Genomic DNA, 143,053 nt, shown 5'->3' with positions numbered 1-143,053 from the left:
TAAAACACTCATGTTTTGAATTTTAATGTTTAAATTTTTAATTAATTTTCAATTGCTTCTAATCCCAGGCATATAAGGGAGCCTCGAACCCTGCCTTGTTTGGACTTCCGATTCAAAGGAGCCACAAACTGGAGATGGAAGCAGAGGTAAAATATAGTAGTAGCATTTATATAAAGAACCGTTCGCAAGAAGGTTTGCAAATACCGGCTGGTGTGGGGTTAGAGAATTAACTCGATATCTCTTAGCACTTTCATGTCACCTAAGCACTTGGGTAAGCCCAGCCCAGCCGCTCAGCGCTAATATACAGCTCTTTATACTCTGTTCCACCCTCTTGTAATGTTTTTTTGTTTTTTTTTTAGAGTTCTTGTCTTTATTCGAGAGATTATAAATTCCTGGAGGGCAGTAATCGTGTCCTCTAAGCATTATTCTCCGCACACAGTAGGTATTTAAATACTATTGAGTATCTGGGGCAAAGCGTTTTCTCTCCTCCCCTCAACAGACGGCAGGAGCGGGGAAGTCTTAAAATAGTCTCAATGAGCAATACAAAAACACCCGGGTTACCTTTTAGAAATAGAGGGAGGGAAATGTACAACCTCCAGGTGAGAGGAAGCCATCCTGATGTTTTTCCATTTGGATCAATTGAAGAAAAAAAAAATGCAAATCTCATCGTAAAATGTTTTACATTTCTCCTTCTAAACTGGCATTAGCCTTTTTTTGAGTAAAAAAATATACTTCTGGCAGTAAATCTGTAGGAAGACGATTCAAAATAGACCCCTCCCCGCCATTTAAAATCGGAAGGGGGTTGCCTAAGAAAAATTCTGAAACATTAACGAGACGTTGAATATTTTAATGGCATAGTTGTTTGATCGCATCAACTTTGGCCAACCTACTGAAAAGAGAAAAAAAGAATAGGCTGTTTTCTTTAAAAAATAAAATAAAATAAAGAAGGTATGGAGACAGCCTAATAACCAAATGTTGCCTCTTCTAGGAAAATGTTGCACGAGAATCTCATTACAATGGGCGTATTTAACCGATACTTTTTACAAAGAATTTATGGGATATGTGGATCTGATATTCTGCTTATTTTACCCAGATGCAACATACTAGGAATTGAAACGGGGAAAAAAAAAAGCTGTCATCATGGATTTGAAACACAAAACATTGTGTTTCCTATTGGTTTTTGATAGCTAGGCCCCATCTACATGAGATCCCAGCTCTGCAGCTTGCCAGCCATGTGACTTTGGGCAAGTCACTTAACTTCTCTGGGCCTCAGTTCCCTCATCTGTAAAATGGGGGTAAAGACTGTGAGCCCCACGTGGGACAACCTGATCACCTTGTATCCCCCAGCGCTTAGAACAGTGCTTTGCACATAGTAAGTGCTTAACAAATACCACCATTTATGTAGAAGCATAGGTATGAGACTTGGGCCAGTCTGATAGCGTAACTCACAGCAGGCGCCGGTAGGAACTGTCAGATACGGATAACGACGACAGCAAGGGGAGATTTAGTCTGCTGGATAAAAGGAGGAAAGACTACCCATTTCTGCAAAGAATCTCATTCCCTCTCATTTATTCTACCACCAAATCCTGTCGGTTCTACCTAGGCAGCATCTCTAAGAGCGGCCCTTTCCTCTCCAGCCAAAACACGGCTTCCACGCTGATCCGGCCACGAGGAGCTTACAGGGGGAGATGTTTTAGATACGTAAACTCTGTCGCATCCGCCCGAGCGCTCAGTACAGCGCTCTGCGCACTGCAAGCGCTCGATGAATACTACTGATTGAGCGATTGATAGGGAAGCGGAGGAAACCTGGACCGAGCCGGTGGGAAACGTGCATCTTCCAGGGAATTGACCTCTTCGGATCAGGGATCCCCCCTCTCCTCTTGGACGGAACTGGAGCGGTGGTCTTTCCGAGACATTAAATCTTTTTTTCAGGATGAAAGGAGAGTACACGGTTTTGACTGAATGGAATGGGACCGTGCAGAGCCTTCCCTCGACTTCAACAACCACCTGGCTCAGAAAGGCTCTCTCTCTCTCTCTCTAGTCTGTCAGTTTCCTGTGGCCGGAGCTAAGGGGGAAAATGGATTCAGTGGATTATATTGGGGGAGGCCTCTTGAGCTCGTAGAAGGATCACAGATGTCGGAGTCGGGAGACCCGGGTTGAAATCTCTGGTTGGAGTTTGAATTCCAGTCTGCCACCGGACTGCTGTGCGACCCTGACCAAGTCTCCTGACTTCTCTGGATCTCGGTTTCCTTACGGTAAAGTGGAAATAAAGTAACCGCCAGCCCTACCGCTTAGGCTGTGAGTCCATGTGGAACAGCAACTGTGTTCACACTGATCGTCTCATTCCTGCCCCAACACGAGCACTTACTATTCCAAACGCTGAGAAGATTATCCCTTTAGGGGTAAGACAGTGCGCCAGAATGTGAATACCAGGCCTTTTCTTCCCCACCGCACAAAAGGCTGGGAAGTTCGGTGAGAGCTGAATGGGACTTAGAGCTAGGTTTGAGGTCCCCCAATCAATCAGCAGTATTTAATACTTACTCTATGCAGAGCCCTATAATACCCATTTGGGAGAGTTAAAAGACATAATCCCTAACCTTGTGGAGTTCACAACTAGTAGAGAAGCTCACTCCCAAAGCACATGTAGAAAACAACAACCACCAAAAAAAGGATGATTTACCGGCAGGATTTTCCTTCCTGAAACTACCTGGCAGGAAGGAAGCAGAGACAAACGGAAGGTGGAGGAGGGTCCGTTTCGTCCCCAGATGGCATACGCGATAACAGAAGTATCTTTCTTCGTGGATTAGGAGAAAGAAAAAGGACAATTACCCACTTCATAGATCACACTGCAATTTTTGGAAGGGAATCACTTCAACAATGTTTCTCTCATACACAGAGTTAAATTATTCAAAGAGGGCAAGAGAGGGCAGAAATCTCTCTCTCACACACACATACACAAACGGGTTTGACCCCAGCTATTGGAAGACTTTTTGTCTCCTTCCTAAAAGCAGACAGAGAAGTGGTCAACCCGGTCCAGTGCATCCAGGAAAATAATTAAACCGAGCTCAGCAACCAGGGTGGAAAGAAACTTAATATACTGCGTGGTGTCTAGCCTACTCTCCCCGTCTCTTCCGTGCCGGGATTTCACGGTCCGTCCGCGGGTACATCGCGTGACTACATTAATGGCCCGCGGGGCCTGTTCTCCTGGCTGAGCGAAATGATGATCAGTCAGCATTCTGAGAGCCACTTGCTCATTTCTGAGCATCGTGCGAGGCTGGCTGGAGTTCTGCCTTCTCCTGTCACCACTTCTGGCCTGGAGCAAGTTAGCTCACCTCCCCTTGCCTTCCTTTCTCCACCCAGATTAGGGAGCTGCTAAACCTGCCCAACCTCCACCTGGAAGATGCCATGAGCCTTGTGGAGACTGTGCCAAAGGAGGAAAGTGTCTGAGAGGGCAGCACGGCCTAATGGATCACGGGCCCGACGCTGCCACTCGCCTGCTGTGTGACCTTGAGCAAGTCCCTTAACTTTTCTGTTTACTGCTGGGGCAAAACATTTATGAATGGGCTCTAGATTTCTTATAACTGATTTTTTTTTTAAACTACAGTTTCTGGAGCATCTTGAGCCTTTCCACCTCATCAAGAATGTGCAATTTAATCAGTGTGCTTCTTCCTACACCATATCCCAAATCAGTCAATACTATCTCCAGAGCGCCTACTCCTGCAGACCACTGTACCGAGCATTTGGAATAGAGAGTAGACCCCCCCGCCCTTTGACAAGTTCAGGCCCAGGATTAAACTGCAGCATCTTTCCTTGAGGGGGTCTAACATCTGTAAGTCCAGACCACCTTCCCTCTATTTTTCACCCAATTTTAGCCAGTCTGTGTGGGGGTAATTAAAATTATCACCACCGATGCTAGTTCGGGAACTGGCAGCCGTGTGAAAAACTATCATCGGAGAATCCCATCTCACAATTTATAGTTATGAGAAGTACAGTGCCCGTATCAGTACCGCATGAACTACGGCTACCGGTTCATCCCTTCCCTCTGTAAAACACATCTGCACGTCTCGTGAGGCCCCTTGCCTACAAACCAAAGTACGGACGATTGAATCTCCCGACAGTCAGTAGTATTTACCGAGCACCGGTTGGCTGAGCGATATACTCAACCGTGGGGAAAGTACAACAGAGAAGACAATTCCTCCCCACAAGAGTTTGCTTATAGTCGATCAGGAGCGTACGCAGATGGACACAGGGTTTACAGGTAGAAGGACAAAGTGCCCTGCTTCTTTCTACCTTTCCACAAAGGAATATCCTTGAGGTAGAAGGCGTGACTTAGAGGGCAAATGCCATCTACTTGGTCCTTCCCAGACTGAGCACCCCCTTTCCCTCTGCTCCCCCTCCCCTCCCCCCCCGACCCTCGGCTCTTCCCCCTTCCCCTCCCCTCAGCACTGTGCTCATTTGTGGATATTACTTATTACCTATTTATTTTGTTAAGAAGGTGTATATCTCCTTGATTCTATTTCTCTCGATGACGTCTTCTTTTTGTTTTGTTCTGTTTTGCTTCGCCGTCCGTCTCCCCCGCTTAGACCGTGAGCCCGTCGCTGGGCGGGGATCATCTCTATCTGTTGCCAAATTGTACATTCCCAGCGCTTAGTACAGTATTCTGCACAGAGTAAGCACTCAATAGATACTATCAAATGACTTTCAATCAATTTTCCTTTCTCACTGCAAACTTTTTCCAATCAATCAGTGGTATTTTCCTGATTGTTCACTGCACGCAGGGTACTCTACTAGGCGCTTGGGAGACAATCATATTTAGAACTGACCACTGTACAATACAACAGGGTCGATAGACACATTCCCTACCGACAGGAGCTTACATTTTAGAGAATACCACATTAGACTCGGTAGACCGGATCACTCCCCTCAAGGACTGAATATCTCCCAAAATAATAATAATAATGTTGGTATTAAGCGCTTACTACGTGCAGAGCACTGTTCTAAGCACTGGGGTAGATACCGGGTAATCAGGTTGTCTCACGTGAGGCTCACAGTCTCAATCCCCATTTTCCAGATGAGGCGACCGAGGCCCAGAGAAGCGAAGTGACTTGCCCACAGTCCCACAGCTGACAAGTGGCAGAGCCGGGATCCGAACCCATGACCTCTGACTCCCAAGCCCGGGCTCTTTCCACTGAGCCGCGCTGCTTCTCTAAAGAAGACAGGAACTTCACCACCTTGGGTTCTACCCCAAATACCGGAAGTGCCTGTCTCCAAGAGCCGAGAAGGGAACGGCCTGTTGCGCATTCGAGAAATGAAGCCTCTCACTTACTGGCAACCTCGGCGCACGAGCGGAAAAATGATTATTGCCATACAGTGCCTCTGGGAAGTCTCTTCAGCTACCAGTTCGCCTCATCTCCTCCATTTCAGCCCACTCCCTTGCGGAGGATATACCTGGTATCTGAGGGCTGCGGTTTCACCGTTCCCACTGCACGCAGGCACACGCGCCGACAGATCGGACTCGAGTCCGATTCATTCGATCGCATTTATTGAGCGCTTACTGCGTGCAGAGCGCTGTACTAAGGGGCCCATACCACGAACCAGAGATCCCTCACCCTGCCGTTGGGTTCTACCTCTACGTTCCGCTCTATGGATCAGTAGCCAATAACGGAGAAGAGTACAGTACATGCCGACTTCAGAGCAGATGGCTTCGCTTTGGAGCTGGCCTTCCACCGAATTCAGTGAGATCACTTTTCCAGATGTCTTGAATTTCATGGCGATAAATCATTCTGGAGACCCTCCAAACCGTTAAACTGAAAAAGGAATCAGATTCGAGTCCTCATCAAGAGGGAAATGAAAAGATTCCCATGAACTGGGATTACTTGCCAGACCACCTGGCACGGTGGGTGTCGGCCCCCTGGAAAAATATCGGTTCAAAATCCGGGGACTCTAGACATCTTTTTACGGGAATAATAGTTCTACGAAACTCACGAGAGGGGCACGGGGAGCCACGTAACGTCGGAACCAAATTCGCCACGATCTCGGCTTTCCTCCACGGCATAAGGGTCAGCTTCTCGCCCTGAGCCGGAGGGCTGGGAACTCAGAGGGCACGCGGGGACGGACGGCACCTCGAGCCGGACCGACTGCCGGAGCCGAGATGCGGCCAGGAGGCTCTCACGGCTGGCGAGCACGGAGAGCAGAGCCGGGCCCGGGCCGGGGAGAGGGAGAGCCGTTGGAAACGTCCATCGGAGCATACCGCTCCTGTCTCGGGCTATTCCCCGCCGCTTAAGAAAAACCAGCAACACCCGAACCAGGGCTCCACGGCCCTCCGGCGGCTAGCCGGCTCCCTCGACCCATCTGCCCTCTTCTCCCGCTCCGTCTCCCGCTCTTCCCTCTGCTCCCAAGCAAGCCTCGAGGTCCTCCGGCTAATGAAGTCACGGGGTCCGGGGCCAGCCCGGTGCCGGCCTCCGCGGCCGAGTCTCCCCGTCGGCTGGGACTCCCGGCGCGTGCCGCGGAAAATGAATGAGTTGGGGACTCGCTGGGAGGGGCCTCTTCTCTGGGGGAGGAGAGAAGAGGGTGAGGCTTAAGGAGCAGCGGCTCTTCTCCTCCAGGGAGCGACCCTCGCCAGCGGTGGAAGGGGTGGTCTCTGCAGTGAGGCGGGGCTCCGTCTGAGGGGCGGAGAGGCCCGAGGGGTGCCCGATCTCGGCCTGACGGACACAGCCCCCACACCCGGTCCTAACGATAACATCGCTCCTCGCTCTCGGCTCGTCCCCTTCGCCGCTTGGCCCACTGTCTCTACCTGTTGCCGAATCGTGCGCTCCAAGCGCTCGGTACAGTGCTCTGCACATAGTAACTGCTCAATAAATACTACTGAATGAATGAATGAATTGCCCCCAACTTCTCCCCCTTCCCGGAACGTGCCCCGACCGTCAGTCGGTGATACCGAATCACATCCTTCCCTCCCCGCGAAGCCCACCTGCAAGGTCACTTCCTCTGAGGGAGCATTCGCTGATTAATTCTCCCCCTTCCCAGTCATACCAGAAGCAGCCTAGCGTCGTGGAAAGTCAGGAGGCCCGGGGTTCTAATTCTTACTGCTTGCTCTGTGACGGTGGGCAAGTCACTTAACTTCTCTTGGCTTCCGTTTCCCGATCTGTAAGACGAAAACCGAGTCCCGGTTCTCCCTCCCGCTTAGACCGCGAGCTCCAGATGGGACAGGGACTTGTCTCATCCGACTCTATTAAATCTACGCAAGCACTTAGTGCCTGGCACAGAGAAAGCACTTAAATGGCACAATCATAACTGGTGTCCTCTCAACCACTTCGACGAACGCATCATCCCTGGTAGTAGTAACGGTAGTTATTAAACGTCTACTGAGGGCAAAGCACCGCTCTGAGCACTTGGGAAAATGCAGCACGAGGGCTTACACTCTAACGGGGGAGACCCACAAAAATAGACACGAGGCATCTGTCTTTGGGGGTTGTTTTGGCATCAGGTTACTACGGAGGTCAAGGGAAGCTTGGTTGCTGGGCCACGGGGGGAAGAGGAGCCAGAGTCCCTGGAGGAGGTGGAGAAACTGCAACATCAAGGGCAGGAAAGGGCCAAATTAGGGAACATCACCAGCTTCTGGGGCCGATCGGAGTATTATCTGTTGTTCCCCACACTCTGCCGGGACAGGTGCCGGGCGGTAAACTATTCAGTTGATCCTCCTAAAAGAGTTTTAACACGGGGGTATCCCATTGTGATCTCAGTTACGACTGATTCTGGAAAAAAAAAAAACCACTCTAGAGGCCTTCCACAGAAAAATTTAGCTTGCAAAACCAGACACTGGCAAATTATGGTTTTCCAAAGGGCACTCCGCATTTCTGATCCACCACGCCAAATTATGCCAAGTGTCCAGAGCAGCCTCAACGACTCCAAAACTACATACGAATACTTGTTCTTTTCTCGTCCGCCGGTAATCCAGTGAGTCTACGGCGGCTTTACACTCTCCATTAATTTCTCCGCCCGGGCGATTGTCGCACAGCAGATTTCTGCCGGATCTGCAGAAAACTGCTTGGCTTTCTATCTTTTTCCACAAAACCCCAGAATACATCCACAATACACTGGCACGGCAGAAGTTTGCATCTATTTTCCATTAGACTCTGGATTTACGAGCACAGCCAAATGACAGTATTCAAGACGAAGCCGACGTCCTCGGGGGGAGGCTTATTTTACAGCCACGCCGTTCTGACTCGATGCCTATTTTGCACCGCATCGTGAGCTGTGCCTAAGACGGGTATGGGCGGCGCTGGGCGACGTCTGTGTTTTGACTCTGTATTTTCAAGGGGCGCTTGGGAAGTGGAGGCGGGTGCCTCAGGACTGGGCTTCTGCCCCACCTCGGCCCCCCACCATCGCGTTCTTGAGATGGTTATCAGTCCCTCTCCCTCCTTCCCCAGACTCCCAGTGCAGGGAGGCATGTGGGCAGAGATGGAGGAGGTTTTTCCCGGGAATCTGTAAGGGTTTGGCTTGGTCAGGCAGGGTCACTCAAATGTGAAAGAGCTTTTTTTCCCTTAGTCAACCATCTTGGCAATCTCTGTTCTTTGCATTTGAACTCCCTGTGAGTGGGTGTATCAGCTCTCCTCCAGCTGAAAAACAAAGGTCAAGGCAGGGGCGAGGAGGACGGGAGGAGGATGAGCAGGGCAGGAGTGAGACCGTGTGCAGTGGGGTAATTTGGGGGGCGGGGGGGGAAGCAGAGGATTTGTAAGGCAGAAGATGAGGAGGAAAAGACTCCAAAAGGATGGGCGTGAACGTGCATAAGTTCCTAATAGTAACTACGATAGTAATAATAATAGCGGAGGCATCTATTAAGCACTTATGCTATGCCAACCATAGTATCGAGCCCTGGAGTAGACACAAGATTATCAGGTCGGCCACAGTCCCCGTCCATACGGTGCTCACGGTCTTAGCAGGAGGGAGACCAGGTATTGAGGCCCCATTTTACGGATGAGGAAAACTGAGGAACGGAGCGGACGCTGATGTCTGTATCCCCGACGAGAAGTGGGGAAGCGGTGGTGACGCTGTGGGGAATGTTCCCGATAGCCCCCTCCCACCCACACAGAAAGAGCCTCTCCGTCGTAACCCAGCCCCCAAGCCCAGAAATCAACAGTTGTTGCACGGGGGAGATGGAGAGAGAGGAGGGGAACATAACTCCATTAAAGCAATCAATAACTGTGTTATTTGCCAAGTGCTTACTATTTGCCAAGTAACAATAATAACGACGACGATGAGGACATTTGTTTAGCGCTAAGTGCCAAGCACTGTTCTAAGCACTGGGGTAGATACGAGGTAATCAGGTCATCCCACGTGGGGCTCACAGTCTCAAACCCCCTTCTACAGATGAGGTAACTGAGGCCCGGAGAAGTCAAACGACTTGCCCAAAGTCACACAGCTGACAAGTGATGGAGCGGAATTGGAACCCGTGACCTCTGACTCCCAAGTCCGGGTTCTTTCCACTGAGCCGCGCTGCTTCAAGTACCTTACTAACCACTGGGATGGATACAACATAATCAATTTGGGCACAGCCGAGTCCCTGTCCTTCACAGCACTCACAATCTGAATGATAATAATACTAATAATGATAATAGTTGTAGTTTCTGTTAAGCGCTTACTAAATGCCAGGCACCGTACTGAGCACTGGGGTAGATACGAGATAATCAGGTTGGACGGTCCCTTGTGCCACATATAGCTCACAGTTTTAATCCCCATATCACAGTGGAGGGAACTGAGGCACAGAGAAGTTAAATGACTTGACCAAGGTCACGCAGAAGACAAGTGGCAGAACTGGGATTAGAACCCAGGTCCTCTGACTGCCAGGCCCGTGCTCTTTCCGCTAGGCCACGCTGCTTCTAGTGGACTTCTACCGTATGTCCACGTTACCAGTGAGGAAGCCGAGGCAGAGAGGAATTAAGCGTCTTGCCCGAGTTCACAGAGCAGGCAAGTGGCAAGGCCAGGAACGGAACCCAAATCGCCTTACCTCCAACCCCGTGCTCTTTCCACTAGACCACACTGATGGCCGCTCCTCCGGTGCTCAGTACTAGGTCTAGAAAATGCAAGCGCCCTTGAATTTGGTCTCCGTAGGCACCTGAGGCTCCTCCCCGCTGGGTATAGAGACGTATCACCTCTAAGAAAAATGCAGTTCATTCATTCAGTCGTATTTATCGAGCGCTCACTATGTGCAGAGCACCGTACTAAGCGCTTGGAATGGACAACTCGGCAACAGATAGAGACGATCCCCGCCCGACGATGGGCTCGCAATCTAATCGGGGGAGACAGATGGACGAAAACAAAACAACTCAACACGATAAACAGAACGAAGGGGATGGACACCTCATTAACAGAATAAATAAGGTAATAACAATATATCCAAATGAGCACAGTGCTGAGGGGAGGGGTAGGGAGGGGGGAGGAGCAGAGGGAAAGGGGGCTTAGCTGAGGGGAGGGGAAGAGGGGAAGAGGGGAAGGGGGAGGGAGCAGAGGGCGGAGGGGTAGCAGAGAGGGAGCAGAGGGAAAAGGGGAAGCTCAGTCTGGGAAGGCCTCTTGGAGGAGGTGAGCTCTCAATAGGGCAAAAAACCAAAAATCAGGTTGTCCTACATGAAGCTCACAGTCTTAATCCCCATTTTACAGATGAGGTCACTGAGGCCCAGAGAAGTGAGGTGACCTGCCCAAAGTCACCCAGCTGACAAGTGGCAGAGCCGGAATTCGAACCCATGACCTCTGACTCCCAAGCTCGGGCTCTTTCCACTGAGCCACGCAGTCGTCTAACCAGTTCAGAACCTCCGCACCCAATAAGGCATCGAGGGCTCCTACGGACAATGGGAGGAATGGTTTGGAGACCTAGTCCTCCCCGCAGGGAAACTTTTCCATCCAGGGGAAACCCTTCTCGATTATTCACCGAGTCATTCTGTCCGCAAATATTTGATACGTCCCACAGGCCACAGCACTAATCCCCCGGGTCTCAGAGTACGGACCTCACCCTTAAGCGACTTAAAGTTCACGGAGAATTCTTGGAAGCAGAAGGTAGTAAAGGCACTACGCTGCCGTAATCACGGGGGTGACTTGAGAAAGCAAAGAATACCAAGAACTTTTAACAGAGAGTCTCACGTCTCACGGAGGTCGGTGTCCCGAACCTAGCGCTCAGATCATTTATTCGGCCCCGGAAATCATTCCCAGGGCATCCAAGAAAGACCGTCGGTCATTAAACATCTCTGGCAAAAGAACCTACAATTTCCAACTGGAGAGTGGCGATAGAAAAGGCAGCTGTCAGTTCTAGCAAGAAAGACCTTTTCACCAAATAGAATGTACGAGAAGATTTTTCAACGCTGAAGGATATTCTTGACGGATGTCGGTGGCTGGTTGCTTTTAAATTATATCCATGCCCTTTCCCCACCACGCCACGGTCCAAAAATTCTTGAACTCGTCTCCCAGCGCAGTACGGAAAAATTCACGAATAGGTTTCTGAACTGAAACGTGTGCCGGTTCTCATTATTTTAAGAACTTTCAAATGCTGGGGACAAAGTCTGTAAATTTCACTCGGGGTAAGAGCCAAAATCCTTTCTTGCCATATAACGTGGAAGGAATTCAACCAGCCAGCTCTTCACCAAAGAATTTCATTCCACTTAAAACAAAATTTCCCCAAGAGCTGACTCTTCAGGGAGAAGCGATCCTTTTGTGTCCAAGGCCTATATTTAAAATGTCACTTGAATTAAAAAAGAACACGGCTAGGAAATCCAGCTCTCCTGTTTCCCGGTCCCAGATGAGACTCAGCCACGGACGGTGGAGGTGTGTGACGAAACAACCTGCTAGGGCGGCATGGCCTCGTAGCGAGAGCGCTGGCCCGGGAGTGAGAAGACCTGAATTCGAATCCCACCTTTGCCAGATGCCTGGCGGATGACAGAGAGCATGTCAGAGTCACTTTATGTCTCTGCGCCTTATGTTTCTCATTTGTAAAATAGGGATTAAATTTGTAAAATGGGGATTAAATAGCTGGTGTTGTCCCTCCTCTTCAGTTTACGTGCGTTCTGTAGGCTAAGGACTGTATCCAACCCGATTATCTTGGACCTACCCCACCATTCAGTACAGTACCTGGCATGGAGTAATCACTTAAATACCACAATTATCGTTATTTTTATTAGGGCATTCATACGACCTACTCACTCTCAATGGGACACTTCAACTTGCCGAAGAATTTGGCTTGTTGACTATGGCGCTCTCCCTCACTTCCCCCTTATCTCCTATTACACTTCCTGTCTTGAGTGAACATCGCATGTCGGGGGGAAAGTAAGCGCACGTGTTGGTGTGGATTTCTCTGCCTTACCCTAGAGCTTTTTCTCCTCCTTACCGAACACGTACTTTACCGGACTCCACATCCCCATCCCAGTTAGAATTCCAAAAACTGATTATCCCTTTCTGGCAGAGCTATGGACAAGTTTTAAAACCACAGGAGGGGACAGACTATCCCGGCGCGAAGCAGATTAAAGGGGGACCTTCTCTGAGTCCCCGCTCTAAGAGACTTGCAATAATGAATCATTACGTTTGGAAGAGCACATACGATAGGTCTCCGGCCTGAAATGGCCTCCCTCTAATCCGAGAGACAACCACTCCTGCCCACTTCAAAGCCTTACTGAGGGCACGTTTCCAAGAGGTCTTCCCTGACTAAGACCCCCTTTCCTCTTCTCCCACTCCCTGCTTCATTCCCTCTGACTTGCTCCCTTTGTTCATCCCGTCCCTTCCAGCCCCACAGAGCTAATGTACAAATCTGTAACGTGGGTATTTGTATTAATGTCCGTCTGCCCCCCTCTAGACTCCAACCTCACTGCGGGCAGGGAATGTGTCTGTGTCGTATCGTACTCCTCCGCGGGCTCAGTACAGTGCCCTGCACAGAGAAAGTGCTCAATAAATACGGCCGAATGACTGAAGATGTGCCCGCAATCCAGCTCTGACGGGGGTGGAGGGTAACTGTCTGTCAGATATGAGGAGGGAGGTTGTTCCGTTTGTGCAAGTGCGACTGGGGAAACCCAAGACAGACAACGCTTTCCATATCACGGTTATTTTACTCTCCCAGGGGGTTACGCGCCTCGTTAGAGCTCGATCAATACTCAGTCGAGGGTACCGCGCGAGTCTCCGGGCTGCCCCAGCAGCCTGTTGCAGTTCCTACGCCCAGTTCTGACACTGTTTTCGTCTCCGCCTCTCTGCGGTGGCCGTCTCCCCCAGCCTCCGCTCTAAGAGACGATCGTCCCGTTCCCTCCTCGTCGCTCCCCAGGCCGTTCGTGTTTTCTGCCGCTGTGTCCCAACCGACCGCAGCTGCGAGAGTAGGAGTTTCCCCCGCTCGGGATTAGGAGTTCCTCTCGTTCTTCCGTGAGTCGGACGGCTTAACCCAACAGGCTTCGGTCTTCCGCTAGCCGGGCTCACGCCTCCCTCGCCCGGGAAGGTCCGGCCCCTCGGGGGGAGCCCCGGCCAGACATGTGGTACGGCGGGCTTGTCTGCGAAAGATCGGAATCATCTCCAGACGGGATTGGGACTCGTTCCCACCTCGGAGTGACTGACTACCGAAGGGAGACTTGCAGGTCTGGCAAGGAACAGCAAGGATCTGCCAAACCAAACACCCAACGGAAAATTCGACTCGGGCCACGTAATGGAGGCCAGGCCCCCAGACGCATCTGCAACCGGCGGTATTTGGGAACGAGTAGCCCGAGAGGGATCCGTCATTCCGTACGCAGGCCGGCATCCGGCCCCGGGGAACGGAAGGGTGAGCGGAGCGAGCAGCAGGCCGGAGGCTGCTCCTGTCTTGCGACTAAGATTCCTGGGGGAGGCGGGGGGGGGGGCGTGTATTCCATATTCTGCCTGCGTTAATAGCGCTCAAAAACTATCGAGTGCTAGTACCTCCCACTCTGCCTGGAGCAGAATTCTCCTTAGAAAAAGGTTCCATTTCAGCCATCAATAGCACTCATCCCCCGCCGAAAGGATGCCGCCACACTACGCTGAGCATTTGGGCAAGTACTATAGAAGACAAAATCCCCATCCCTAAAGAAGTTACATCTATTTAGGGTGGCAGACGCCCCAAATCATTCCCTTAGGAAGAAAAAAGGGCGAGATGTATATGTGCATTTAAAAGAAAAAGGAGGATGCCTAAAGCTCTGAAGTCCATCGAGAACGGTCCGCTGCAAAAACGGGCCACCATCATACAGTCATCGGTATTTGATACTGAGCAAATTCATGTAATTATTTTTCAGAACAGGAAGTGTTGGTCCCTGCCCTTAAAAAAATACAATCAACCACAAACAAGGTGGACATAAGTCGTCAACTTGGCTTCCACTCTCTTCCTCTGTATCTTTATTCTACTCACTGGACGAGGGAAGAAGGAAAATATCATAGGCAGACGTGACCGTTCTCTGGCGGCGGTCACCGCGATCGAGTTTGGTTACCAACTCTTCCTCCTCTCTATTTAATATCCCTTCACCTGGCTGCGACTCGGGAACAAACCGGGACTGACGGGGGCAGGGGGAAGGAATGGGACTTGGGAAGACAATAGGCTTCAAAGGAGCAATGAGGCCAGAAAGCGGTCATTTAATCCCTACAGTCCCCGTCTGGAAACTCTCAGGTGTCCTTAGAGCCCTGGGAGGGTCCTATTCAAGTGGACACCTATGGAACGAACTTACTTCTTCAGATCCTAATCTTCAACTTCTCGTGCTCCATGGAGACTCCCCATGGTCTTGCTCTGCTCTGGGCCTTCATTCGCCGTCCACAGACGGAGAAATTATTACTGGTGGCAATGTCTAACTGGCCCCACTGCTGAACCCAACTAATTTCCATGTAAAAGTGGAGTCAGAATACTATAGGGTTTGTTTTGGAGGAGACAGCAAGCGATCTCAATTATGATTACTTCTAAGGAGGTGTGGGTGTTTGGAGAGCTCCCAGACTCTGATTTTTGCTCTCCAGGGAGGATCCAGGAGTCCCCTAAAATGGCCTCTCTTTGTCCAAATCTTGGGCTCTCTCCTCCTCCGCCCTTCCCAAGCACGTCGGGAGTCTGAGAACTTGCTGGTGACTGAGGACGGAGGAGAGGACTACATCTGTATACGCCTCAGGGAAAATCGTTAGGATCAGTGAAAAGCAAATGCACCGTATACTAGAAAACCCGTTTCTAAACTTCAGCGATCTAATTTTCAGGCCAAAGCAGGCTATTCCCGACTCAAGGGAATAGCATTCATTTGAACATTAGGATCTAATGACTGCCTTGGTCATTGACTCTGTTACTTTCTCCTATCAGGGCTTGACTTAAATGCCTATCTCACCCTCTAGACTGAAAGCTCCTTGAGGGAAGGGTTCACGGATTGTACTTTTCCACCCATTAAGTTCAGTGCTCTGCAAGGTAAGGACTGTGTCCCATCTGACCACCTCGATCAACTCCAATCAATATTTAGTACGGAGTGAGTGATCGGTAAATACCGTAATCGGTAATAAAGTAGGTGCTCCACAGTTTGGTGAGTGGGCAAAGTCCCGTAATGGGGGCTGAATCAAGAAAGCAATGGACACAATCCCTGGCCTTAAACAGCTTATGTTCTTGTGTTCCAGAAGAAAATGTTTCTTAAATAATGTCACAGCTTCTTAAGGGCAAATTCAAGTGATCAAGTCAGACAAGATTATTCTTTAATACCGGTTAAAAAACATCTTTCAGAGCCACTTCTCCAATTTCAAGTTGGCGCAACAAATCCACGGGTCTGTTTCCTTTGAGCAATGCCAATTTGAACGGTGGGTCACTGCACGGCATTCAGATGGGGGAATCTAGTGACAATCTTTGTTTTAATAATGAATCCCGAGGGTCCTTTTGCTGGCCAAGAGATAAGACAGGGTTCAAAACGTACATCCCAACCCTGAGGGGAGGGGGACATCTCCATCTTCTCAAGAAACGATATCACAGAGAAACAGGAGCCCTGGCAAATGGATGCCCAGGGTCTTTCTAGGAAAGGTCGTAGAAACTACTCTGGCATCCGGCCCTTTCTCGAGTCTTGTTTTTGACCATAATACTGCCTGGAAGGATTAAAAACAGTCGCCAGCAACTGGAAACACTCTTACGTCTTTCTTAGCTCTCCTGGCTCCTCTTCCTTGCTCTCGTTGCCAGTAAAATCATGAGCTTTGTGGCTTTCTAAGCAGGTTCAATTTGCTCCTGGTCACTGATCCGCTGCACTGAGTCTCCCGCTCTAGACTGAAAGCCCGTTGTGGGTAGGGAATCTGCCAATTCTACTGTAGTGCACTTTCCCAAGCATTTAGTACAGAGCTCTGCACACAGTAAGCGCTCCACGAATACCATTGCTTGAATGATTGATGAGACTTAACCACCGTCCGGTTGTCCAAAAAAGAAGAGCTTTGGTTCTCCACCTCCAGAAAGTGAGCAAATTCCATTCCTGGATTAGCTGAAAGGGTCAAGAAGCCTTCTCAGAAATGCCTAGGAATACCGCACTCGGTAGCCTAGCCCTGATATTTAAGAGATAGGATACCAAGCAGACAGGGAAGCTCCATGCTGGGCAGAAGATGCAGTTTTCATGATAATTTTAAAAAGTGTAAACTACTTTTCAATCTAAAAGAGAAACCAAGAACATCCTCAACTTCTACACTTCCTTGGAAGGGGCAGTTCAATAAGTGAAACCAATGCAGATGTTATTCTGGATCCTTCAGGTGTCCGAAATCATTTTTCCTTAATTTTTTTGTGGGAGGGATGGGGGAGGAAGGGGAGTTTGGGTTACTTTCTCAACTCACCATTGATCTCTTTGGAATCTCAGCTCTGCCACTGACCTACTGTGTGGTCTGGGGCAAGTGACTGAACTTCATCTCTGTTTCCTCAGTTTGATGACCGGTAAAATGGGGTTTCAGTACCTGTTGTCCCTGCCCCCTAGACTACGAGGCCCATGTGAGACAGGGTCTGACCTGTCTTGTACCTAACTCGGGGGTTAGGTCAGTGTTTGGCATAAAAGTAAGCAGATGACAAATACCACAACATAGAGCTTAGAGTGTGTTTGAATCAGACGAAACATTTACGCTTAAGTAGACCAGGGCCTTGGGTAAATGCAGTACATCAGAGAGCCATACCCCTGTGAAAAAGCTAAAGCAGTCACATCTGAATAAGGTTTTCCGATACGTGCATCAGAGACTCATCCCTATTTCTGACACCCAATGGACAAGAATACTGCAAACATCAATTGCAACACATCCCTCGAGGGCCTTTAACATGTGCGAAGTATGAATCTTAATTTTTTTTTTAACACAGTCACCACCATCATCTATCTTGCGCCTCAAAACAATTTTACATTTTCCCATACAGTTCCTTATTATTTCGTACCACCGTGTGAACTATATACCTTTCCCTGGGAAATAGCCAAATCAAAGAATCGACGGGCTCTCCCATTTCGGGATTCAAAGGTTGAGAATGGACAGTTCCCAGCTGTTCCCCACCCATCATCTGTTTTCCATCTGCATTTGGAACGGAAAGGAGTAGAGATTTAGGTAAGAGAGAATTTTCAATTCCACTTATTGGACCCCGGAAGAGAACATCAATCAACCATATTCAGGGAGCGTTTACTATGTGAAGAGCACTCTTCGAAGAGCTTTGAAGAGTACAGTACAATAGAGTTGGCAGAATGTCATCAGCATCCTCGGAAATCTTTAGATTGGGATTTACCCCCATCTCCCTGCGATGGATGTAGGACCGTCGTGACTGGAGAGAAGAGGTTAGATTAGAAGAGTTCTAGCCATCACTTCATATCAGTGGTATTTAGTGAGCGTGAAGTGCTGTACTAGTCTCTGAGGTAGCGCGGCAGAAGCAAGAGACATTTTCACTGCCTTCCAAGAGTCTACACAATCATCGCTGCACTAAGCACCTACAGTACAAACCTCCAAGAGCTTACGATGATTCCACAGAGTGACTTGATTCCTTTCTCTCAGACCATCCAGATCTGCACAGGACATTCGGCCCATGTCCAGGGCCAAATAACATCAGCTTTGGCAGGGCCTCTAACCCGCCAAATCTCAGTGAAGCTTGCCTTCTTTCCTCTCTCACTGTACAGTGGCTTCACAGGAGGATGGGAGAGGAGAAGTGAGGTGCGGTGTGCTTCCCTTCCCCCTCAACCTTAATTTCTTAATCTTATCGAAGGCACATCTCCTCCGAGAGGTCTTCAACTAGGCCCTCATTCTGTGTCACTCTCGCACTTTGATTCGTACCCTTTATTAACCACCCCCGTTGACCCTCACATATCCATAATTCATTTATATTAATGTCTTGTCTCCCCCCCGCAGAGTGTAAGCGGGAGGGGAACGTTTCTACCGACGCTTTTATATTGATTGTACTCTCCCAGGTGCTTAATACAGTGTTTGATAAATTACTGATTGCTTCTCTAGTCTCCTAGCCGAGCGTAGGTTTACACGAGTCACCCGTAAGTCCCAGACTAAGACAATTTCTCATTCCTGCAGGATCCAAGTGTGTAATCTTCTGGGCCAGGTCACTTCTGGTTCTGCGGCTAAACTGAGTTCCTCTCTGGCTACATCCCCTAGCCAGTGGGGGGAAAAAGTAAAGAGGAGAGATACCCAAGAGCCCCAACCTCCCACATTCCTGCCCTCTCGGCACCGGCCCCCTCCAGCTCCTGACACTACCTGTGGGGGTCAAGCTCCAACCGACGCTAGTTTGGAGGAACTCTACGCGAAGGCACCGAGTCGCGCGATTCCCGACCGACTGCTGTTCAAGCCTACGTGTCCATGTCTGGAAGGGCACGATTAGGCTCCACGTGAAAAGCAACAGACGTTTGGCCACCTCTGTTCAGCTGCTCGATGCCATTAGCCCACCACCAGGAGCCCTGAGGCAACGGATCTGGAACCCGACGTATATAAACACGAGAAATAGAACTTGATTGGGCGGGACAAGATGCCAACCACGAGCCCTGCCTCCCTTTCCCAATAAGTGACCGAGCCTTTCCCAGGCATTCTGGGCCTTCGGACCCGGAGAGGTACGGGCAACCTGGACACTTCTCAATCACAGTGTATTTTGCCCGTGACCCTACAGTGTCCCCCTAGGGACTCAGCAGGCAACCCATGTCCTGGCTCTGAATATTGCAAGGAGAAGACGAGGTCGTTTTTTTTTTTTCAGAGACTAAGGAATGGGAATATGGCAACCATCAGCGATGAGTTCCGTGTGGAAAGGAAAGGGTTTGAGCTTATCAGAGAGAGGGGCGAGACATTCTGAACCCAAACAGAGATCAGGAAATGAAGTCAACAAAATGCTCAAGTAGGACCATGTGAGTTATTGGGTAAACACACTTGTAGCCTTCAGTTCACAGCAAGGAGGGTCTGGTTAAGATTCTCCCGGGTCTTGAATAGATTTTAGCATGTGACCAAGAGACGGTTGGAGGAAGATAACTCGGTTTTCGGCTACAATGTGGTACAACTAAGCGCTTTAAATAAATGAAGGGTGTTCTTTCATTAGCTGGACTGAAAGGAGCTTTGTCTGACGAGTAAGAGTGGGCTAAATTTTTCATTTTGGGGAGCTTTACATTTAATCCTAAAACCTTGACTGGAGTCAAAGCAGCGTGACCTAGCGGATAGAGCACGAGCCTGACTGACCAACCGTCTTCATCCCGGTGTTGTGTTAAATTAAGGGAGAAGGATATTGCCACACACTTGCGGGTTTTAGTGCTGCAGATCCAAACTCTCAGATTAAACTGTGGCTTCTGCCTTTACTTGTTCCACATGTACCACAACAGCCAGGAGAGACAGAGAGAGAAGTCTGGCGGGCAGAGTCCATTTACGTCAATATGGAGTTTTGCCTCTTTACGAATTCCCAGCATAAAGGCGTGTTGCGTGAAGCACCCTAGAAATAGTCCCGGCTTCAGAAGGGCCACTCCAGACCCTCAGGATTTCAATTACCCGGAGGCCAACTGCTTGAAAAGATAAGCTCCGACTCAGGACTGGATTGAGGCTCTGAGACGGCGGTTGCTCGGTTCAGGACAGAGTTTGCTTCTCTCCGTTCACACTCGGTAGAATTTCTTGAGCGACGAGCACTATCCTAATTGCTTGAGAGGATACAACAGCAGACCAGAATACAATTCCTGCCCACAACGAGCTATCAACCTAGAACTTCCCCTCCTGGGTATGTGAGGACTTGAGTTTCTCAGAAGTACCATAGGAGCAAAAGAAAAGGAGGGGAATCGGGGTGAGCGGGGAGACGACGCGGCCTGACTGGCCACGCAGTCGTTCCGACTCACACTGAGGACTGCAGGCCCGGGGGTTCTCCTTAATGACTGGTGGATCAAGTGGTTTTGCTCCCTCTCTAAAAAGAGATGGTATTCCTCATGTCTTCTAATGTATTCGGGTTTGCCCGTGGGAAAATACAGAGGTTCAACATAATAATAATGTTGGTATTTGTTAAGCGCTTACTATGTGCGGAGCACTTTTCTAAGCGCTGGGGGAGATACAGGGTAATCAGGTTGTCCCTCGTGAGGCTCCCAGTCTTTGTCCCCATTTCCCAGATGAGGTCACTGGGGCCCAGAGAAGTGAAGTGACTTGCCCACAGTCACCCAGCTGACAAGTGGCAGAGCTGGGATTCGAACCCATGACCTCTGACTCCCACGTCCGGGCTCTTTCCACTGAGCCACGCTGCTCAAAGGATGGGACATAGCTGTGGACTGCTGCGAAATATTGACGCAGCACAAACCACACAAACCAACCTGGCGCACAGAAATCTCTGGGGAGGGAAAGCAGTGTGACCTAGTGGAAAGAGCCCAGGGCTGGGGGTCAGAGCGCCCGGGTTCTACTCCTGGCCTGCCACTTGTCTGCTGTGTGACTTTGGGCAAGTCACTTCAACTTCTCTGTGCCTCAGTCACCTCATCTGGAAAATGGGGACTCTAGACTCTTTATGTCTCCTGCTTCGACTGTGAACCCAATGAGAGAGAGCGACACTGTCCAACCTGATTACTTTGTATCTTCCCCAGAGCTTTGACCGGTGCCTGACACAAAGTGTTTAGCAAATGTCATCATAATTGGGAGAAGAGTGGAAATTGGCTCTTTCTCAGCAGAGTCCTGGGGAAGGGAATGGGAGAAACAGAATCCAAAACAACATCAGGCACCTCAAGTCCAAACTGCATCATCAGAGTAAAGGGTGATCGTACATACAGGTGATGTGGAAAATATTATAAATCAATTGGAATGCATTGAACTTTTACCGGGAGCAGAGAACTGTACTGAGCGCATGGGAGAGTACGATACAGACTTAATAGACACATTCCCCGTCCACAGTGTGCCTACAATCAATCCATCGTGAGTTAATACTCTCGGTCACAGCCGCCTGCTCGGAGATAAGCATCTAGAATAGTACTCTGCCCATCAGTAACAAGCCTTAAGTCAGAAAAATGTATTCAAAATCCAAAAGGACAAGTTTTCTTTTCAAAACTATTTTTTAAAATAGCGATTCATCACCTATCAGTGTCGCTGCTCGGCGCAACACTATTAGCAAAGTGCAAACTAATTTTGTTCATCCAAATTTCCCTGGAGAGACCTGCAAATTGCCTTTTGGATGAACTTTCATATTTCGCATTTTGTAGTAAACGTGTCTCCCAGACAAACAGCAAACTAGTTAGACCTGATCATCGCGTATTGGACATCTAAATAAACATAAATAGCTAAAAGTCTAGGTCTCCAGAGATTTCACGTGGCCCGAAGCTAATCCTTAAACCCAGACTGCCTCCCTCTTTTTTGAAAAAATAGTACTCATTAAGCACTTACTACGTGCCAGGCTCTGTGCTAAGCACTGGGGTAGATACAAGGTGGAACACAGTCCGTGTCCCACTTGGGATTCACAGCTTACAGATGAGGTGCGGAGGCACATAGAGGTTAAGTGACTCTCCCAAAGTCACCCAGCAGCTGGGATTAGAACCCTCTGACTTCCATTAGATCACACTAGTTCCTCGCTAGATTACATGCTCTTGGAGAGCAAGGATCGTGTGTATAAATTCTACCGTACTCTCCCAAATTTAGTAGAGTACAGTACTCAAAATACGTGCTCGGTAAATACTGATTGATGAGAAGCCTGGTTGTCTGCCCCCCATGAGGTTTACCTCATCAGATTCGGGGACCAAAAGGAACCGTACGTGAATAACTGAACGACTATAGTCTGTCTTCTTTAAGTCCCTCCCACTGCAAGTTTGGAAGCCTCCAACATTTGGAATGGTCAAATGCAAATAGAGCCGTGGGAGAATGATGAGTAGAAATCATTGCAAAGGTGATGGTAACTCAATCCACTAAAAGGATTGATTGGGCACCTGCTGGGTGTAGAGCACTATATTAAGCACTTAGGAGAGGACAAGAGAATTAGCAGAGACGATCCCGCCCTGGAGTTTACAGTTCAGTGGGAGAGAGAGACTCTAGAATACTTTACCCACAGGAGGAAGGAGGGAAGGGGGAATGTAAGTGACCGTATTAACAGAGAGTCGACTCCAGTTCAACAGAACGTTGTAGGTACATAAGAAAAGGAGTGTCCCTCGACCGTCACACCCTCATCTTCTCGACCCCCTTCTGATCTCCTCCCTTTGGCCTTTACACTTTCAGTCGAGTGTATTTTTCTGCCCTTCTTCCTCTCGACTCCCCTTCTCTACCTCTGATATGCTCCACAGAAATATTCCAAAATTCCAAAAATAACGTCTTGACACTTCTTTGGAGAAGTCAAACTTCAGCTAAGGGAGGCAGGAGGGTCAAAGGGTGGGTGAATAGCAAGTAAATACCTGTTCACATGTAGGCTAAAGACTGTATCTAGTAGAACCATTTAACACAAAAGAGTGAGATTTCATTATTATTAGCTCTATTGAACTCTCCCAAGCATGTAGTATAGTGCTCTGCACACAGTAGATGTTCAATGAATACTGTTGACTGTGGGGAAAAAAAAAGAAAAACGTGCATCAAGCTAAACCTAAATAAAAACAGAAAGCTGGGAGAGGAATCACGGCAGAGTTCGGAACTGATCCCTGACACACGCACGGGCTGAGATCCTGCTAAGGATACACACACAAACACATCCACATCACCACACACCTACGGACACACAGGAACAAAAAGGGATTCAAGTGGCAGGCTCACACGGAAAAGCACATCCAAGAACATATAGAGAAACGGGACGGATATTCATTCGATCGTATTTAATGAGCGCTTACTGTGTACAAAGCCCTGTTCCGAGTGCTTGACAGAGAAAGGGAAGCACAGAGATAAACGCCGTACACATATAGGAAGACAACAACCTAAAAACCCTTCATGGGGGTAGACTCCTACCCAAAGGGACAGAGAGCTACAGAGTCAATGAGATAAAAAACCAGTGACCTAAGTCCCTAAGAACTCAGACACAGCCTTCATTTAGAAAACTGAGACTTCCCTACTTATAATGTCCCTTCCTGTTCCAGCTATCACAGACCTTTCAAATATGCATGTACTTTGAACCGTGGCGCTTAATGTAACAAAGAGATGATTATTTCCACATCTTCTGTCATCTTGGAAATGAATGCAAAAGGCCAGCAAACTTGAACATGCTCTCTCCAGACAGCAGAAAACTCAAGCTTTCTTTCCAGCTGGACACAGACATGCGATAAGCATCAATCATTAAGCACCAAGAAAGATTCCCTTCAAGCGGTAACGGGAGGTGTGCCCAGGGCCTCAAATGAAAGCACTCATAAATGAAGCGCACAGGCATTCGACTCATTTATAGAGCCATTTTAGCCAGATTCCCTCACCGACAGTAAAACAAAAACTTACTTCGGGATTGACTCTGCTGGTTGAAAAGTGGTTGAACTCTTCCCCTTCTTTCATCTCTCCTACAGGCAGTGTTTCTACACGCCCTGCTTCTCCCCCAACCGACACGTGAGGGTCGGAGGGTGGAAATGATGGGAAACTGGAAGAGTGGCCCTCTCTGCGGTAGCCTTGGCTGCCCACAGCTGCCGCTCCTCAATTAGTCTATTGCTAATCCCAAGTGGGCTCACCTGTGGGTGGGGCCTGACGCTTCATTTTGCTTCCATCCAACTATGCAGCGTCTCTTCCTCCTAAATCTCTGGGAAGCAAGTCTTCCTCCTAGATCTACCTCAGAGAGCAGAGTTTATTATTATCAACAATGATAATGGCATTTATTAAGCATTTGCTATGTTCCAGGCACCGCTCTAAGTAGATACGAGATAATCGGGTTGGACACGGTCCCTGTCCCACACAGGGCTCCCCGTCTCGATCCCCATTTTACAGATGAGGGAACTGAGGCCCAGAGAAGTGAAGTGTCTTGCCCGAGGTCACATGGCAGACAAGAGGCGGAGATCAGAACCCATGACCTTCTGACTCCCAGGCCCGTGCTCTTTCCACTGGGCCGTGCTGCTTCCTGAGTGCTAGTTTAAGTGTAGCGCTGTTCCACCGATAGAGGTGGTTAAGAAAAACACCAGCTGTTCCACCGATAGAGGTGGTTAAGAAAAACACCACCAACCCCTGCTCATTACAAAGCCCCACTGGGTGTTCACGTTTTCTATCGGAGCTTTTCTGCCAAAATTCTGTTACGCGTGGTATCTGCCCCCTCAGTGAGTTACCCTGATATCACCGCCAGCCGATGTGGATCATGAACAGCATCTGTCACCCAGAGGCGCCCAAATGCCAGCCGACATTTAGCATCATCAACAACGGTACCAAATTCTGAGCAGTGGGTGCCTTCGCTCCAACGGACCGGCTACGGAGATTCTGCTACTTTAAGCATTCCACCGAAAAGCCCAATGGAGGGCTACTGAAAGGGAGTAAGGTGGATATTTTAGAAAGGTGAGTGGGGCAACTTTATATGAGATACGCTTTAAAAAAGGAGAGGCTGGAGAAAGAGCACTGTGGGGCTTTGAGCTTTTTTGCCAAAGTCAAGATGGGTTACGAACTTGTACTAACAACTCTCATTTGATTTTTCAGACCATTCTCCTCATTTTCCCCTCCCCCAAAATGCAGGAGTTATAATAGTATACCCAATTCTGGATAGTCAAACACTGCAGGCAGGGCAAATTCCAACACCGGTGACCTGGGCAAGTCACTTTACCTCTTTGGGCCTCAGTTTCCTCATTTGTAAGAAGGGGGGGGCGAATGTAAGTCCCATGTGGGCTGGGGAATGTGACCCATTTCGACACCTTGCCAGTCCCCCAGTAACTGGCACATAAGTGCTTAATAAATATTATTAGGAAAAATTTGTTGTGAATTATTACTGGGAATGGATTTGGGGTTCCCCCGATGTACCCTAAAAGTATCTCTGTACGGATCTAGTTAGGACGTCTGTGGCTGTTACTGTATCGGGTACTGATAATTATGGTATTTATGTACGAAATATTGGGATGGATACCTGCCCCTGAGGGCACTGACAAACCAAGAGCGTAAGATCTTTGTTAGTCACAGAACATGTCATTCTGTTACTCTGTACTTTTCTCTAGACTGCAAGCTCCTTTTGGACAAAGAACAGGTCTATCAACTGTTATACTGTACTTCTCCGAGCCTTTAGTACAGTGCTCTGCACATAGTAAGTGCTCAGTATGTACAATTGACTGATTCCAAGCGCCCAACACAGTGAATCTCACCAAGAAGGCGCTCAACTAATACTACTATGATTACATGAATATATATTCTATTTTTTATCACGCGTTTATTGCTAGACATTTCTGTATGTAGTTTCTTCTTCTACCCTACATGAGATTGTCTCTACCTTGGCCTGTCACCTCAACGCTCCCCACAGTTCTCTGCACACGGTGGGCCTCAGCTCGTTCCCGTCCCGGGTTGAACCCCAACTCCACTCGAAGTAAGAGGCTTATATTAACATCCTCTTGCTCGCTACCAAGGAGTGTTTCCTAACAGACACTAAAAACAGCTCGCTGAGCAGAACTGACTTCGTTCCACGATTAGGTGTAGGGGAAAACGTAAACTGCCGCAAGGAGAGCCGAACTAGCCGGTGGTTGAAGATTCTTGGCTGAAATAGCTATGGTCTCGGTTGAGTCAAACAGAAAAGAGCAGATTAATCAAAAAGATCAGAGTCGTGCATGCCTGACCTAATATGCAGAAAAGTAGACTCCCTGAAAAGGTCAGCCTAACGTTGGAAATGTGCAGATGATTTTATTCTTAGGAGATAGGCCAATTAGAAACTCAAGGCACATTCAAACGCAAAGGGGACTCTCCAGTGGCTCTTCATGATCTGCCTTTCCCTTTCTGATTTCTAAGCTGTGGCGTTAAATTGGGATGTCACGGGGCGAAAATTTGGGTCAGTCCAATTCCAGTGAAAATGAGGCAGAGTAAGAGAGCGATGTTGCCAGAGAAAAGAGTGTGTTGCCCCTTAACAGATTTAATTTGTTTGGGTCTGGAATCCCACTTCCACCAAGCGTACTGCGGTAGTAAAGAAGTTCACGGCGGCTGGAGGTGAGTGGCGTCTCACGACGCTCTGGGGTGTTAACGGAGCACAAGGCTGATCGGATCGGATGATACTCGGAAGTGCAAGAACTCAGTGGGTCAGAGTTTGATAGAAATAGTATTTTCAGAGACGTGGGGGACCTGAGTAAACGCCAATAATCCAGCAGCTGGTAAAGTTAAATAGCTTTGTTAAGTTGCTTACCACGTGCTGAGCACGGAGGTAGATATGATATAATCAGATCGGGCAACGGCCCTGTCACAGTCTAAGGGAGGGGAAGGGGGAGAATGGACATCTCCATTTTACCGATGAGGAAACTGAGGCACCGAGAAGTTAAACAACTTGCCCGAGGGCACCCAGCAGCTAAGTGGTGGAGCTGGGTTTAGAATCCAGGTCCTCCAACTCCCAGTCTTGAGCTGTTTCCACCAGGCCACGCTGCTTCGGAGAGAACAGGCATCAACTCCACGGGAGCGGAGGAGGATAACTTCCGCCGGGGACCTGGCATCGTGGGGAGTTTTGCCACCCCTTTTTGGCAGGGAAGACCACCCCGCCCCTCGGAGACCCCTGCCGGTAGGATGGGTCCACGGCTGGCCCTATGCCCAGGCAGTCACGATTTAGGTGAAGAACTTCTCACCCTCCTCCTTCCAAAATAAATTTCCAACTTGTAAGTGTCAAACTTAACAAATGTTTAGTCTGGTCATTTCCTGCCTGTCACAAGAGTAAACAGAGGGTCAGTCCGCTACTGGGTGGTTACTCAGCGGTTTCCTAACTCTGCACAGGAATGATTCTTTAGTGCTACAAAAGTAAGAGAGTGCTTGGAGCTCTGCGATATCATTCTACGGATGTCCCCGAGAGAGCTCAAAGGACTGAAGGGTAAATACGGTCTCCTTGGATACAAAGGCTTCCGGGCAACGGAAGTTTTAGGGTTTCCATTGAAAAATCCATTTACGAATGGACCGAACCAGTAGAATCCCATGGTCTGAAATGGAGGTTTTAGACCCCAGGATCCTCGCCAAGAAATTTTAGCATTCAGAAAAATGAATCTCCATTATTAAATCCCTGCTTATTTTGAATCGTCCAATATTTTTTTCCATCTGCTATATCTGGTCAATCGGCTTGAGTGATTCCTGGATTGCGTTAGCTAATTTCTTGATCTCAAAAAAATGGCAAAGCAATTTTCACATGTGTTAAAACACAAAGACGTTCTGTAGATACTGAAAAGGGTGATAATCTGGCTCTATTTATTTAGTCTCCTATAGACATAGGAAACCCAGTTTGAAAACTCTTCCAGTTTCAGAAACAAAACAAATCTTTCTACAGGGATTTATTCATACTTTTGAAAGTTCAACGATGGAAAAATGTGGTTTCTTAGTGACAGTAAAACCCAAAAACCTTGAAGACGACAAACTTGGTACCTATCTCGCTTGGATGTCAAGGATAAAATGAGTATGAAAGTGCTTTGGAAAATGTGTAAAATGCTCTGAAGAAAAAAAATAATTTTAGCAAAGTCACGCTACGTCTCCACTCTTCAAAAACTTCCATCGGTTGCCCACCCACCTCAGCATCAAACAGAAGCTCCCTATCATAAACTTTGAAGCCCTCAATCACTTATTTCCTACAGCTCAACCCACATATTTCACTCCTCCAGAGCCAACCTACTCAATATACCTTGAATTCTTCTCTCTCTCCACTACCCTTGTCCACATCCTCCTTCTGGCCTAGAACTCCCTTCCCGTTCATAGAAGCAGCGTGGCTCAGTGGAAAGAGCCCGGGCTTGGGAGTCAGAGGTCATTGGCTCGAATCCCAGCTCCGCCACCTGTCAGCTGTGTGACTGTGGGCAAGTCACTTCACTTCTCTGGGCCTCAGTTCCCTCATCTGTAAACTGGGGATGAAGACTGTGAGCCTCACGTGGGACAACCTGATTCCCCTGTATCTACCCCAGCGCTTAAAACAGTGCTCGGCACATAATAAGCGCTTAACAAATACCAACATTATTATTATTATTCATATATGACGGACCGGCACTGTCCCCATCTTCAAAACCTTATTAAAAATCACATCTCCTACAAGAAGCCTTCCCTAAGTCCTCATTTCCTCTACTCCTCCCTTCTCAGTCACCTATACACTTGAATCTGCAATCAATTAATGGTATTTATCGAGCACGTACTGTATGCACAGCCCTTTATGAAGCTCTCACCCTCTAAGCACATGATATTCACCCCAACCTCAGCCTCGCAGCACGTACGTACATATCCGTGATCCATTTTAATGTCTGCCTCCCCCTCCAAATTTTAAGCTCTATGAGGGGAGGGAACACGTCTACCAGCTCTGCTCTACTGTACTCTACCAAATGCTTAGTACAGTCTTAGTACTAATACGACTACTAATTCATCTACCCTCTCATTTCACTGTTTACTGACAAAGGCCAGATCGTCAATCCAAAGGTGTTTGTCAACATCACGTTGATAAGTATTATTTCATATAGTTTACGCTGGAATCGTCCTTTCTGTACGGTCCGGCGTTCCCAGAACATGGTGTTCTGACCATGTCTATTTCAAGACACCTTGACTGCAGCACTCTTGGACGGGGATGATTTAACCTTCGTTTCCAGCAGATTAACATTCTCTCAAAAGATTCACAAACACACTCTACATCCAACATATACATAGCAATGCTCACTAGAGACAGATTACGCTCCTAGCCGGCGGTTCTGTGGAAAAGTGTCTTTCCAACGACTTAATGAGTTTATCAAATGTGCATTAGAAAATGGAAAGAAAACCTTCATTTACGTTCTTCTGTTCTTGGGCTACTGTTTAAGACCAGATAAATATGCACAATGGGAAAACAAGGAACGATTTTTAAAGTTGAGAAGATCTGCATTTTTTTTTAATATTTTGAGTGTTGTTTTTTTTAATATGGACTGCGAAAAAAGGGATACTCTCCCAAAGGAAGCGATGAAAGTGCTTTGCATGAAATATTTAAATGTAGTCTAGACAAACTACTCTGAAATGTGTGAAGTAAGGAACATTTCTGGATGTTGGGTAAAGGCACTTTGGGTAAAGGCTCTATTGGACGTTTTTCCCAAAACACATTTCTTTGATTCTTACTTATTTGAAAATATTTTGTCAAATTTTCCATAGGCCAAAATAGCACTCACTCTGCTTCTTAGCCCTCACTATAATCAGTGTAATCACTCATGTAAATAAGAATCCACAGTATTATACTGGGAGATAAATTTACAGTTTTAATAAACAAAATACCTACAATTAGCTAGAGAGTAAATGGAGACATCTGACAATTAGAATTCAATTGGAAAGTTGCTTTCAATGCTGAAACATGATAGAAGCCTTTGGTTGCGAATACTTTTTCTGTTACTAGGTAAAACTATTTGCAAAAACGTAAAAAGGTTTAACGATTCTAGTAACTGTTTAAAAATCAACTGAGATTTTTGCCCAAACAAAGCTCTCTGCGTTGGAGCAGAAATCTGGCAGAATATTCAATTCTGACCAGTTATGGAGAGCAAAGAAATGAGACTGGAAAATAATAATGGCAATATCCGTTAAGTGCTTACTGTGCACCAAGCACTGTACTAAACCTTTTGCAAAACTGCTTCGGGAACACAGTCCCTATCCCACATGGGAGTCACAGTCTCAGGGGGAGGGAGAACAGCTATTTAATCCCCATTTTACAGATGAGGAAACTGAGGCACGGGTAACTTAGGTTAGAACTCGGGTCCCCTGTCTCCCAGGGGACCATTCTGCAATCTTCACTGTCAAAGAAAAGAGATAAAATTCATTCAGTCCTTTCACAGTTGGGGTATCCTAGGCTTGTCACCTCTCCTTCTGGCTAGTCCAAATCTCTTAGGAAATTTCCTTCCAGCCAATGGCGACCCGCCACTTAGGGATGGGGTACAGCTCAAGTAAGCAGCAGTCGATCAGAGAGACAAGGGAGCTTAGGTTTCTGACCTTCGGTTACCAGAGCAACCGAAAACCCAACTAGATCTGAGAAGGTCGGAGGAGAGATTTGAACTCGGTACCAGCAGTGTGGGCTTCGGGCATGGTGGAGAGCCAAAAAGGTGACAGGCCGGGTCGGGATAGAAAGGTGAAGGTTTGGATCTGGGGCGAAGCGATCTGGTTTGGAGAACTGGGGCGAAACGGGCTGAAACTTAGTAAAACATTCCTTGTTTATATTTCATCCGATTAAGGGTCTGCTCAATTACGTCAACTTCCACAAAACTAAATACGAACCAGGTTTGCCTCTCAGCAGCAGTTGGAGAACCATTTCCTTGACTGCGGCTAGCTGACGACTTCAATACGGTCCTGCCTGGACGATGGACGACGTAGGTCTCCCTCGGTCCCTTCCAGCCCTAATTCTCTGTCTTTCATTGCTCTTTTTGTCCTAGAGGCGACGTCTCAGGGGCAAATTGCCTCTTAGGAACTGTGGGATGGGATGTAAAGGTTTTCTGTGGCCAAACTCCACGCTGTGCCCAGTTATGACTTGGAGTTCTGAGTTCACAGCTCTCGGGCTCATGGCTTGCTTACCCGTTAGACCGCCAGACTCGAGGTCCCGGCTGGGCTTCTTTTTGAGACTCTTCCACATCTGCAATTCGTAGTGTATGGATCGCCGTTCTGCAGCTTTGTGATGACCTCAATTTGATCCATTTTCCCTGGCCTGCTACCTTATCGATGAATTTGGGTGGAAGACAGTGACAACTCAGCCTAAAATTCGGTAAACTAGGAACCTCACCCCTGGAAATATTCTCTCCCCTTAAGCCCAGAAAAATCACCACTGTTTTTCTCTTCTCGGTATTTTCTTTTACACTCAGTTTTCCCATATTCAAAGCAAAAGGATTACTGTTCTGTAGAGAAAAGCTGTAAACTGATCAAAATTAAATTGAGAATTAAAAGTTCCACTGGAGTTATACGAGATACAGTTATGTGCATGAAAACGATTATCTTTTTAAAATGAAACTCCAACCTTCTATTAATTAACGTGAACTTTTGGTTGATGAGATGCGTTTGTAGAATCTGATCTGTTTCTTTCCATCTGCTACAAATTCTTTTTTTCTATTCTCCAGAAAGGGTGACTCGATTTTTCTTATCCAGTCACAATATAGTCATTCTAAAACACAACGTGAAGCCGTAACAGAAAAAAATACCATCTGGCAGGGGCAGTAGAGAAAATACACACCCACGGCGACTTCTGGACGGCATCGGTTTATAGTCGCTGAACCTGATGTGGGCCCCTGAGTCTTTTTCAGATGGTGGAGCAGAACACAGAGTCAGGCCCATCTCACCTAGTGAAGGACACATGGTCACATAATGCACCTTCCAAGGGAACTGCAGATAGCACTTCCTACTGCTCTGTGACTGTGGGCAAGTCACTTCACTTCTCTGAGCCTCAGTTACCTCATCTGTAAAATGGGGATTAAGACTGTGAGCCTCACGTGGGACAACCTGATTACTCTGCATCTACCCCAGTGCTGAGAACAGTGCTCTGCGCGTAGTAAGCGCTTAAATCCCAACATTATTATTGCATCTCCCACAGATGTAAGGCAAGAAACACCACAGCCTGAATCACCACGGTGGCGGTTGATCTGCCAACTAGGGATCAGCGGTTGCTACAGTTGGGTTACACCCTTGACAACCACCTGTTAGGAGACGGCCTCCCACCCCCTACTGTGGGTGTCCCTCAGTGTTCAGTTCTAGGTCTCCTTCTATTCTCTTTCTACACCCACTCCTTAGGAGAACTCATTCGCTCACATGGCTTCAGCTACCAGCTCGATGTGGACAATTCCCAAATCTACATCTCCAACCCTGATCTCTCTCCCTCTGTACAGTCTCGCATTTCCTCCCGCCTTCAAGACACCTCTACTCGGATGTCCTCTTGTCACCTCAAGCTTAACGTGTCCAAAACAGAACTCCCTATCTTCCCCCTAAACCCTGTTCTCCCCCTGACTTTCCCATCGCTGTAGACGACGTCACCATCCTTCCTGCCTCACAAGCCCGTAACCTCGGCGTTAGCCTTGACTCATCTCTCACACAAAACCCACGTATTCGATCCATCCCTAAAACCCGTCCCACCTTCACGACATGGCTAAAATCCACCCTTTCCCCTCCATCCAAATTGCCACCACATTAATACCATCACTCATCCCCTCCCGCCCGGATCATGGCATCGGTCAGCGAGTAGCCTATTCGCTGACCTCCCTGCCTCCTGTCTCTTTCCACTCCAGTCCATACTTCACTCTGCTGCCCAGGTCATTTTTCTACAAAAACATTCAGGCCACATTTCCCCACTCCTCAAGAACCTCCAGTGGTTGCCCAGCCACCTCTGCATCCAACAGAAGCTCCTTGCTTTAAAGCACTCAATCACCTTGCCCGCTCCTACTTCACCTCGCCCCTCTCCTACTACAACCCAGCCTGCACACTTAACTCCTCTCACGCCAACTCACTCACTATACCTCTGTCGTCTATCTCGCTGATTATTTCTCATCCACGTCCCGCCTCAGGCCTAGAATGCCCTCTCTCGTCATATCTGACAGACGCTAACTCTCCCCCTCTTCAAAGTCTTCCTGAAGGCACAACCAAGAGGCCTTCCCTAAGCCCTCATTTCCTCTTCTTCCACTCCCTTCAGCAATGCCCCCTGACTTAGTCCCTTTATTTATCCCCCCTCCCAGCTCCATACCACGTGTCTATGCAACGATAATTTATTTATATTACTGTCTTCCCCTCTGGACTGCAAGCTCGTTGCGGGCAGGGAATGTGCTTAGGCTAATGCTCTGCACACAGTAAGGGCTCATTAATTTGATGGTGTAGAGCAACCCGAGCCATTTCCCAGAGAACTGGTTTCTACCACCAGCATGGAACAGATGTGCCCATGTCTTTGACGAGTCCCAGGGGTAGTAAGGCACTGAGGTCGAAAGCTTTCAACATACAAAGATGATCATCTGCACGCCCAAATTCAAAGGCAGAAAAGGAGGTGAGACCGGAGTGGCTGAGCCCATCTGGGACGAAGCTGTCGATGACAAACATTGAATAAAAATAAGGCTGAGTCTCCTCTGTTACCTCTTTTCTGACTTAACAAAGCAGACCAATTAACTTACCAATACTAGACATCTGCTACAACTCTATTTTTGCAAACACACACATTTTAAGACTCAGCTAAAGTTCTGTACTTAATTTTCTGTACATGGTCATTCTTGGCAAGAATCACACGTCCATCCCCCACGGATGAGTTCATCTACATAAACCGAGTTGGCCGCGATCTGGGCCAAACTAAAGTCTCGAAAGTTCACGTGCAGCTGTAGCCCGGCTGGTTTCTTTGGGTTCAAAATAAAGCTAGATCGTAAACTCCTCAAGGGCAGGGAGGGGGGTCTACTAATTCTCCTTCACTCTTTCAGGATCTTAGCGCACAGTAGGCACTCAAATACAACTGACTGATTTATTGATTCACAAGTACTCTCCCTGACTCCCGATTCACCTAATAGCCCTTTAATCCATTTAGGTGAACTCAAGGGATTCATCATTAATCGGACTATGTCTGGATCTGATGACTGGCCAAGACTTAGAGCAGTTCTTAGCACCTAGGGGGTGCTTAATAAATGCCATAATTATTGCTATCTGTAAAAGTTTTGGGGCGATCATAACGTATTTAATAGCGGCCAAATGCATTTCACAACATTATTTTTTTTTTTTTACCAGTCCCATAACTGCAACACCCTCCTTTCAAATTTTTATTTTTCTACTCATTCTGTGGGCATAGAGTTTCAGCCAATTAGCAAATAATGAGGCTCTGGCAATCGTACAACGTGGGAAAGAATAAAATGGGCTCCACTAACATATATGGTCCATAATAAACCAAAGTTGAAAACCACTGGACTCCATAATAAGCTAACTTGCCCGTGTGAGTCGCAGAGATAAATTCAGTGTCAAGGACCACTTGGAGAAAAAAGACAAAGCTACTGAGTCTTGCTTCTGATTATACAGAAGTCTTAACCTGAAATTTTGGTCCAATTCCTGCCCAAAAGAAAATGTTTGTAACAACTCATGCCCCTCTGTTCATTTATGCTAAACCTCTAGACTAATGACCACAGTATGTGTCTGCATGACATTAAAGAAGGAAATCTGCAAAAAAGAATGAGTTTTTAAATATGAGCATTACACTGACTAATGCCTATTAAAACTAACACAAACTCCAAATGAACAGTAAATCTCACACGAAATAGAAGTGCCAAAGCAACCGATCCCTATGTCTGAACATGCCGTTTTTAAGGAGATCTCCTGTCACTTATGAGAAACACTTTAATTTGCTCCTGGATTTTTCATGGAGACATCTCAGAGAATTATGTGTTCAGAGACGAACATCAGAGAGTCTAGGCCAGATTCTCCTCTAGGTACGTTTATTGGACAAAGAAAGGATATCACCCCAAGGCTGCGATTTTGAGATGAGAAAAAATTGGGGCCCACTGCCAACAGGGCTGAGTGATGGGAGGGCCCAAGGAAAGGCAGAGATTGTTCATTCGTCAACATGTGTGGCGCTTGAGCTAGCAGTGGGACACAAGAGGAGAGAATTGAAAGGAATCTCTGAAGTTTCAGAATTGAAAAACAGGGAGACAACTCAGTTCAGAACGTTTGATTTGGGGGTTGTGGCATTTGAAGGAGGGGAGAGATGTGAGTAAAATGTCTGGAGGATACAGGGGGCTCTTTACCTGCAAATTTATAAGCCAAAGGTTTATGTTCTTTGATTATTAAAGAACAATTGATCACAAGGAGTTTTGTTTGGTTTAACAAGTGAATCAATATGACTATTAACTTGACAAAGAAAAAAGTCTAGTTTATTCTATTCTATTCTTGTTTATCTGTACACTTTGTTCATTCAGAAAAAAACATGTTTGGAAGCGCTCTTCAGTTGGCATCTTAACTGAATACCTTAAGAGCTGAAAAGAATCTGTTGACAAAGCAAATCCAATTTTACTTATAGCAATACTGAAGGCTGTGCTATATTAACTATAAATCTGACAAAGCAATGGAATGGAATGGAAGAGAAAAGAGGCGATGGAAGAGAGTTTGAGGAGGAAAGCTTTTGTGGGCTCAAACCAAGAGGCACGAGACCCAACTCAAATCCCACCAGTAAATCTTCCCCAACAGTTAAAAATGGGACCACCTTAAAAAGTAAACATCTCTCCCTCAAAAGCTCTCGGGAAAACGAGACTTAGCTGTGCACCAGTCAATAAGAAACAGATGAATACAGGCCGTATGGCCAGAGGGAAGTGAAAGATAAACTGTCTGCTGTAATTTGTATTTCGGGGGGAGGAGAAGAGAGGGCCGAGAGAAGGTGCAGGACAACCTGAAAAACAAACAAACAAAAAATCACAAGATTTCACCAGGGTGATTCTAACTTCAACAAGGACAAAATTTTTCCTCAGGAAAACAGCTGTGTGATGAATTTATATCCAGCTTAGAAACTCTCAGCCTAAGTACAGAAAACATTAGTACTGTGCCCTGCAGCCCAGTGGGCCCTCAATAAAGACAACTACTATGAGGGCCTTCATATGCTCCCAAACTCTGAAACAGGACAGGAAAAATACAGTTAAAGAAATGAGATTCTGGGATTGTGATGAAGGAACCCAGTTCGTTATTCACAACACAGAGGGGGTCTAAGACAAACTAAAAATCTGCTAAAATCCCATCCTTCTCCTTATGGTTTGAACACAGAGTTGTGGGGAAGGATCATATTAACAGGACAAGTTCAAGCTAGAACAATTTGAATGAAGAAAAAAATAAAGGCGATGGAGAAGAATGGGGTGCCCAAAAGCCTTAAATCGGAAAGAGAGCAAAAATATCTTCTAGTACCTGGTTACTCTTATAATTGTGGTATTTGTTAAGCACTTTCTATGTGCCAAACACTGTTCTAAGCACTGGGGTAGATACAAGGTAATGAGGCCGTGCCACGTGAGGCTCACGGGCAGCGTGGCTTAATGGAAAGAGCTCAGGTTTGGGAGTCAGAGGTCGTGGGTTCTAATCCTGGCTCCGCCAACTTGCCTGCTGTGTGACCTTGGGCAAGTCACTTAACTTCTCTGTGCCCCGGTGACCTCATTTGTAAAAATGGGGATTAAAAGATGTGAGCCCCACGCGGGACAATCCGATTACCCTCTATCTACCCCAGCGCTTAGAACAGTGCTCTGCACATAGTAAGTGCTTAACAAATACCATAATTTTTTTTTTACTCCCCATTTCACAGATGAGGTAACTGTGGTCCAGAGAAGTTAAGTGACTTGCCCAAAGCCACACAGCTGATAAGTGGCAGAACCGAAATTAGAACCCACGACCTCTGATTCCCAAGCCCTTGTTCTTTCCTCTAAGCCACACTTGCCAAAGAGTCTCTCAGAAGTCTAAGAATCCTGTTAGAATCTTAAAAAATATACCAAGGGCTTAGGGACTTTTGAAATGCTTTTTAGATTTGCCAAACGGTAGTTGGATGCATGAATTGGTTCCAGGGTAAAAACCGTCTCCAGTCTCCTCCTCCTTTCCTCCCCCACAGTAATCATTATTACATATCCATAGACTATCACATTATCACACACTAGGCAGGTCAGTTCTGCCGACGCTTGATAAATCAAGAGTCTTTAGTAGCCAATCTGACGACCTACCCAATCCCATCCGAGAATAATGTCCAGACTCTTCTCTCAACAACCAAAAGAAAAATAGGTTGGTGCCACGTTCTCATCCCTCTCATCAATAACCCCTTGCTCACAACCTCCTCCTTCCGGGAACTCCCTCCCACCCCCTTCATATTCAACAGATCCCTACTCTCTCTAGCTTCAAAAGCTCTTCCAAAACCACATTTCCTCCAAGAAGCCTTCCTTAATTAACTCTCATTTCCCCACACATTACTTGTCACTTTTATACTTCCACGTCACCTGCGCCGGAGGTATTCTCCCTGAGTGCCCTTCTGTAGGATCTGTAAACTCTGCTACTTTCCCCGACCTGTAATTTATTCTAGTGTCTCTCTCCCCGACTAGACTGTAAGCTCCTTGAGGGCAGGGGTCATATCTGTTAATTCAATTGTATTCCATCAAGTGCTCAGAAAAGGATTCCACCCAGAGTAAGCGTTCACTGGACAACGGAGAGGTCACAGGTTTCCTCTGAAAGGCCTGTGACTTTGAGGCTAACTCCTGCAAGCGTTGATAGTATCTTAGAGAATAAGCTTTTTTTGAAAGTACTCCAGGCCTCGGATGACTGATAGACTCTCCGCAGATATCTATTAACACTCTTATTTTTTCTGGGATTAGTGAGACACTTTCAACATAAATATTATATTCTTTTAAAATGTTTTACTTGGCTTCACTACACAGATCACCAAAGTAGTGAGAACTGAAAAGTCTTGAGCGTTGTGGTATAAATGGCTGGATGAGACTGGGGAGGAAAACTCTGACAAAGTTAGTTAGTCTTTAGGGTGGGATCAGAGAGGGTCTCTGCTCAGGGTTGGGGTGGAGATGAATTTTCGCAAGGCAGCTAAATCCTCCCTGGTAATCACTCTCAGGGAATAGCAATTGCACCTTCACAGAGAAGTGTTAACTGTCAGTATCCAAGTTCATATCACAACTATCTCTCTGAGCCCAACTTTACACACACACAAACACCCTCACACCCCCAAAGTGGGGAGCAAACTGCAAAAACACCCACTGAGGCACACAACACGGAAGAATGCACAAGAGTTATTCCGCACCAGAATTCTGATCGTCGCTGCCCCAATTTCCATGCCAGTATCTGGAAAGGCCTGGACAAAAGGGGTGCGGAGAAAGGCAAGGCAGGCCGGGAGTCCAAAATGCCTGCCAACAGTATAATCCCAACATTGATTTCTCACTGTAATTTCTAGTTCCAAAACAGGCAGACAACAATACAGTGCTTGTGTCAAAAGCAAAAGTTAGACAAATCCCCAAATTCATAAAAGCTCTACATACTTTTTGGTCTTGGCAGGAAGGGAGAAGGGCGAGGCTCCAGAGAACTGTGTCAGGGTGGGACCAGGCCCCAGAGGGCAACTCGGAAGTTGGATATTTAGCCGGGTGCCTGAAATTGCTAAGCACCATGGGGCACAATGGAAAAATTCATTCCATTTGAAAACTCCTGGTTGATGAAATATCATTAGGTGACCTGATTTTGTTCAAATCACCCAGAAATTCATCCTGACAGACTACAGAAAGGTAAATGGAATTCATCTGGCCTCATCACAGAGGACAAAATTCTCCATATTTTATCTCATTGGGATCTAGGAAGCAAACGGGGAATAATTTAAGTCACTCTACTGTTCAAGAGTCAAAATGTCAATATTGAAAGCAGACTTCAATCTGTTATTTATTATAGCTGTAAACTATTTATTTATATTAATGTCAGTCTCCCTCTCTAGACTGCAAGCTCGTTGTGTTCAGGGAATATGTCTTTTTATTGGTGTACTGTACTCTCCCCAGTGCTTAGTAAGTACTCTGCATAAAGTATTCAGTAAATAGCAGTAATTGAAGTATCAGATATGTCATCAGTAGTTTACCATTTTAGTTGCTTGCTACTGTATAGCACTGCAAGAATATTTCACCCTGCCTACTGAAATTTATAAAGAAAGCTAGGCTATTGCAGGAGATCATAATACAGCCAAAGCAAATCAGAAATACTGTTTCAGGTTGTACAGGGTAGGCTCACTGGACTAAGTTTACCAATAAATAGTTAGGGAAGCCAACATTTTTCTTGTCACACAATGCTTCTGGAGTCCAAACAGGCTCGTAAGCAAAAAATGGAAGCATTTGAATCTCCAGCAATTTTTGTTCCCACCCAAGTCCCCTTGCCAATTGTGCAATTTAGGACTGCATGGTCAAGCCAAAGATGTTTCTCACTTAATTCCAAATTGAATAATTTGTAGTTGTCAAAGACACCTGTGTAGTGTGCCACGTCTCAGGAAATAGAAAAGCGTTCATTAAACAGTTATGGCCTATAGGGGAAATTGAGGCATTATTCTTAAGGCTCCATCTTAGGTTGCCAGACAACCCACATGAATGGTGGTGTCTCCTGCTCCACTGTCCTATCCCGCTTTCCCAGGAAGGAAACTGCTTGTCGGGAGGGAACACGCATCTGTCCCGCATCCAAATGACCCAAGTTCCACCTCTCCACAGAAGCGGAGGGATGCGAAGCTACACTGCAAACACATTCCTTGCCCCGTGTTCTCTAAACGGAGTTCTGGCCGTCACACTCTGCCTTGGCTGATCACAAGGATTTATTAAACTTTTTGGAAGCGATCTGGGCCCGTGAACACAATAATGCTGGAACAGAGGATTATAAGCATGACATAATATGATATCACCCCCGGTTCAGGATTTAATGATCCTTCCCTGGAAATCTGCTGGAGTAACATCTTACAGAATGTCTTGCAGACGAATGAAAAATCTGCCTCGACAATTCAGATTGCCTTGCGCACCACTGAGAGTTTATTTTCCGTATTGCGGATCTACCTCAGGTGACCGGTGACTCGGGAACCCACCGTCTGCCTCCTCTAAACTGCCAATCAAATCCGCCAAGTCAACAGACACAGGGAAAAAATGAGTCTGATTTTCAAACAGTATAGTTCGGAGAAAAAAACAAAGCTATATACTCAGGTCCGTGCCCCGGCGGGAACATTATGGACAGGGTCGAGATCGTGCAAGTAGTGCTGCTCAGACAAACCACTAGCGCTAGAATCGGCTCCTCCTCACGGGTTTCCCTTCCCAGAGTCTCAAGATGGAGACTCCTCCATCAGCTCCGATGGGATATTCCGTCATCATAGGTTTCTTCCCTCTCAGGACGGTTGCCGCTTTGTCTATTTCAAAGCTCCAGCAGTAATAATAAGGGCATCTTCTGAAGGCTAACTGGGTGCCCTGCTTGACCCAAGCTCTTGGGGAAAATACAACAGAAGCAAGGAAGCTTACAATCTTAAAGGGGAGACAAACGTAAAAATAATTAGCAAACTGAGTAGTCACAATGAATAACAATGTACAATCGAATATACATGAACCGGACTCTAACCTCCCTCTAGACTGTAAAGTCACTGTGGGCAGTGAGTGGGTCGGCTAAGTCTGTCGCACTGCATTCTCCCTGGGGCTCAGTACAGTGCTCTGCACATAGTAAGCACTCAATAAATACTATCGCTTGGTTGTAAGCTCGTTGTGGGCACATTATGTGACTATCAATTTTGATAAATTCTCTCCCAAGTGCTTAGTGCTTAGAACAGTGCTCTGCACATAGTAAGCGCTTAACAAATAACATTATTATTACTAGTTAGAGTGCTCTGCCCAGAGTAAGAACTCAATCAACACCATTGATTGCTTGACGGATGTACACACAAGTGCTGAGGATAGGCCTAAATAAATCCCTAAGTGCCATAGGTGACTGATGGGCTGATATGACATAGGGTGTGGAGAATTAATGAGTGGTAATTCAATATTCAATAAACTCAATGGAGAGAAACCATTCAAAGATCAATCAAAATGCTAATTTAGAGAAGTGGCTAAATTGATGTTAACCAAGTTATCGGTGAAGCTTTTTTTTTTTTATCTGTGAAATGTTCATTAAAATATTTTAGGAGTTGCTTCTAACTCTGGAGCAAATTTCATCCAAGGGACAACCTCATTCTGCTACAAATAACTCACTAGATTGTAAACTCTTGGAAGGCAGGAATCCATGTCCACCAACTTCATTATCCTGAACCATCCCAAGCACTTAGTACAATGCTCTGCACAGTGAACGCTCAAGAAATACCACTGACTAATAACACTTATTTCACCACAGATTTCAAATTCTTAAGATAAAAACCTATCCTTCCCACTTTTCTCTGTTATGTGCATTGTTCTATTAAATGTTACTGTCACTGTCTATCCTGAAAAGGTTTCTATATTGATCCCATCACCATTTGGGAACTCCTCAGGTCAACAAACTGGCCGTGAAAGCCCTACCTCTATTGAACCTGTTTCCATCCTCCCCTTGGCCCTCCACCCTGGGTTCAGAATGATGAACAGCTACAGTGAATACTCAAAGTGGTGCTCTTTTGCACGGCTATTCGGTTAAGGTAGATGTTAATTTCCCCCCTTAGCTTGGAAACTATTGGAATTATCCTTCCACTTCCAGAGTTCATAAAGGCGCAGTACCCTTCAGGCTTGGCTTCCAAGATGGCTAAAATGGAACATATATTTTTTACAAGACTGATCGCTTTTAAGAGAGTAGTTTCCACAATCTGGAAAAAAAAAGTTGTTTGTTTCAGCAGAGAGCCTAAATTTCCCACAGCATTTCTTGTCCAAGAAAATGTGCCCCAAGACGCTGGAATGAAAAATGTATTTCATACTGTAAAATGCTTTGTTTCCCAGAAAACAGTTATCAACTATCTAAGCAGGGGCCTGGGGGAGCCGAGATACCCCGGGATAAGCCCGGTCAACATATGGACAAATTCTGGGTTTCTCATTTTCTACCACTGAACTGTGTCCTACAGTCCTGCGGCTGGCTTTTCGGCAGGAAAGTTTGATGCGGGAATGTCTGCAAGGGGTTGAATCTCTTTCTCCAGACATTCTGTGCAGTAGTTTGGTCTAGAGGGAAAAGTACAGAAATATCCTTACGGCCCCATGCGCTGAATAAGGAGACAAAAAACCAAAAAAACCTCAGGCTGTTATAACGCTACAAGCAACCAGAGAAGCCTTGGGGACCGAGGTGAAACCTGCTGCCAGATCATTTTTACAGTTCAGCCCTTTCATTTCAAACTTCTTCGATCGTTCCCCCACCCTCCAACCCCGCTGCACAAACACACCCAAGGCCTGAAGGGGTCCAAGGGAAATCACTTGTTTCTCCTACTAAAATCTGCACTGCAAAAAGAAAAAAAAAGTCTCAGTTTGAGCTGGATTTTGTTCACTCGTGAAAGAGATGACAATAAAGCTTATTTTCAGCAGATTCAGGTTGGTTTGTTTAATGAAACCCAAGAGATTTTCTTCCAATAGTTTAGATCAAGTTGGGAATGTGAAAACGATCACAGCTGGAGAGTCTGGCCGCGATGGCACATGGCAGTCGAGAAAGGAGCTGCTCTTTTTGAGCAAAACTCATGTACATCAATCAAATGATAGTTATTGCACACGTACTGTGTGCTGAGTGTTGTGCCAAGTGCCTGAAAAAGTGCAGTATAATGGAACTGGGAGACGTGTTCCCTGCTCACGAGGAGCTTCCACGCTAGGGTGGGAGACAGACATTTAAAATAAATGAGGGGTCTGTACACATGTGCTGTGGGGCTGGGGGTGGGGTCAGCAGCAAGTGTTTAAAGGGTACAGGTCCATGTGTAGGGGTGACACGGAAGGGAGAGGGAACAGGAGAAATGAAAACTTAGTGGGGTAAGGACTCGGAGCTGTGATTTTTGGAAGGCTTTGGAAGCTCAGAAACATGACAGGCCAAAGGAGTGTGTGTGTCTGTATGTAGAAATCATTAAGTGATATGCATTAATCCTACCACTGTTAGGAGTTGTGCAAGCAAAGAAAACCGATACACGTTGTTAGTTTACAATCTAAAGCAGATGGGTCGAGCGCAACTGTGGGCTTCCAAGATTCAAAACATTCGACCAAAGCAACATAAATATATATTTTAAAATGTAAAAAAAAAAAAAAGCCCAACACAGTTAACTATTAGGATGGCAGCATGGTCTGCTGGGTAGAACATAGGACTGGGAATCAAGAAACTCAAGTTTTAGTCTAGGCACCGACACTTGCCTGATAAGTGATCTTGACCAAGTCATTTAACATCTCTGTGCCTCTCAGTTTATCCATCTTTAAAATGAAGAATAAAATGCCCCTCAGACTGTAAGGCCTGTGGCCAAGGATTATGTCCCATCTCATTATTGTAGATCTACCTCGGCGGCTCTCAGATAGAAAATGTTCAATAAATATTTCTACTGTACTTAAATAATTTAACTAAATACCAAAAAAAGACTATTCATTAAAATTAAATATTTGTCATTTGTGCATTTAAAATAATTGTCCTCTGCATACATTAATTTGATGCTCGAGTCCAGACACTTCAGCGCATCAGCTCTAACTGCCAAACTTAAAGTCTTACACTACCTGCTACTTGCCCTACTTGAGTCTAACAAAGCCACCTGCGTGCTAAGCAGAATGTTATTTCAAAAAAAAAACCCAACAAAAAACACAGCTTAGAAAGTCAGAGAAGTCTTGAAATAGTCTTAGAAAACTGAACAGCCTTAGAAAAGCTCCTCTGTAATAAATGAGCATAAGGAAGAGATCATAACAATCCTTTTTTTTATTTTTTGGTAGAAGTAACAGTACGGTTTTTTGAAAGTCAATAAATACAGCAAATGCCCATTAACACTAAAGCGAAGTCCAGCCCTCTATAAAACATGTTTTGATTGGGCAACAGGTCAATGAAGCTTTTAAGGTAACTCCTGATTTTGCCAACTCGATCACGCCCCTTTGGGTTCATCCTGCAAAAAAAAGGGAATGTAGGGGGTATCGAGAGAGAGAAAATCACTCATTACATTCTTTAGGAAAGAACACGGTGAGTTTCTATTTGCATGTGATTTCTGAACTGAATTAACACCCTACAGTGTTACTCGGGACGGAATCAAAAATAGCTTCTAATTATCTAACCAATTTCTGTAGAGCAATAAAAACCAATTTTCTGCTGGAATTTCTCAGTAAGCATAGAAAACAACTAAGAAAACCCTATATAGTTAAGGTCGAAATGGCAACCTGGAATAAATTATGTCAAGTTAATGAGGTTTAATTGTATTCTTTACATTTAGATTCTTCAGACACTATGTTCATAAAAGTTCCACCAGCCTAAGAGAAATTTAAAATAAATATTTATGAGGAATTAGAGAATCGAAGGTACAAAAAGATTAGTGATGTCCAGAAAAATGACAAACCGTGGAACATTAGTCATCGCTCCCCATTTATACTGTAACTCCCTCATCACTTTTATATGTCCTAAATTTGGGTTTAGAATCACTTGAGTGATTCTTCCGCTGCAGCTGAGTGTGGGCTTGAGGAAGGCAGCAGGGCAAGGCGGTCAGGAACAAGGACTGTCTCGACCTTCCCGAGCAAGCAGACCCAACCGAGATGAATCCAATCAAGAGGAATGATGACCCTTGGAAAATGGATTTCTTCTTTAACTTCCTTATGAAATTGAAAGCTTATGCATGGGCCAACACTTGTTTACCTTGGGCACTTGAAATTGGACTGTTGTCTTGTATCTCTTTTATTCTGCCGTTAGTCCCTTTGGGGTTTTGTTGGGTTTTTTGGTTTTGTTTTGCTTTTTATGGTATCTGTAAAGTGTTTACTATGTGTCAGACACTACATTAAGTGCTGGGGTAGATACAAGATAATCAGGTTGGACACAGTCCCCGTCCACATGGGACTCGTAGTCCTAATCCCCATTTTACAGACGAAGTAACTGAGGCCCAGTAAAGTTAAGTGGCTGACCCAAGGTCTAACAGCAGACACGGGGCAGAGCTGGGATTAGGACCCAGGTCCTTCTGGCCCCCAGGCCCTTCTGGCCCCCAGACCCATGCGCTATCCACTAGACCACTCTGCTCTGCATGGTCAGGTGGAGATCTAGTTATGTCTCACACCACCAGGACTTCAAATATGAATGCGCTTTTTCAGACTTTTAATTTACCGCCAAAGTGTAATTGAAGAGGTCAGAGAATCTGAGCGTTTTAAGACTACTCTCTGCTTCCCCAGCGTTGACTTAGTTCTGCCCAATCAACAGACCATTTTCTTCAACAGTGAACTTACTGCCCAATTTTGAAGTAGAAATGGTATTTATTAATGGCCTACTAGATGTGATATACCGAACTGAGCACTTGGGAAGAGCAACAGAAGACAAGTTCCCTGCCCTCAAGGAGCTTACACTCTAGTCGGGGCAGCACGTATGGAAATATTTGTGAGCAGGAGAATCAAAATGAATCAAACTGAATGTTCAATCGAATATGTCTACATGCATAAATGCTGAGGATGGGGTAAATCAATAAATGTTCTTTCCATCGTTCCACAGCAGGGAAGCATGCATCTGGTTGCTCACCTTGCCAATAAAGGGGAAAAGAAATTTTTTTTCCTAGCACGACCGGCAGACCTGATTTAGTGGAATACCTGGCAATCAATCCTAACCAATGTGGATGGTTCCGTATTCTGGAGGTCCCTTATAATTTTTGACTCAAAGAGCCCACTCTTTTGCATTACTAAAGCTGGGGGGCTCAAATCTGTTCACTTTTCAGTCTCCTCATTTAAGTGCTTCCCCAGCAGGGAACCAACAAGCCAGAAATACCCTCCCCAAGACGTGCCTGCAAAAATACTAATGCTATCCCCGGCCCCTGCAGTCTAACTGGCCAGAGTTCTTTAGGAGAGGAAAATTTTTTTATATGTACTAAACAGATAGAGCCTGCTTTTATTGGCTCCAAGTTGGCCAAGCTTCATGTGTTGCTTTAGGTTAACGGTAGTCAAATAAAAGGGCTCAGCATCAGCAAAATGATTATCTGAGGCCCAAAGTAAAAACTGGGCATTCATTGTACATTACAAATGCATTTTTCATATTTATTTTTCATACGTGGAAGGGACAGCAGAGTCTTTATCTGCAGAAGAGAAGAAACATTCCTCTCGTCCAGTGGACAAAATACAACAGGATGAATGGAGTCGGTCGAATCGTGAAATTGGGTTTAGACTACAATCATCCATTTTTTGTTGTTGTTGTTCTGGTTGCCATCTCTTCCTCCCTAAAAGGCATTCTAAGTAAATGTAATTCCCATCAGTCCAATTATCCACTATTTGGCTCATCCCCCTTCCTGTAGTTTTGCTCACAGGGAAGAGAACATACTTCCCTCCCCTCATTTGAAGACTTGTTTTTAATGGAATTTTTTCAACACTATGTGCCAGGCACTGTACTAAGCACTGGGGTACATACAAGATAATCATATTGGACACCTTCCCTGTCCTACAAAGGGCTCACAGTCTTAATCCCCATTTCACAGATGAAGTAACTGAGGTCTAGAATAGTAAAGTGATTTGCCCAAGGTCATACAGCACTCAAATGGCAGAACCGGGATTAAAACCCAAGTTTCTGACTCCTAGGCCGGCACCCTTTCCACTAGGCCACACTGCTCTTCCATTCTCGGCCTCCCCTTCATTCCAATGGATGGAAGGTGGGAAGTGGGGAGAGGTTCAATCACCCCTGGCTGGGTGGTGTTCCCAGTCATAACCATCTCCTATTGATCCATGCACCTCTCCAGGGACAAGGAGCCCTCCTCACCAGACGTAGGCCTTCATATGATAGGAATCTCCTCCGATCCAAGGAGATGGGCAAATAAGAGTCCAGTAGTTCCCCATCCAACTGGAGTCTAAGCTTGGAGGCCCCACGTTAGAAACAGCTGATCATCTTTTCCCATGTTGAAGGGCAGTTGGCAACAGAGTGAGCGGGAGATGCCCAGAACCTCCAGCTCCAGCTGTCAATCAGGGAAACTCCTTCCCGTTGGTGCCAACTGACCCTAATGTGCTTGAACTCCATTCTGCTCGATTTAAGCAGAGAGCACTCCTTACATAAGCGGGACATCATGAAAGGTATAATTACGACCAATAAGCCAAGGGTGGATTCTGTAACTCTGTTTAACATCTGAAGCCCTGTACCATGCAAAAATGGCTATTGAACAACTAAAAAAATAAAGGTTAAGAAATGACTTCCATGATTAGCCGATCCTGAAATATCTAAAGGCATCACCATCCCATATTTCAAACTAAATGTTTCTTGAATGCAAGAGTTTCTGAGAATCTCAAATAATACAAATAATAATTGTACTTTACTTAACAATGCCAATATTAGTGCTGCTTGGATTGAAAAGTCAAACTTTTCTCCTTTTCCCCTTGGAAATAGGGTGAAAGGGACAGATTTCATTTCACATTCTTTTCTTTGGCTTCTCTTACCACCCATCTTGATCTTCCCTTCCATTAGCCAATATGGTGACACAAGAGCATATGGAGATCAAATATCCCGAAGTGTCCTTACATGCAGATGAAAGCTCATTCCTAATATGGTCAGCTATAATCCAGAATAAAGTTCGCTTCAGCTGTGAAATAGTAATTGCCAAGAGCTTTTGCATCACCGTTTCTTTTCCAAGAGTAATGTCTTGGATCATCAATAGCTCTTTCATAAATGAAACATCTTTTAACTCAACATTTCAGATCATGTAACTAGGACTGTCACTTCATCTAGCTTCACAATCCTCCAAGAAGTACATCTTTATTGGACAGAACTCTAGGAAACTTGTGAGAGTGTGTGTTGGTTTAATAGTGAATTAGCCCTTTGAAATTTAAAAGAAAACCACTGGTATGTTACCCATTTTTGCATCTGTGATACGAATGGTCCAACCAAACAAAAGAGCAGTTGGAGGGGGAAGGCGGGGGGGGAGAGGTGTTTGTATGAAACTGAGAAAGTGAGCAAGTGAGAGACTGAGAAAAAGAGAGAGAGAGACAGTGAAAGAGAGATTGAAGGGCTGAGAAGAGAGGGTTGGGAAAAGATAAAAAGGATAGGTGACGTGGAATAAAAAAGCTGGAAAAAAGAAAAACTGTGGAGGCATATGGTGATGGCTGGAAGAGGTAATGAAGTCCACAAGCATTCACTCAGAAAAACAAAAACAAAAAAACCCTCAGTTAGATGTCTGAACTTCAGGGGGATTGTTTTGGGGGGAGACGCTGAGCCATTTCCAAGCCTCCCCACCTCCATCCCTATTGACTGGCATCAGAAAAAGGACTCATCATTTTTGAGAGACAAGCCGACCTTGGGCGAAGCTGTGTTTTAGTCACTCTGTGCCCGGTAACTCATGTGGCCTGTCCCCCAGACTGCAGCATGCAACGTTTGTATGCAAACTGTTGCGCGGTTTGTCTCTGGGTTCTATCTGCCGAGTTGCTGAGCGCTTTAGAATTTTAAGGGAGTGTCTCTGGACAGAGTTGGAGACGTCCCTTGGAAGAGATTTATTTCAGCTGCCTTCAATCATAATTCCTTTCATGCTAGGATTAAGTTGATCCTCCTTTTTAGTTATTTGGAAGATATTTTACATCCTTTTATGCAGATATGGCATGGTATGCAAATTCCTCTTAATGCTTTCCAGATTTTTTCTTTTTTTTTTTTTAAAGACGGATATAAGATGGATTCAGGTAATCTGTATACTGCTGCTTTGTCAAACAAAAAAGTCACATTCCTTTCAGATGATTTAAATCTCCATCACCAAGAGTGGCAATGAGAGTTGTTTCATAAAAGGAGAGCTATTTTCAAACCTGGTGAAGACAGGTAGCAGGTTCACTTCGCTAGACGCTAACATGTAGGGCAGCTTTACGATGTATATAGATTTATGTATTCTTAAATGTGCATCTTACCCCAGACAGACTCCCCCGGGAGCTAAGGTTCCCTACCTTTTTTTATTTACTGAACCTGGATATTCTATTCAGAATAGCTCTCGCTTATTCGGTATTCACTTCAGCACAGAGCACATCCCATAGTAAGCGCTCAACCAACACCATAGCTAACTATTAAGTGGTGCTGGTCAATCAGTGGCATTTACTGAATGCTTACTGTGTGCATAGCACTGTACTAAGTGCTGGGGAGAGTGCAATACAAAATCTATCAGGGAACATGACCATACGGAATTGCCCAGCCTGCTGCTCATATTTTATTTGGCAGTTGCTGCTTGTGATAAATCAAGGGATGCTTGGGGGGGGGGGGGGGGCATGGTTTGGTATTCCAAGCAGGGGGAAGACGTGAATCAGAAGCGGAAGAGTTAAAAACAAGGGAGCTCCAATGACAGGACACGGGAAATGTGCAAATTATTCCAAACTTTTCCCCAGATTTCTGCGACCAGTGGTCACCAGGGCTGCGGGTGTGACTTTGACTCTGAGCTACAGGAGCCTAAAATTCTGTTTTCCTTTCTGTTTTCTCATCTCTGTGTATTTGTCTTGTGTTTTATATTGTGTTTTACTGTTTCAGTGCTCCTTATGTGTCCGCAGCCAGTCCTTAGGCCCTGGCTTTATAGTCTTAGATTGTGAGCCCCTTGAGGGCCAGGGACAGTGTGTAATTTCCACCTCTGAATTCTTTCCCAGAGCTTGGTACTGTGGTCTGCACCCAGTAAGTGCCCAATAAACATTACTACTTGAACTCCCTGTTTCCACTGAGGCAGAAATAGTGAAAGGATGTTTCTCCTCATAGTTTACTTCTTGAGTTACCAGGGCTACCTGAGATTAGGAAATCAAATCCTTTCAGAAAAATTTAATTGCTGTCCATGGTAATTTTGAGACTTGAATTAATTCTGAACTTTCCTTTTACTTATTCTCCATTTGCTTTCACTGTTGGATTACTTTCTGTTCCTATACAACTAGCAGAGATGGGTAGAAATTAGAAATGAAAAAAACTCCTGCATTTAACTTGTAGCCTCATCAGTGATTCTCTACCCTATTCAGTATTATCTTCTAAATTATTTTTCCCATCACTTTTAAATGATTCCAGCATCAAAGATGTTTTGTAAATTCAGACTGAACTTAAATAGCCTGGTCTGTCAGTAATTTCTCTCTGGCCAGATTTACGCTAGGAGAATAAAGTAGAAAATTAAAGCAATTATCAGGAGAATTCAAGGGAAAAAAAATAACTTTTGACTCAATGATATGGTGCCTTGGTCTTTTATGGGTGGTTAATTTTACTCTTTTTAAAATACCACTTAGTCATGCTACTTCAGTTTGCAATCTAATTGGACCAGTGATGCTTATTAGCCCAATGACCAGCATCCATTTTAGTATTTAGTGCCCCATGTGGGACAGATTGCATCCAATCTGGTTCTCACATCTACCCCACTGCTTAGTACAATGCTTGGCACATAGTCAGTGCTTAATAGGTACCACAATTACTTAATTTACTGAGGACAGGGACTATATTTTTGTTTTCTCTGTACTTTCTTGGAATGCCTAGAACACTGGATAATGTTCTAGATAAAGTAAGCTCTGAGGAAATGTAGGTGATGATGAGTAAGCCACCACCTATTTGGAAACAAATATAGCAAAAGTGTTTAATGCTTGGTATACTAAGCATCACCCTAATCCTTACTATATGGTCAGCATTTTTACAAATACCATAATAATGCTATTAACCAAATAGATCCTTTAACTATTTTCCTTTCTATTTCTCTCTAAGGTAAGATAGCAAATCAGTGATGAGAGTTATTATTTAGCCTGAGGTTGGTACGAATTATATTTGAGCCTGGCATCTCTGATCATGAGCTGCCTTGTTCATTTTTGAGGTTGCAGCTGGAAAGCTAAATCCTTTTCAACTAAGTGGATTCGTTCTACTTGGAACAAAAATTTATAATTATTCAAAACAGTTAGACGCTATGCCCATCCCTGATAGCCCAATTTATCTGGGCTGTGAGAGAGACCGATGACAGCTACTTTTCACATGATTAAACTATCCTGATTTTGAATGAAATTGCCAGAAACTGTTTAGGCTTATTCCCACTCTGAAAGGGCCATGTTGAGCCTCTGTGAATTTTTTACAAAATGATTCCCTTACTGCAGAGCCTCAAACTTCTAAAGCTTTAAACCTACCAAATCTCCTGCCAAATCTACGTCCCAACTTTTCTCTTCCCCATTAAGGTGCTGAATCAAAAGGAAAAGAGTTTTCCAATCTGAAACAATAAACTGGGAAAGGGGAAGACAGTCAAAAGATGCCTGCCTTTCCCCATCCAAAGACTCAATCAATGAATGCTACTGAGTGCTTACTGTGGACAGAGCACTGTACTAAGCAGTTGGGAGAGTCCAGCCCAACAGAGTTGATAAACACATTCCCTGTCCTCAACAAGCTGAATTCCACCTTGCTTTCTATTCACATCTGTGATTTAGATCAGGGAGTCAAGCCACTTCATGATCCATCGTCATGCCCCTCACTCAAGACAAAATCTCAACCAAAGTCAAATCCACCCAGGAGTTAATTTATAGCATTGCTTGGAGAATTGTTTTGTTTTTTTTTTTTAAAGATCCTTGAACGACGAGAAGCCTTTTTTCAAACAGAACAATTTATCCACTGTCAATATTAAATGACTTAACAGCAGTGGAATGTAACAGATAAGATTTTCTATGCCCAGATCGCAAATCATCACTGTGTCATCTTTGTGAAATAAGATGTGTTGTGAGACTTTGGGCAAGTCACTTAACTTCTCTAAACCTCAGTTTACTCATCTGCAAAATTTGAATTAAATATGTTATACCTCCTATTTGGATTGAGAGCTCCAGGTGCGACAAGCAACCGTGCCCGACACGATTACCTTGTTTCTACCCCGGTATAGCGCTTGGCGTACGGAAGTACTTAAATGCCACAATTATTAACGAGGCGTGGCCTCTGTTTTTATTAATGTTGAATCGATTGCCACGGGTCAATTACAGATCAAAAAAAAGTCCCTAGTAGATGTGTAGTTCCAGGAAGATCATTCGTTCATTCATTCAGTTGCATTTACTGAATGCTTACTGTGGGCAAAGCACTGTATTAAGCGCTTAGGAGAGTACAATATGGCAATAAACAGACACATTCCTTGCCCACAACAAGCTTATCATACAGTAATTTCTTCATCATGAAGAGACTGAAGTGCTTCCATCCACCCGAGGTTAGATCTCACATAAATTAATTCGATGGAGATTAAAAGGGAGAAATTAAATTCACAAAGCCTCCCTGACTGGCATTATCAAAAAAAAAAATGTTAAATGAAAGTACATTGGGCAGGGAACAGGAGAAATTAACTGCTGCAATTGGAAAATTAAACTTTAATTACCATTTGATTGGTCTGAGCTCATCAGCTCTTCCTGAATTTGCCTGAAGGAATCTTGTCTCAAATGATAAATAAAGGAAGCCTCTGTACTAAGTAATTGCTTGAACTGTCCTCCATGAATGAAATTCCCAGAATCCCAGGAACAATAAGCCCGGGGCCTGACAGCCTAATCCATCAATAGTATTTATTGAGGGCTTACTATGTACACAGCACTTTACTAAGCGCTTGGGAGAGTCCAATACCACAGAATTAGCAGACATGTTCCCTGCCTGTAACGAGTTTATAGCCTAGAGCCTAATGAAGAGGAGTTTATGAACGTGACTAGAGGCGAGTGAAAACTGGAGGGAACAAAGGCAGGCCAGGTTAGTTTGGCATCCTCACCCACTGGAAATTTGGTCTAGAATCAGGAACGGGAACGACTTCATTCATTCATTCATTCATTCAATAGTATTTATTGAGCGCTTACTATGTGCAGAGCACTGTACTAAGCGCTTGGGATGAACAAGTCGGCAACAGATAGAGACAGTCCCTGCCGTTTGACGGGCTTACAGTCTAATCGGGGGAGATGGACAGACGAGAACAATGGCAATAAATAGAGTAAAGGGGAAGAACATCTCGTAAAAACAATGGCAACTAAATAGACTTTCAGGTGAGCCCTATTCAAAGCAGTCAGGGGTTTATGGTTCCGAAGGAAAACCAGACCAAAGGTTTGGTAGGGAGGCATGTTTTCGATTTAAGACCGAGCACACTCATCTTTCCACTTGAGGCTGTGGTTTCCTTCAAAACCAGAAAAATCAAAGCAGAGTTCAGCGGGTGCCGAGCTCAGGAAATCGTGGAACCCATTATAAATGGAAACTACATAGTCAACCACTGATAGCAATCAAGTGCTAATGCTCTCTATCTGAAAATTATTTCCCAAGATCTTTCCCTGCCAACACAAACTGGTCCTTATTCTCTCTCCTTTTGTCTGCAGAAGGTCCTAGTTTGGCATTTCTCAAAAAACATTTCTCATGGCCCTTCACGTGCTCCCGGATGACACAACCAACATCGGCGGACATTTTGAGCATTGGATTAAATTGGGGGGGGGGGGGGGGGTTGATCTTAAAGGGGAAAGAAATGGGCTGGAAAGCATAGCGGGAAAGTCAGAGCTTATAGATACAAAAAAATTTTAACCTATTTCATCAGAATTGGTCATTTCTCATTTCATATTTTGTTTCCCTTACACTCTTGAAACTTGCCCCACCTTTGCATGTTATGCTCTCTGGGCTCTAAAGGTGATGAGAAGATTCCTACATTTTCCTCTGATTTCTCTAGTCTTCAAATCCTTCTTGCTGCATTCCCAAACTGAGTGTCTTTTAACTCTACAGCTGTCTCCCGACACCATGAAGCCTATGGCAGTTCCAACCTTCAAAAACAACTCTGTACTCCCAATTACCCTTCACCTATTTTCCTCTCCACTCCCACCGTTTTGGCTGTAATGGCTTAGATGCTTTTCTGACATTTCTGCTTCTTTCTTACTCTTCTTTCCCTTCTTGCCTCCTCTCCTCCCTCCCCAGGTCCTTTTTCCCTTCTTCCCTTGCTGTACCTTCACTGGTCTAGAAAAACTGATTTATACCAGGCAACTTAACATTTTCTCAGCTTTTTTATTTTTATTTCTACTTTAATAAATTATATCTGCAATTTTTGCTTCCTGACCATTTTAGATACGAATTTTACTAGAATAATTTTTAACACTAAACAGATTGGCCAAAGGCACTGTGCAACCAATTTTGCTGCTTCTGTGACTTTTTTCCCATTCTTTCTGATTTTCCATCACTTAATCTCCTTTGTGATCTCCTCTGACTCCTCTCCCACTTATTCTGCTACTGGGAGGTTGGCCCAGAGGGTTTTGAAGGTTTCTTTAATCCAGGGGAGCTCACGATTTTCTCATCTTGAAGGGGTTGGCTTCAAATTTGAGATTTTGAAACATGAGCAGACTGTTCATCCAAAAGAGCCTCTTGCATGAGTGCAGTTAAGTATATGCCTTTCAGTTCTCACTCAGAGGAGAATGGTACACCCTTGAAGAAGCCATTGTTTAGATCTTGGAAATATATATGCATGTGTGGTATTATATTTTTATATATATATACACACACACACATACAAAGGCATTTGGAAGGATTTCAAAGGGTAAAGGGTTTTCTTTGCTGAAGCTGGGAAGGGTTAAATGGTGTTTTCCCTCTGAATAGCACACCATTTCAAGGACATTGTCAACCACTAAGGGAAAGCTACTTAGAAGCAGCATGTTCTAGTGGATAGAGCACAAGCCTGGGAGTCAGAAGGACCGGGTTCTAATCCCAGCTCTGCCACTCGTCTGCTGGGTGATCTTGGGCAAGTCACTACACTTCTCTGTGCTTCAGATACCTCATCTGTAAAGTGGGGATTGAGACTCTGAGCCCTATGTGGGGCAGGGACTGTGTCCAATCTGATTAGCTCGTATCTACCCCAGTGTTCAGTATAGTTCCTGGCAAATAGTAAGCGCTTAACAAATGCCATAAAAAATTAATAATAATGGAATCACATGCAGTTATTAAGCTCCCTGGGTTGGTAAACTCTTAGATCAAAGGCTTTAAATCCTACACTGTCACGTTTGAAACCAAACGTTATAATTCTTTTAATGTCTTTCAGGATTAAGATTGGGGTTTTGTAGTTTTTAATGCACAGCAGCTGAAGCTTTGTAGACCGCCGTTCCATAATGTTAAAGAGCATCTGATCTTTCATTACTGTCAACTTTTTGTTCTTTTTTTTTAAAAAAAAAAAAGAGACATTTTTTCTTCAGGCAGAAAGATCTAACTCTAGTCTCTCCTAACCTCCCACCTCCCACTTTAGCAAACTGAAACGCCACAAATTACTCATTTTTAGTGGTTCTGAAAGCACGTTTCAACCTTCAAAAGCATCTCATGGAGCCATTAGATAGCCTTGTTTTCCTGTCCTTTATTACCGACTCCTAGTTGTGAATACAGCTCTGCATCTTAAAAAGAGCTGCCGTTAATCAGAAGATGATGATTAAAAACCAATTAAAATGTCTGATTGCTTCCAACCTCTTGCTGCGTGAAGGGGGGCCGGGAGGCTTTCGAGGGGCAGGATTTTGGTTAAAGGAAAAGAAAAAGCAAGGTATTAAATTAAAAATGGCATCTCACGCCTGCTTATACTGAACTGTTACTTTAATAATGTTTCTATTTCGCCCCCGCCGCCCCTCAAAAAAAAAACACCCCAAAATTGCCAATATTTGTGCGAATCTACCCTGCCCCCTAGTGGTGATGTGGCAAAATACCTGGTCTCTCTTCAGAAAAATCACCAAAGACTCGAATCCCACACACTCGATTTAATAATGTCGGTATTTGTTAAGCGCTTACTAGGTGCAGAGCACTGTTCTAGCGCTGGGATAGATACAGGGTAATCAGGTTGTCCCACGCGAGGCTCACAGTTAATCCCCATTTTACAGATGAGGGAACTGAGGCCCAGAGAAGTGAAGTGACTTGCCCACGGTCACACAGCTGACAAGTGGCAGAGCTGGCATTCGAACCCATGACCTCTGACTCCCAAGCCCGGGCTCTTTCCACTGGGCCATGATTGGAATACAGATCCATTCCCTAAATCCCTAATAGGAAATCCGACACGAAGGGTTTCTTGGGATAATAATGGATATTTATTTGATTCTGCCCCTTGCCAGAATCTTTGAACCTTGTCCTTAAGCCTTAAGAAACCGAGAATTGGCTTATCTCCCTTAAAGTATTAGTCATCCGGTAAGGCCTGAATTAATTTAGTTCCAGTTTTCTAAGGAACTCATTATGGAATATCTGGATCCTGGGAAATTGGTCATAAAAGCCTGCTGGAATTCACTTGTTCTGAATCTCAAGAGAAAAAAAAAAACGCAGTCAGCATAACCCACAGGACCACAGCAGCCATCCAGAAGAAAATCCGAATAATATACAGAATTTTTATGCACTATGAAATGAGAGGCCTTTGTGAACACTTTAATAGTAGTAGAATTTATTGAGTGCATGCTACTGGGTGGTTGGCTCTGGTAGAATTATTAAAAGATAGGTTCCCTGTCCAGAGTCAATCAATTAGAGGTATTTCCTGAGCACTTACCGTGGGCAGAGTACTGTACTAAACCCTTGGGAGAGTGGGGAACTTTCAATCTAATGGGGGAACAAGGAGAAAAATTGGATTGTTTTAATGTGTACCTGAGACAGCATTGACTGCCATCACCTCCTGACCCATAATATCATCGGATCTCAGGGACTGAATCGGCTCCGTCATTCTAAGCCACTGGCGGTTGACCCAAGGGGGGACACTTCAGAGCCCTGCAGAGGGTGAAGTAATCATTTTGGCAAGAAATGAGAGAGTTCTGGGGAAATCAGAGGAGCCGCAAGAAGCAACGGAGTTCAGGGACAGGTGATGTGAGAACTCGAGGCTTTGAGATATTGAACGAGTATAGAATCTGGGTTTTGTCAGCCGCTCAGCCCTGAGTGTGTGAGTGTGTGTAAGTGGAGGCGTTGGGATGAGTGCATGTGAAAGGTGATAAGGGAGCATGAATGGAGGGGTATACGAGGTAAGGGGTCCAGTACGTGAGAAGGGGAGCATTCCACTGGCGAAGGACTTGAAGACTACCGGGCTACAGTTTCTGAGGCGTGGTCTAGCGGAGGAGCACGGGGGTGGGAGTCGGAAGCTTTGGGTTCTAATCCTAGAACGGCCATAGGCTCGCTGTGTGACCTCAGAACACATTTCTTAACCTCTCTGATCCTCAGTTTACTTATCAGTAAAATGGAATTAATAACAGCTGCTTCTCCCTACCTCACAGAGAGAGCGTGTGGATAAAATGACATCACTGACGTGAAAGCCCTTTGGAAAAATAGAAACGCTACACAGATAGAAATATTATCAAGAAAATTGTTCTGGAGAAAGTCACAATGGTCAAAGTACTGTACTCTTATGTACTGTAGGTTACAGTGAGCCTATACAGCACCCATTTAGCAGTGGCCGAAAAGGACAAGCAGCACAGTTCTTCCACTTTAAGAGGCCGCCTCTGTCACAAAAGCAATCCCCTTACCTGCAGCCCTGCAGTTGTTGGGGTACACACAGGAGGATCGCGAAGGGGGTGCAGAACTAGAGCCTGGAGCTCTACTGAACTCCCAATGCCAAAGTCTCACAGATCTGTAAGTAGTCCAGTTTGGGGATAAAGGGTCATGAGTAAACATAAAGCCGTGTTTCAACAAAGCCCGGAGAGCATTTTGGACCCATTTAATAAGAACTGGGTTGGTTATGAATCAGCAGTGAAGATTCAACAGAATTTGGAAAAAAAACTTTGGCTTGCTTCCTTGTCAGTGTTGTGCAGCCGGGGAGGGGACTTCTTTTCATCAAGAACCAGTTCCGCTCCTATTTATTTTATTCACATGCATCAGTGGCAAATGTTAATCGAGCATAAATCATGCCTCTCCCTCCGTTTAAATGCCAGTTCTCACTAGGATATAAAAAATTCAAAAGCGAAGCAGCAAGGTGAATTTGTATCATCGGGAATTTTCCAGCTGGCCTTTGTTGACTTTGGAGGAACTTGCACTGCTGTGGCACCTCCTTAATAAACTTGCCACTGACTAGTAAGCAAAGAGAAAATAAAGCCAAATGGTAGGATGCTCTCCCTTCCTGATCCCATGAGCCAATAATACCAGAGTGACTCTAACCACTTCCACCCCATTAAAACAATAACAATAATAACAACAACAACAACAACAACATTTTAAGCACTTACTGTGTGCCAGGCACTGTACTAAATACCGCGGAATATACAAGTTAACCCGGTTGGACTCAATCCTTGTCCCACAGAGGGTTCACAGCTTTAATCCCCATTTTACAAATGAGATAACAGGCACAGAGAAGTGACTAGCCCAAGGTGACACAGCAGACAAGTAGTGGAGTCCACGTCCCACAAGGGGCTCACGGTCTTAATCCCCATTTTACAGATGAGGTAACTGAGGCACAGAGAAGTGGCCTGTCCAAGGTCAAATGGCATACGAGTGGTGGAGCCGGGATTAGAACCCAGGGCCTTCTGACTCCCAGTGCTCTAACCACTGGGTCACGTTGCTTCTTGTTTCTTTAGTGAAACTCTGCTCAAAGTCACTGCCTTTTCCCCAGTAACCGGAAAAACCTGTCCCTTCCAGGGACTGGAGGGCTTGAGAAGCCCGCCAGTTTATTCCCCAGCAGCAAGCCATCTTTGCAATCGTGCGACCTCTCCCAAGTCCACTTAGTAGTGGTAGAGTGAACAAATTGTCTCACCCTCCAACCATTCCACAAACTGCGTTAAAGGGTTGTTTACTCAGTTGGATTTGTTGCTCTTTCACATCTCTCTCAAAGTAAACTGCTTACAGTATTTCCCCCCTGCAAGAGAATGATTTATTGGAAAAGAACATCTGGGTTGTGTATCTGGGATGAAGTTTCGGATGGCTCTGGCTGTAATTCACATGAAGCCCCTAAGAGGACAGGAGAAAAGGACCCCGGGTCCAAGCCTCGGTAATAGGAAATCTCGGGTCTGGGCTGCCCATCTGGACACTCCGGCAGACGCCATTAAGAGGCACGTGCAAAATCCACCGATCCGCATAGGATCTGCAGGGGAGGCGGGATGGCCTAGGATAAAGAACAAGGTCCCAAAAGTCCCGTCCCTCCTCCCGGCTCTGCCACTTTAAGGTCGTGTGACTTCCGGCAGGTCACAACCTCTCTGGGCCTCCGTCTCCTCATCTGTAAAGTGATTGTGATTCTTGTTTTGGACGGGGACTGTGTCTGATCTGATTATATCTACCCCAGCACTTAGCACATAGAAGGTGCTCAATAAATACCATCATTCATCTCTGAGTGCCCAAAAGACAGGATCCACTGAAGCAGCGTGGCTCAGTGGAAAGAGCCCGGGCTTGGGAGTCAGAGGTCATGGGTTCAAATCCCAGTTCGGCCACTTGTCAGCAGTGTGACTTTGGGCAAGTCACTTAACTTCACTGGGCCTCAGTGACCTCATCTGGAGAATGGGGATGAAGACCGTGAGCCCCATGTGGGACAACCTGATCACCTTGAATCCTCCCCAGAGCTTAAAACAGTGCTTTGCACATAGTAAGCGCTTAACAAATGCCATACTTATTATTAGACCCTGTGTATCTTAATAATAATGTACTTAAGTGCTTATTATGTGCCAAGCACTGTTCTAAGCACTAGAGTAGACACAGGTTAATCAAGTTGGGCCCAGTCCCTGACCCACATGGGGTTCCCAGGCTCAATCCCCATTTTACAGATGAGGTAGCTGAGGCAGAGAGAAGTGAACTGACTCACCCAAGGTCACACAGCAGACGTGGTAGAGCGGGGATTAGAACCCATGAACCTCTGACTCCAAGGCCCGGGCCCTATCCACTAGGCCATGCTGCCTACACTGTCTGGTAGAGAGAGAGAGAGAGAGAGAGACAGCTGAAGCTGCCCTGCCCCAACATCGCCAGCAACCCCTCTCCCTTCTCTGGGTTGGAGTGGCTACTGTCACAGCGACTGTTCAAAGTGGCCGCTCCGCCCACAGTTGCTCATATTGGAAACCCCACAAACTACTCCCCTGTACAGTCACCCCTCCAATCTGAACCAGAATAAATAGGATGCTGGTAGGGGAGGGAAGATCCCCACGGGAGAGAACGGGTCGGGAAAGAGAGAAAAGAAAAAAGAAAAAGAAAGAGAGAAGCAGAGAGCGCAAGGACAAGCCTAGCATATATGGGAGGGTGAAAATATATTTGTGGGATTGGGTGTGGGTGAGTGAGGGGAAAGAACGCGTGCTTATGTATACCTGGGTGCATAAGTGTGAACGGAGGGAGTGTGAGGGAGAAAACGTGTTTGCAAATGTGTGCCCATGTGTGTGAGGGGGTGTGTATGTCTGTGGAAGGGAAAGAATGTATATGTGAGTGTATGGGGAAGAGAGTGTATGCAGGTGGGAGTCAGATTCCTTATGTTTTCATGTTTGCTATATATTTTCTTATCATCTTAGTCGTGTGGACTGTTGGCTACAGGGATGACTGTGCAGAGTGGGACTATAATCAGTTAACGGGGAGAACAGGGAGGACAATTGCATGGACTTGAATGACAATGTGATATCGAAGCAAGTTGAGCTCTGTGAAACTATATTATTTAATTTAGATTATAGTCTTTACTTCACAAATTACATTTTAGTTTGTTCTCCACCCAATAAAATAGTGTTTATGTTGTTGCTCTGCAGAATAGCTCAACACAATGTAATGCCAATGTGTGAAAAACTTTTCATTCAATAGTATGCTCAAAATAATGTTTAAGTTTAGAAGTGTGCTGATAGGTCCTCATCCATCAACATCTACCCAGAGTCTGAAACCCAGAATAGTTCAAAACCTAGGAAGGAAGTGCGGTCTAGTAGAAAGAGCCCAGGCCTGGGGGTGGGTCAGAAGGCCTGGGTTCTAATCTCAGCTGTGCACCCTGCCTGCTGTGTGACTTTGGGCAAATTGTTGAACTTCACGGCGTCTTCAACGGAAAAATGGAAATTCAGCAGTAGCAGTTCTCTGCAACTTAGACTATGAGCTCTATGTGGGACTGGGACTGTGTCCGACATGGTCGACTTGCGTGTACCGCAAAGCTTAGAATGGTGCCTGACACATAGTAAGCACTTAACGACAATAATAATAGTCCGCTGGAGATTCCCCCAGTGCCTACTCTGCTTTATCGAACTTCCTGACACTCAGGGTAAATTGGACGCTACAGATACCTCGTCCATGGCTTCCACGATATAGGTCGTGTCTATTAATTCTATTATCTTGTACTCTCCCGAGCACTTAGTGCACAGAGGAAGCGCTCAGTGAATACCACTGATTAATTAATTCCACCAGCTCTGGAGGCTGCTTCCGCCTCCAATCTTGCGGGAGAACTGCAATCTGGCTTTGAGTCCTACCTTTTGGTGTGGGGGGAGGAAATCCTAGAGAAGTCCTTAGAAAAGGAGAGAAGCAAGGAGTGACCACTGTCACCAGGAGATCCAGGCTTGAACCAGGGGAGGAAAGGGGGAGGTAGCATGGCCTAGGGGACAGAATTTGGAGCCGCGAGTCAGGAGACCTAGCGTCTAATCCCAACTCTGTCACTGGCCTGCTGTCCCGGCCAAGTAACTTAACCTCTCTGATCCCCACTTTTCTCATCTATAAAATGGATATGACGCCCGTTCTCTCCACCTCTTAGATTGTGAGCTCTATGTGGGACAGGGTCCCCGTCTCACCTGTTTATCTGTATCCACCTCAGCTCTCAGCAGAGCCTAGGCACGGGTACTTAATATTGCAAAATGGCCCTTCAATTTTGATCCGTTCTACAAAACCTGGGAATCAGACCTACATGAATTTTCCTGATCTTCTGTATACCAGCAGGACTGCCTGTGATCCTGAAACAGGGATTAAAATTTCTACCTCCAGAGCAAAAGGGAAAATTGAAGCCATTTCTGAAATCATTCAGGTCAAAAGCAAAATCTATTAGACTTCCACTAAGTAGGAGATAGATGCAAAAGCAAGTACTGGTTGAGCTGCCTGTTTTAGGGGTGGGGGAAGGAGAAAAGGGGAGCAATGGGGTGATGCGGGGGTTTGTTTCCATTATGTTTTAGGCCACAGTCCTGATACTGTACATTCAAATACTGGCTTGAGCAGCGTGGGTCAGTGGAAAGAGCCTGGGTTTCGGAGTCAGAGGTCATGGGTTCGACTCCCGGCTCCGCCACTTGTCAGCTGTGTGACTGTGGGCAAGTCATTTAACTTCTCTGTGCCTCAGTTCCCTCATCTGTAAAATGGGGATTAACTTTGAGCCTCACGTGGGACAACCTGATGACCCTGTACCTACCCCAGCGCTTAGAACAGTGCTCTGCACATAGTAGCGCTTAACAAATACCGACATTATTATTTTTATTTCCCATTCTTTATTTTTCTAATGAAATCCAGCACAGAGAGTGTAGCGAAAATTAAATTGTGAAGCCCAACAGTAGTGCCAGATTAAGATTCTGTGATGATAATGCTATGAGCTCATCTGCCCCAGGCTCTGAGATATTTTGATTTCACCCCCTTGGGTCAGAACCACCCATTCAACCAGCAGGCTGGATATTTTTCCCCTGAGTAATCCAGAGACAGATATGTGAAAGCCAGCTAAAGAACTATCTAAACCAAAAACTGCATGTGCCCCAAAGAGCTGGGGAGGAGGAAAAAAAAAAAGACTGGTATAATCTATGATTGCGGTATTTGCTTACTATGTGCCAAGCACTGTTCTAAGTAGGCATTTACTATGTGCCAAGTAGTGTACTAAGTGCTAGGGTAGATACAAGATAAACAGGTTGGACAGACTCCCTGGCCCACATGAGGCTCACGGTCTAAATCAGAGGGAGGAAGACTTAATCCCCATTTTACAGAAGTGGAAACAGAGGCCCAGAGACATTAAATGATCTGCCTAGGGTCACACAGCAGGGAAGTGGCAGAGCCAAGATGAGAACCCAGGTTCTCTGACTCCTGTGGACATGATCTCCGCCCTCGAGTAGCTTAATGCAGAATGGCCAATTTGTGGAGATGAAGGGGGAAACGATTGGCTCTGTAATATTACTATTCCACGTTGAAGCAAAAGGATTATTGATTCCAGGAAAATTTCATGACTCTCCGCTGTTGGAATGGAGCCATTTCCAATTTTTGAAGGACCAATCAAAGACACCCTTTCAACCAGACAATGCATTTGGACAGTTTTCCATTCCCCATTTCCTGAAAGGAAATGTCTGGGATCACTGTTCACAGGGAAGCTATTAGGATTTCATTTGGCTCTTCGGATGTTTGTCTTTGTAGATGTGGGTATTGCTACTTGCGCCTGGCAGCCTACCGATTACAGCTTCCTGACCGCCGGAAACAGAGCACCCTAACAAGACATCGAAAATAGCAGAGGGGGGAAGCTTGCGGAACAGAAAATCTAAAATAATCTAAATCAATGAGCCCCATGCGGGACATGGACTGTGTCCCAACTTGATTAGCTTGCATCTACCCCAGCGCTTAGTACAGCGCCTGGCACACAGTAACCTCTTACATTCCATTTTTAAAAAAGCTATAAAATGCAACTAACCATCTCTGGAGAGAAACCAATTGTTCTGTGGTTGAACAGAACAGAAAATCTTTGACTGAATCCAATAAGCCACGAGTGAGAAAGTTAACTGAGAAGTGGACTGCTTATATTTCACTGCTTTGGGGTTGATTTGTATCTGAAACTCTCTGATTCAAAAAAAATCAGAGAACAGGACTGCAGTCTATCTCAGAGATTCATGGGATGGCACAGAGGAGTGAAAATGAAAACACCTAACCAGATTTCAAATACTCCAGAAACGATAGCGCATTAGAGCAAAAGAAAATCAGGCAGCCAATTCACAACCCATTGGCTCTGACAAGTCCAAGTACAAAACGATAATCTTCCCGGGATAACATTTCTTAGTTACAGGGCCTCATTGGTATAAATAGTGGACTTTTTATACAGTTTAAAAATGGCCCTCTCCCAACTACTCATGCAATAAGGAGATTTAAAGCTGACTGCCCTCCAAGAAACCTCTTTCATCTGAGAGAAATTTCCTTTTTAGAAGACGATAAGGTTTGCTTCTTAAGCATACTGTCGGAGGCATGCTTTTATGCAGAGGCAATGCTTGTCTAAAATGAATGATGGTGTGTGAGGTAACACTCCTCTTTGCCTTTTCGATGGCAAAGAAATGCCGAAAGAAACACTGCTGGGACTCAGGAGGCAAATGCGGCTGTCTAGCAATCAATGCTATTTAGTGAGAGCTTACTATGTGCAGAGCACTGTAGTAAGTGCTTGGTAGAGTCTAGGGAACCTGGAGTTCATGAAGATGCCCCAGTGGCTATCTCCTATTGGCAACAATTATAATGTTGGTATTTGTTAAGCGCTTACTATGTGCAGAGCACTGTTCTAAGCGCTGGGGTAAACACAGGGGAATCAGGTTGTCCCACGTGGGGCTCACAGTCTTAATCCCCATTTTACAGATGAAGGAACTGAGGCACAGAGAAGTTAAGTGACTTGCCCACAGTCACACAGCTGACAAGTGGCAGAGCTGGGATTCGAACTCATGAGCCCTGACTCCAAAGCCCGTGCTCTTTCCACTGCGCCACGCTGTAATTGCGTCTAGAGTCTGAAAGTCAAAAGAGGGTGGCTCCTACTAATTCATGATGCTTGCTAATAAAGGTGTCATCAGAAAGCTCTACAAAATGCCTGTGCTTTAATAAGAAAAACAAAAACTGGGCAACGGTGGGATCACGTTTTCTGTGATGTGCTGTAATTGGACAGCATGGCGTAGTGGATAGAGCACCGGCCTGGGAGTCAGAAGGTCATGGGTTCTAATCCCAGCTCTGCCACCTGTCTGCTGTGGGACCTTGGGCAAGTCGCTTCACTTCTCTCTGCCTCAGCGACCTCATCTGTAAAAAATGGGGATTAAGAGTGCGGAGCCCATTGTGGGACAGAGACTGTGTCCAAACTGATTAGCTTGTATCTACCCCAGCTCTTAGAAGAGTGCTTGGCCATAAGTGCTTAACAAGTACTATTATTATTATTATTATTATTAGAGCTACTCTGCTGTTGGTCCAGTGGCTAGAGCACCCTGATCCAGGCAGCCTGAGTTCTAGTTCCAGTCCTGAGTCCTCGGCAATGTGCTGGACCCCTGTCCGCTAAATGGTGGTATTTGTTAAGCGCTTACTATGTGCAAAGCACTGTTCTAAGCGCTGGGGGGGATACAAGGATATCGGGTTGTCCCACATGGGGCTCACAGTCTTCACCCCTATTTTACAGATGAGGTAACTGAGGCCCAGAGAAGTGAAGTGACTTGCCCAAAGTCACACAGCTGACAAGCGGCGGAGCGGGGATTGGAACCCATGACCTCTGACTCCCAAGTCCAGGGTCTTTCCACTGAGCCACGCTGCTTATCTAATGGCTTCTCTAATGGCTCATGTCCCAGCGGAAATGTGGCTGGCAAGGAGGAGAAAGTGTGAATGGGGCTGTGTGAGCCACCGGCCTTCCCCTCGATTTCTAAGTGTGGGGTCTCAGACCTGAAGCCTCGGGCCTGAGGCTCCCCCCGTCATCTCTGCAGGAACACTCTATCGTGGCTGTCCTGGAAATCGTGCCACAGAGGAAGTCCGAGCACCAGACTGTAAGCTCCCTGTGGGCAGGGATCGTGACTAACAACTCTGTTAGTCTAACAACTCTGTGACTAACAAGTTCCCAAGCGCTCAGTACAGTGCTCTGCACACAGTAAGAGCTCAATAAATACCAGTGATTGATTAAAATGAACCTCTGTCCCCCAACCCCACTCCAAAGAACAGCTTTCCTTTTTTTAAACGGTATTTGTTAAGTGCTTACTATGTGTGCCAGGCACTGTTTTAAGCGCTAGGGTAGCTACAAGCTAATCAGGTTGGACACATTCCATGACCCACATGGGGTTCACGGTTTTAACCCCCATTTTACATATGAGGGAACTGAGGCACAGAGAAGTTAATGACTTGCCCAATGTCACAAGGCAGATAAGTGCTCTGCACACAGTAAGCACTCAATAAATATGATTGAATGAATGAATGAAAGTGGCAGAGCCGGGATTAGAACCCAGGTCCTTCTGATTCCCAGGCCCATGCTCTATCCATTAGGCCACACTACTTGTTGTTCAGGAGGGAAAATCTGTGTCACTCAGGAAGGGAACTAAGCACCCTAAATAATATAAACAATATTACATAGTGCAAAAAAGAAAGCTGAGGAACCCAAGTTCCCAGAAGAAGTGAAGATTAATGCCAAAATTGTATGAGAAAGGAAAAAATAAAGCTTTAATAGCTTTCTGGGCTAAAATGACATCCTAGATTTTACAAAAATTCCTTTGGTGGTAAAATCTTTATTTCCTCTACAAAAGGGCCGTGATCACCGTGATGAGCGATGAGAGGATGACCGTTCTTAAGTCCGGAGAGACGGTGGAGTGCATTGTGTGAAGGCCCTCTACAGCTCAATTTCACAACTGCAGTCACAGGGTAACAATCAATCATATTAATTACTACTACTAATAATAATAACGTTGGTATTTATTAAGCGCTTACTATGTGCAGAGCACTGTTCTAAGCACTGGGGTAGATACAGGGTCATCGGGTTGTCCCACGTGAGGCTCACATTTAATCCCCATTTTACAGATGAGGGAACTGAGGCACAGAGAAGTGAAGTGACTTGCCCACAGTCACCCAGCTGGCAAGTGTCAGAGCCATTGAGAGCTTACTACGTGCAGGTGGTTTACAGAAACATTCAGGACACGTCACCCCAATCCTCGAGAACCTCCAGTGGTTGCCCATCCACCTCCGCCTCAAACAATCACTCCTCACCACTGGCTTAAAAGAGCTCCATCACCTTGCCCTCTCCTACCTCACCTCGATACTCTCCTACCATCAGGCAGCCCGCACACTTCACTCCTCAAATGCTAACCTTTTCACCGTGCCTCCATCTCGCTTATCTCACCGCCAACCCCCAGCCCATGTCCTGCCTCTGGCCTGGAATGCTCTCCCTCCTCTAATTCGACAATCACTCTCTCCTCTTTCAATGCTTTATTGAAGGCACCTCCCCTCCAAGAGGCCTTCCCAGACTAAGCCCCTCCTTGCCTCTTCTCCCACTCCCTTCTGCGTCGCCCTTTGTTCCTCCCCGCTCCCAGCCCTCCAACACTTACGTACATATCTGTAATTTATTTATATTAATGTGTCTCCCTCCCCTTCTAGACTGCAAGCTCGTTGTGGGCAGGGATCGTGCCTCTTTATTACACTCTCCCAAGCACTAAGTACAGTGCTCTGCACACAGTAAGCACTCCATAAATACGACTGAATGAATGTGCAGAGCACTGTATTAAGTACTTGGGAGAACACGATACAACGGAATTAGCAGACATGTCTCCTGCCCCAAAAGAGCTTAGAGTCTAGACGGGGGAGAGACAGACATTAATATGCATAAATAAGTAATTGTACTAGAGAAGGCCTCGGCTACGGCCGCCGCCGGTCCTAAGTGTAAAGGAGTGGATAGGCTGTTCCAGTCCGCTCAACCCTTAGGTCCCTAACACAGATACAGGTCCTCATGTATCCTGCACACACCTTCTGTGAAAAGTCCTAGTGAGCGCATGATAAGTGAGCCCAGCGTGAAATATAAAATGGAAGGTATCCACTCACTCCCCAAAATACAAGTGTAACTAGATAAGAAGAATCAGTGCAAAGCGAGGGATTCGGTAGGAGACTCCGGATTGCCAGATGTTGTAGAGAACATACCCAAGACATGACCCCTTTTAGACCCTAATCGATCCTCCGGGCTCACCTGCTCCTTTAGAAAAAATGACATTTACTACATAATACATTTATTATGTGCTAAGAGCAGATGTAGGTATAGCATTATGAGATCAGACATAGTCCCTGTCCCACAAAGACGTCACAGTCTAAGCGGGAAACAGAATTGATATTTAATCCCTATTTTACACACGAGGAAACTGAGGCTCTGAGAAGTTAAGGGCCTTGCCCTAGGTCATAGAGCTAACCAGGGGCAGATCTGGGGCAAGGACCCATGTCTCCTGACTCCCAAGTCCCACATTCTTTCCATTAGACCACTCTGAGCAGGATCACACCTCGCTTTCACTCAGCAGAATAGTCAATGGGGTAGAACGAACAATGGGACCAAGCGAACAGTGCTGATAATGAGGTCCGGGTCCATGAAGTTCCGTGGAGAGGACACAACCCCTTCCCCAACGATGATTATCGTGGGGCAACTCCTCTGTTTGCGGTTAAAATTTCCACACGCCTCCTGCCCCCAAAATTAATGGGGACAACACTTTTAACAGCTCATCACTTAGAATATTTGTTCTGAACAAGATCTGGGATTGAGCCATTAATGAGGTGTACTGCACAGACAAAGAATCACCACCCCCTCAATATGTATCACAGCTCAGAAGAGTCAAAATACAACAAAAAGGCCAGATATTAGTCATTCAAAAAGAGAACACACAAGATGAGACATCTGGATTATTTCTTCAACCCTAAAGGGAAAGTAGGATTCTTTATCTGTATAAAGGGCCCATTTAGCACACTCCTATTTTGTAGAATCTCTAGCAAAGAAAAATGTGTTGTGCTATCCAGCCCGTGCCCAACACCGCACCCACAGGCACAACCGTTTCTGGCAATCCTGCACCGTGCTGTAGCCCGACAGGCGGCAATGTTGGGAAGAAAGTTCATGGATTGACCACCTATACGCTGGGAGATAACTACTCCAAAACAGCAGGGAAAGGAAGTATCATTACGAAACTTGATTCTCCGCCAGGGGCTCGGGAATGAGAAGTTCAGTGAGTTGGTACTTCGAAGCAATAACACCCCAACAAGAAAATAAACCCCATTTCCTTACCGTGCTCTGATGGCTGCTGCACGCCGAGGTCTTCTCCGCTAGCCAGCACCGCAGTGCCGTTGCAGAAACACCACCACTAAGGGACTCTTCACACAGTAGCGGAGGTCCAGCTGCCTCAATTAGCCCCTGAGGACCAAATCAGGTGCTTCACCATTGAAGTTAGCTTCTCCCTGGAATCACATGCATTACCATTACCTCTAGGCTACAGTAAAGCTACCTAATGGGCATCTCCCCCGCCCTGAACTCTTCCTGGCCTTTGCCATTTCCCATTAAGTTGGGGTGCCTTCCTTTACATCCCATTATGACATTTTGGAGGTACCCTTTTTCCTGGAACAGTCCCCACCCTCTGGGCTGGGACCCAACTCGACAAGAACTTCCCCTTTAGAATATTCCCTCCCAACTCATTAAGATCTCCCACCTCTCGTTACCCGGGTTTGGATGCAAAGTGAATGCGCAATGCAGGTGAGGGCTCCGTTCAATTTCTAAGTGGCAGTAACAACCCCACCCCTTTTTTCCCATGGTATCTGTTAACCACTTCCTATGTACCAAGCACTGTATTAAGTGCTGGGGTAGATTCAAGTTAATCAGGTTGGACACAGTCTATGTCACCCAAGGTGCTCATACTCATATTCCCTATGTTAAGATAAAGTAGCTGAAGCACAGAGAAGTGACTTGCCCAGGGTCACACAAAGGTGGAGTCAGAATTAGAACCCAAGTCCTTCTGACTCTCCTGTCCATGTTCTCTCCACTAGGCCATGCTGCTTCTTTCAAGTCACGAGTTTCAATTTTTTCTCCTACCTCCCTAACAAAAACATTGCAATGTTTCCTGCAATTCTGAAAAGCAAATTCTGCCTTCTAATCTCTCAATTAAAGGTACTTATTGAGAGCTTACTGTATGTAGAGTACTGTACTAAGAATTTGGAAAACAACAACAAAGTTGCTAGATGTGATCCCTGCCCACAGGCAGTTAATAGTGAATTTACTATTTTCCCCAAAGCCTATGATTCTGTAGATGGGAAATCAATCAATCAAAAGTATTTATTGAATGCTTACATTGTGCAGATTACTGCACTAAGCGCTTGAGAGAGTACCATATAACAGAGGTGGTAGACACGTTCCCTGCCCACCACAAACTTGGTCTACAGGAGATGAAAATGGATGTCAAATTTTCTACTATGCCAGATTCACCACCAAAATGGGTAAATATTAGAAGAATGCAGAGCTACGCTTTCCCTTTCAGGATCTTTTTGTGGTATAATATAAATCATGAGGAAAAAATAAGGCATGACTATGATGCATCACTAAGAAAAGTCTGGACAGTGTTAAAGTTGGTATTTCCCACTGGTCAATGATTGTGTTAGCTTCACTTCTGGAAGTAAAAATGCTAGACGGTCGTGTCTGTTGACCGTGTCTATGCGGCGATCATATCCGGGATGAGACCGGAAGATTGATATAGGCAAAGCACAGACTCCTTTCCATCTTTTTTAGTGGTGCAAATCTGGCCCGGTTCCCTTTGGCACAAACTAAAAAAGGATTAGCAAACAGCAAAGCCGTCGGGCTCCCAAGTGCTGACATGGAGTGGCCAATGATGGTGTCCTCCTGCTGGCCTCTGGACTAGCACGAGGGTCTTTTTTTTTTTTCATTTTTTAACAGTGCTTGTTAAATGCTTACTATGTGCCACGCACTGTACTAAGCACTGGGGTAGATACAAGCTAATCATTTTGGACACAGCACGCATCCCACGTGAGGCTCACTCACTTAATCCACTTTTTACAGGTGAGGTAACAGAGGCCCAGGGAAATAAAAATGACTTGCCCGAGGTCACGCGGCAGACAATTGGTGGGGTCAGGATTAGAACCCACATCTTCTGACTTTCAGGCCCGTGCTCTATCCATGAGGCCACGCTGCTTCTCATTAGTTAAAAGTCACATCCTAAAAACCCCTATATGGAAGTGACTTCGTTTTTTGTGAACAAATAAAGTGACTTAAAAGGACACGCCAATATGCTACTCTGTGACGACTAAATTACATTTTTAAAAGAAATTCAACTTATAGGAGGCTGATCAAAGACGGGTAATCGCAAACAGCTGTGGCAACACACGGAGCAAGCCAAAGATAAGTACGGCTCATTTCTGAGCCTGCTTTCACACTCACAAAAACTAGAAGAGAGGTAATCTATTACCAATCGCTTCAACCTAATAAACGAGCATTTCCAAGTTTGGATACTTTGCAGTTTTGAGTTCATTCTGTCCGAACGTGGGGTTCACGTTGAACAGTGAGCTTTGAAAAACCCTGCCAGAATTCTCACCATTCAGCTGCCAAGAACTATAAACTACTCCACGTACGTGAGCCGGGCAAACTTCTAGAACTACATGGTAATTTGCAAAACACAGCAATCTTCATTCCTCTTGGCCATGTGACTGATTAATGCGAGAATGAGCCGCTCACCCTAGACCCTGAAAGGAAGTACTGAAGAACATGATCTTTCTCTTTTTTTTTTTGAGTTTTTTTGAGAAAGCCAGAGAGGCAGAAAAATAAACTGAAGCAAGCAGACTATTACAGGGCACCCGCTTTGATGGTGGCACACCCTGGGCATGTGTGATCGATGGGGCGAGTTGGAAGCACCCAGAAGTTTGGGATGAGGGCATACTGGCATCCTGAAATGAAGGGCATCGCTTCATTCTTGCCTCTCCTGCTGCCAACCTCACACTCACACCCTCCTTCCTGTCTAGTCCTCCTTCCCCCTTCACACTAGCTTTTATTTTTGACATGAAATAATAATCAGAAATTTGGCAAGATGTCCTGAATTTTTCAGTGAGGTCAGGGGGCACCCTATCATAAAATCCTGGTTGTCTCATGTTGATGGCCAATTTTGGAGACCAGTAGGCCCTGCCCTTCCCCGTACTCCCCGTGGTTCCTTGCCTCTTCTGTTCCCTGCAGTACCCTCTCCCCTACACCCCAAACACTTCCACAACCTTTGTTAGCATAGAAAAGCAGCGTGGCTCAGTGGATAGAGTCTGGGCTTGGGAATCAGAGGTCATGGGTTCTAATCCCGGCTCTGCCGTTTGCCAGCTGTGTGACTTTGGGTAAGTCACTTAACTTCTCTGTGCCTCAGTGATCTCATCTGTAAAATGGGAATTAGCCCCACGTGGGACAACCTGATTACCCTGTATCTACCCCAGGGCTTAGAGGAGTGCTTGGCACATAGTAAATGCTTAAGAAATACATTACTATTATTATTATCATGTGGACTAAACCACAAAGGAGACGTGGGGGAGTTAGGGATGTCAAAAATACTCCCCCACCCTCCCCTGCATCCATGTCTGATCAGTCTCTGAAATCCTCAGAACCTCCATGCCAGTTCACGGCAACATTCTTGACCATTTGGGTGCTCGGACAATTGGGTTACACAACTCAACCTTTCCTATCCTTTCCCAGATTTTCATATCTACTGGGCAGGCGATTCCATCAATCGATTGATGGAATTTAACGAGCGCTCGGTTCTAAGCCCCTGGGGAAATACAATGCAAGTACAGTTTATATACTCACCCCTGCCCTAAAGGGAGGGTGACAGACATTAAATGATGGGGCAGGCAGCAGAGTATAAGGCTATGAATATAAGTGTCATGGAGGGTTGCTATAACAATTAATAATTTGGAGAAATAATAAAAAAGTATCTTATCCAGTTTATCATGGGGAGGTGCCTGGGAAGTGAAAAAGAGTCTCTTAGCCTAGTCCAGCTCTAACCCATAAAGTGCTTAGAAGTATACATACAAGTACTCCTAAAGTGCAAGGGTTTCGAGCCTGAGAAATACCACTTTAGGAAAACTCGGACTATAATATTCCCCTACTCTGATACCGTGTGTACGCTTGCCCTGCTAGAAGGATGTTCCTGAATCCCCTAGTCTTACTCCACCAAAAGGCATACTGCATTGTGGAAAAAGTGAGTGTATCACAGCTTTTGAAACAGGATGAATGGAAGCAGTATCCTGCTTCTTAGAGATACACTTTAAATGCTGTAATTACATTTGAAAGCATCAGTAGCTTGTCCCATCTTTTTTAAAACAATGGCTTCTTAAGAGAGCTATTTGGTCCACATATCCAGAAGGTAAAGAACCTTCCTGAGTACAGCTCAAAATCTTAAAAACCTCAACTACCTTGATAAACTTTCCTGGCATCGTTTTCATTGACATTTTACTGTCTGCCCTGTTTTGGGGCACTTGATAACTTTTGGTTAGTCCAAATTTCAGTTTATCCCCTGATATGAGACAAAATGCAGACCCAGTATTTTGTATGTTCCAGGCCAGAAAGAATAAGGCTATAATACATTTCTTTTCCATACAAAGGAGGGCAAATGTTCAAAACACTCTGTAATTTTTTTTTAACTGACATTCACTTTGAAATGAGTTCCACATGGACATTATTTACCCCATTGCTGCCGGGTCCAAGAGAACACATATTGTATAGTTGAACTATTGTTAAGGTGATAGAGCGTATGGACAGAGAGAGCCAAAGAGAAACAATTCCTCATCAAGCCTTTCAATGAAATATACCAAAACTCCGAGTTCTAGTCTGGAGGAAATTTAACTTGCTGCATGCCCTTCTTTAACATGATTTGAATTACAGGTGCAGTTCAGTGTGTTTGGTCACCCAGACCAACTGGTTATCTGAATCTATAATAATAGAACTTATTCAATAATAAGGGAACTGTTGTGCATCCCCAATATGCAATGCTCTGTAACAAGAACCTGAGAAAGTACACTTGAGGAGAAGCATTCCCTGTCCACAGGAATCTAAGAGGGAAAGCAAACTGAAAAATATTCACAGCACTTGCTGTGTGCCAATCACTATGCTGAGTGTAAGATATATATAAGATAAGCAGATGAGACATCAACTCTGCAGACAGGGAAGATGCCTACTCTCTTATACTGGACTCTCCCAAGCACTCAGTTCAGTGCTTTACACATGCACAGTAAGGCCTCAATAAATACCCTAAATTGACTGATTTTCCACATGGGGCTTACAATCTCAGAGGAAGGGAAAACGGGCATTTTTCCCCATATTTCAGATGAGAAAACTGAGTTGTAGGAGTGATTTGCCCAAGGTTGGGTGACAGAGCCAGGATTTTGGAAAAAAAAAATGGTGTGGCAATGGAACAGATTTGTCCAAGGTGACCAGACAAAATTTGATTTGGCAATCTCATCGTTTGATTATCTGAGTTTGGATGACCACCTTGCTAATGTACAGGTTTTACAGTTAGAGCCATTTCTGCTTTCAATCTTAGTACAAAGGATAGTTAAAAGGTGCATTAATTATAAAACCTCCTCGAATAAGTTGAAAAGATCGGAGGGTCCAGAGGAATTTGACTCAAGATATCGGAATGAAAGTATGATGCTGCCAGAGCTATACCAAAGGCAGAGCAAGTGGAGTAACTGTACGAGGTATCAAATGGAATAAGTTCAGGAGAGAGTCCAAGAGAAGCAAAAAGGGTTTCCTGCCCTCGAGGGACTCACGAATCTAAAAAGGCTGACAAAAGGTGGTCAGCCCAAGTCAAAAAGAGGAGGCTTGGTCACTCCAATTTAGTCTCTTCCTTTATGGCTGTTTTGATGGAGCAATGAGGCAACTGGGTCACTATCACAACATGTAACTGCTCCAGTGGGCTACTGGAATCACAAGACTCCGGTGTCCACTGGGACACCAGTTCATTCCTGAAAAAACTCAAATGTCCATCCTCTACCATGCTCCTATCTGTTGCTAGGGTTTCTCTGTTCAAGGACATGACTTCACGTCCTTGTGCCTTGCTGAGGGAGAACCAATGTCCTTCATCTTTGGTCCTTTTCCACAGGCTGAGGTCTGATGGGGTTTTCCCAGGGTGGTTATCGACAGGCAGGCGGAGGAGCTAGGATAAAAGGGACTAACTGGTGAGACAGGGTGTCAAGGAGTGATGTTTGGAGTTAGGTGGGGGTCTTCTAAGTCTACTATACACTCCCAAAGGCTTAGTACAGTGCTGGGCACAGAGTACGTCCTCAATAATTGATTGAGGGGACGGGAAGATGGGTGGGATGGTGAGTGCCTCTGTGAGAGGAAAGGTTTCCCTGTGGGAGGGATAAAAGCCCCTGGAAAATGAGGAGAGGGTGGATGAGGAGGAAGGCAGGGGGAGCGGCTCTTTCGCCCAGATACGTAGCTGGGCAGGGAGGAAACTGGAAGCGTGAAAAGCAGTGTGGCCTAGCTGAGCGATCATGGGCCTGGGAGTCAGAAGGACCTGGGTTCCAATCCTATCTATCCAATTGAGAAGCAGCGTGACTCAGTGGAAAGAGCCAGGGCTTGGGAGTCCGGGGTCATGGGTTCGAATCCCCACTCTGCCATTTGTCAGCTGTGTGACTGTGGGCAAGTCACTTCACTTCTCTGTGCCTCAGTTCTCTCATCTGTAAAAAGGGGATGAAGACCGTGAGCCTCATGTGGGACAACCTCATTCCCCTGCATCTAACCCAGCGCTTAGAACAGTGCTCTGCACATAGTAAGCGCTTAACAGATACCAACAATATTCTCTCCGCCAAGGGCTTTCTGTGTGACTTCGGGCAAGTCGCCTAACTTCTCCGTGGCCCAGTTTCCTCAACCGTACAATAGAGATACCTAGTCTCCCTCATACTTAGACCACGAGCCCCACGTGGGTCAGGAACTGTGTCTGACCTAATTAGCTTGGAGCCCCATCGCTTGGAACCCAGTTGGACACAACGTGAGCTCTTAACAAATACTACATTAAAAAAAAAAAGTCTCAGTAAAAAGTTCTGTGAGGGCACTCGGCTATGGTTCAATCGCCCCCGCACCCTCTTCACCTCCGGCCCACGCCCCAGCCCATTCCCCCATATCACCACCACCACCGACACCCAGGTGAGGGCTGACAGAAGTCCAGTGACCTGCCCTCTGGCCCGTCATGCGGGTCCGGAGGCTGATGTCGGGTTGCCTCCTCAGGTTGCCCCCTCAGGCCTCTCTCCTCAGGTGGCCCCGTCGGGCCTCTCCCCTCAGGTGGCCCCGTCGGGCCTCTCCCCTCAGGTGGCCCCGTCGGGCCTCTCCCCTCAGGTGGCCCCGTCGGGCCTCTCCCCTCAGGTTGCCCCGTCGGGCCTCTCTCCTCAGGTTGCCCCGTCGGGCCTCTCCCCTCAGGTTGCCCCGACGGGCCTCTCCCCTCAGGTTGCCCCGTGGGGCCTCTCTCCTCAGGTTGCCCCGTCGGGCCTCTCTCCTCAGGTTGCCCCATCAGGTCTCTTTCCTCAGTTGCCCCGTCGGGCCTCCCTCCTCAGGTTGCCCCGTCGGGCCTCTCTCCTCAGGTTACCCCCTCAGGCCTCTTTCCTCAGGCTGCCCTGTGGGGCTTCTCTCCTCAGGTTGCCCCCTCAGGTCTCCCTCCTCAGGTTGTCCCTTCAGGCTTCTCTCCTCAGGTTGCCCCCTCGGGTGTCTCTTTCCTCAGGTTGCCCCGTCGGGCCTATCTCCTCAGGTTGCCCCGTCGGGCCTCCCTCCTCAGGTTGCCCCGTCGGGCCTCCCTCCTCAGGTTGCCCCCTCAGGCTTCTCTCCTCAGGTTGCCCCCTCAGGTCTCTTTCCTCAGGTTGCCCCGTCAGGCCTCTCCTCTCAGGTTGTCCCTTCAGGCTTCTCTCCTCAGGTTGTCCCTTCAGGTCTCTCTTTCCTCAGGTTGCCCCGTCAGGCCTGTCTCCTCAGGTTGCCCCCTCAGGTCTCTCTTTCCTCGGGTTGCCCCCGTCGGGCCTCCGCCCCCCCCAGAGGACACGGCTGGAGAATGCCCGCCCGTCCCGTCCCGTCCCGTCCCGTCCCGTCCCGCGCCGTTTTGGCGCCGTGTCGGTCCCGGCGGCCGCCCCGCCCCTTCCGCCCCTTCCGCCGCCCTCAGCGCGGCCCCGTGGGAAGCGGCGGCACCGGAAGCGGCGGCGGCGGCGGGGCCGGGCCGGGCCGGGGCAGGAGCGCAGCGCCCGCGGCCCCCGCGGCCTCCGCGGCCTCCTCCGCCCCCCCCCCCCCCCCACCGGCCGCGCAGGACCTGCTCCCCCGGCCATGACCAGGCCCAGCGCCGCCGCCTCGCCCACAGGTACCGGTTGGACCGGACCCGCCCCCCCGCGGCCCCCCGCCCCCCGCCCCCTCACACACACGCCCCGGGACAACCCCCCCCCCCAACCCTCCCCGTGTGCGGGGCCGCCCCAAAGAAGCTGACGGAAAACCGGAGGGGGGAGGCGGAAGGGGGGCCCTGAGCGCTCACAGTAATGGTATCAGTAATACAGTAGTACCATCAGTATTATTAGGATTTTTAGTGGTAGTTTTGTGAGGAGAGGGTCCCCGGGTGAGGACCGGGAGGGAGCAGCGTGGCTCAGTGGAAAGAGCCCGGGCTTGGGAGCCGGAGGTCCTGGGTTCGAATCCCGGCTCTGCCACTTGTCAGCTGTGGGACTGTGGGCAAGTCGCTTCTCTAGGCCTCAGTTCCCTCATCTGTCAAATGGGGATGAAGACGGTGAGCCTCCTGTGGGACACCCTGCTGACCCCGTATCTGCCCCCAGCGCTTAGAACGGTGCTCTGCACATAGTAAGCGCCCGGGCTTGGGAGTCAGAGGTCGTGGGTTCGAATTCCGGCTCTGCCGCTTGGCGTCTGTGGGACTGTGGGCGGTTCACTTCTCTGTGCCTCAGTGACCTCATCTGGAAAATGGGGATGAAGACCGGGAGCCTCATGTGGGACAACCTGATGACCCTGTATCCCCCCACAGCGCTTAGAACGGTGCTCTGCACATAGTAAGCGCTTAACAAATACCAACATCATTATTATTATTATTAATAAATACTATTGAATGAACGAATGAACTCAAAGGGACGGTCGTGGGTGACCAGGGAAAAGGCCTGCGACAAAGGGAGCAGTTAAAATCTCTTGGGTCCAGGGGTCAAGGCCTGAAGTCCTCTCCACAGAAGCCATGAAACGGAGGAAAGACGATTTATTGCTGTATTGTACTCTCCCGAGCGCTTAGTACAGTGCTCTGCACACAGTAAGCGCTCAATAAAGATGATTGAATGAATGAGAGGCTCTCCTATCCCACGGCCTAAAATAGTTTGAGGCCTAAAATAGAAGTTATCGTGCACATCGTTGGGAAGCGTGCTAGATGGGGGTGACAGGCATAATAAGTGATATATTCTTGTCTGACTTCAACAATATTTTTTAAGAAGTAAAATCTTGCAGACTGGTGAATCTAGAAAGACTTAGCTCTCGGAAATTTACATTCAAAGCAAAATGCAGAGGAGTCTAAACTGTTCAGTGCCTCTTTGACACCTTGCTTTAGCTGCAAAGGGATGAGTGAAATTGGTGTTGTTTTAACCCACTTTCCCCTCTGAGCTTCTCCCATTGTGAAGTGCAGGGTACTTTGTCAGTCTTTAGCATAGTTTCTGGCAAATAAATGAGTGCTCAGTAATACCACAAGTGAGAGAACTGCTGGTAAACAGAGTTGTCTTCAAATATTCTAGTGGGTAACTAACCAGTAATAATAGGTTATTGCTTCTAAAGAGCTGAGATATGGCATTTGGTCAATTAGTCATATTTATGACGTGCTTACTGTGTGCCAAATGTTTGGGAGAGTATGTTATAACTGCGATTGACTGACTGAAATAGAGCTATTTGTCCTGTTATTCAGCTGGCCTGTTCCAGTCCAGTACTGGTGTAACATCAGGTGTTTTTTGTTGGGTTTTTTTAATGGCCACCATTCATTTTTTATTTTTTTTTAACGCTCAGTTTCCTCTCCCCTCAGTACCTGGGAGGGGAAACACATTGGCACCGGAGCTAGGTGGGCCGGACAGGGGTGTTCAGCAAACCCACTCTGGGTTCCGCAGGTTTTTGAAAAAGGTTCCCTATGTCATCATTATGTAACTTTGTGTAACTTGGGTAATGCGTGTAACCTACTGTCTATTACTTCAGAGTCAGCAAAGGACTATCCAGCATTTAGAAGTACCGTCAGCGGCCGTCTTAAGTAAATAATAACTCTCGGCCTGATTCTGTGGGTAGGCAATGATTTCTTGAGAATAGTTAAGAACATTTGCAGAACCCTTTTAAGTAGCTGATGACAATAATCTGAAAACTGTTTGTTTGACCCCTGTATGAGTTGAGAGAGACTTCAGTAATTAGCAAAAAAAGATCCTTTAAACCAAGCTCTGTAAATGTATTTTGCGATTCCATTGGTGCAAGGTGTTGTCAATATGAAAGCAAGTACATGTGATTAACAGGTAATTTTCCCGGTTAGTCATCCTGCCTCCAGTAATTATGGCGTGTCTTTGCTTTCTAGATTACCTTCCGTTGAATATTTTCTTTCCCTTTTTATTTTACAGTACTTTTAGCTTGATATGATCACCTGCCTACTTCAACAGTAATTATTTCCTCTCCCCTTTGGACATTTATTTTATACTACAATGGTAAGATGTTTTTCATGAAAGACGATGAAATCCTTATGTTTTTCGTAAGCGCAGCCATGGGAAAGTTCTAATAAAGAATGAAAAATAAATCTAAAAGGGATCGAGTTGACCAACTCTATTGAATTGGACTTTCCCACGTGCCTAGTACAGTGTTCTGCACACTGTCTTCAATGAATACCATTGATTGTTTTAAAGAATTGCTTCCTCGAAGATACTGGGCCTACTTTGGGCAGAATGTTCTTTAAAAAAAAAAACCAAAAAAAATTCCACGTGGTTACAGATATTGGAATCCAAAGGATCCACATCTCTTTTCCCACTTGACTCAGGGGTATCTATAGGCCAAGCCTCTTGTTCTCTCAATGGGCCAAAAACAAAGAGGTGGGTGGTGCCTTTTATTAAAAGAGACTCTCCAGGAATAGGGTGACTGCCCAAGGGAGGTGGAGTCTTGGCACTCCTTTAGACTGACTAAGAACTCATTATATAACCTGTTTTCTTCTCCTCTCTGAATAGCCGTCATCCTCCCCACTCCTCCCAGTCTCTCCCCATTTAGCCTTCCTTTAAATGCTTCTGTTGAAGCATTGAATTCACTGAAGGGTGTACCTTCACAGTTGCAAATTAAAATCATACTTCCTTAAGGATACAGGGAAGGCAAGTCAACCCAATAAATTTGCCTCTGCAGCGCAAGGAGTTCATCACTGTCAATACCTAAGGCAAGCAAAGAGAAGGTGTGATTTAAATGTCAGTTTGTAATCCAGTGCTTTCCTGTTGTCTCTCTATTTTAAAAAAAAAACAACAAACCCCACCAGATTCTCCATTTCCAGGGTTTTCATAATCCATCTTTCACACATGCTAGCTTCGCTCTGAAGTTACTGCCCAGTTTGTTACTCTCTCCTCTGAAGCTTCTTTTTCCAGGTGCCTTCACGTCCGAGTCACAGCTCATGCCGCCCTCCTCCCTCCCCTTCAGCAAACATCAGCTCTGTCTTCCTTCAGAAACCATATTCAAACTCCACTTCTTCCTGGGACCTTCACTGATTGATTCCCTTTCTTTTGCAAGCCACCCTGAGATTGCCATCAATAATCAACCGTCACATTTACCGAGTACCCAGTGCGTGTAAGGTCCTGAAGTAAGCTCACCCAAGAGGAGATTTCTTCCCTACATTCTTCTCAGCACACATGGTCACCTTATATAGAGTCTTCACGTTGATTTTCATCTCTCCACATGAATGTTTATCTCAGTGTCTGTCTTGTTTTCTAGTTATAAGCTCCTTGAGGGCAGGGCCTCTGTCAATTTGTAGGGTGATCAATCGTATTTATTGAGTGCTTAGTGTGTGCAAAGCACTGTACTAAGCCCTTGGAAGGGTACACTATAACAGAGTTGGTAGACATGTTCCCCTCCCATAGCTAGCTTACAGTCTAGAGGACCTTTGCACTCAGGAATTGAAGCATTTTTAACCCTAGAAAGACTATCAAGGATGATCTATTTTAGTGATTGTGGCGTAACCCTGCTCTTTGGAGAAAAGACTTTTAGCTTTTTTGGTCTCTCTGTCTTTTAGCCAGACTGGTTTGCTTTTTGCTGACTGTTTCCAAAGGTTGGCGAAAGGGGATAAGGAATTAGGTAGTGATTAAATTTTCCCAAACCAGCAAAGGCTGTATCCTTCGCCGATTATAAAAAGGCTTGGTCCCTTTTTAATCCCTTTAATCTCCTTTATTTGTTTCTCTACTCTTTTCTGCAAATCCTCTGGAATAAAGTTAACCTTAAAACTAGCCTTAACGGAAGCAGTAGACCCTCTGATGTGATGATCCTCTGAAATAAATCTAGACCTCTTCCCTGTCTATAAGGATAGAAGTACTTAGAGGGAATCTTGAGTGGGCTTGTGCATAAATATGCAACACATATCTGATGAATTTTGTTTTTTGTTCTTTTTCAAATCTCCTCAAACACCTTGAGTGATCACCCAGGCTTCTCTTCATCAAGCAGAAACTCTCCTCACCCGTTCCCTGTGACACATTGTCATCTCGACCTCTCTTTCAATCTTCCAAACCACAGCTCTCCGTGTCTTCCAGACCTTCTGAAAGCCCTCCCCTCTAGTCTGTAAACTCCTTGTGGGTAGGGATTGTGTTGATCATCTCTGTTATATCGTACTTCCCCAAGTGCATAATACAGTGCTTAGCACACAGTAAGTGCTCAATTAATGCCGCTGATTGTTTTTCATCTAGTACCGGTCAACACAGTCCACCCCGCCTGTCTTTGGAAGGTTATCTGGAGTTTAGAGTCGAGGGGAGGGAAATGTGAATCAGTAGTTAATGATAGAAATTCATGGGGGAGTATTCTTAGATATATCTTGCTAGATGGAGCCAGGTAATTGTTCACAGAGTGGGACATCCATCTTAACTTGGCTTTCAAAAGCTACAGGAAATAAAGTCATGAGAATTTTACAAGAATCATTTCATGTTAATTTAACCCCAATTTTTTCAGAGTTGTCAGCTTTGAAATCTGCCATGAAGCGTTACACCATTAAATTACTTTCATTAATGTCAGAAATGTTTCCAGATTAAGGAAGAGCCTTTTAGTTCTTATGGAGACATCTATTGATCGTGTTAGTATATCCACTGTAAAAGTTGTTTGTTGTATTGGACTAGCACACTTTAAAAATTGTGTAATTCTTAAGAGTGTTTGAGATTTTTCTGGACTGTGGAATTATTTCTGTTTAGTCTTGGTTGAATAGCCTGATAATGTAATGGTGTATTTGATCAGCAGCTTTGGAAAAAAATAAAGAATAATCTACACGGCTGCAATCATAATTTTCAGGTGTTTATTCTGTTGCTTGGATATGAAAAGAGCTAACATTCTCATGTAAATTGTTTGTAAATCTTACAGCAACAAGCTTTAGAACTGGCTTTGGATCGAGCAGAGGTAAATAGAATGAATGTACTAAAATGTAAATGCCTAATACACTGAGCTGATTTAATTGAAATCAGTCCATGTTTATTTTGTGTGGATTCTGAGTAGTTCGTTTTTAAATGTATATTTTTATATATTTATAGGATAGAAATTGGAACAAGTAATTTAGGTACCTATCAAGGGCATCTGAAGTCCCTGATGCTTGAACGGTGAAATCCGAATAATTTTTAACATAGGTGGACAGCAGCAATAAATGCACTACGTTTCCACCTTATAAGTATTTGAAAGAGCTGCAAAATAACTAATGTGAGCATTTTACAAAGTCAAGTGATTAAATGGTAACAGGGTGTTTGTAACATCAATTTAGTAAAGTACTGTTGCACTATCAATACATTTATCACTTAAATCTCCTATCAAAGATGCACGTTTCATAAGGTATAAGATTCAAGAATCACATTTATTTTAGTAGAACCATCAGCCTTGAAATTTTAAAAAAATATATTCAAGATTTTTTTTAAAAAAACTACACATCACAAACCCTTCTTTTTTAGTATATCATTGAAAGTGCCCGTCAGAGACCTCCTAAACGGAAATATTTATCTAGTGGAAGGTAGTGTATCCTCCAGCATGCTTTTTCATAATTTATTTTAACATTTAGAATTCACAGTAATTGCTGCGGTTTTATTATCTTTATAATTTTGTGCCTTTTTTAGGAAATCTGTGTTTCAGAAACTATATGACTTGTACATAGAAGAATGTGAAAAAGAGCCTGAGATAAAGGTAAGTAGAATTTTCTTTTAAATGATCATCAATGGCTGTTGGAAATGGCTTTTTCTGTAGGAAATTGATGGAAGTCTGATTTTCATCATATACCGATTTTTGAAAGATCTTGTCCGTTCTTACCTCCTTAGATAGTATTTTATTCTTAATAATAATAATTATGGTGTTTGTTAAGTACCTACTATGTGCCAAGCTCTGTGCTAAGTGTTGGGATAGATGCTGCACTGGTGTTTGATACTTTAAAAAAAAAAGTATGTGTTTTCTATCCATTTTTCCTTCAGGATGGAAAAGTTGTGGTGACAAGTGGGCCAGCTTTTAGCTAAAATTTTTGGCAAGACCATTAATCAGCATTTCATATTTACAAAGCTGCTACAGAAGGATCCAAATTCAGTGTTCATAGTAAAAGTATAGATGGAAATGTTCATTCCTGCTTTAGAAATTTTTGTGATTTAAAAAAAAAATCCATTTAGAGAAAACTTGGTAGCATATAAAAATGCAATTTATTTTATGGGTTTTAAAGCTTTCTCTTACTGATTCCCTGGATTTTCAGGGCTTAAAGAGAATATTTGGTTCTTCTGTTTTTTATTACATTCCTTCATTGCTCAAATCAATTAATCTGTGGTATTTACTCAGTGTTTGCTGTGTGCCAAGCACTGCACTAAGCATTTGAGAGAGAATGGTACTGCAGAGTTGGTAGAAACATTCCCTGTTCCCAATCTAGAGGGGGAGGCAGACATTAAAATAAATTACTGATGGGAAAATGGGAAAGCATAGGGATATTTACCTAAATGTGGTAGGGCTGCATTGGTCTGACATAATTTAGTTAGTAAATTGTAGGGATTTGAATGTTTGTCATGGACCGCTAGAGAGTTACTAGGTAAGATTGGGCTGTCAGAAAGTCTGTATTTTCTTTGCTTGTCTTTTGTTCTTTGAAGAACAAAACAGGCTTTATCCATTAAGGGATGTGACTGATCATTTTCATCAGCACTGTCTCCTTTTAAAGCAGAAGCTGAGACGTAATGTGAACTTGTTGGAGAAGCTCGTTATGCAGGAGACTCTTTCCTGTTTAGTAGTCAATCTCTACCCAGGAAACGAAGGCTATTCTCTGATGCTCAGGGGAAAGAATGGTTCAGGTAAGCAACGTGAATCGCTCGACTTCTGCTCGCATTCTGCTCGCATTTTACTGTTTGTTTTCCTTGAGCTAGGAATATAAATTTAAGATCTGAAGGACTGAAATCAATTGTCTGCGGGACCACTCAGCCTTTGATAGAAAAAGCTGAAAAGTAGTGTGTGAACCCGTATCTGGGTGGGTGGGTAGGTAGGCAGGCAGGCAGATGCTGAGAGTTAGAATTACTCAGAAGCTCTGGAGATAGAATTTCAAGTTCTCTCATTTGTGAAGGAAATAATTAATCTTCCTTTTGGAAAATTCTGTAATGGTGAGTTGCAAAGACCAGTCCAATGTGAATCGTTCAAGGAAAGCACATGGGCTTTCCACAAAGTGAGGTTTCCTCTTGCACCGGCGATAAGATGTTGAGGAGTGTCCAGTGTCAAGCTTCACCATTTTTCCTATGAGAGACAATGAATGGGCAAGAGTAATCTAGAACCGAGTGCTATTTCCCTTAACCTTTTGAACCTCCATTGTGAGCCAGTACTTCTTTTCTCCTTATCTTCAAGTTTTCGGGATTTTAGCAACAAGAAATGCTTACCAGTTGTGATTAAAGTGATTTCCTCAAATGGTGTAAAAATAGAGTGATTTTGGATCCCCTTGGATGAAAAGCTGTATGCTAGCCGTATCTCCTAGTTCATATACATAAGCTACTCTCTTTCATTTTAAATGCAGATTCTGAGACCATTCGACTGCCTTATGAAGAAGGCGAACTGCTCGAATACTTAGATGCAGAAGAATTACCTCCAATTTTGGTTGACCTCCTGGAAAAATCTCAGGTGTGAAATACTTTCATTTCCCTTTAGATTTTTGGTTGACAGACACAGAGTTTACAAATGGTGATGAGTAAAAAACCTTTTGTGTATACTGTATATTATGCTGTTGTAGAACCAAATGGAGATACTACAGCAACATAATACACAGTAGAAACAAAATTATCGGATCTTCGGTTCCATCAAGTTCAACCCTGGATCCGATATTTCAGTACCCATTAAAACCAAAGTAGCTCCCCAGTTGGGAATCTCCTAGGAGGAAATAATTATAAGTAGCAATTAACTATGTTCATGGAAATGTAGGTGACTAGAGGAAAATTCTTTTGTCCCCAAAAGTGTCCCAAAAGCGAGGATATGGCATGTCTTTTTTATTATCTGTCCAGAAATTGAGACTGGAAAAAGAATCGCATGTCCAGTCAGGGCTAAAAAAAGTGGTTACCGATACAGCTGGGAAGCCAGGAGGTGAAAAGACCAGAGAGCAGGAAGGCGTAAGGATGGGGAGAAGAGAGAGTGGTACATGGGGGAATAACCGGAAAGAGACGGAGATTGGGAAGGAATAGGAAATGCCTGTAATGGCCCAAGGAGAGTGAAGAAAGCTCCCAAAGCCTTGATAAAAGGCCTTCAAAATCTTTTAAGGAATCTTGTCTGGTGACAAGTGATAAAAATAATTTATGGGGGGCCAAAAATGTGAAGGATTTTATTCCCCTCGGCAGATTGCTCCCTTTTTAGAGGGAAAAGTTAACCAAAACTGTTTCTTTTCCTCCTTCTGTAAGGTTAATATTTTTCACTGTGGGTGTGTCATAGCCGAAATACGTGACTACAGGCAGTCCGGTAATATGAAATCTCCAGGTCACCAAAGTAGGCATGTTCTTTTGCGCCCAACAATGCAGGTAAGATGTGTCTGGTTAAATTCTTTCATGTAGGTTCCTGAATAATACCTTACGTAGTCAAATGTGGGTGATTGAATGAATGATTGAATGAATGAATGATGGTCTATATTGTTGGATTATTTACTTACAGGCAATAATTTTTTTTTCCAGACTTTAATTTGTGATGTGCATTCAATAACAAGTGACAACCATAAATGGACCCAGGTACATACCAAATTCCACGTGTGTCCCATGTTATTTTTGTATTTATGATAGATGAAAGAATTGCCGGAGAGATTAAAACATTAATGTAATGCTTTGCGGAGCTAGGTACTCAATAAACAATATTGACAATGAAAAAGAGAGTGCCATCTACCAGCCCGTTATTGGGTGAGGATTGTCTCTCTCTGTTGCCGAATTGTACATTCCAAGCGCTTAGTATAGTGCTCTGCACAGAGTAAGCGCTCAATAAGTATGATTGATTGAATAAAAGATGATAATCATGACCCTGTCAGACCTGAATTATGGGAATGTAGTGGTTATTTTATGGCCTCCCACCTAGCTTAGGGCTTTTGGCTAATGCCAAGGAAGACATCTCCCTCTCTAAGACCACTGAGTAGGCCTTGGCAACCTCCCTAAATTTTCAACTGGAAACAATGTTTCTGCAAAGCCCTCTTTCCCTCTTGCCATGCCTTGCTCTGTCCTATACCCAGACCCGAAGAGTGGTTTGACAAATACTTCTTTTCATAATTGTTGTGCATGGATTTATAGAACAGTAGTTCAGTTGTCAAAAGGAAATTTCAGTAGACCAGGTCACCCTCACTGTGAAATGTGATGGCAAGCTGTAGAAATAAGAATTTATTAACTGGTGAAATCTCCCCCATTCTCCTCGTCCAGATTTATGACTTCTTTGATAGCTGAAGGGGAAAGGTATTTTTATTATTGCAAAAAATTGAAACTTAAGTCACTTAATATACTGTATTTTTAACCTTGAGCCCCACGCTTAAAAAACACGTCTGCTTTCAAGTATAGTAGAACATTCAACAAAATATATTTAAATCAGTTGACAGGTAGAATAATAATAGTGAATGAAAGCTGTTACATCACAGGAGAGTGAGTCCAGGAATCCTTGCCAGTTATTCTCTCTGATAGATTAGTTAAATCCAGAAAAAGAGCATTCCCTTATGATTTGGTCATTATAGGTTGGCCATTACCCATCAGGTTCTGCTCTCGAAATACTGTGACCTCTCATCAGTGAAAGTCTTTGGTCGGCCAATCAATAGTATTTATTGAGTGCTTACTGTGTACAGACTACTGTTCTAAGTGCATAGGAGAATACAGTTCAGTATTGTTGGTAGGCAAGATCCTTGCCTTTACACAGCTTAAAATATAGTGGGGGGAAACAGACATTAAAATAAACTACAGATAAGGACGCGGCAGCAGAATGAAAGGATTTGTAAATAAGTGCTGTGGGAGTGGGGTGAGTATCAAAGTGCTCAGGGGTACAGACCAACATGTGCAGACGACAAAGAAGGGAGGGAGAATAGGACGAGGAGATCAGAGGCTAGATTTTTTGGAAGAGATACGATTTCAGTAGGGCTTTGAGAAAGGGGAGGGTGGTGGTCTCGTCAGATGTAAAAGGGCAGCGAGTTTCAGTCAGGAGAGAAGGCATAAGCAAGGTGGCCACGGTGAGAGAGATGAGACTGAGGTTCAGTAAGTAGGTTGGTAGTAATGGAGCTAAGTCTGCAAGCTGGGTGGTGTAGAGGTGTGAGGTAAGGCAGGAGGGGGAGAGCTGATTGAGTGCCTTAAAACCAATGATAAGAAATTTCTGTTGGATGTGGAGATGGGTAGGCAACTAGCGGGGGGTTTTAAGGAGGAGATGTGCCCAGGGTCATTTTTTTAAAAAAGTGATCCGGCAGCAGAGTGAAATATGGACTAGAGGGGGAAAGGCTGGAGGCAGGGAGGTCAGCGACGAGGCCGATGTAGTAGTCAAGGCAGGATATGGTAAGGGTTTGGACCGGCGTGATAGCAACTTGGAGAGGAAGGGGCAAATTCTAGAGATGTTGTGAAGGTAGAACTGACAGGATTTGGTGACAGGTTGAAAATGCAGTTCGAACGAGAGATGAGTCAAGGATAATGTCAGGGTGACAGGCTTGTGATACAAGGAGTTTAGTGATATTGTCTACAGTGATGTGGAGGAGAGTGTTTGGGTGGGAAGTCGAGGAGTTCTGTTATGGACAATCTGCCAGTCTTGTGTTTCCTCAGGCCAGATGTGTGCCTGGATTGTTAATAAAAGTCTCTTCATGCAGTAAAATGCCCAGAGCCTCATCGGTTGCAATATTAACCCAAAACACTACATTTAGCTGTCAGTATGAGCAGGAAATTCCAAGTAGCATTTTTTGGGGTTATGTGATTAAATTCTCTGTTCGGATACTGTCATATATTTGACATTCCTTAAACCTTCTGTTGACATGCATGTACTCATTTCAGGAAGACAAACTCCTTCTTGAAAGCCAACTGATCTTGGCCACAGCGGAACCACTGTGTCTGGACCCTTCCATAGCGGTAACCTGCACAGCCAACAGACTTCTCTATAACAAGCAGAAGATGAATACCCGCCCAATGAAACGGTAACTGGCCATGGTAGCAGAAGAGCTCCTAGCTAGAAGAGGATCCCAAAATTTCATTTTCCTGTGTTAAACATGAAGATAATGATTCCAACTCCCCTCAGTATCTGGCCGTTTTTAATTTTGAGTGGAGACTATTTTAATTGGATGATGATACACATTTGCAGATGAAAACATTTAAGAGTGAATTTCTTCTGAAGTTTTCAATAGACAGATGCTTACCAAAACAAAATAGAAATGCACATCCAACGAGAAAAGAGTAAATGTTTAAGCCACAGGGTTAGACTTTTAAAAAGTTGTAAAGAGTTAGAGGATGAAACTCTGAGGAGAATGAGATTCTCAAAATAGCCAGGCTAGTTGTGATGTTTTTTCCTGTTAGAGCAAACTGTAAAGCTAATTTTTTTTAAATCAGTCTTAAGTTGTGATTTTATATCTTGTACCTAATGGTTCACATATGCAGATAATTGTCTATTTTAGGCTTTTTCAAAGGCATCTCCTAGTATGGCCCTCTCATTGTTCTTAGGTGCTTCAAGAGATATTCCAGGTCTTCTCTGAATCGGCAGCAGGATGTGTCTCAATACCCAACACCACCCCAACTCAGATTACTTGATTACTTACAGAAGAGAAAAGAGAGAAAAACAGCTCAACAGTATGACCTCAAAATTTCTAAAGCCGGCAGTGTAAGGAGTTTCTTTTTTAAAAAAGCTAGTTTATAACCTGCAATAGGTTTGTTTAATTTCTTACCAGTGTTCTTAAAATGTCATTTAATTTGCAGTGTGTTGATATGTGGAAACAGAACCCCTGCTATTTAACTGCACCATCAGAAGTGGATGTAAGTTCAAATGTTGTTTGTTTTTTTTAATAAAAGAAACCCAAGCATAGGTAATGTACAGTAAGATTCCTTCATAATTTTTTTTTAAGTCAAAACCATCATATAATGAAGTTTTCCATTGCTATCAGCAACCCCCTCTGCAATTTAATATTTTTTAAAGTTTGCATTCCATGAGCACCCTTACAAAAAAGCCCCTTCAATTTCATTATAAGGATGAATTTGGACTGGTTAGAAAAACCCAAGACTTTAAAGGAAGTTTTAATTTAAAAAAAGAAAATGAATGGCAAAGAACTGAGCAGTAGTACCTTTTAGTTGAGAAAAGGAACTTGCTTATGTTAATGAAACAATTCTATTAAAACCAAGAATGAATAGGATGAGGAGTGTGTCTGAACTGAATAGCTATGAATGGTGATAACACTCTATCTTCCTACTCAGGTCTCTGCTCTCTCTCTTTTTTTTTTAAATCAGTTACTTTCACTTGATGATAACCCTCATGGTTAACCTCTGGTGTCTCATTCCCCTTCTCCAAAATTTTGTTGCTCAAGTTAGCAAGTAAACAGAGTCATTATTGTTATTACTCTTTCCCTCAAAGCTCTATTTGGAGGCGGCTATAAAGTCAAGCATCTGCCAGTTTAGTGGGGAGTTTAGAATTGACTCTCACTGCATGTCCTGAACTGGATTATTTAAACAGAAAGTTTAGTGGCGGGGGATTGATTATTCTTCCTTAAAACTATTTTAAAGAAAAGTTTTTAAGGCATTTTATTGCTGAGTACCTAAGGGATTTTCTGGGCACTGTTAAATTACTTAGTTGTGGCTATCTGTTTGCACTAATCTTGGTAACGGAATAAAGTGCTGACATACATGTATTTAAATTGATAATCTGTTGAGCTCATACAACTCAGGAATTATGGAATTTGTCAAGCCCTTCCCTTTAGTCATGCTATTTGAGGTACTGTCACAATCTACTGTGGGGATTTTTTTCTTTTTAGGTGGAAAAATATGCCAAAGTGGAAAAGTCTATCAAACCTGATGACTCACAGCCAACTGTCTGGCCAGCACATGTGAGTAATTGAGGCTCCAGCCAATCTGTTTTTTATGTCTAGTGAAGGTGTTCCCAGTTCAAAAGCAGATTTTTTTAAACCACTTCCCCAAATCAGAAACCAACCGTTTAAAGTTGAACTCCACCTTTTCTTTGCTTTTTTCTTGATCTACAAAAAAAACCACAAAACTTTAGCTTACATTCTGTTTTAAATTCATAATTACACGATTTCCAGTAGGGCTAGTATTCCCCCTCTCCCCTCCCCCCCAAAAAAACCCATAGTCCATTAAATAGAAGAGATTGGGGAATCCTACCTGTTAATTAGCTACAGCTTCATAATTTTAAATGGTCACCTATATTTTGTAAATCTCGAGGTGGGAGAGTATTAACAAAGGAAGAAGGAATTACATTTGTATTCAAAGAATTCATCTTGGGTATTTTATTTGCCTCTGCTTTCTGTGTCTAGTTGGCATCCTTTTGGAGCATGTTTTTGGTGTGGAGAGTTAAGTAGGTACTCAGTAAATATTGTTGGTTGGTTGAGTCCAACTAAAGGTCTGATCTCCTTCTAGAAGATACTCCTGTCCTCTTCAATCAGGAAGTCCTCATCTATGGAGGAAGAGTTTCCCTAAGAGTTCAGTCATTTCCAGCCATGGGCCACAATCTAAAAGACCTGTTTAGATGTGGATCTGATGAAATTTTATCCTTAAGAATGTTTTCCCCCTAACTTTCTTGGCTGCTTTCAAGTCCCTTTGATTAGTTCTTATTTTCATGCAGTTGGTCTTTATTTTTGATAACTTTTTGTCTCTTCTAGGAAATAAAAGATGATTATGTGTTTGAATGTGAAGTTGGCAGTCAGTTTCAGAAAACAAAGCTGACCATTTTTCAGTCACTGGGAAATCCACTTTACTATGGCAAAATACAGACATTTAAAGGTGGTGAAGAAAATGACAACATGGCAAGTCCTTCCCAGTAAGTTGTTCTAAAACAGCTCTTTCAGCTATTAGTTGATATGGTCAGCTTTGTACTTGAAGTTATGCATCATCGTCGATTTGTTGTTGGAGGGGTAGTTGGAAAGTGCCTAAGTAATGTCCCTTTGACTGCTAGGCCAGTGGTTACCCTTTTTGACAGGCCTCACTGTTGAAAATTTAGAACTTCTGATGTTTCTTACCAATTTTTATAATAGTATTTATTAAGCGCATACTGCTAAGCATTGCAGTAAGGTTAGTATAATAGCATTTATTAAATGCTTACTGTGTGCAGAGCACTATGCTGAGTGCTGGGAAAGCAGGGTGAGAAGCAGTACGGCCTTGTGGATGGAGCGCTGGCCTCGGAATCAGAAGGACCCGTGTTTTGTCATCTCTTTGCTGTGTGACCTTGGGCAAGTCATTTAACTTCTCTGTGCCCCAATTCCCTCATCTGTAAAATAAGGATTTTGAGTGTCAGCCTAGGGGGACAGGGATGATATCCAACCCAATTATCTTGTATCTACCCCAGCTCTTAGAACAGTGCTTAACAAACACCACAGTTACTACAGTTAGATAGGGTACTCACAAAGTGGTCAGATCCGTCAAAGCCTTCGTCCCACATGAGTTTCACAGTTGAAGAGGAAGGGGGAGCATGAGTCTTATTCTTATTTTGCAGATGGGGGAACTCGGGCACAGAGAGATAAAGTGACTGCCCATATTCACTGAGTAGGTCAGTGGACAAGTAGGCACTAGAACCCAAGTGTCCTGACTCCTGGCTTCTTGTTTTTTTCCCAGAGCCATGCTGCCTCCTTACCTCTAGTGTGCCACATACTTGTCAGGATGGCCAGCCTCTCATAGTTCTACAGTAGGGACCTTTCAATCTTGTCGCTGATTTACAGATTTTGAAAATTAGTAGCCAAATGAGAAAACTCCTCTTTCCTATTAGTGTAGTATTTTTATTCGCTAGGTGAACACTTTTACATGCTTTCCCAAAGTACAGGAAACATATTTCATATTAAGCCATTTTGTTTCAAAATAATAGACACCTAGAAATTTAGTATGCTTACAACCACCTAGAAATTTAGTATGCTTACAACCCCTCTCTTCCTATTTTAATACTTGATAAAGCACTGATTTTCATTAATTCACTCAATAGTATTTATTGAGCGCTTACTATGCAGAGCACTGTACTAAGCACTTGGAATGTACAATTGGGCTACAGATAGAGGCAATGATATCTGATAAAGCACTGAGAAATTCAATTTCCTTTAAGTTTCTGATTCCCTATATGGTATAAAATCTCTGCAGTGTATTTTAGAAGCAACCTGAGGCTTCTCAACCCAGCCAGCTCGTGTCTGAATTTGTCTTTCTTTTTGCAGGTTCCTTATTGGCTCCAAGACTGATGCTGAAAGGTAAGGTGTTCAGTCCTTAATTTTTCTGGTGCGGACAGATTTTTTTTAAGTGATTTAGTATTTTCCTCTGAGAAGCAAGCATAAACTCGAACGAAACAGAGAAAATTAAAGTGTAATCATGTTAAAAAAACAAACCTCAAAATATCCTGGAAGTCACTAACGTAAAGTAAGAGAAGCTGCAGTGGAAATGACTTTCCAGGTATTGTTTTATCCAACAGATGTGTGTGTTGTAACACGGGGGGTGGGGAGGGGAGTAGCTACTACAGCAGAAATTTTGGCAGCTTTTTAGGTGCACTGGAAGTACATTTCTCAACTATGTTATTATATCCATGGTCAGAGATAGAATACGAAGAGCAGATATTTTGTAAGCTTTCTGTACAGAAAGCTTATTTGGCAAGATGCTGTCGCTGAGTTGAGAGGTAATCCGGTTTGGGTTTATTTGTACATAGAGTATCTCTTCCAGGTCACTATACCTCTTTGTGCATACAAAGAGTTGATTTTCAATAAAAAATAATTTGTATTCCATGCTGATAGGCTCGAACCTATTGTAGAGAAAAGTTACTCTGATGAAATTAGTTCAGTCAGTGGTATTTATTTAGTACTTAGTATTTGCAGAGCACTGTACTAAGCACTTGGGAGAGTCCAGTACAACAGAATTAGCAGACATGCTCCCTGACCCATAACAAGAATACAGTCTAGAAGGTTTTATCACTGACGTACAGTTTGTGCTTGTAAACTTGCGTTTTCTGAGCACTGACAAACGCTTATGCTCATTTACAATTTTTCAGAGTAATCAATCAGTATCAGGAGTTGGTTCAAAATGAAGCCAAATGTCCAGTGAAAGTGTCCCATCTCTCAAGTGGATCAACTAATCTGAGCCAGCTTTCTCCAGGGAAAGATCTGGAAGTGAGTCTGATCACTGTTATTTCCTGTGTTTGATTTACCTCCCTCGCCCTCCTCAGAAGAGTGAAAATCAGGATAAATCTTTTGAATTCCTGTTACATAGGTTTCAAAGTATATAGCTTTCCTCAATAACTTCATGCCATTTGAAAGGGCACTAACTATTGGTCACCAGTGTAACTCAGTGACATTATTTTAAATGACCAAAGTATTATTTAATTATTGAATTTTTCACTGTTTCTAACCGTGAATTTGTTTTTAAACTAATCATTAAAACATGCCACTTTCAAGAGTCATCGCCATAGGTTTTGAGTGTAAATCTATAATAATGTTGGTATTTGTTAAGCGCTTACTATGTGCCGAGCACTGTTCTAAGCGCTGGGGTAGACACAGGGGAATCAGGTTGTCCCACGTGGGGCTCACAGTCTTAATCCCCATTTTACAGATGAGGGAACTGAGGCACCGAGAAGTTAAGTGACTTGCCCAAAGTCACACAGCTGGCAAGTGGCAGAGCCGGGGTTCGAACCCATGACCTCTGACTCCAAAGCCCGTGCTCTTTCCAGTGAGCCACGCTGCTTCTCATATAACGCAACTTTCAAAAAATTTTGTCAGACTCTTTTCTGTAACATTAATGGTAATACATTAACACGTTACTTGACTTATTACCAGAAAAAGTAGTGTGTAGTTTTTGAAGTATTCAGATTTGTATTAGGAATTTTTGGAGTTTTTTATTTGCCAGGAAGATCCGATCAGGCGCATACTGTAGAAATATCTTTTGGTTTGGCTTCTAAGCTGAAGTATGCCACCATCCTCCACAACTAAAGAAGTATTGCACTGACTTAGCCACAAAAAGTGCATTTTCTTTATTGCCATCCAGAGTCGACATCTAATTCGAAACCAGTCGTAGAACATCTTATTCACTCTGTCGCCTTTATAGTTTAGCATCCTGGAAAGCCCTTAGAACAAATGGGATTAAACATTTTAGATCTCCCATTTTCCTAAATCCTGTTACAAGTTGGAAAAAATCTTTGGGTCCAGGGTAGACCATTAGTCGATTTTGTGTACAGCACAGATATAGGGTATGCCCCAGCATACATACCAAAACAAAAGAAAACACCTGAATAAATCCTGCCTGCTGCTTAAATCGTGGCATGTCCAGGTTGACTCTCAATCTAACAGAAGGGGGATTGTACTGTGTTATTTGTTACCGTTGAACCCACTTCATAGAGTGGTCCCACATATAGAGGTCCCATAGAGGCAGACCAGCTGGGGTCTTTCTCCTTCACCCTTCCTGATTGTCTGAGAGTTGTGCATGATGGACAGCTAATACCTGGGAATTACGGCCCTACCACTCCCCCATCCTCCTCTCTCCAATGCCACCTTCAGCAGGCGTGGATTTAGGGAGTCACTTAGGGGGACAGAGTCCAGCTGTTAGCAAAGGCTGAGATTACTCTCTGTCAGTCAGTCCAATGTTGCCCTGACAAACTGGAATTGGACCCCACTGGTGTGAGCCTTTTGGTCGGAGATCTTTACGCAGTCCACCCACTCTGGAGTCTGGTCAGATGTTAAGCATCAGAGCTTGCCCCCGCTGGCTTTGTGACCAAGATGGAATTCTCTTTTGAAAAATAATAGGAGGAAAACATACTCCCCTGGTGTGGATTCACCATAAGGGTGGTCTGTAGGCATTCCAGGCCAATGTATGTTTCACCAGGGAGGTGTAACGTATTGATGTGCTTCATGATTCATGTATTTTATGTTTCGCTCGGTCTTGGCTACTGTATGCTAAATCACTCTTTCTTCTTAGCAGCCTGAGAGCCTGTCAGGGTCGGTTCAGTCGTCAGTATTGGGAAAGGGTGTAAAGCATCGACCTCCACCCATCAAACTTCCTTCAAGTTCAGGAAGTAGTTCTTCCGGTACTATATTTCTACTTTATTTTTTGCCTTTGTTTTCAAGAGTTGAGTTGGTCATTTTTCTGAGACAAAAAAACACAAACCCAATTAAAAATCATTCAGTTACTCATCCAGTGATTTTATTCCTTTGTTATTCAAATTTGTAGATCTGTATAATTCGGAGTCTTCAGTCCTGCTGAAGAAACACACTGAAATAATGTGTTCGTTGTGCTTTTCAGGTAATATTTTTAGTCCCCAGCAATCAAGCAGCCATTTAAAATCGCCAACGCCGCCGCCTCCCGCTTCTAAGCCGCCCGGGCTTTCTCGGAAACCTTCGATGGACCTCAGTCAAGTTAGCATGCTCACTCCAGCTTCCGTGTCGTCCGCCAGCTCTTCACAAAGTGAGTCACGACCTAAATTCTCGATTAAATCTTCCTAGGCTTTTGCGTAGCGCTTCTCAAGACACCTCCTTGACCAGTGGATCCCTGAAACCTAAATGTACAGTGCGCCCTACTCTGTATAACCTGTGCGACGCTTCAGGCAGGTCTCTTGTTGCCTGTATGTATTTTTGTGTTTATTGCAATTGTATCTGTTTTTCTGTATCTTTGTATGCACCCTCTGTGTATACGTTTCTGATAGATTTGCAACCCAGATTCACTTTTCTCTTTAAAGACAGCGAATGTGACGGTGAGATTCCCAAGTGTAGTGTACATTGGACCACCTTGCATTTTACAGAATTTATGCAGCCGAATTGAGAAAATTGTCATAGGAGACGGTGCAGTTGTATCTTTGTGTCTGTAACAGCCTTACTAGTCCCAAAGTGGTGATGCAATAAACTCAAAGCTGATTTTTAAAAACACTCCTCCTACACTGTTTTATAAATCATTGCTGATTACCGAAGTGTGAGAATGATCACCGAGCACCGTACCGGAGCTACTAAAAATATCAGGGGTTATGGCATCATAGTTAACATTAGCTAACATCAAGCTAATGTAATTGTAACTCCAATTTTTTTTTTAATCAAATAAAAATCAATCTCTAGAGTCAATTCAGGTACCAATGTGTACAGAGAAGCCACACGTCTTTACATTTTTATGAATAATCTTGTGTCCAGGAAATTTCACTAGCCTGCGGTGCTTAAAATGCAGTTCTTTGAAGTAGTTATGAAGATCTTCTTCCTGATAGCTCAAAAGGTGTAATTTTTCTGCCTTCTTGTTTTGCACAAAGAAAAACATAAGAAAGCTTGTGTATTTTTTTTCCACATCTCTGTGATGTTGTGGTGTTTTTGGATAACGTTACTCTGACGCACACAATTGTTACTGTAGGAAAGGGTTGGGTCACAGCTCCTGGACATTCACATTTCTTTCCTTTCTTTCTGCAGGACATGAAAGCTAAAAAAAGAGAGCACCTCAAGAGCTTTGGGTTTTGCCTTTTTTTCTGGTTTTCTTTTTTTAATCGATAAACTGTGCATACCACAGTGAAGGCAAATTTTTTATAGTTTCTACATTTAAAGAGAAATACACAACAGCTGTTAAAGATGCAGTGTTATCACCTGTCAAAAAAGCTTATCTTTACTGGCTCTTTGATTTGGACCGACAGGCAAATACCAGTAAGGTGGGAATTAATACGTTTGCATCGGGATGTTCAATTAGACTATCCGTTGGCCAAATCAACTCTTTTTCCATTTTGCTCACCATCTACGCAGACTGCAGCAAACCATTTAAAAAGCAAAATCATTCTTTAAGCGACCTATTGTAATAAAGATGTGGGGCTGCTGAAAATCTTGTCAGCCAAAAAAAAAAATCCACAGGACAGCTTTAACGTGAACTCTAAATTTTAAATGGACATTGTGGAGGGATGTGAGTGTGTGTTTGCGTGTGTGTATGTGTTTACCAAGAAGCCATCGCAGATGGAATTTGGGGGTCGATAAACTGCATCCTTAGTTTTGACGAAACGTGGTAACACTGAAGTGGCATGTGTAGAAATTAACACTCGCAGTTTACTCCTTTTAAAAAACTGGAACAAACTGTCAGAGCGGAGTAAGATTCCATTAACCTTATTTTAAAAAGGACCGGCCTTTTATAACGAACTAGCGCTTTTTATTTTTCTCAATGAGCAGGATCTGGAACTCCTAAACCATCTACTCCTACACCAAACAACACCCTTGCATCGACCCCCAACCCTCCTGGTGCTCAGAACTCAACTCCCATTACCCTTTCTGCCACCCCTCCTCCCCAAGACTCAGGCTTCACCCCTCAGCCCACTTTGCTAACCCCGTTTGCTCAGCAGCAAGTGTCTCTGGGCCAGGCCTCGCCTGTAATGACCATTCCTCTTTCCACCATGGTAACATCCGTTACTACAGGAACCACCTCCACCCAGGTCATGGCAAACCCTGCTGGACTTAACTTCATCAATGTAGTGGGCTCTGTATGGTAAGTTGGTTTTGCTGTACTCTTTTTTTTTTTCCTGGTCTCCACCGGTTGACATGTGACTGAATCGTAGCCCTTGAAATAGATGGTCAGAAATATCCAGTGTCCAGGAAAACAGACAATCCGAAACTATGCAACTGAAAGAACATAAAATGCAGTTGTAAAATTAAAGGCAGATATGTTTTTGCGTATGACCCTTAGTGGGGAGAAGAACAATGGTCAAAACAGAGTGAAGGAGATTTGGGGCGGACGGGGGAGAGACACCTAAACTTGCGTACGTATGAAGGTTTTATTAGCTGCAGTAGTATATTTTGTCCTTCATTGTGGGATCATTTCAGGCTTTTATCCTCGTAATTATCCAGTGAAATACTTTCATTGTGTTCATCAAGGCCACTCTTCAGGTGTCCTCGTTAAAACCATGGGGGCACATTGTCCCAAATCACATTTCATTTCCGGGTCTCTTGAGAATCACGTAGTGCCTAATTTCAGTCTAGTCTGTGGTTGGCTGTGCAGGATGGGAAAGATATAATGAAAAGGCTCCCATAGAGAAGGGCCAAGAAGTGAAATTAAAACAGTTTTATCCTTATATGAAAGAAAGTCTTACATTAGAACTGCAATGTTTTAGAGACTTGTAACCAAGTCTAGATGGTTACATGTCTAGAATTTGTTAATAACCAGGGCACAGTAATTTTCATTTAAACCGATGTTGACGTGGACATTTGCTAAGACCACATGCATCGTTTTTTGAGACAGTAGTCCAGTAGAAGGAATTTTTTTCAAGGCAAAAGAGACCGTTGTTCAGCAGAATTTTCAACTGCCTTTGAATGTTTGACACGGTGTGCATTTTAAAGAGGGAGCAAGTGAGAGAAGGTTTTATTCTAGCCAATCTTCTATAATGTGAATTTGCGTAGAGTTCATGCATTTCCCGCAAGGAAGACTGGCAGCGAAATCTAATTTTTCATAGTAATCTGTACCATGTATGTTTAGCGTGTTTTCTTTCCTTCCCTACAGTGGAGCACAGACATTGATGAGCGGCTCAAACCCCATGCTGGGGTGTAATTCTAGTGCCATAACCCCTACAGGTATAAATCTGAGTGGCATTTTACCCTCGGGAAGCCTGGTTCCAAGTTCACTGCCTGCCTCAGTGCCATCCGCCACGCCAGGTTAGTACGTTTGAAAGAGCGTCGTAGTGAGGAAAAGCGAAGAGAAAATCGGAAGACTACGTACGTCCCTTGAAAGTGTTTGACTTCATGTTCCATTTAGTCCCTGTGGCCCAAACTTCAGGATTATTATTGCTCAGGTCAGCGTTGAGGGCGTAGGACCCTAGGAATGATCAACCCTGCCTTGGGTCAGTAGGGTGGAGGTTTCTCACTTGAAATTCCTCTCTCTCTCAATCTCCCCACGTGCCAATCAGTGGGGCTCTGGACTAATTAGTTGCCCATGGGTCTGGGCCTCATCACAGAAACAACCCAATGAGACTGCTGAGCTTTGCAGAAGAGTCAGTGAGTTAGTAAGCATATTCCAACTCGGTAAAACCGTATTCAGGCATGATCCATGAAAACTGAATCTATCCTGACAACAAATCTTTCCTGGAATTTTAAAATCCCACTAGGAAGCTTGGGTTACCCCTTCTTAAACCCATGTAAAGTATTAAGCTAAAAGCATATTTCACTTTTTTGCAGTCTCACTAGAACAAAAACCCATCAGGGAAGAACAGAGTGCTATTGTAGAAGATTTCCCAAAAGTCTTTTATCCTAACAGATTAGTTTGCAAGTAGTATACCTTATAGAACAAGATTCCCTAATATATTGCAGAGGCTTCTGGCTCTAGAGGATATTTATAATGGAATTAAACATAGGAGAATATTAAATACCAGTTAAAAAACTTATGTAGGCTAAACTTTGAAAGCTCCAAGAGTTTTGTGTGCTGAATCTTCCTCCCCCCACCCCCCACTAGCCAGTAATACCCATTGGCCTGCTGACACCGTTCAGAAACGTTATTTTAATCATCACCTTTCAGCATATATGCAAATCGGAGAATCTTGGAAGAGATATGTGTGTGTTCTGCAGCGCTCAGTTGCAACTGTCAGGAACTGAGTTAGTACCACACTGTCTTCAGAAGCATACTTTCAAATTCTCATTTTTGAGGCTTCAAATTCCCAACCCAGTTGGGAAAAGCATAGGCCCGGAAGGCCTCAAGTTGTAGTTTTGAGCAAAAGTAATAAAATACAGCATCCCAAATTTCTGCCTAGCTATAATTCCATTACAACCAAGAAAACTGCTCTGCTCAGAGAGGGTGTTTCCAAGAATACTGAGTCAGATGATGATCATGTGACCGAGGGCTCTGCTCTTACGTCTTTCAGAAACAGCAGCAGCAGCTCCCCGACCGAGGGGTGGTGAAACTGCTCACAGTTCTAGATCCAGCAGAAACCAACTCAGCTTTTGGGGAAACGGCCCAGCTGTTGATGTAGTAGTTTTCTGGTTTTCCCTTGGGCTCTTTTATGCCCTGCTCTGAATTGCCTAAAGTATTATCCATCTTGGCAGGCAGCCATCCTCAAGGCCTAAAGGGATCAAACTCTTGTTCAGGAGATTTTATGGACTGGGGCTAATACAGATGGCAATTCCATCCACCATTACAAGCTACCAAAGTCAAAACAGTTTGTAGGTTATGTTACCCACAACCACAGCGTGTGACAAAAATGCACAGGTTGGTCAAGCCGTAATGCGGGACTTGAAAATTAGTTGCACTCTCTCAGGTGCTCCTGTTAGTGTGGGAGGTGGAAGACACCCAGTAGATGCTTGGGAAACGTCAGGAGGTAGAAGCAGGAAAGGAAGCATCTAAGCCAAGAGAAGGGACGGGGTTTTATAAAAAGACACCGTCCCCAAAACCTCCAGGCAGTTAGCTTCCCGAGGCCCGGTCTCCCAGACAGGAGAGATGTTTCTCTCCCTCCCCCTTTCCCGGCCACAGAGATGGGCCAAACCTAGAGCAGAGAGTTCAGGAATTTTCATTTGTAGGAAAAAGTCCCGATTGTAGGATTGAGGGGAACTTCAGCAGTATACTGGTCTTGATTCCTAGAAACCATCCTACAATGAGGTGTTTTTAGCTAGTGGGGCCTGGAACTTAACTTGCACTCATAAATCCATCTTTGATGGGGGGGATAATTCAGTCCTTGTAAATGAGTTACCAATGCCCACAGATCTCCTCTGGAGAAAAATAGAATTTTCTGTGCTTGTAAGTAGTTTTGAATAATCCCTCCATGCCTAAGTACCCAAAGAAAAGCCACTTCTTATATATAGGATCAATTGTTAATTTCCTTTTGTAATCCCCAACTTTCTTTAACAGGTGTCCCTTTTGGTTTAAAAAATACTTCAGGTCTCAGGCCCTTAAATCTGCTGCAGGTAAATATGAGCCTCCGACATTGAACAAAGTTGTCATTTTGCGGTGCTGATGTGTTGAATGATGGCGAAAGGAACCGTTCCTCTAATCTTCCAACTCCTGATGATAGTTATTGGCTTGGGGGCCTTTGCCAGGATCTGGAATAGAGGGGTGGCCTTCAATTTTAGTTTTCAACAGTATATTTTGAAAAACTACAAACTGGATAACTCTTTAGGGCCACCGTATCCCCATTTTACAGATGAGGAAACTGAGACAAAGAGAAGTTAAGTGCTTTGCTCCTGGTTGCACGGCAGGCAAGTGGAGCTGGGATTAGAACACAGGACCGCTAACACCCAGGCTTGTACTCTTTCCACTGAGCCATGCTGCGCCTCAAAAACAGTCACCTTCTACTAAACATCACTGGTCAAAAATGCTTTGAACATTTCCCTGAAAAATGAACAATTTTTCTTCGTAAAATTCAAGCCCCTCACATGCAGCCTGATAAAGCAGTATGTCTTAGTAAGCCAGTACCTGTCACGTTTTGAAAAAGGCCAAGAAACCTTCAGTGTACTATAAGCTCATTGTCTGCAGAAAAGCGTCTACCGACTTTGTGATAGAGTCCTCCCCCAAGCGCTCAGTACAGTGGTCTGCACACAGTAAGTGCTCAATAAATATGATTGACCTTAAACATTTTTAAAAAGTGTATTGAGAAGAGCAATAGGCTAAATGGCTGAGAAGAGGAAGGAGTTTCACCGGTGTAGTGGGGTAATGAAAAGAGGAGGGGAGACCCCATCCCACCACAAAGAGAAATAGGAGTGGAACGTAGCTGTCAACGGGGGTCATGCTGGGGCTGGGAATAGCTGTCCAGGTGAAAGCCTTAGAAGGCCTGGCTTTCAGATTTACATCTAGGAGTGAGGGTTTGGGGGTGGACTGTAATCCAGGTACCACTCGAGTGCCTTCAACCATACCTTCTGTAAACCGTGCTCCAGGTTTGGTTTTTTTTCTCCTGAAATAAAAATGCAGACATTGTCAAAAGTTCGCTTGAACGTGAATGGTGAGAGAGGAACGGGGCCGAGGCGTATTCGTCTGAGGATGTGGTGTTGCTTTTCTCCCCCAACAGCTTCCGGGAGGTTCACTCATTTTCAACCCTCTTCAGCAACAACAGCAGCAGCAGCAGCAACTCTCTCCGTTTTCTGCACAGCAACAATCCCAGCAGCTGGCAACTTCCAGTCCTCAGCAGCTAGAGCAGGTGTGTATATTATACGTGTGTGTGTGTGCGCGCAGGGGTGGGTGCTTAGTAGATAGAGCACAAGCCTGTAAATCCGAGGGACCTGGGTTCCAATCCCTGCTCTGCCACTTGTCTGCTCTGTGATTTTGGGCAAGTCACTTCACTTCTCTGGGCCCTGATTACCTCATCTGTAAAATGGGGATTAAGACTGTGAGCCCCATGTAGGACATGGACTATGTCCAACCAGATTAATCCCAGCGCTTAGTACAGTACCTGGCACGTAGTAAGTGCTTAACAGATATCATTAAAAGACAAAAATTCCTTCATCTCTGAGGAGATGTTTGCCCCCTACCTAAATGGAGAACTTGAATGATTATAAAACTGATTTTTGAAAGAAAGCTTCTTCTTATGTATCCAGGAATTGTTGTATTGTTTGGGGAGAGCTGAAGTTACAAATGAAAAGTGTGTCTTTTTTATTGGCTGTAACATTCTAAACAGAGTAACTCAGTGGAAAGAGTGTGGGATTGAGAGTCAGAGGAACTGGATTCTAATTCTGGCTCCGCCACTTGCCTGCTGTGTGGCCTTGGCCAAGACACTTCACTTCTCTGTGCCTCGGTTACCTCATCTGTAAAATGGGGTTTAAGATTGCGAGCCCCTCGTGGGACAACCTGATCACCTTGTATCCCCCCAGCGCTTAGAACAGTGCTTTGCACGTAGTAAGCGCTTAACAAATACTATTATTATTATTATTATTTAGCCACTTGCTTTTCTACCAGGAAATGTATTGGTAGGGGCCAAAGCGCCATCTTCTGGCTCTTGGCGTGCTTTGCTCCTTTAAAAATACGGGACTGATCATTCCGGTAGCTCTCAATGCTGGGCTCGGCCAGATAGAGAATAAACGGGTCGGACGCAGTCCCTGTCCCACAGGGGGCTCAGAGACTGAGCGAGAGACAGAGAGAACAGGTATTTCATCCACACTGTACTCTCTCAAGCCCTTAGTACACTTAGGAAATGCTCAATAAATACCCCTGATTGATTTTATAGTTGAGGAAATCAAAGGGGTGAATTGACTTGCCTGAGGTGCAGCGCAGCCAAGTGATGAAGCGGGGATTTTAGGACCTTGGTCCCCCGACTCCGAGGCTTACATTCACACCCAACACCTAGTCGACCTCTGCGTCACTGCTGTTCCTTACTTCACCGATTTGTTTTACGCCCCGGATTGTGTCCGGCTATTTAGAATTTATAGGTAAGAGGCTTGGAGCTAGCGATCATTGCTTTTGGCTAAATATGTCCCTGTGGAAAGATGACAGATATTCAGAGTTGTAGTCTATCTTGTCATTTGGGGAATGTGACTGATTCCCTTCCTTTGCAAAACTCACTGGGTGTATTAAATTGGGGCTGGAATGATTGAGAACCTACTGTTACGGAGTGAGAAGAAAAATGGCGAGGCTGGCCACTGTTGGGAGCTAGAAGCAGTGTGACCTAATGGAAAGAGTACAGGTCTAGGAGACAGGAAAGCTGGGTTATCTTCCCAGCTCAGCTCTTTGCCTCTTGTGTTATCTTGAGCAAGTCACCTAACTTTTCTGCACCTCAGTTTCCTCATCAACCAGTGGTATTTCTTCAGCTGTTACCGAAGCACTTGGGAGAGTACAGTATAACAGTTAGCAGACACGTTCCCTGTCTACAGAGAGCTTACAGTCCAGTGTTTGGACTGTGGGGCTGAAAGAGGGGTGAATGAAGTGTGCAAAGGCGACACAAGGGGAGTGGGAGAAGAGGAAATGAGGGCTTAGTCAGGAAAGGCCTCTTCGTCTTAATCAGGCACGGGCCGGGTTATAGTAGGAAATAGAGGAAGTAAGGTCGGACGGGGCAAGGTGACTGAGCGTTTCACAGTCACTGGTACGGAGTTTTACGTGAGGTGGGTGGGCAACCACTAGAGGTTCTTGAGTGGAGTAATGTGGACTGAACATTTTTGTAGAAAAGCAATCCGGCCAACAGCGGGAAGTATCGACTGGAGTGGGGATGGACAGAAGGCAGGGAGATCAACAAGGAGGCTGATGCAGTAATCAAGTCGGGATAGGATAGCGCTTGGATTAGTTAATTAGCAATTTGGATGGGGAGGGAAGGGCAGGTTGTAGCTCTCTTGTGAAGGTCGATTTTTATCTTGAAAATGTGGAGTAAATATCTATATACTTAGCCCTTAGACCGCAAGCTCCAAGTGGGATAGGGACCGTGCCTTTCCCGGTACTAGCACAGTGCCTGGCTCATTGTGAGTGCTTAACAGATACCACAGTTATGATTATATTATTTTAATCCTGGCTGAATTTAAGGTGTCCTGCCCTTATTCCCTCTGTAGGGCAGAGTTTAACACCAGGAGGTAAAAGTTAGGCTCGTAAATACACTCTTACTAATGGAAGAACTGAAAACTCCCATTTTCTTCCCCTTGAACCAGGCACCAGGCGGCTCACCACTGTCACTTCTTTCTCTCAGGGTTCTGAACAAGGTCCAGTCGGCCAAGACCAGGCCTTATCTGCTCAGCAAGCTGCCGTTATTAACCTGGCGGGAGTCGGAAGCTTTATGCCGCCCCAAGCAACGGGTATGTAGCGACTCCTCATCTTATTTGGGTTTTTTTAGCCAAAAGTACCCAGCCTACAGACCGTGGGCCGGGGGGTGTTCCAGTCAGGGGGACGATGTCGTCACCGAAGCTGGAAAAAGTCAGAATTAGGTTTGAGGTGTAGCAGGCCAACGATTTGTCCAGTCTGGTGTTTCTCATTTAATTTACCGACCTAGTTAGTCCACCCTCTCATCATCTGCCGCTTGTGCAATTTCTCAGTTGCCTGAAAGGAAAATAAGTAAAGTCCAAACATAAAAGCTGTCTGCTAAACAACTTTCCGGACAATCTTATTCCTACATGGTGATCTGGGGGTTGTGCAGAATTGTGTGCAATCGCCGAGCTTTTGAATGGCTTTTTTTAACGGATGGATTTTGTAATGATCAGAGTGAGCATGCAGGACTGGGGGAAGTATTTTTATACTGCATCTGTTTTCCTTCCCTACCAGTTGTCAGTTTATCTAGAAACTTTCGAGACCACTAACCTAAACATTGGACTCTTCAATTCACTGAGTTTGGCTCTCCACACTACTTAAACCGTTCCGCCGTCACCAGTCCCTGCTTCGTGAAAATTTCTGTCACTTTAAAATCGAGGTTAGAATTTGATGCTTTTGCCAGTATCAAAGATGCAGTTAAAAGTTCATTTTGGGATCTGTTGTTTAAAAATGGATGCCATCTCACACTGACCAACTTTATGCTGATGTCCAGCTTGGCGCTCAATCCAAACGCTTTCCTTCCTTAAGGATCAATGTTGCAGCCCCATCCACTTGCTTTGCACATTAAAATCAGGACTGCTGTACTTTAAGCAATGTCCCTTAAGCCTTGGCAGGATATTTTCCACTGGTTTTAAGACAACGGGTCTTATACTGAGAAGCAGCGTGGCTCGGTGGAAAGAGCCCGGGCTTGGGAGTCAAGGGTCATAGGTTGGAATCCCCACACAGCCGCTTCTCCGCTGTGGGACTGTGGGCAAGTCACTTCACTTCTCTGGGCCTCAGTTACCTCATCTCTAAAATGGGGATAAACTGTAAGCCTCACGTGGGACAACCTGATTACCCTGTATCTACCCCAGCGCTTAGAACAGTGCTCTGCACATAGTAAGCACTTTATACCAACATTATTGTTATTATTATTATTAAACTGAGCTCCTGGCAGACTGCCTCACTGCACCCTGGTTTCGTCAAAAGCCTTTCAACCTCACTCATTTCTTGCTTTCCTCTCCGTTCTTCCCCCTGTCCGAGCGCTGACCCTGTTTTTCTTCCTTCCCCGGCAGCGGTCGCGATTCTGGCAGCCTCCGACGGCTATGAGAACAGCGGGGGCGGTAGCCCCGCTCCGGCGGTAGCCACCTACAGGCAGCCCCTCAAAAAGTGAGAGGCGCCCTGGCCTTCCCCCACACTTCCGACGTGCATTATTTATTTTTTTTCTTTAAAGAGCATTGAATCAAACAGTCCTTTACTTTTGTTATCCTAAAATATATATATATATATATATATATATATATGTAATTTACATCCACGGGGTGGGGGGACATGGCAAATAAAGAGCCACACTCTAGGGCATAAGGAAACACGGAGATCCCGCCTGTCAGGGGAAAAATAGGGAGTTGTTCTAATGATAAAGTAGGGTTGGTTTTCTAGAATCATATTTTAAACACAATTCCGTAAAGAACACCGCATCGTACCAGGAGGCGTCTTAAGAAATTTTGGAAACAAACAGCCTTGGTAAAGGTGGTATTGATTTTTGTTAGTATAAAAGCTTTGAACACTGTTAAGATACAATTTTTACAAATACATTTTGGAAAAGTCTTTCTGGATGTCTTATGTTGGTTTCACACTTTGTATGACTTCATCCATCAACACCTTCACTTCTTTGTGTCTGGTCACGGCCCGGCTTAGACAGTCCTGAAGCTTGGTTCCCGCCAGGGCACTGCCACCTGAAAAGTTAGTTGCGTCGTTCAGTTTCCGAATGTAAACTCTGAGGCTCCTTATGGGGCAGGGAACCTGTCCGCTAATTCTGTCGTATTCTACTCTCCCAAGGGCTTAAATAGTGCTTTGCACAGAGTAAGTACTCGATAAATACCACTGAAGAAGAAAAGCGCCTACCCCCTTTAAGTACATCCAGGACACCAACCCTTTCTTCATTCTGAGTGTTCCTTAAGTGAAGGAGACTCGTTCAATCGATCAGACTCGACCCTTACAAAAGATCTGGGTTCCATGCAAACAGGGTAACGCTTTGCAAGTGGAGACCGTTACTTACCTAACTGTGCCTCCCACCCACCTTGGCCCCTGCCTCATGTCCTTAAAAGGGAGCCCCTTCCCCCTCTGTCTGCCAGACCACAGCTCTCAGAGCCCTCCTGCAATCCCATCTCCACCAGGAGGCCTTCCCCGATCACCTCCCTCACCAGCACTTGGTGCCAACCGTGCACTTCTCGGTATCGTGCGGAGTTTATCTAGACAAACTTTTCTATATTTCTATGGGCAAATATATACTTATACACACACAGATCACTAGTTCCTAATGTACCTGGTTTGTGAAGACAGCACAGTTTCCCTTCTTCATCCATTACAACTGTTAGAGTTCCAGTTGCCAAATTCTCCTCCTCCCCAGTTGGATCAACTATGAGTATTGTGCTAAGAAACGAGATGTGCCATAGTTTTATAAATTCACCAGTATTCAACAAGATTAGCCTTCTACCAAAACTTAGAATCTCTCTTCTAATGAAGAGAAGCAGCATGGCCTGCTGGATAGAACATTAGCCTGGGAATCAAAGCGACCTGGGTTCTAATTCTGGCTCTGCCACTCGTCTGCTTGTATGACCCAGGGCAAGTCACTTGCCTCCTCTTTGCCACAGTTCCCTCCTCTGTAAAATGGAGAGTAACACTGTGAGCCCCTTTTGGGACAGGCTCTGTCCCAACTCATCGGCTTATCTATTTCAACGCTTAATATAGTGCCTGACCCTTTTTTTTTTATTAGTATTTAAGTACTTACTATGTGCCAGGCCCTGTTAGATACAAGCTAATCAGGTGGGATGCGGTCCCTGTTTCGCATGGGGCTCAGTCATTCCCCATTTTACAGACGAGGTAACTGACACAGCGAAGTTAAGTGGCTTGCTCAAGGTCACGTAGCAGACAAGTGGAGGAACAGGGATTACAACCCACATCCTTCTGGCTCCCTGGCCTGTGCTCTACACAAAGTAAGCAGTTAAATACCGTTAAAAGAAGGCACAGTAATACACAAATTAACCAATACAGTGAGTGAACACCATCATGGTAGCAGAATACTTTCTTTGGTTTGATGATACTGACAAGCTTGCAAAATGCAGTTTTGGGCTGTATTCCTCCACGGCAAGCTCAACTTAGAGAAACACATCCATCCGATAACTTACTTATCAAATATAGCAAATGATGTAGCGATTGGATATGCTCTAATGTTGAGAGGAGTCTTCTGTTTGAAATTCACTTCTGCCAAGCCCGTTTCTTCATTGATCACAACTGCTGGCAGTTGTACTGCAAAAACAAGAAGCATTCAGAAAGTCAGAACATTTTTATAAAACTCCCTCAATGGATAGAAAAAAATAGATGGCATTCACAAAGCCAAAGTAGTGACAGCCAGGAGAACGAGATGCTTTTTCTGCTATCGAGAAGGGTATTGAAAACACGGGATTCGGCTCATTTTTAGTACTGAATACAAGCAAGGAATATTCACAACCAGACTATTCTACGTCTACTGGTTCTCGCTGCCTTCTACGGGAGGGCAAGACGGGGTAATCGAAATAGCTTCTGTGTGAGGATAGACTAATACCCAAAAGCTGGAGGTGAGATGACGTTGGCAAAGTCAAGAAAGGTAAAGACAGTCCACACCGAATTGTTCTCCAAATCCCACAGTTCCAGGGTGGGACAGAAGCCCGTCCAGGCTCGAAGGTAGCAGGAGTATAAGAAAAGCAAACACTTCTTCACCCACAGGATGGAAAACACATGTAGTATATGTCACTGCAGAAAATAGGTTCAAGATGGGCGTAGATATATTCAAGGACAAGAAGGTCCACAATGAGTTACTGGACAGAAAGTGAAAACAGAGGGGAAAGGTTTGGGACAAGTCTTTGAGTATCCGGTTATCAATCAGTTCAATCTGGATCATCACTAAGGAATCTCGGCACCCAGAAGGGAGGCTGTGGCTACTATATTCCGGGCTTAGACCACTCACCATTTTTTAAGGCTGCTAACAAAGCGAACGTGCAGGCATCCAAAATGTTCCCGTCGTAATCGAGGCAAATTAGATCACAGTAGAGAACCCATGCAAGCTAGAAAACGAATGGCATGCACGAGAATTAAAACCTTGAAAGGACGCGTCCAGGTTAAAATGAGCAACCTACGGTATTAGCTAAGTATCTAACATTGGTGACGCAAGAACTAACTCTGAAGGATGGGGTAAGGAAATCCTATTTTTTTTTCCCCCAAAACTATTAAGAATCCAATGAAGAGCTGGAAGACATGACCCCCATCCTCAAAAAAACTCGCACACTTCTAACTCTAGCCCGAAATTCAGAATACCAGTCACGAAAGGAATTTGAAATCTCAATTCCAAACAGTTGACTATAAGCCAAGACACGTACGTAAGAGACAAACACCCTGCCCCTCTTTCCCCTTTTCTTACCTTTCCTTTGGAAATACACAAATCTTCCTTGGCTATCAGCTGTGAGCTTGATGAGAGACAAAGACATTAGAAGTAAGTGCAAGTACTCGAAAGGCCCCGGCAACCACACTGAATGGTGACGGGCCTTACTTTTCAATGACGTCGTTGATAAACTGGCTAGCCACTTGGGCCTCTTCCCCAGGAGGTCCAGGGCGAAATCTTGATGAACACAGGGGTGGGAGATCCACATTAGGAACTGGGAAGAAAAAAACAAAAAAAAAAACCCCACTCTTTAGCCAAGAGCTAGACTACAGAGTTCACATGGGTCATGTTTCATTTTTCAACCACCTCCAAGTCACTGGAATCTTTCTTTGCAATGAAACAAACTCATTTACCCAGCCACTTTAGGGGCTGAAAAATTCCATCTGCACAGAGAGGGGAAGGGAGGGCTCCTTGGACTGGATTTACTTTTTAATAAGATTAAAATGGGTTTTCAGAAGGGTTGCCAACTCAGCCAGCACAAGAAAATTCAGAACACAACACTGATCTTTCTCCCTTCCAGTGCCTTCTCAGAGATTCTCTGAAAAATCTCCTTTCCAGCCCCAGCATCTCCAGCAAGGGAGCCCGATTCTCTCCGCCCTGGGCTTAGGCGTTTCTTAGCTATTCCTAACGAAGACACGATATTTTCTATTACATGGTTCTCTCGCTTGGACAGATGTAGCCAACATTTCTCTGCCCTTTCTCAAGCGAGAAACTCCTCAGTCGGCTCCCCTCTGCTGTTTCTTTTGGCAGTTTGGGTAAGTTGGCATAATAAGACATGAATATTTGTAGCATCCCTACAATAGACTTGTAGGCAAGAAGTTCGCATCCCCATTTATACTCCCACTATTAAGGCGACAGTATCTTAAGTTTTTCCACGTATCCACTGGAGATCACCTCAGAGCCGAGGGATCTGCCAGGATAAACAGACACCCTTTCGATGTCGTCTTACTTTGCCGGCAAAGCGACCCTTCCTCTAGATGAGGATCCCTGACTTAACTAGCAGCATACCGAATCCTCCCCGGGCCCCAGTTAAAGCATCAGACCTTTGAAAAAGTCATCGTTTGGGCTGGGAAAACATTTTCATAGGCTTATGGGTCTGCACAAGATTAACGTCCAAAAACGACACAACACTGAATATTTAACTTACCAACGTATCCTTTGTTGGGTGCATCTCCCGGGGGTGCTGTAAACTCCTACGGGGAGACCAAATGGTTCATTTCCTCACTCGGGCCCCCTGACAAAGCTTTGGTCTGGGGAAGTGGGAAATACTGTCCCAGGAAAGGCTCTACCACAGAATTCAGAGTTTAGATTTTCCACCTAATGAATCCGTGAACCAAATGACTTTCAACCTCAGCACTGGGTTTATTGCTTCAAGTCCTTAGTTATAAGGATTGCCCTGGAAGGCCTGCTCTTAGGAAAACAGAGGGCTCCTAGAGCACCTTGTTATGTGCCTGTAACAAATTCTGAACACTCAGTGCATTTAAAGAAAATGACTCCAATTCGCAAGGAATGTCACTGCAGGTCACTTAGCAGTGCTCATTTCATCTGTAAAATGGGGAACCAATTCCTGTTCACCATCATACTTAGAACGTGAACCCTGATCGGGTCAGCGATTGCGCCTGACCTGAATGCCCTGAATCCACCCCAACGCTTAGTACAGTGTTTGACCCAGAGTAGGAGCACTTAGCAGATACCATGTTAATTATTATTCGTACCCCAGATCCCATTACCAACCCTCGATCTTTGGAAACAAACTCTAAAGAGACAGACTAGCGAGCCACGCAGAGCATTTAAAATGGTAGACTACAACTCCCTGTGGGAAGGGATTGTGTCTACCAAGTCCATTGACATACTCTTCCAAGAGCTTAGCGCAGTCCTCTGCGCAGAGTGAGCGCCCAATAAATACCACTGATTAATGTCGAGCAGGTTTCCAGCCCAACCCGCTCAGTCTCCCAGTCTCGAACGCCGAGAAGAGTCGGTGAGACCTACCGCTTTCACTCCACAGATGACGGTCGTGTTGCCCAGCTTCACTAACGCAGAACCATCGGCGGTGGAGATGGAACCTGGGTTACAACAACGAGAAGGTCCGTTTGGGAAGGTTGGGACCGAGTTCACACTCACGACCCATCACAGTCTTGTCCGTTAAACTGAAATGAGGCGTTCTCCAGACCCAAACCTGTGGCCATCTGAAGGACACTTGGCCACTACTCGTGGCCATTGCAAATGAGTAACTAAGGGGGGGGGGGGGGGGGGGGCGGTGTGCTTGCCTGGGAGGCTATAATACAACAGAGTTAGTAGACTCGACTCTTATCCTCAAGGAACTGATAATCTAGTGGCCAAACTGTGGCTTCCCTTCCCTGGTGGGTGGCTTGTGGGCTCGGCCTGTCATTAGTAGTTACTGTCATTTAGCATTTGGCTGCTTTTGGTTGTCCTCTTGGGCCTGGGCCTGGAAGGGGTATGGCATGTTTGCCAAGAGCTCACTATAGTTCCTGGCACACAATAGGCACTCAGTGAATACCTTCGATTCATTGATTAAGCCCACCACTGCCATGTTTCTTGCTTACCAGTTGCCCTCACCGCCATCTCCCCTCCACCTTCCTCCCGGCAAGCCCGCTCGCCATCCGGTTAGAGGAAACCGTGGCTCTCTGCCATGGGGTTCTGCAGTATAAAAAACCCCTGCTCTGAAAACTCTGGTGGGTTGGGAAATTCTCTGCACTTGTTTTCATCACTGCCCCGAGGGAGAAAAAAGCCGCCTAATCCAGGGACACCTCTGCTGGCTGCGACGTGGCCTGAACTCCCCCAAATCTGCTCAGCCTTTAAAATTGGAATAAATTAAATCATTCTATTCTGAAACATTAAAATGCTCACCTATATTGACAGTAGTAGTTCTGAATTCACCAAGTTCCCTTCCATCGGGCCGACAGTTCTCTTTCTATATAGGAAAGTAAGTGGATATTGGGGGTGGGGGGGTGGGAGAGAGTGATATATCATTTAGTGGCAATCTTCCAGGTGGGTGAATGAAGAGGGGCGGTGGGAGGTGGGCATTTTGGGGGCTAATTCCAATTCCAGTTTTGCCACTTGTCTGCTATGTGACCATGGGCAATTCAATTTCTCTATGGCTGTTTTCTCATCTGCTAAATAGGGGTTCAACAGCTTTTCTCCCTCTTACTTAGACTGCGTCTGACCAGATAATCATCTTGTTTCTATCCTAGAGCTTGGAGTAGAAATGAAGCACAATTATTATTAAGTTGGGGGGTGTTGTTTTTGAACAGGTGGCTGGTAAATAGTTGGTTTTCATAAAATCATTTCCAAGGTTTCTCTTACACACAAATATACACATACTTTAAAAAGAGCCCTAAGAAACAAGAAGAGCAAGAGAGCATTTCGAAACTGGGAGCCATTCATTCAATCATATTTATTGAGCGCTTACTATGTGCAGAGCACTGTACTAAGCGCTTAGAATGTACAATTCGGCAACAGATAGAGACAATCCCTGCCCCCCAAACGGGCTCACAGTCTAAACACCCCAGAGATCAAAATGCGCTCTTCAAGTCAAAGAATCAAGGTTGTACCAGGGTATCGTTTAACTTTTAAAGTGATTCATGGGGATCTCATAATTTTAAAACATACGCAAAGTTCTATATGAAAGCAAAAATAGAAAAAAAAACCTTTAAATTTAGACTCCATATTTCATTACACAATTGACTCTACTCACCAAAAACCTCCTGTAATATTCCAATGGTTCCACAGTCCTGAAACACAGGTAAAAAAAAATCTTTTTTGAAGCTTCATTAGACTCTCAGCGCAGGAAAAGACCCCCCCCCATCAATAACGCAACAGGATGCAATAATGACGGCGTTTGTTAAGCGCTTACGATGTGCCAAGCACTGTCCTAAGCGCTGGATACTTTGTATCAGTTCTGAATTTGGGAGGCAGTTGTGGGGCAAAGACCATATTTGATCTAAATCTCCTGTATTCGCCCCCCTCCCTTAATGCATCGTTGAATGCCAGGGTAAATGCAGGATTATCAGATGAAGCACCATCTTTAAGAATGGTAATTGTAGATGTTAAGCACCCACCATGCGCTCAGCACTGTGCTGAGCGGTGGGGCAGAAACCAGTCCATTAAATGGACCCATCCAAGGGGCAGGCGAAAGGGGTGTCTAACACCCATTTTCCACATAAAGAAAGTGGGGGAAGGGAAGTTAAATGAGTTTCCCCGGGTCTCGGAAGGGCGAGGCCAAGAATCTCATCCCCAGTTTGGAGAGAGGAGGAGGCCCAGAGAGGTTGAGCGCCTCGCCCGAGGACACACAGCAGCACAGAGTATCTAGGGAAGGCCTAGAACCCAGATCTCCCGGCTACCCGCCGGTCCCCCTCCGGGGGGAAAGGAGGGGAGAAGCCCGGGGTCCAGGCCTCGAATGGGGATGGTCCCAACACGAGGAGAGGGAAAGGACATGGCTACCACTACGCGCTCACTTGAAGCCGGCCGCCATTTTGCGTGGACACCACGTGACCGCCCGCCTGCCTCCCTCCGCGCATGCGCAGACGCTCCTCCGCCGCCTCCTCCTTCGATCCGCCTCCTCCTCCTTCAGTCCCCCCTCTCCCCGGCCGCACTTTCGTCAAAGCGCCGCCGCCCCGGCCTCGCCCCCCCCCCCCGCCGCCGAAAAGGCGCCGCCTCCACCGAACCGGCGGCTAGAGTTCTCCTCAGGGAGCGACGACGCTCCCCGGCCCGAGGGCGCTTTTCTGAGTTTTGGATTTTAACGAATCCGCGGCGGGCGGACGCAGCGCTACCTCTCCCCCCCCTCCCGGGCGCCTGGCACCGAGCCTCTGCGCATGCGCCGGGCGGAGCGGGGGCTGGAGGGAGGGGGGAGCCCTGGGTGCTATTTGTTGGGCGCCTAAGGGGGGAGGGGCGCTGGACTGAGCGCTTGGGACAGTATAACACCTCAGCTCCTGAGCAAAATTCCCCGCTCTACAGGCGGCAGAAAAGAATAAAAGTAGACGCATACCTGTGGGCGTGCTGCAGCTTTTGCAAGGAAATCCCTGGACAAAAAGGTGCATTTTTCCACCCCCAGGTGTTAGGCTCTTTGCAAGGAGTTCATTCATTTAATCGCATTTATTGAGCGCTTACTCTGTGCAGAGCACTGTACTAAGCGCTTGGGAGAGCACAATACAGCAACAAGTGCACATTCCCCGTCCACGGGCCCGTGATATGAGAAGCAAGCGTGGCTCAGTGGAAAGAGCCCGGGCTTGAGAGTCAGAGGTCATGGGTTCGAATCTTAGCTCCACCACTTGTCAGCTGGGAAAGTCACTTCGCTTCTCTGAACCTCACTTACCTCATCTGTAAAATGGGGATCAAGACTGTGAGCCCTACGTGGGACAACCTGATCCCCTTGTATCCCCCCCAGTGCTTAGAACAGCGGCTGTGTGACTGTGGGCAAGTCACTTAACTTCTCTGGGCCTCAGTTCCCTCATCTGTAAAATGGGGATGAAGACTGTGAGCCCCACGTGGGACAACCTGATTCCCCTATGTCTACCCCAGCGCTTAGAACAGTGCTCGGCACATAGTAAGCGCTTAACAAATACCAACATTATTATTAACAGTGCTTGGCACATAGTAAGCGCTTAACAAATGCCATCGTTATCATTATTATTACATGGTAAAAGAGTTTGGTAGACATGTCCCTTGCCCACAACGACCTCACAGTCTAGAAAGGACTGATTGTTCTGCACTGATTGGCGGACGTGGCTTAGTGGAAAGAGCCCGGGCTTGGGAGTCCGAAGTCGTGGGTTCTAATTTCGACTCCACCACTTGTCAGCTGTGTGGGCTTGGGCCAGTCATTTAACTTCTCTGTACCTCATCTGTTAAATGGGGATGAAAAGTGTCAGCCCCACGCGGGACAACCTCAGTACTCTGTAATAATAATAATGATGGCATTTGTTAAACGCTTACTATGTTGCAAAGCACTGTTCTAAGCGCTGGAGAGGATACAAGGTGATCAGGTTGTCCCACGAGGGACTCCCAGTCTTCATCCCCATTTTACAGATGAGGGAACTGAGGCCTAGAGAAGTGAAGTGACTTGCCCCAAGTCACACAGCTGACAAATGGGGAAGGCGGGATTAGAACCCATGACCTCTGACTCCCAAGCCCGGGCTCTTTCCACTAAGCCACACTGCATTTACCCCAGCGCTTAGAACGGTGCTTAGCATATAGTAAGCGCTTCACAAACACCATGATTATTATTATTCAATAGTATTTATTGAGCGCTTACTATGTGCTCAATACTAAGCGCTCGGAATATACAATCCGGCAACTAATAGAGACAATCCCTGCCCAATGACGGGCTTACGGTCTAATGGGGGTTGACAGTCTAATCGACTATGTGCAGAGCAAATCTTATTTATTGAGTGCTTACTATGTGCAGAGCACTGTACTAAGCGCTCGGAATATACAATTCGGCAACAGATAGAGACAGTCCCTGCCCAATGACGGGCTTACAGTCTAATAGGGATTGACAGTGTAATCGATTATGTGCACGGCTAATCGTACTTATTGAGCGCTTACTATGTGCAGAGCACTGTACTAATCGCTCAATAATCCCAATTATTATTACCAGAGCGGAGATAATCGTGGTATTTGTTACGCGCCCGACACTAGACTAAACGCCGGGGTAGAGATCGGGTCCCACATGGGGCGTCCGGCCTAATGTAGGCGGGAGAACGGGTAATAAATCCCCATTTTGCAGAGGAGGGAGGTGAGGCACCCAGAGGTTGTGAGTCGCCCGAGGCCCCGCGGCCGGTGGGATTCGAACCCAGGCCTTTTGCCCCCCAGGCCCGTCCTCTTCCCAGGCGGCCTCGCCGCTTTTCGGCGCTGGGGCCTCCCGCCCGGCGGGGGAGCCGCCCCCGGCAGGGGGCGCTGTGGCGGGGAGAGGAGGAGGAGGAGAGTGCAGGGGCGGCGCCTGGCCGGCAGGGGGCGCTGTGGCGGGGAGAGGAGGAGGAGGAGGAGAGTGCAGGGGCGGCACCTGGCCGGCAGGGAGCGCTGTGGCGGGGGAAGAGAGGAGGAGGAGAGTGCAGGGGCGGCGCCTGGCCGGCAGGGAGCGCTGTGGCGGGGGAAGAGAGGAGGAGGAGAGTGCAAGGGCGGCGCCTGGCCGGCAGGGAGCGCTGTGGCAGGGGAGGAGGAGCGTGCAGGGACGGCGCCTGGCCGGCAGGGGGCGCTGTGGCGGGAAGGAGGAGAGCGCGGGGCGGCGCCTGGCCGGCAGGGGGCGCTGTGGCGGGGAGGAGGAGCGTGCAGGGGCGGCGCCTGGCCGGCAGGGGGCGCGGAGACGAAACCGGAAGCCGGAAGTCTGAAGCCGCTTCCGCCTAGGTGGAGCTGCCCCATAGGTTCCCCCTCCCTCTTCCCATTCCCCTTCCCATCCCAATCCCCATCCCGCTGGCGGCGGCGGCGGCGGCCCCGGGAATGGAGGATGGAGCCGGGCCTGGTGCAGCTGGGCTTGTTGGGCGCGGCGCTGGCGGCCTCGGCCTTGCTGCTGGTGAGAGGAGGGGACCCGCCCCCGCCCCTTCCTCCCCTCCCCCACCTCTCTGTGTGTCTGTCTGTGTGTGTGTGTGTGTGGAGGTAGTGATGATGATGATGATGATGATGGCGATAATGATGATGGCATCTGTGAAACCCTTACTGTGTGCCAAGCACCGCTCTAAGCGCTGCGGGGGGATCCAAGCAGCGCGGCTCAGTGGCAGGAGCCCGGGCTGGGGAGTCAGAGGTCATGGGTTCCAATCCCCGCTCTGCCCCTGGGCAGCTGGGGAACTCTGGGCAAGTCACTTCTCTGGGCCTCAGTGACCTCATCTGGAAAATGGGGATTCACTGTGAGCCTCGCGTGGGACAGCCTGATGACCCTGTCTCTCCCCCAGCGCTTAGAACAGTGCTCTGCACCTAGGAAGCGCTTAACAAATACCAACATTATTATTATGATGGCATCTGTTAAGCCCTTACTGTGTGCCAAGCACCGCCCTAAACGCCGTGGGGGGAATCCAAGCAGCTTGGCTCGGTGGAAAGAGGCCGGGCTGGGGAGTCAGAGGTCATGGGTTCCAATCCTGACGCTGCCCCTTGTCAGCTGTGTGACTGTGGGCAAGTCACTTCACTTCCTCTGTGCCTCAGTTCCCTCATCTGTAAAATGGGGATTAACTATGAGCCTCGCGTGGAACAACCTGATGACCCTGTATCTCCCCCAGCGCTTAGAACAGTGCTCTGCACAGAGTCAGCGCTTAACAAATACCAACATTATTATTAGTGTTGTTTTCCAAGGTCATCAGGTTGCCCCTCGAGAGGCTCACAGTCTTCACCCCCATTTTCCAGATGAGGTCACCGAGGCCCAGTGAAGTGACTTGCCCCAAGCTCCACAGCTGACCAGCGGCCGGAGCCAGGATTGGAACCCCCGACCTCGGACTCCCAAGCCCGGGCTCTTTCCACCGAGCCCCGCTGCTTCTGTTTATCTTATTGATGATAATAATAATGTTGGTATTTGTTAAGAGCTTACTATGTGCAGAGCACTGTTCTAAGCGCTGGGGGGGGATACAGGGTCATCAGGTTGTCCCACATGAGGCTCCCAGTCTTCATCCCCATTTTCCAGAAGAGGTCATTGAGGCCCGGAGAAGTGAGGTGACTTGCCCACAGTCACACAGCTGCCAAGTGGCAGAGCCGGGATTCGAACCCATGACTTCTGACTCCCAAACCCGGGCTCTTTCCACTGAGATGATGTGCTTAGGTCTATTCTATTCTGTGAAGTTAAGCGACTTGCCCAAAGCCTCTCACGAAGGAGGCAAGTGGAGGAAGCGGGTTTAGAACCCAGATCTCCTGACCTTAATCCTCCACTCTTTCCACCAGGCAGTGCTGCCTCTCACTTTGGATAGTGTAGCGGTGGGAGATGAGGGTTAAAGGAGCGCGTTGTATCTCACTGATTCATAATCCACCGAAGTTTGTTTCTTCATGCAGTGGAGAAGCATTGCGTGCTAGGGTTGGTCTCCTTTTTCTTAGGTCCCTAAAGAATTTCGCAAAAATGTTCCCCCCCAGAGAATTTTGCAACAGACCCCGCCCAAAGCTGTTGACCTTTTTCCTTCTCTGGTTCCTTTCCTTAGCACTTTAAACATGTTTGAACCTTGATTTTTTCCACTCTGCTCTGATCATTCATAGATCAGCATTTTGACCCCCACCCTAGGCCCCCGCTCCGCAGGATTTATGCTCTGCTGCTTCTCCTTTCAGTATCGCTCAGCACACAGTAAGTGCCCAATAGATAGCACTGATGGATTTTTACAGTTTGCAACTTATTGACTAGTCAGTGGAATAATGTCAACGGGAAAAACGGAGAAGCAGAATAACCTAGAAGAGGTTCGGGACCAGTGAACTGTATTTTTAACGATTATTCAAAAAATATACCAAGTAAACTTTCTTTTCATTTTGTATTCCTAGATTGCCTTTGTTGCGTTTATAACTGCTAAGAAAATGCCAAATATTTATCGACATGAGGAAGAGAAGTTCTTCTTAAATAAAGGAGGCAAGAAAGAAGTTTTACCTAGTATAAACGACCCCCCTACTAAGCAGCTGTCTGTTGTTGTGCCTTCGTATAATGAAGAAAAACGGTGTAAGTACCATTTGGTTTCAAGAGGGGGAACAAAACAAATTTTAAGGAATTGATTTCATTTTATTATCCAGAATATCAGGGACTGAATCCGACTTTACAGTAACTAAAATAACACCTAAGAATTATTATGGTCCTTTAAAATATCAATTTCGTTACAGCTATTTTTTCTAAAAAAAAACTCCTTTCGAAGTTGCTTGGGTTTGCAAAGATTTAGTTTGCTCTGATTTTTGTACTCTGTCTGTCTCACTTCCTGGACTCTGTCCTACTTTGCCTTGAGTCTGTGAATTTGGTGTGCCGCAAAGCAAGTTGCAAATGCCTTGACAAATCAAGTGAAGTATTTTCTAGCTGGCAAAGCAGAAACATCCTCCTCTCGTCCAGCTACCAATAGATGTAGATCTTGAATGACATTACTCTGGTTCATATTAACATGTATGTCTGATTCCATATTCATTTCCTCAATGGGACTAGTGTAATATTTCAGTTTCTGAGTATAAATTGCAGGTCTTAAGACTTCACACAGTCATTTTGAAAATGCAAAAATTCTGTGGTTACATTTACACAATGGCTGTTCCTCCCAAAGAAGGTTTTAAAATATAAGAATCGTTCCGTGTAAGCATCCTGCTCGAAGTAGGGTTGTTCGTCTTACTGTTCGAAGCAAGAGTCGGAAAGGGAATTTAAGGAAGAACTTGGTTAAGACTCGGGGCCGGGCAGGGAACCCATTTTATACTCTGCGGCTTCTGCACTCACTTCACCCCATAAAAATTATGTCGATGGTGGTGATAAGGAGGATTAAGATTCCTTAATAGCTGCTTAAGGCAAACATCACTGGAAGGGAAAGAGGAAAAAGTCCGGAGAGTTGCAGGTGAGACTTCTCCCATAGTCACCTGCTATAAAACCAGAGTCTGTGTGAGCCAGAACCCACTCAAGAGCCCGTGGGACCGCAGCCACCGGAGCCCAACTTCCGAGGGATCACAAGCGTCGTTGCCCTATGGGCTAGTGGAAACTTGAGTCTCTGCAAGCCCACGAGTTCTCTGTGTTTATGGGGGGACCCCAGGGCTCACAGTCTCCTGCCTGCCGTCGCCTTCTCCGCTTAGGGAGCGGAGCCTGGCCTGTCGCCTCTTGGCTGGTCAGCGGACGACAAGTCCTCTGCTCCGCACCCAGTAAGCGCTCAATAAATACCACTGATGGATCCGAAGTGGAGGTGGGAACGGGATGCGGATCGTTTCTCTCCCTCCCGCCCCCGCCAGTGGCAGCTTTGGGGAAAGGTCTCTTTGCCCTGGACTAGCAAAAAAGCAAGCTCTTCTCCCCACAGTACCTTAACTGTAGGCTATAGCTCTTGAGTGGTTATGCCTCTGCTCTGCGGGATTTTTTTGCTTGTGCGAAAAGGACCGTGAATCGCCTTGTGAAACAGCACACATTTGTTTTTTCCAGTGCCTCTGATGATGGAAGAAGCTTTAGAGTATCTAGAGAAGAGACAGGTACTGTGCTTTCAGTTTCAAAATGAAATGCCTTCAACCTAGAGGTGCCGAGTTGTCTAAGATACCTACCCTAGAGCCCCCGAGAGAATGCTAACTTTAGTTAATTAGGCCTTCTTTCCGCAGTTGGTCTTCACTTTCCTCTATTTGCATGGTGTTTATTTCTTAGGTGCCAATCATTGGGCTGAGCAGAGGGGAATATGGGTAATCAATCAGTCCTGTTTAGTGAACATTTACTATGTGCGCAGAGCACTGTACTAAGCACTTGGGAGAGTACAGTACAAAAGAATGAGCAGACATGTTGCCTGCCCTTAATGAGCTTACAGTCTAGAAGGTAATCAGATCAGATACAGTTCCTTCCTGTCCCAGGGTGAGCTCACAATGTAAGGGAGGGAGAGCAGGTATCTTACCCTCATTTTACAGTTGAGGAAACTGAGTCCCAGAGAAGTTAAGTTAAACAGCAGCCAAGTGACGGCTGGGATTTGAACCTGGCTCTCGCATCTCAGACTGATGCTCTTTCCACTAGGCCGGACTACCTCCGCGGCCTACAGGCTGTTCTAGTGTGTTAGCGGGACCAGGTCCAGCTCTGGAGCTTTGGGAACCTGAACACTGGGCTTGATTCGTTTGGGAACCAATAGTGCATCACAGTGCTCCGCACACAGTACCTGCTCAATAAAAACCACCGATGGACTGATTGGCTTTGATGCCATGGTTCCTTTGATTGGAAAGTGAAAACTGTCAATTATCGTTTTATAAGAACAAGTAATGCTCTTGCCTATTGATCATGATGTATTTCTTCAAGTCACCAAACGATAGTATTTCCAAATACATATGCCAATTTCTTCCTGGTCCAACGTCAGTACTGGTTTTTAAATCTTAAAAAAAACAACCTCTAAAAAGTCCCCATTTTGTTTATAATTGCAACATTAAAAGTTAAACTATGGCCTGGCGTGAATATCTGTAGTATTTGTAATTCGGGTGGGAATGAGAGGAGTCATTGAACTAAATTTTTTGGAGATTAAATGTCATGTATTTGTTCACAGATTATGGTCTACCAGGCAAGTTTTTGTTCTAAGCATAAAAAAGGTCACAGATATTTAAAATGTCATGTAGAACTTAAAATCTTTATGCAACTAATTTGGGGAGTTGGGAATCGTTATTAAAACTTCCTAAATTTTAGCATTTTGGGCAAGTGATAATTATGTCAATTCACTCCCTTTTCATTTTTGGCTTTTTTAAAAAACAGAAACAAAACCCTGCATTCACATATGAAGTGATAGTAGTGGATGACGGCAGCAAAGATGAGACCTCAAAGGTAAGACGTGATTCTTGTGAAAGAAGTGTTTAACATTAGTCTTGAGAGCAACCGTACCCACAAAAATCCTATTCCGATTTGCTTAGAAAAGGGGCCGGGGAAAAGCAGAAAGAGGAGACTGCTCGGTTGGGAGGGACAGTAGTTGTAAAAACTCCAGGGTATTGCCGCCTAGATCCACGACTGTTCTTTTCTCGAGAGAAACTCTACCACTTGATCCTCCCGCAGAGGAGAGGAGGGTTTTCTTTTTGTTTTGTTTTCTGCTAGAGAGGATAATCCATAGGGATTTTCCCTCTGCAGAAAGTTCCAGGGCGGCCTCCTGTCTTTACAGGACAACTCTCTGAAAGTGTCAGCCCCCCCATCCCTACCTACAGGTTCCCACAACTACCTCCCTCCTTTCGCACAAACGCCAGGTGCAGGATAGCAGGATTTGGGGACAAGAGAACTCAAATCTGGCCCTCTTCACTTTATATTTCTGATATTCTGAAGTTATGTCATCCTGTGATGTGATTAAGACCGTAAGCCGTGTACAGCCTTGTTTCACATCTGAGTCTAAGAAGACAAAAGTCCCATTTGCAGTGGAACTCATTTCCCTCTGCCACATTAGCAGTAGAGCTTGTTACTCCTCCCTCCTCATAAATAAGTTAGTTTAGCACCGTTTTTTAGGAATGATAAGAAGCTGCACATTAAACCAGGGAACATGAACTCGGCCTTCCTTCCCTGGGTTTCTCACCAATTCTCTCCCGGTTTTTCATCCATCAAACAGGTTGCTCAGAAATACAGTCAGAAGTACGGAAGCGACAAAGTGAGAGTGATCACACTAGTGGAGAATCGTGGGAAAGGCGGAGCTGTCAAAATGGTGACGACTCTTTTTCGTTAAGCTTTTTCCAATTTATTCCCACCTAGTGAGCTCGGCGGAGGACAGGGACTGTGTTCTCTCTGATTATAATACTACTAATAATAATGATATGTGTTAAGCGCTTCCTGTGTGTCAAGTACTGTTCTAGGCGCTGGGGTAGGTACGAGCTAATCGGGCTGGACCCAGTCCCTGTCCCACATGGGGCTCATGATCTTAATCCCCATTTTCAGATGAGGTAACTGAGGGACAGAAAAGTTAAGTGACTTGTCCAAGGTCACATAGCAGACAAGTGGATTAGAACCCAGGTCCTTCTGACTCTTAGGCCCGTGCTGTATCCATTAAGGCAGCCCGTAGCACCTCATAAGCATTTAGCAAATCCCGAAGTTAAATAAAACAATTTTAGTTCAGACAAAATGCTCAGTGTGCTTTCTTAGTGACCTGTATAAATGAGCAAGGTGTATATACAGCAGACTGGGTTTGCAGTTTAACAGTAGCTTTGCTGCGGAGTATTCTGAAAGTGTCCAGCCCTAATGAGATGGCTCGATAACGTCTTGGATTCAGACCCCGTCTCCTCTGTGGCAGCAAATCTCCTGAGATTCAGCATCCGGTTGGCAGGTCTCTTCCCAAGGTGCCCGTCACACGGCCGCCTTTCGTGGCAGCCTGTATTTTCTGCCTGCCCTCGTCCGCTCCCAGCTAGCTTGAGGTTGTTGTCTGGGCTCCGGGCAGCCGGAGGAATGGCGAACTTAATGGCCGCAAATGGTTTTGGCAGCTCAGTGCTTCTCAACCAGTCTTTTCCCTTCTTCCCTCCCTGTGGGTGTCCAGAGAATCCTCTCCCAGAGCCTAAACTGCTTCAAATTGCCAGCAGGGTTGGTTAAGGACAAATAGATGGGCCTGCCAGGTCCAGATGCAGTCAGTGAGTCTCATTTGCTGAGCATTTACTGGGTGCAGAGCACTGCACTGAGCACTTGGGAGAATACAGTACAGGCAAAACATCATAGTCCCCCTCAGGGAAATGACACTTTAAACAATGTTGAGTCCCTATACTAAGCAAGCTTCCTGGACAGCAGCCACTGAGTAGGTAAAGCTTCCCCCCACTGAAAGGATCTATGAGACCTACAAAACGGCTGTTGGCTACTAGGCCTTTAAGTGCGTCAAAGAACGCTTGAGACATTAAATCCTGGGTTCTTTGTGCTACCCGGTTCTAATGTTTCCTCCTCGGCTCATTTAAAATGAGGGATGCAGCTAAAATCTCCCCTTCCCCATCCGGGGTATTCATTTCCCCAAACCGGATGTGTAATGGATTGCAGGGCGTGTTCAGCTCCAGGGGAAAGGAGATCCTGATGGCGGATGCTGACGGAGCCACAAAGTTTGCCGATATCGAGAAAGTCGAAGCGGGGCTTCGGAACCTGCGGCCGTGGCCTGTGAGTACCGGATCTCATCCCTTGCATCTGAGGTCCAAGTAATGGAAATGTTCCAGTGCCAAAGGATGTCAGTACTGTCGTTTCTCTGCAGATGACTAAAATCAAAGTGATTCGATCACATTCTTTTCTTTGGAGATTTTTTTTAGAGGCTTTTCTGTTTATGGCTAGGACGATTGCCCAGGGAAAGACTTGTTATGGCACCTTATGTCCCCTGAATGTTTTCTAGGTTGAATATTTATACAGATTCCTTGGGGCATTTCCTGATTTTAAAATTCATGACCCCCTGATACCCTTATGGTTTTCTAACACCTCTCTACCATCCAGGCATCCAGCACTTTACCAAAAACAGATTTTTCATTACATTGCATGGTTTATGTTGTGACTTTTCTTTTTTCCCCCCGTCTTCCACCTTTCTCTCCAGCGTAGTCCTCATTTTACAAGAAGTAACAAAGCTTCACGAGGTCACTGGAAATGTTCACTTAGTAGTATTTATTAAATGCTTATTGCGTACAGAGCCGGCCAAAAAAAAAGGGAAAACAAGTCTGAACCCTTCCGTCTTACAGGGCCACCTGTAATGAAGGCAGTGCTGGGTAAGCGGTTGTGTCCAGCATTGCACACTTCCATTCTGTTGCAAACACTGAACGGGGGATTACTAAATTACGACGGCTAAATAATAGTTTACAGTTCCATGACCTGTGGCCACCAAATGGCCTGTTTGGGGCCATTGCAGTCCTGACCCCACAAGAGGTTGCCAGCTGACTCAGATTGTGCCCAAGGGCTAGCTCGCAGGGGATGCAGCCAGAGTGTATTCTCTTTGGCTTGAGGGGTTGTTTCATTTCTCCCCTGGGCGGCTTGATTTTTAAAGCAGCACCAAGTGGTTAGAGAAATTTGCTTCCCCTTCCTATTCCCATCTTTTCTCAGAATGCTATGGTGCTATGTTGTGGTCTGATTGTCCTTGCAGTGTCAGAGTCGCATCAGTTCTTCCTCTAGGGAAAACCGATCTTGCTTTCCCCGTATTTCCTCCTTCATTCTTTTAAACCAGAGTTTCTTCTTGCGGAATTGGACCTTTATATTTCACTGCCAACTTTTTCTTTAAAAAAAACAAGAAGAAAATCCCTATTCCAAATCTTCTGGCACAGTGGTCGCTGTCCTGTTTTATCACCATCGGCCTTCAACACAAATATTAGGTACTTTACAGCCCCCTCTAGTCATAATTCACTTTAATGTCTGTCTCCCGTCGTCAGTTATAATCTCGCTGAGGCCAGGGATCGTGTCTCCTGCTTTTATTGTGTTCTCCCAGTGCTGTGCACACAGCAGGCGTTCACTCAGTACTATTGAAGCTTGTCGCGGGTAGGGAACGTGTTCCCTAATTCTGTTGTATCGAAGTCTCCCAAGCATTTAGTACAGTGTTCTGTGCATAGTAAGCTCTCAAATGCCACTGATGATTAAAAACAGCCTGATTTGTTCATATAAGCCAAACTTTGTGCTGAAAGAACCCCTTTGTACTGTCATTAATGGTAATTGCCTTTCACAATTTAGTCTATTAATTTCTTTTGTGTAGGACCTAGCACTGCACCAGAGGTACTCTCGCGTGAAGGGGGGAGATGATAGCGTCAGACGAAAAGAAAATTAGAAACAAAAAGAAACTATTTTCCTAAGTAATAAAGATTGTAGGAAGCCTTTACCTGAGGTCCACAGCTTCACCATGGAATTCAGTCAGTCAATCAGTGCTATTTATTGAGCACCTATTCTGCGGGGCATTGTACTAAGAGGTTGGGAGAGGATTGCTGGGTTAATAGACACCCTGCCCACAAGAAGTATATAGTCTAGTGGAATTGAGGAAAAGACCATAATGCATAGGTCTGGGAGGGCTAGTACATCTTCCTGCACTCAGTCAATCAGTGCTATTTATGAAGCACTTACTGCATGCAGAGTACTGTATGCCCAAGCGGAACCTACACTGTCCCACTCAGATGGATGTCAGCCCTTTTCTTAAACTTTATAAAGGAAGCTTCAAACATTGGTGAATTAGGTTTTGTTTTTTGTTTTTTAAGGGAGGGATTCTATTTTTAGACAAACATTAGAAATGGGATGGTAACCTAATACCCGAAGATTTAGAGAAGGGGAAGGAAGTTGTCAGTTTGACCTCGTACTTGAGGTAAACGTTCCTTATAAACCTTTTCCCTTGCAGTGAAATCCAAACAGAGCTAGGAATCTGTTTAAAAAAAAAAAGAAGATAAACCAAAGCCCAACAGAGGAGCATTAGGTGAGTCCACCTTTTCTGAACAGAGAATGGAAATGTTTTCTATAAGTTAGACTATCAGATTATCACTGTCTGAAAATATATTTCCATAACAGACTATGGAAATAAAGCAAAACTTCTCTGGGCTTATAGGAAGAGTTCTCGGAAAGAAATATTGTGATTTTTGGCATTTCATTTTATGAAAGATTCTTCATTAGCGATCATGCTAGAATAAATCAATTGCATTTATTGAGTGCTTCCCTACTGTGTGCAGAGCCCTGTAATAAATGCTTGGGAGAGTACAAAACAATAGAATTGGTAAACAGGGTCCCTGCCCACAGAGAAGCCTAGATTTCCTTCTGACCAATGAAGATTACAATTGTTTTTTAAAAAACCTGAACTTTGTGTTGATATCTTGTAGGCTATATGTCTCCATTCCTCCTGCATACTTTCCATCAAACACAGCTCTTTTGTACCAGGATGTGCTGAAGAGGAATAACCAGTTGGTTTATTTGTACACAGGCGGTTGTAGTTCCTTGTTAATGCCAAATATGGATCATGGATTCAGTGAATTCTCTTTTATCAGGGTGTCTGCTACAAAGCCTATTAAGCCTGAAAAATCACTTTGGATGGTTAGCCTTTCCCATTGTCTTTTTTTTTTCTTTCTTCCCCTCCTTGGAACACACCACTCGGTCAGGAAATCTTGCCCTGAATAATCTTTTCCTGAACCAAAACCCGTGGAAGATGTCTTTAGAAAAGCAATGAGTGGTTTTGGTGTTATTGGCTCTGGGGCCCTTCTCTGTCACTTTCCTGGGTGCCAACTCTAGGAGGCGGGGGTGGCTGGGGGGTTGGCGGCCCCTACAACTTTTTGATCTGGACTCCCAGCCTCACTTGTTCTTACTCTCTCACAAGACCTCAGAGTGTTCAGTCAGGGCCAAAAAGACCCAAACTGGGGTTTTCGGAAGCCTGCCGCCTCCCCGTCCGCCCCTTTCCCCTCCCAAATCCTTTTTCACACCCACACTTGAAATGGAAAGTGGGTACTTTCCTGAGAGCTAAAGATCCTCAGTTATATACTTTACTACCAATGTGCCAATGATATGTCAGATTTTTTATCTATGAGAGAAGACAAAAGCTAATTTAATTCTACAGTATTTTTGAGGCTGTGAACAGGAAACTATATTTTTCACTAATTTTAAAACGTATGTGTATATTCATGCCTATAGTTAATGAGCTCCAGATATTTTCTGGAATTAAAATAGGGTGATGCTACAATTGAAATTGTACAGGGTTCCTTAAAAATGGCATTTGGTGGTGTGATGAAAACACCACCTCCTAAGATCAAGACATTGGGTAACGTGATATGATATGTTGATGCTTAGAATACTGGTTTTTTCCCCTTTTTCCCCTAGAATCAAATGGCTATTGCTTGTGGGTCTCGAGCTCATTTAGAAAAAGATTCAATTGCTCAGGTAAGTTTTTTACTTTTCCAGGTGATTTATGTATTTCTGTCTATACCTTTACAAGGAGTTTCATCATTTCAAATGAAAACAGAATGATTTGGGGAAATAGGCTAAAAGTGGAAGCGGATGGTTCCAGGACTGAATTTTTTTGTTTTATGTTGGGGTTTGTTTTTTTTTAAGTTTAAATTGCAATTGAAATAGATGACAGGGGGAAAAAAAATCACTTGCACCCTGCTGGGGCTTGCTCTTGATCACTGAAACACATATATTGAGTTTTGTCTAGGTCGAACCATTCCCCCTATCTTTTGCCTTACTAATCACATGGAAGAGCGGCAAACGGTTTTCCTGTATTTTTTCCACGGGGGCTCGGAGAAGCTGGTGGAGGCAGGGGTACGGGTCGGACCTGCTCCGACTCCCTCCCCCGCCCCACCCCAGGAAGCCAAGCAGCTAAGAAGAGAAGCTCCAGCTGCATCTGCTGCTCAGTTACCTCATCTGTAAAATGGGGATAAGAGCGTGAGCCCCATCTGGGACAGGGACTGTGTCCAACCTCATCGGTTTGTCTATACTCCAGTGCCTGGCACGTATAAGCCCCGAACAAGGACCATAAAGAAAAGGACTCAAGGGGGGATTTCCTGCTTTTATAGCAAGGGGACATCCAGAAGCCACTGGGTTGAGATGAGGTGACGCAAGACTCGGCGCTTTCTCCACACGTGACCGGCTGTGGCAGTGCCACGGGATCGACGGCTCTTCCGATGCACTGCTCCTGAGCCTGCTCTCTGGCTCCCCGAGGAGCCAGTAAGAATGGGGATTGGGCCCGAAAAGCCCCCGGTACTACCCAGTGGCCCGAGCAAAATATTGATGCCAGATTTCTCATACACCCGGGGGGCGGGGGAGGGTGGCTCCCCCCCACCCAGCGGTCTGACTAGGTTTCATATCTGCCCAGTTTCTTAAATCGTCTGGCTTCCCGCTCTCTTGGCAGACAGCCGTTGATCTAGCACAGACTTGGAATTTCTATAACCGTTTATTTCCCTTAACATCCTTCAACGCGCTCGTGATGCCGGATGTTAAGGCTAATGAGTGGTGTTTACGCTGACCTCCGAACCTTGAATTTCTCATTCTACAATGTCTTCGAAAAGAGAACTGGCTGGAACGTTCCAGAAGAATAGACCGTTCTCGGTTTCAGGGCTCTACCCAGCGCTCTTTGAGAGTGGAGGTTTCCTAGTGTATTCCCTCTTCTCCCCTGTTCTCGTGCCTTTGTGTCTTCTGCACACGCCAGAGAATGTATGCAGCAGCACTGAAGACTAGAGTTACAGTGTCTCGGCACAGTCTGGAAGTTCCAGATAATATAAGTGACTAAATTTCATTTCTAACAGCTCATGGCTTTGGTCTAGTGGAGTAACTGCTGTTAAAATCTTCATGGGTTCAGTGGGGTTCTTACTACATAAATGTATCCTCATCCTCAGAAGTGGAGGCTGAATGAATCAACTTCAGATATACTTGTAGAGGAATCATGCTGCATTAAAAAATAATTAAGCAGAAGGGTCCCCTTGTTTATGATCCAAATGTGTTTTTTAGGGGGTTTTTAATGGTATTTAAATGCTTATTATATGCCAAGCACTGTACTAAGCATGGGGCAGATACGAGCTAATCAGGTTGGACACAGTCCATATCCCACATGGGGCCCACGATATTGATCCCCATTTTACAGATAAGGTAACTAAGACCCAGAGAAAGTGAAGTGACTTGCCCGAGGTCACACGGCAGTCGAGTGGCAGAGCTGGGATTAGAACCCAGGTCCCTCCGACTCCCAGGCCCGTGCTCTATCCATTAGGCCATGCTGCTTCTCAGTGTTCATCTTTGAAGACGGGAATTGTTTTAATCTGCAGGTGCCCATCCAGATTGGTGGTGGTGGTTTTAAAATACCATTACAAAATTGAAAAGGGAAAAAGCATCTACTTTTGAGTCCGTGTTCACATTTATATGCCTAGGTAAATTCAGAGTACGGATAATTTCGAGGAGAATAAGTAGGATAATATAGTAGTCAGCCTATGCCATCTGTGATGACGGTTGCCACGGCAGATTTAAGAAAACCAGAACTGTCTTAATGTCTTGGCAAGATGCAGCCCTGCCCGCCTGCTTGCTGTGGCACCTAGTACGCAAGCAGGAACGTGCCTGGCAAGGTGAGTGTGCCAGGGGCGCTATACAGAACACTGGCACGGAAACCATTTCCTTCGTGCAGGCGCTTGGTCCCAAGGTCGCCGTGACTTGGGTCCCGGGGAGCATTCCTTTGTTTGGGATGGGAGACCCCTTCTAAATTAGAGGCTCTTTAGAATAAATACTGGAGAATACATCTGCTCTGGGTATGTATTTTCCAAGAAAAGCCATCCACTACCAAGGAACATTTTAGTGCGGCTAGTTATTTTACTTCAAGGATGAGAAGAACAATCGGTGTACACCCTAGAAGTGACTTCAAAGTAATCTGTTCAGCTTTTGGGCTGGGTCCTTTATATGGCTGCATGTTACAGTATACAATTACTCCACAATAAACCAGCAGTCCACGTCTAGACCATTTAATTAATGTCTTTAAACTCTGTTCATCTACTTTTTCAAGGTGAATTAGTCATTTTAAAAGTCTGAGAATTTCCAGAATATCCCCGCTGGATCGCATTGAACTGTTTGGATTTGTTGAGGAGGAGTTTTAACTTTCAAGTCACTTAGATTCATCTGAATTTTCATTCTCCCAATTTAGACCCAGTCGTGGCGATGAATTAATTCTTTCAGGTTCCCGGGAAACTCTTCAATCTGATGTAACAAAATTAAAATAGGAGAGGTCGGGGTGGGGTAGCGTTTGTCAGTAGGTTGGTCTGGACATGGGAGCGTAAGGCAGGAGAACTGAGAAGGTTCTATGGGAAAAGAGGCTCTGGAAAGGAAAAGAAGAAAATCTGCATTTATAAACTCTCAAGAGTTGGCTAGCTATTCTGCACGTTTGCGCGCAGGATAATTTACCTGGATTCGAATGACTTATCAGCATTCTTGCCGTAGACTTTGGCACTCAAGATTAAATATTTAAGCCAATCATTGTTAATATGGAGTTACTGTCTGTTATTTTACCTTTATTAGGTGTCACAGCCTTGAGAATCTTTGGTCCTTCCGCTGGTACATTTTAGGCAGTTGACAGTTTTTATTGTCATGAGCAAATATTGAGTTCTAATAGAACTTAAATGCCATTATTATTACCAGTATAATATATATTATTATAATAATAATGGTATTTGTTAAGGGCTTACCGTGTGCCAGGCCCTTTACTAAGCTCTGGGGTAGATATAAGACAATCAGATCGGATAGAGTCCCTGCCTCACACTGGGCTCACAGTCTAAGTAGATGGGAGAACAGATATTGAAAGAGTAACGCAATAAAGAAGAAATACTGGAAAACTGATATTTGGGGCTTAAGAGGAGTCGTATTTCCATTTGGTTTGCTGATGTACACAAAAGCATGTTACTGTTACATTATTGTGCATGAGTTCATCAACATTTGAAGCGCAAGTAAATTCAGTCCAGAAGAAGCGAAAAGGGCAGAAGCGATAGAAGCAAACATTAATCATCACTAAGTTCCTTTGCACCTCACTAGGTGCAAATACTCACAATATAGAGTGATTACCCGCTGGAGAGTGAGAGGGGCCTCAGGATGTTTGACTTAGTAATAAAATACTCCATGGCAGGATGAGTTTCTACAGCTCCTTCCCCTTACGCCCCACAGATCAAGGTGGGAAACAGTGATCTAAACTTTGGTCTTTAGAGCCAAATCATCATTGTTCTAATAAACTGGCAGCTATCTTCTAGGCTGTAAAGTCTGTAGGATACAATAAAGCACTTAAAATAGGTAGGTTGAGGTGTTCCCCTCAGCCTGAACTTCCTTAAAATTCCTTTCTTACCAGAGACTGATTGGAGCCACTTGTTCTGTGTATATAGGATGGAGTTCCTTGCCCTCATCCATCAATCAATGAGGTAGAAACTGCTGGATTATTTAGTGTCCCTGCCCCCATAATTTAGCTGCAGACATTCTAACTTATCTTTATTACAGTAACCAAAGTAACCTTGCGTACATATCACACCTGAACAGTTCAAATTGAAAGCTGTTTTTTTGCAATTAATGTCCTCATGACTGGAACGTACCCTTGTAATGAAATTGTAAAAGAAAAAAAAAAAGAATGTAAGTTTTGTCTTTACTTGTTTTCAGCGTTCTTACTTCCGAACTCTTCTTATGTATGGTTTCCACTTTCTCGTTTGGTTCCTTTGTGTCAAAGAGATCAGAGACACACAGTGTGGTTTCAAACTGTTCACACGAGAAGCCGCCTCGAGAACCTTTTCAGCTCTGCACATCGAACGCTGGTAGGTGCTCTGATTTGGTTCTCTCTCTTGTCGGTGTGTGGCCCGGGATTTGTTCAGAGTGTAATTCTGTTGTAATGTACTCACCCAACCTCTCAGTACAGTCTGCGTGCATAGCACTCAACAAATACCACTGATTGATTGGTGGTGGACTCCGCTGTCTCCCACCACCAAGTAGCCTTTTGTCACTTCTCTTTTTTGTTTACATTTTTAAAATAATGATGTTATAATAATACATTCAAAATCATATAGCAGTGCACTAGCTGGATATGTGATCGTGAGCATGCCGTTACACCTTTTTCTTCTATAACATGGCGCTTACGTTCCCGAAGAACCCAGCAGTAAGGACAACTTCGAGTGGCCATGCTTTAACTGGTCAATCAGTCACTGAGCACCTACTGTGTGCAGAGCACACCACGGAGAGCTAGAGCTCGGAGAGCTCTGGAGACTCCAGTTGAATTAGTGGATATGATCTTAGCCCTCAAGGAGCTTATAACCTGGGGGGGAAGACAGATGCTAAAATACATTAGAGAGAAAGGAAGAAGGAAAAGGGGCTTGGCACACAAAGCCCAAAGGACAGTGTGAGTTCCTTGGTGAGTGTCAAAGGAAGGGTGAGGGGCCAAAGCTAAGGAATTTGTAAGGGGTCAGCTGTTAGGAATAACATGGAGATATCTCTCCACACCAAATGCCTTCCCCACTCCAGTGTTAGTGTTTTCCACAGCTCAGTCTGTATGTAGCTCTGAAAACGGGCCCTCTGAGGAGTAGTGGTTCCTATAACCTCAGTGAGTGTGTGTCACCCCAGAGACAGAGGCAACAGCTGTGCCAGAAGCGAAGCGAAAGCACGTGGTCCGTTTTTCAGCCATCGCTGAACCGGGGCAGGTTACACGCATACACTCTGGCCAGAAACCCTGCCTCACCACCTCCTTCTTGGCAGCAAAGGCACAAATCCAAAGACTGGGGGATTTTGCTTCCAGTACTTGTCATCTGCATCCCTAATTGGGAATGCTAGGGTTCCCCTGGCATTATCTTCATGCTTCTAAAATGCCCTATTTGCTTGAAAGTAGAATGAGCAAACAGTTTGCACCCTTTTTCACCTTTCCGAAACTTGTCCATAGGGGAGTTTCAATGTCATTTCTAGCCAAGTCCCTTACCTCTTCCCTACCCCCGCATGCTCATGTTGCTTGTTAGATAAATGAGAGATTTTACAGATGGAATACTTGTTTAATTCAGTGCCCGGAAAGTCATTTAATATCCAGAATCCCACTCGCGTTTCAGGAAGCTTGAGAACCCAACAACTGATACTTTTCTTATGGAGCTAAGGAAGAAGCGTGAGGCTTAACTCTGCATTCCCTTCCTCTTTCGGGACTGTCGCAATCCTAATCGATCCTAGTCTTTATGTCGGCATACACAAAGCACCTTTCAGTTAAATATTTAAGCAGGATAAGAAAAGGGAGTGACCTGCTATTTGGTGAGTTTCTAATGTGGAATTATGAAAGCGCGTGGTCCTTCAGCTACTTAAATCATTTCAAGGAGAAGTCGCCAATTCATTGTAGTGTTCGGAAAGCAGAAGTGCAGAAGTAAATGCTCTGGAGAGACCTTCAAGGGAGACTGAGCAGGTAGCTAATTTTTAGGTGAAAATCTGATTCCCCGGGGAGCTTTCTGGATAAAACATCCCCCCCTCTAGACTATAAGGTCGTTGTGGTTAGGGAATGTGATGTTTTATTATATTTTCCCTGCTTAGAACAGCACTCGGCACAAAGGAAGCGCTCAGCACACAGGAAGCGCTCAATAAATACGATTGATAGATGGAACACCGCCATTGTCTGTCAGCCAGCCTCTGCAGATACAGGCAGAGTCCTTGTACAAGCCCTCGTAGAGAAGCTATTGTTCAACTTGCAAGATGGCAGCAGGTTCTCCCCAAGCTTGCACTGCGGGGACCATGTCTACCAACTCTATCATATTGTACTCTCCCAAGTGCTTAGACCTGATGGCCAGAGCATGGTTCTTTTTTGGGCGGGGGGGAGGTTGGCTGGTAGGTAGCCAAGCTTCTTTCACTCGCAGGAGACCTGGAGTTGGCGATAGAAACAGAGTGGGCTTTCTGGGAAGAGATGAGAGAACTCTTCTATTAACTTTGACTTCCATATTTAAATGGCTAAAGAGGTGTTAGAAGAGACAGGAAGGTCTTTTTGTGATTTCAGTGTTTGGTTAATATTTAATTCCACAATTTATTGCCAGTCAACAGTGTAATAAGGACTTGTGTCCCAAATCGGAACAAGATCGTCTGGCCCCGGGTGGCCTGCTGCATGAAGGATGTGGTATTGGGGCTGACCAGGCAAGGAAGGCAGTACAGTCAATCAATAGTATTTATTGAGTGTTTACTTTGTGTAGAGCACTGTACTAAGCACTTTGGAGGGTACAATAAAATTATTTATTAGACACATTCCTTGCCCACAACGAGTTTACAGCCTAGAGGAGACATATTCTAAGTAAACAACTTATGGATATGTACCTAAGTGCTGAGCGTGGGCTGAATACCAGATACCCAAAGGGCTCATCCTTCATCCCAGAGGGGACCCCAGTGGCCTGGGTCATTTGTCTCCCCTTCATCTCCACCAGCCTCATCCCACTGCACTGCCTATAAGCACTAAATCCACTCCCTGAGGCAGTGTATTGAGTGCTGGGATTCAGTCAAGATAATCAGATCAGACCCAATCCCCATCCCACCTGGGGCTCACAGTCTAAGAGAGGGGGAAAACAGTATTTAACCCCCGGTTTACTGATGAGGACCCCAGGGAAGTTCGGTGACTTGCCCAAAGTAACCCAGCAGGCAAGTAGAGGAGGTGGGATTCGAATCCTGGTCCCGTGACTCCCATTCTGTTTCCATCCTGCTCCTCATTAGATTCCCCACATTAACACACATACAGTCATTTGTGCATACATGTAAACTCACATCAGGCCATATCCACCATGCACTCCACACTTAACCCCCCCCCCCCCATATATACACTGACCCGGCCTCATTCATTCCCCCCCCGCCCCCCCCGGCCAAGATACCTATTCCTCCCATACATGTTATATACACTTCAACATACGTCAATTAAGCCAACCGCCGCATACCAGGGTTACACACTTTCAAGGATATGTATACATTCAGGACAGACGTATGTAAACTGGAGCATACAGTGGCAGGGGGCTCAAATTGGGACAGATCCAGTAACACACATGATCACATTCAGATTTTCATGTAAGTACAGCAAAACGATTGATAATTATTAACTCTATTCCTGACTGCTTCTCATCGCCGCCCCCCCTCTTGTTACCCTGTGAGTCAGCTATGTCCTGTTCTCTCCCTGCCTCCCCCCAACCCACTATACCTGAATAAAGTACAGGCAGTTCCACTAGTAAGCTGATTATTAAATAAGGACCCCACTTAGGTGAATCTTCCATGGGATAACCCTCTTTCTTCATTCTCCCAAACCAGTTTATTCAAGTGGATGCTCTTCAATCTCAATAATTAAATTATCCTGAACAGTGAAAAGTAGGCACGGGCTGATAATCTTGCCCTTATGGCTTTTCCCTCTGCCATCCTAGCTGAACAAGTTCTTCTTTTCCCACCGGGGCCTGATCCTCACCATTCATCCTGACTCCAATTTTTTCCTGCCTAGTGGTAAATCTTATTACCATCCTATCTCGTGATGTCGAGCTGGTTAAGCTGGCTGTCTGGCTGAGCTCACCAATTACTCTTCAGTGAGAAAGGCAGAAGGGTGAAGTTAAAGGAAAAGACGGACTATAAAGAGGGAGAAGACGCAGAAAACTGAGGAACTGGGAAGCAGATGAGGAGGGAGAAGTTTGGAGGGATGGTTGCTGGGATAAGGGTGATGGTCTGAGAAAGACTAGGCAGGGAATATGTCTCTTGTTATTTTATACTCTCCCAAGCGCTTAGTACAGTGCACTGCACAGAGTATGTGCTCAAATGCAATTGAATGAAAGATTAGAATGCGGGGCATGGTGCTTGAAGATACTAGTCTAAAATAGGGAGCTTTTAAAGCATTTACCGTTGCTAACTAGATGATCTGCTCCCAACAGCCATCACTCTGTCCAGGCCTGCAGTGTGCATGGCTGGGTAGCAGGGAGGTAGCCTAGGCCTGCCGAAAAAGTCCCAGCACAGGAGGGCCTTGAGCCAATGGGCTCTGAGAGCATACTGCCCTATGCGCTGGGCTGGATGAGAGCTGTGGAGGTCGGGTTGCCGAGGAGTCTCTCCCCCCACCCAACCCGCCTCCAAGCTGACACTGAGTCAGCCCATCCCCCCTGCTGCTGACACTGGCCCACAGGAGGATGTATCTGGTGAAACCACAGTGGGGCCAAGGGGCAGCCGCTATCTTGATTTCAAAGGCGGCTCTCGAGCCAGTGTCCACAAAGGGGGACCCAACCGATTCGCTTTCAGCCAGGTCCCCCCCACCTCCGGCAGATGCAGCCCTCCACAGCCGACAGGTGGTTGTGATTGTAAAAACAGTGGGAGTCCAGAGCCGCGGTGGGTCCTACAGTTCCGGGACGGAGCCGAGTGCAGTCGTGAAACGAGGTGGCCATGAGGGACTGGATGGGAGAGCCTTCTGGTAGGAGCCACTGAAGCAGTGATTTACCAATGAATCGATTGTATATATTGAGCACTTACCGTGTGCAGAGCACTGTACTAAGCACTTGGGGGGAGTACGGTACAACAGAGTGGTTAAACACGTTCCTTGCCCATAAGGAGTTTACCGCCTAGAGGAGGAAGACGTTAATATAACAACATTAATATAAAAAGGGTGAAACTGAGGACAACATGGTAGAAGAATAGGGAGATGTTGGACTAGATACAGAGCAGAATAGAGAAAAATAAGATGAAAGTGCCTGGGATTTAAGGGTAAGTTCCTGTGGACTCAAATTAAAAAAAAATATTTTGACAAGTATTTAAGAACATTACAGCCTTAGAACAAATACCATTTATACTTTTTCTAGAATTTTATACAAGTACGTTTCACCCACCAAATTTTCACTCAGTATAAAAGGAAAAACATCATGATTTATCGTAACTGAATATGAATTCCTGAATGGGAAGGCTGTTGAGGGGTTGTCGGGTAGTCTGAAAGAAGATATGGGAAAAACAAAAACAAGTTCATCTTCTCATGGGTCTCAGCTAGCCGGAGCTATTAGCAGTTGAGACAGAGACTGAAAATGAACCTGTGTTTGAAGCAAAATTATCTGCTTTGTCCAGCAATATTCCACCTCAGTGTTTTCCCTGTGGTTGACTCGCCATCAGAGAATTCAGACAATCAGTGCAACATTGGTGCAACATTTGAGGCCGCAGGTCTGAGGATAAAAGTCTTCTTTGAGTCAGAATTAGATCGTTAGCTCACTGTCTCCCACCATGCTTCAGACACCATTAAGTACATTCTTGGCTTTTAGAAGCGATTGAAAAGAATATAGTAGAGTACAAAATTGAAAACATTAGGGTCCGGTGACATGGGTATCTGAACAGCTGGGAGCCAGGACACATGGGTTCTGATCTTGGCTCGGCCATTTACCTGCCGTGTGACCTTAGGCAAGTCATTTAACTTCTCTGTGCTTCAGTTTTGGTATCTGTAAAATGGGGGTTAAATACCTGTTCTTCCTCTTCCTTAGACTTCCCAGTGGGACAAGGATTGTGTCTGGCGTGATTATCTTGCAACACTTAGCACAGTGGCACTTAGTATACACTCAGGTACCTTATTCCCTTTTTCACACCAGACCCCTCCCTCTCATGCCCTGTCTTTTGGATTGGCGCTGAATTCCAGCCATTGAGGAGTGTGTTGGGGTTGTTGGGTATTCACTGAGGACTCTCAGGAGTGCGATTCCTCCTCTTCTACCTCCCCCACCCACCCACCCACACACACCAGTTACTGGCACACACGACCCAAACCCAGCCACTTGGCTGTCCTGGCAATCAGGACTGATTCTTTTATCAGTTTGGGTCGGAGATCCAGCCCCGACCAGGAGAGAAATCGCTCAAATGGGATTAGGTCCAGGGACTGGACAGTTAGGAAGCTGAGAGAAAAAAATAATACTTTGCTCTGGTTTCTAAGAAACATCACTTACTACTCTACATCACCCATCGGAGCCGGGAGCCAGCAGTGCCCAGGCGTCTGAACCCAGGGCTGTGAATTGCACCTCCCGAGATCGGTCTGGGATACCTCTGTCGCTGCTTCGTGGGGCCGATCACTTAACCTCGCTCTCCCTCTTTCCTCACCTGCAAACCAAGGGGGACCCATCTGGAAGGGCTTTTACTTAACGGTTCAGCAGTGACATAGTTCTGGCTTGGACACTCATTCTTCCTGTCTGCCCATCTCTCCACGAAATACGTCAGAAACCGGCGAGAATGAGCTTGGTGGCTTTCTTCATCCCCATTGCAGTCACATTCCGAAGCCCCGCTGCGCAGTTGGCAGTTTGGGATTGCACCAGCTCGGCTGCGGCTGGGCTCCCTGCCACGTGTCTTTGGGACAGACTTCTTGGAGCCGGCCGGCCTGTTATTTCCTAGTGATGCTCTCAGGCCCAGGTTTTCCTGCGATGTAACACTTTTGTCTGCAGGCAGACTTCCAACACTGAGTCCCCAAGTGAAAGAGACCAGAAATCTAAGGAAATTGAGCTTCAAGTCTCCTTAGGAGTAATGATAATAATTGGGGTATTTGTTAGCACTTACTCTGTGCCAAGCATTGTACCGAACGCTGGGGTGGATACAAGCAAATCAGGTCGGACACAGTTCCCGTACCCACGTGGGGCTCCCAGTTTTAATCCCCATTTTACAGATGAGGTAACTGAGGCCCAGAGAAGTGAAGTGCCTTGCCCAGGGTCACAAAGCAGACAAGTAGCAGAGCTGGAATTAGAACCCATGACCTTCTGACTCCCAGGCCTGTACTCTATGCACCCTGCCGTGCTGCTTCCCTTTCCTAGACAATGAATTTTACCCAAACAAAATTCCTAGAAAACTACATTAACAGTCTCACGACTCAGAGGTATGTCAGAATTTATTCGACAGTTTTGATGAGTGAGGAGGTTTGTAGTCGTTTATAGACAATTTAAGAACCAAGCTCATTGGTCCAGAAGATGGGGTTATAAATAGCATTTCTTTAGTCCTGAGGTTAGATTATCCATTAAAAATTAAGCAATTCATCAGACAGTTGATGTTTTTCAGAACGTCTGATCAGCTCAAGAAAGAATAATTTATAAGTGTTATGAAATGCGTATCAGAACGAAATGCATATAATGCATGGCATATAAAGTTTCCATAAAGGAGTTTATCAACAATGTATAGATTTAGACAGTAGCTAGATGGTGATGGATACATTTTGTCATTAACCTGTTGTGAATGTTGAGGTTTTAAATGCTGTGCAGTTTTAAAAAGTTGTAGCAATTTTCATTTTCTGCAAAGAAAAACCATAGTAGGGCAGAGATGACCCCTTGAATTTCCCCCCACCCCATAAGCTCACTGGTAGAAACATCAGTAAAGCTTGATTGTCTCCAGATTGCTTCAGACCACAACCGCATGCATGCATGCATGCATGCATGACAGGGTTAAACAGAAAAAGGCTACTGTAAAAAGATCAATTAATTTTTCTCGGCCACAAATGTAAATTTTGCTCATTCCCGTGAGCTGACCTCTGACGTGACAGATGCTTTTTGGGATCATGTAAAAACAGCCTCTGCATATTTATAATTCCCCTCAGCTCAGCATCTGGGTAAGGGAAAGCTCTGTAAATAAGATGCTGGTGAACAAAGGTAGCTTAAAAATGTAATGAAAGCATTGCAGTGATTTCTGATTTAGGATGTATTTCCAAACCTCTAAAGTCTCCCTCCATAACTGGCTTTGGGTGAACAAGTGTATGTGAAACGTACACATTCTGTTGGAGAACTGAAAAAGGGCCCAGAAACCCAGAGACCGATTTGGTTTAAACTCTTTTCTCTGTGCCACGTTATCCTCTAAAGATGCAGCTACTGATCCCATGTTCACATTCAATATCTATTGCTCAAATGATCATAGAGAAGCCTCTCCTGTTTTGTTTTTTTTTATTATTATGGTATTAAGCTTTTTGTGGTAAAGCACTGCTCCAAACTCTGGGACAGGTAGAAGATAATCCAGTTACACACAGTTCATGCCTCTCGCATTGATCACGATCTGAGAGGTATCCCATTTACAGATGAGGAAATTGAGACGCAGAGAAGTTAAGTGTCTTTCTAAGTTATTTTAGAGAAGCAGCGTGGCGCAGTGGAAAGAGCATGGGCTTTGGAGTCAGGGCTCATGAGTTCGAATCCCAGCTCTGCCACTTGTCAGCTGTGTGACTGTGGGCAAGTCACTTAACTTCTCTGTGCCTCAGTTCCCTCATCTGTAAAATGGGGATTAAGACTGTGAGCCCCACGTGGGACAACCTGATTCCCCTGTGTCTACCCCAGCGCTTAGGACAGTGCTCTGCACATAGTAAGCGCTTAACAAATACCAACATTATTATTCTCAAGGTCTCAAAGCAGGCCAGTGGCAGAGCCGAGGTTAGAGCCCGGCCCTCCTGGCTCCCAGCGCCATGCTCTTACTCAGACTCCAGCAAATAAAATCACCAGATGTCTTGGGGGAAGCTGGATTGGTGAGCCCTTTCTGCCCTTGGATTCTACAATGTCTGATAAGGGAACAGCATTCTTCAATTAAATGCCCTACCCTTCGCCTCTGACTCTCTGGACTGTATCTGAAGCGACATTTTGTGGTGTCTGAGGTACAGAGCACCACTACGAACTTCATGATTGCAAAAGAAGCTTCTTAAATTATGCCAGGTTTGCTATTTAATTTATGTCACCGGCCCTTTTTCAAATGAGTACACATTTCTATTTCGTTTCAGGGCTTTTGACGTGGAACTTCTTTACATAGCTCAGTGCTTAAAAATACCAATAGCAGAAGTCGCCGTCAACTGGACAGAAATAGAAGGTGAGTGAATTCTTTGTGACAGTCAACCAATAAGGCCGGGGAGATGTGATGCCATATGATTGTCCTATAAACTTGATTGGCTCTCATCTTGTCTTCTTTCAATTCTGACCCCTCTTGACTAAGTTCATTATGAGCAGGAAACGTGTCTGCTGTATCGTACCCTCTCAAGCGCATAGCACAATGCGATGCATATAGTAAGCACTCAATAAATACCATTGATTGATTGACCCCAAATCTACTAATCTCTTCCAGTTGGCTGACTGGGCTTGCAACTCTTAACACTTCTTAAGCGTTGTAAGAAAGTTTGCACCCTCCTGCTCCCTCCTTACTCCCAGTAAGATGCCCCGATGACTATCTCACCGAGTAACCTTTTTCCCAAAAGGTGTTATAATCTTCCAGAGACAGAGGTGGTGAAGAGCCCTTTTAGAAACAGATCTGTATTGGCGTGACTGTTAATAGAATGGCGTTGCATTAGCTAGGCATCAGAAGGCCTAAAAGCTGAAGCATGGAGGGGGTGAGGGCATAAAGGACCAGAGATTGGGCAACATATGGCACAGCTTCCGTTCTCGCTTTCTAGCCCCGTTTTTATTGCATGAGCTTGGATCCCTAGACTTGACTCCTCCATGCAGTAAGGTCCTTGTGGGCAGGGGACGTGACTACAGAGTGTATTGACTTTTACACTCCCTGGTGTTTAGTACAGTCCTCTGCACCTAGTAATTGCTCAGTAAATACCGTTGATCGATTAACTGATCCCTTCAGGGGCCAACAAAGCAGCAAATGACTCCAAGTGAATTCCATCCCCCACACCTTCCTCCATGGTGTTCTGGCCCAGGCCCTGTCCAGCAGCCCTGGGTCCTGGATCAGTTTCATTATGGAGGCCCTTCAGGAGATTGGGTGGCTCAATGGGCTGGGCTTCTGTGGCCCCAAAGAAGGGTTGGACCAACTTTAGCTTCTGGCCCTAAATTTTTCATTTACAGTGTCCTAGCTTCCCTTCTGTTCTAGGCCTTTACATTCATTTTAGCATCCATAATTTTTAAGTGATCGGTGGAAGTGATGGATAGTAAACCAAGTGCTGAGGTTTCTCTAACTGTGTTGTAAACTCTCCTTAAATCCCAGGTTCTAAATTGGTTCCCTTTTGGAGCTGGCTACAGATGGGCAAGGACTTACTTTTTATAAGACTGCGATACCTGACCGGTGCCTGGAAGCTGGACGAGACTAGGAAACAGAATTAGATTATTTGTATTTCCTGAATTTGTGAAATCACAGATCTCTCAGAACTACTCCATTAAAATGAAGTATCAAAAAAGCTGGGATGAACCTGTTGTTGATGTACTGCATTTTGGTATTTTTTAAATAAAAACTGGACTGGGGAAAATCTCTCTGCATACTCTTTGGAGAGGGAGAAAAATGGCATTAGAAAAACAGGCTTCCAGTACCTGGGGTTCAGCATTTTCTTCCTTTTCTTTAGCCACTTCTGGAGCATCACACATGCAGTTGCTACACCTTAGGAAAGACATTACACACCTGGAGATGGAACTGAAATAAGAGATGAACCAGCTTTGACAGGAAGATAAACTGAAATTATTGAAACCTACAATTGAAACCTATAATTGAAACCTACAGAATCAAGA

General features: G+C 45.3%; 3 protein-coding genes and 1 long non-coding RNA gene across 18 annotated transcripts; 2 read left to right on the top strand and 2 right to left on the bottom strand.

Moving 5' to 3' along the window:
* Nucleotides 1-43,731: 43,731 nt before the first annotated feature.
* Nucleotides 43,732-69,452, bottom strand: LOC114805822. The gene is made up of 2 exons (XR_003753850.2): nt 68,765-69,452; nt 43,732-43,930 (listed from the first exon to the last, which is right to left on the bottom strand). It is a non-coding gene; the product is annotated as an uncharacterized LOC114805822 (long non-coding RNA).
* A 7,291-nt stretch (nt 69,453-76,743) lies between these two features.
* Nucleotides 76,744-106,785, top strand: SUPT20H (SPT20 homolog, SAGA complex component). Of its 11 annotated transcripts, none has more exons than XM_029048512.1 (24): nt 76,744-76,844; nt 79,108-79,191; nt 82,070-82,105; nt 82,645-82,703; nt 82,807-82,873; nt 83,880-84,006; nt 84,714-84,817; nt 85,585-85,701; nt 85,852-85,905; nt 88,171-88,310; nt 88,831-88,987; nt 89,083-89,139; nt 90,129-90,200; nt 90,990-91,147; nt 92,523-92,555; nt 93,344-93,461; nt 95,263-95,368; nt 95,584-95,745; nt 97,707-97,776; nt 98,785-98,936; nt 101,116-101,171; nt 102,269-102,397; nt 104,864-104,969; nt 106,254-106,785. In XM_029048512.1, the coding sequence occupies exons 2-24, from the start codon at nt 79,189-79,191 to the stop codon at nt 106,349-106,351; spliced, it is 2,181 nt and encodes a 726-aa protein (XP_028904345.1). In that variant the 5' UTR covers nt 76,744-76,844; nt 79,108-79,188; the 3' UTR covers nt 106,352-106,785. The 11 variants fall into 11 exon arrangements, with proteins under 11 accessions (XP_028904345.1, XP_028904338.1, XP_028904344.1 ...); XM_029048505.2 differs by having other exon boundaries at nt 95,260-95,368; nt 97,464-97,776; XM_029048511.1 differs by having other exon boundaries at nt 83,877-84,006.
* EXOSC8 (exosome component 8) lies at nt 106,696-114,222 on the bottom strand. 4 transcript variants are annotated; one of them, XM_001511718.6, is made up of 11 exons: nt 114,130-114,222; nt 113,370-113,406; nt 112,523-112,586; nt 111,644-111,717; nt 110,802-110,847; nt 109,763-109,868; nt 109,634-109,679; nt 109,184-109,280; nt 108,366-108,486; nt 107,504-107,610; nt 106,696-106,913 (listed from the first exon to the last, which is right to left on the bottom strand). In XM_001511718.6, exons 1-11 carry the CDS (start codon nt 114,144-114,146, stop codon nt 106,798-106,800), a joined length of 831 nt encoding a protein of 276 aa, XP_001511768.1. In that variant the 5' UTR covers nt 114,147-114,222; the 3' UTR covers nt 106,696-106,797. The 4 variants fall into 4 exon arrangements, with proteins under 4 accessions (XP_001511768.1, XP_028904349.1, XP_007666729.1 ...); XM_029048516.2 differs by lacking the exon at nt 114,130-114,222 and adding an exon at nt 113,734-113,807; XM_007668539.4 differs by lacking the exon at nt 114,130-114,222 and adding an exon at nt 113,529-113,623.
* Nucleotides 114,223-114,572: 350 nt separating this feature from the next.
* On the top strand, nt 114,573-142,797 carry ALG5 (ALG5 dolichyl-phosphate beta-glucosyltransferase). Of its 2 annotated transcripts, none has more exons than XM_029047998.2 (10): nt 114,573-114,705; nt 119,111-119,282; nt 120,714-120,760; nt 122,004-122,072; nt 122,836-122,928; nt 124,236-124,349; nt 128,001-128,060; nt 132,291-132,442; nt 141,337-141,422; nt 142,539-142,797. In XM_029047998.2, the coding sequence occupies exons 2-10, from the start codon at nt 119,144-119,146 to the stop codon at nt 142,652-142,654; spliced, it is 876 nt and encodes a 291-aa protein (XP_028903831.1). In that variant the 5' UTR covers nt 114,573-114,705; nt 119,111-119,143; the 3' UTR covers nt 142,655-142,797. The 2 variants fall into 2 exon arrangements, with proteins under 2 accessions (XP_028903831.1, XP_001511745.2); XM_001511695.5 differs by lacking the exon at nt 114,573-114,705 and adding an exon at nt 116,982-117,179.
* Nucleotides 142,798-143,053: the final 256 nt, after the last annotated feature.

Source organism: Ornithorhynchus anatinus, chromosome 20, assembly GCF_004115215.2.
Source record: "Ornithorhynchus anatinus isolate Pmale09 chromosome 20, mOrnAna1.pri.v4, whole genome shotgun sequence".
Taxonomy (NCBI): domain Eukaryota; kingdom Metazoa; phylum Chordata; class Mammalia; order Monotremata; family Ornithorhynchidae; genus Ornithorhynchus; species Ornithorhynchus anatinus.
The sequence above is the reverse complement of the archived record's forward strand: the minus strand, read 5'-3'. Positions and strand labels throughout refer to the sequence as shown.

Bases quoted from the DNA above. Each gene is read 5' to 3' on its own strand.
- SUPT20H (XM_029048504.2), top strand. The intron at 88,311-88,830 runs GTAACTGGCCAT...CATTGTTCTTAG, and splicing joins AATACCCGCCCAATGAAACG to GTGCTTCAAGAGATATTCCA. The intron at 95,369-95,583 runs GTACTATATTTC...TGTGCTTTTCAG, and splicing joins TTCAGGAAGTAGTTCTTCCG to GTAATATTTTTAGTCCCCAG.
- EXOSC8 (XM_007668539.4), bottom strand. From the start codon at position 113,608: ATGGTCTTTGCCCCACAACTGCCTCCCAAATTCAGAACTGATACAAAG. The intron at 110,848-111,643 runs GTAGGTCTCACC...GTCTCCCCGTAG, and splicing joins TCATCTGTGGAGTGAAAGCG to GAGTTTACAGCACCCCCGGG. The intron at 109,869-110,801 runs GTAAGTTAAATA...TTTTCTTCCCAG, and splicing joins ACCCAACAAAGGATACGTTG to TTCCTAATGTGGATCTCCCA.
- ALG5 (XM_001511695.5), top strand. From the start codon at position 117,114: ATGGAGCCGGGCCTGGTGCAGCTGGGCTTGTTGGGCGCGGCGCTGGCG. The intron at 122,073-122,835 runs GTAAGACGTGAT...TCCATCAAACAG, and splicing joins GCAAAGATGAGACCTCAAAG to GTTGCTCAGAAATACAGTCA. The intron at 122,929-124,235 runs GTGACGACTCTT...AATGGATTGCAG, and splicing joins AAGGCGGAGCTGTCAAAATG to GGCGTGTTCAGCTCCAGGGG.